At 38.6% G+C, this 144179-nt stretch overlaps 1 protein-coding gene across 1 annotated transcript; it reads left to right on the forward strand.

Moving 5' to 3' along the window:
* The first annotated feature begins 9874 nt into the window (after positions 1 to 9874).
* On the forward strand, positions 9875 to 87154 carry Cep89 (Centrosomal protein 89kDa). Its single transcript, XM_067777121.1, has 2 exons — positions 9875 to 10135; positions 85823 to 87154. Exons 1-2 carry the CDS (start codon positions 9875 to 9877, stop codon positions 87152 to 87154), a joined length of 1593 nt encoding a protein of 530 aa, XP_067633222.1.
* Positions 87155 to 144179: the final 57025 nt, after the last annotated feature.

The following is a 144179-nucleotide window of genomic DNA, read 5'->3' on the forward strand; positions in this document are numbered from 1 at the left end:
ATTCACTTCTTCAGTGGTTCACTGCTGCGGTGCTTCTAACTGCGAAGACATTTGTGCCACCTGCAATGATAAGCGCACCTCTTGTGCTTCTATCTTGGATGTAATCTGTGTTGACATTTCTGAAATACGCGTTTCTTGTGCTTCAATATTCAATGTTATTTCTGACGACATTTCTGCAATACGTGTCTTCCGTTCTTCCATCTTGGATGTTATACGGTTCTCCTGGGATTTTAGTTGAGATGCCACTGTCGATGTTTGAGCAGATATTGCAGCCAAAATCATGTTCAAGTCTGTGCTTGCAACTGTCTGCGTAACTGTCTTTTCCATTTTTGTTGTTTCCTCGCCATCTAGATGAAAGTCATACTCTTCCACGTCAATTCCTTCTAATTCCATTGCCTCTCGCAGTCGCGCCTGAAGTTCTAGTTTAATGCCGGTTGTATTCAATCCACGGCTCTCCAACTCCTTCAGTTGCTGGATCTTCAATTCACTGAACTTTGCCATGTCCTTGTTGTCCTCTTGAATTTATTCAACAATTCCTCTTTTGACACTAATTGTAACGAATTTACAGCATTTTCCTTATTTGCAATCTTCTGCTAACGTTCGTTTCGCTAAACTGTTGAATAAATAACTCCAATATTGAATAATGGAAAAATGGCCTTTATTAAAGTACTTCACAACAACACTTATACTTTGCAACTAGCTTGCTTAACAACCAAACTGATTGATAGCTCAAATGAAACTCACTCTTCGCCTCTACTGTCGCTTCCCAAGGCAGTCGGTTCTATGTACCGGAGCGACTCGGGATTTTTCCCGACCAAGGACTGTCATTTCAGTGTGACCCCATTTAATTTGTTTCGTCCCTCCCACAAATTGTCATCCTCCCAGCAGCTCCTTGCAGCAGGACTGCTACATATGCTCTTACTCCGGGAAGGTATCGAACCCAATCCGGGTCCGTCTCCTGACCCCGGTCATGAGAAATGGTTTTGCTGCATTTGCCAGAAAAGAATCTTTTTAGGATGGTCATACTCTGTTCAGTGTGTCTCGTGCAAGGGATGGTTGCATCGGACAGGTTGTTCTGGGCTTGATCCCAAAACCCGACGTCCACGTAACTTTTATAAATCTTTTGTGGCTCCTTGCTGCTCACGCCCAAGGGCGTCCCGTAGTCTACGCCTAAGCGTATCCCCACTACCTTCCAGCAGCTTCGCTGCTCAGCAAGCCACAACAAGTACCCGCTGCTGCTCGCGCCCCACGGCGCCAACAACTCAAACAGCTGATACCACTCATAACTACTACCTTCGTAGTAGAGCTGGTAGCAATGCTGAGCATCAGCCCCTGCCCCCGTCTTCTTCTCCCCCCCTCTTTTCTAGCAGCAATCGTGCAGGTCAGGGAAACAGACTCTTAGTCCCTGCCTCCGTTTGCACCGTCTGCCAGCACAGAATATATAGGTTTGCGACATCCGCTCAATGCAGCTCCTGCCTTGGGTGGTGCCACTTTCCTAGATGTTCTGGTCTCCGCGACGGCAACCCCCCGACGGGTTTCATCGCGCCATGTTGCCAGGTCGCAAACCCAAATCATCCGGGTACCCCAATGCTTGCCCAAGGGCGCCCAGTCCCAAGGCCACAACAGCAATTGCGTCCTGGCCTTCCACAACCTAGGCGTAGTCACCCCTCACTTACCCCTAGAGTAGCGGCGTCACCCCTCATGCACTTCAGAATTCTGCAGTTCAACTGTAATGGACTAACTGGGAAGATTACGGAGATAATCGATTTCATGAAGCGGCACAACATCCGCATTGCTGCGATTCAAGAGACTAAACTCACAGCAAAATCTGCATTGCAGACCTGCTCTGGTTATAATGTCCACAGGAAAGACCGCGAGAGCGGAAATGGAGGCGGGCTCGCGTTTATTATACACCACTCTGTGCAATATCATATATTTGATCCTGGCATCGACCGCAGTGACAATGTTTTAGAACGTCAAGGCCTATCTGTCCGGTCAGGCGATGCAAATCTAGAAATCATCAACATCTACATCCCTCCTGTCACCTGTTGCCCCAGTGGATACCGCCCTAATATCGAGGCCTTACTCACTGGCAACAATCGCATTATCTTAGGCGATTTCAATGCCCATCACCATCTGCACAATAAACGGAGATGCCCCCACACGTATGGTAGGAAGCTGTCATAGCTCGCCAGATATCTCAATCGTGAGCGCAGAACTCGTAAACTGCGTCAACTGGCAGCCGATGGTAACATTGGCATCCGACCACCTGCCCATACTTATTTCGTTCGAGCGTACTGCCGACTTCATCGTCACCGAAAAACGCACTTTCATAAACTTCAAAAAAGGAAAGTGGGAAGAATATAAATCTGCAACAGACAGCAGCTTTGCTGCCCTCCCTATCCCGACTGATGCCCGCCAAGGGGAGCGTGCCTTCCGTAAGGTCATTGAATCCGCCTCGGCACATTTCATTCCCGCCGGGAGAATTCCCGAAATTCGGCCCCACTTCCCGGCGGAGGCCGCGAGCTTAGCGAGGGAACGCGACCTTATAAGACAGCTTGATCCAGGCGACCCCCAAATAAGGGATATAAACCAACGCATCAGATTGCTTGTGGACGAACACAAGCGGGCGAAATGGGAAGAGCACCTAATAGGTTGGAACCTCTCTACCGGTGTAGGTAAACTTTGGTCCACCGTAAAGTCCCTATCGAATCCGACTAAGCACAAAGACAAAGTTTCCATCGCCTTTGGCGATAAGGTGCTGTCGGATGCGAAAAAATGCGCGAGCGCTTTCTGCCGACAATATATAATGCATCCTACGGTCGACAAAGATAGACGGAGAGCCAATAGACACGCACATAAACACAAACTCAGCGCGTCACCAATTACCATCACCGCTAGAGAGGTTGAGGATGCCATTGGTCGCGCTAAACCATCCAAAGCAGTGGGCCCAGACGGTATAGCCATGCCGATGCTTAAAAACCTAGGGAAAGAGGGTTTCAAATACTTAGCGCATGTCTTCAACCTGTCTCTTTCCACCTTTGTCATACCCGAGAAATGGAAAATGGCCAAGGTGGTCCCGCTACTAAAGCCTGGGAAACCAGCTAACGTAGGTGAGTCATATCGTCCGATATCTCTCCTATCGCCAGTGGCAAAGACGCTTGAAGCCATTTTGCTCCCTTATTTCCAAGCACATTTGCAGCTGGCCCCTCATCAGCATGGCTTCAGAAAACTCCATAGCACTACCTCCGCGCTAAATGTCATTAGCACCCAGATAAATTGCGGTTTGAATCAATATCCCCACCATAGAACAGTACTCGTAGCGTTAGACCTATCAAAAGCTTTTGATACGGTCAACCATGGCTCGTTACTGCAAGACCTGGAAGGGTCCACCCTTCCCCCATGTCTTAAAAGGTGGACCGCAAATTATCTGGGTGGTCGGCAGGCATCGGTGCATTTCAGAAACGAAACATCAAAACAAAGGAGAATTAAACAAGGGGTGCCACAGGGTGGTGTACTATCCCCGCTTTTGTTTAATTTCTACATATCTAAGCTACCTTCACCACCGGAAGGAGTCACAATCGTTTCCTACGCCGATGACTGCACAATAATGACCACAGGCCCAGGCCCAAAGATCGATGAGCTATGCAATAAAATAAACGGCTATCTCCCTGATCTCTCCAGTTTTTTCGCCTCGCGAAACCTGGCATTGTCACCGACTAAATCTTCCGCGACCTTATTTACAACATGGACGCCCCAAATGTCGACCATATTGAACATCCACGTCGATGGTACTACGCTACCGACTGTCCTACACCCCAAAATCTTGGGTGTGACGTTTGATCAGGATCTACATTTTGGTGCGCACGCAACCGCAATTGTTCCAAGAATTCAGAGCCGTAATAAAATCCTCAAATCCCTTGCTGGCAGTACCTGGGGAAAAGATAAAGAAACGCTCTTGACCACATACAAAGCAATTAGCCAGCCGATTACGTGCTACGCGTCACCCATATGGTCGCCAAGGCTAAAAACCACCCACTGGAAGAAACTACAGGCCTGCCAAAATACTGCTCTCAGAATCGCCACGGGCTGTCTTCTTATGTCCCCAGAACACCATCTGCATAATGAGGCGAGAATACTCCCCATCAGGGAGAGAAATGAGATGCTGACCAAACAGTTTCTGTTGAATACCCAGAAACCTGGGCATCCCAACAGACATCTGACTGACGAACCAGCACCGCCTAGGGGCCTAAGGAGTCATCTCCGTAAGCATTTTGAGGAAATACGGCACCTGAGAACCCAGCCGTATGAAGCGGGAAAACACAAGCAGGTCCTTGGTGAACTCCATAGACAGGCGTCGGACCTTTATGTCGGGAATTGCCCGGTGAATCCAGTACTTGAAGAAAAATATCCAGAACTCGCAGAAGAGGGACGCATACTCCCCAGGGAAACGCGTGTCACTCTTGCTCAACTTCGTTCTGGATACTGTAACAGGTTAAACTCTTACCTATCCAGAATCAACCCCGACATACAAAATGTATGCCCTGCTTGCAATGTGTCCCCACATGACACCAACCATCTCTTTAATTGTAATGTGGAACCAACGCCTCTAACACCCCTTTCCTTATGGTCCACCCCTGTTGAAACGGCAAGTTTCCTTGGACTCCCGTTAGAGGATATTGATGACAATTTGTGATCGGTCGCGCCTATTAGGTGGGGCGAGCATTGCTACAACAACAACAACAACTGTCACGCCTTTTATACTTTTTGATTTCTCATTGCATACTTCCAGGCTTTTCTATTCCAGAACTTACTAGTTAGTTTCAGCTACAAAATCGCCAGCCACAACTACGTTTATAACTTCTCATTTGAGTAACACTTACACAAATTATTGCCCTCTCTTGTGAAAACTCAGAAAAGATATATGCATGTGTTTGTGCATTGGTTCTCCGCTGCTCGAATACGTACATATGTGTAGACGCAATTATTGATTCTTTTATGTAGATACATAATGATTGAATTATTGATGTGAATTCACGTCACTGCTTAGCATCGGCCTGGAGATGGCAGTACCCCTTAGTGTTGCTAATATTCGTAACAGTATAAATGTTATTATAGGACCAGTACTAAATAATTTTTTTATGGCAAAACATCGTAGATTTGAATAGTTTAAAAACTCAGAATCTTCTAAATTCATCTTAAAGATTAGCAGCTTCATGGTGTCGAAAATAGAATCCACATATATTAACGTTTACTAAAGGTTTTTATCTATTTTAATGCATTGGACTTATGCCACTTTCAAAAAATAAGCAAATACCTTACATTAACCTTTGTTTATATGTATTAACAAGCTTACGTCATTAAAATTAGGATACATTTTGTTTTGTAACGAGTTTTACTAAATGTTATTTTTGAAAGTGGCATAAGCACATTTGGTATACAAAAAACCGGAAATTCATTCAAAAAAAAATTTAAGGATAAATACATGTTAAATTTTGAACCTATTAATATGACCAAGAGTGTATGTAAATAACTTAAAAAAAAAATAGTACAAACAACTAAATTACTCGATGAGAACAAACATTTCCTGAAAATATAATAAAATAAAATTTTCTAAACTTATTATTATATAAAATTTTTGTTATTTTGGAAATCAGTGTTCTTACATTTGGTAGAATATTTTGCCATTTTTTCTTTTAGTTCAAGCTCTAGCAACACATTCTTTAGCTGAAGATTTATGAGTTCCTGCTTATGCTTCTCTTCAGCGTGCAGCTTTTCTAGCTCATGTTTCTCAGCGGCTCGCGTGTTTTCATCCCTATATAACTCTTTTTGTAGTAGCACAAGGTTCATCTTCTCTTCCTCCATATTTCGCTTGCGGCTCGAACCTTTTACGACACAAAGTTCGTCACTTTTTTTCTGCCGCAAATTGGCAGGGTTCCATGAAGCCCAGTCGTGACCAGTCTAGCTACTCTCATCCAATGTATTATCCTAAAAAATACATAGAATGATTGTTAGTGAAATCTTTTACTCTAACTTTACTTTTGCTGCACCATTTTTTTTCTCTTTAAAGTTATGAAGCTATGTGTGAAAAATTATATAAATTAAAGCCTCAAAATTATTAGACCAATTCTAAATATTCTCGCGGAATTTTGTTCTCGCGGATTTTTTTATTCCCGCGGAAAAAATCCTTCTATTCTTTTCTCCTAGCGAGAACAATAATTTGGGAATAGGAATTTTCGAAGTCAGCTGTTTTGTCAATTGAAATTACGTTGCGCATTTCTTACTTTGTTTAAAAAATTGAAAAGTTTAATTATTGTTGCGAATTTGTTTAAAATTTAAAAATAAGTTATTATAGTTAAGTATTGCATTTCATGTGGTATTCACTGAAATGAGTAATGAATTAGTGCCACAGCAACATCAAAAAAGGATAACACAAATCCGGCGGAGTTGCCTGCTTTCATTCAGCAAAGCAATTTTCTGGCGGCCAAGTTGTGTTGAGTTCGCCTTTCACCATATGCCAAAATCTATTTAAGCCTTCTTAAAAAATACTTGCGCAATTTCTGGATGGCTGCATCAAATATACCAAGAGCTCTTCCGTTGCTTATGATATACTTTTCGACTTAAAATAAAGAATATTGTGGTTGTTGTATTAACAGTGAGAATATTGTGGTAGAATGTACATACATATTTTCGCAAAAATTTGTACAAATAAGTGTTCTATCTTAAAAGAACCAATTTCCTTTAACTATTTGATGCATTACCTTTAATTTAACAAGTGAAAAAACTGCTACGAAATGGAAGAGAAATCTCCCTCTCCCTCACATTCATAATACCTACTTTTCTCCCATAACCGGTTTCCGCTTTTTCGAACATTGATCAGAATAGGAGGAAAGGGAGAAGTGAAAAAACTCACAAAGAATTTTTATTTAGAATACGAGGAATGGGAGAAGGGAAAAGACTCGCACGGAATTTTTGTTTAGAATTTGGCTGTATATATTACTAGCAGACCCAGCAGATGTTATCCCGCCCGATAATATTTTTTCCACCGTATTATAAACATTTCCAGAAAAACGGAAGTATTTGTCATTTTGAAGCTTCTCCCTCCTCCCCCCCCCCCCCCCCCCCCCACAACCACCACCTCATTTTCTGTTCCCCTGTATTTTCATTATCTCTCCGTTCCCCGTTCCTCTTCAGCTAATAGGATCTCTTCAGTTGTCACTCTCAGTTTCTATCAGTTTTCTCTCGTGTGTCTCTTCCAATGCCTTTTCGCATGCCTGCCCTTTCCTTGCCACTCTTCTGGTTCAAATTTTATCGATGCCCTGTAATTCGCATATGGACATAAAACCACTGCTTCATTAAGCCCTTATAAGCACCTTCAATTGATGCACAAATTGTTAAAACACCTTCTAGGGATACCCTTATGGGTCTGAAAATTACTCCTTATCAAAAGTCTCATCAACACCAGTTGATACCCAAATTGTATAAAGACTTCCTAGGGTCACCTCTGGTCCACATTTTGGTCGATATCTCGGAAGCAAGTTCGCACATGAACCCGTAAAATATTTTTAGTTAAAACCCTTATCAATAACTTTAACTTAACACCCATATCGTATAAATGCCTCCTAGGGTCACCCCTAGCCAATATCCAGGAAACGGGTTCTAATATGAGTTATTCCTTGTCAACTCTTATAGAGCTTAAAGGCTTATAGAACATATCGTCGCTCCCAACAAAGACTAACACGGTTCAGTTACCGTGGAATACTAACATCATTCAGTTCTATGTGAACTGTGTTAGTTTTCCACGCGAACAACGACCTAAGTTAGCCTTCCATGCAAATAATGTGTTAGTGTTCTATGGGACCGACAATGTATAGAAGATATAGATAAAGATATTATGAGAATATGTAAAACAAAATATGTAGTTTTTTTATCTTATCTCAAGCTCCACTTATCCAGAATGGAGCTTCAAATATCCAACGCAACGAAATGCAAACTTTTTTCCCGTGCATTAATGCACACCAAATAGCTGGGAAAGTATCACGAAATACACCAAAGGAATATGCACCACCCACTCGCTCAAGGACCACAAGGGGCTACTGTGAAAATGCATATAAGCAACAAATTATAATATTATAATTTTCAATCAATACAATAAAAACGACTTACATTTTCCTTTTCTTCCACAATGGATACGTCCACATTGTCCGTGTCTTCGTCTAAAATGTCAACATCTTTAAAAAAAAGCAGTGGAGAATGCACATATAGTACATGCAAACTATATTGAAATTCTAAGTACTTACCCATGTCATCGTCATGTGGGTTGTTCATCCCGGAGCCCGAAGTAACGAGCATGGACGCGATCCTCAGCGATACATTTTCAACTTTAATTGTGGAGGTACCACCTCCTGTACGGTAGGTCTACCTCTTTTCCTCTGCCATGTCAGTTTTAGTTCTGCGCTTCATGTTATCAAACTTGTCGCGAAGCGCTTTCCATTCCCGGTGGACACCAGTTTTTGCTCTAAATTGCGCAGCCAATGCTTTCCAGCCCTGCTCCTTCTGCCGCCAAGTCACTGCATCTGACTTCTTATTTTCGATTATGTGCCTGTAGTCTTCCACAAGATCTACAAGCACAACCTCTTCCTGTTTGGTAAAATTTTTACTTCTTTTTTTAGTTTTTTGCGAAGAACTCATATTTTTTATTTATTTTTGTAGCACAGGTTTTAACTTTTATTTACTTTTTTACAGCTGTTTTTGACATTTCCTTTTCTTTCCGTTCGCAGCGCTACGACCTTTTCAAAAATATTAAATAACTATTCAACAGGAGGTTGAGAAAATGAACTAGAATTTATATTGCCAAAAAATTTACCTGCCCGTTGACTAATCCTCCCTTTAACAGGAAGTCGAAAAAACGGCTCTAAGGAACAGAGAATGTTGGCGTTATGGTAGGCAGAAATCGAGGCGTAGTAACTTTATTAAGGCAACATCTCCTAATATAATTTTCGTTCCGTGTGCTTGCCACTCGATTCTATGACTGTTTTATCTGCTTCAAAATCGCTTCCAAGCGAAATTGTATATTTGATTTCAGAAACATTGACCTGGGTTTCTAGGTACACATGTAGACAAGGCTAACTTACACAAGGCCTTATTAAAAGAAACTACTTGCCGTAGGTCACCCAAAATCAGGCTTACATAATCTGTTATAATAACGAGGTTGAATAAGGATTGGTGTACCATAGTATAACCTTATTGTAAGTTTTATTGCTTGGACTTATAATAAGACACAATCTGACTTAAAATTTCTTTATTCGTATTCATAATAACCTATTTCAAAACCTCACTCATCGGCAATGGTTCGGACAGCCCAGAAAGTGCCATGAAAATTTTCCCTCCGAAAATTCATTTGCCCGATATCGTTTGAAGTCGGTGTAAAACACGTACAAAAACTTGAAAAAAAAGGGTCTCAGGACAGTGTGGAATGTAGTTTACATTTTTCATGGGTTCTTTAAAAGGACAAAAAGTAGATTTCCTTATTGAAAATAGATTTATAGTTTTTTTAAAGTTGCCTTAAACTTTTACCTTTTTTTCTTAGCCTTAAAAGTTTTTTATTTAGCCTTCTTTTAGCTTTTTATTTTGGTCAATTTAGCCTTTTTTTTTTGAAAAAGTTCTTGCAACACTGGAGCATACGCATGCATTTTAGTTACCCCCCCAAACGCCGAATATATTAATAAACGATTTCACCATAGTAACAGGTTGTTTATTGGTATATTTGTTATTTGAATTGTTTCGTACAAAAGTTTAATGTCAACATAAGATAAAAAAACATTTTTAGGTTAAATTACAAATTTATTTAAAATGTGCATGTGTTTCTGTTAAGATGACGACGGTACATAGCGGAAATAGTATCAAACAAGTAATGATTACAGATCTAGATGCATCCGATGGCGTGCAACATCCTGAAGTGAAATTCCAACAGGACTCTCATACTAAAACGCACAAGAAACGCCATATCATCAAGCAATTGCACACAATTTCAGGTAGTTTCGGTCGTCGGGCACGGTCGGCCGAAAATCGTACGGGAGAGCGAAATGACAACATCAAACAAAGCGTCCGAGTAAACAGTTACTTCAATGAATTGGTAATTTCTTAATTTCGCTAATTGTGATTTACTTTCAACAAAAAAGGGCGCATTGGTATTGCCCTCTTAACTTTTTTGTACTCGATTGCAATTAAAGGCGAAATGTCAAACCAAACGTGTGTTCATCTCATAAAAATATGCGTTTCAGAAATACAAAAGTCACATTTACTGCGCTCTTAAGCTTTGTCAGAGAAGATTATTGCCTTGCAAATCTGCTGACGCTAATTTTATTGTACAAATTATTTTGCATACTTGCTGTGGCAAATAGGAGAGGCGTAAATGTTTAGTGTTCGTTTCATAGATGGCAGATACATTTTAACAGCGTTGACTGGAATAATGATAGAACTTTTAGAAAAAGTATCGATACCGGTACTCATATAAAATACTCGGATCAAAGTATCGATGCTATTACTCGTACTCAGTAAAAGGTATCGAGTATACTCAATCCAAGTGATTACTTCGGAGTTTTTACCAAAAGTGAAGAATCTTTTTCAAATACCACTCCCGCGAGAAGAGGCTTTGAAAAGATTTACAAGGTATAATCGAAACAGTTGTTGCCTTGTCCGTCCTTACATCGAGTTGTTTAAATTTTTTCCCAAACAATTCATAAAACTAAACATTTTTTTCGAAAAAAGTTTTTTTTTGAAACGGGGTTGCCACTCGACAGTGGTTTTGCAACCACTCCGAATGTATTTCTCCCATGAAAAGCATCCCAGTGAAAATTCATCTGCCCTGCAGATGCCGTTCGGAATAGGCATAAAATATGAAGGTCTCGACCCCTTAATTTGTAGGGAAAATTAAAAATATAACGACGCAAATTGGATGAGAAACTCGATCTAAACTCCGCGAAGGTAAATCAATTCAAGTATTTTTTAGGGCATTATATGTTTTGTCGAGAGATTAACTAAATAGAAGGGGATCAGGACGATTTTCTTTTTTTTAAACTTTTGTACTTTAATCTACTGATAGTACTTTGTTAAGATTAAAACTTTTAGTATTTTTTCAAGTAGGCGTAGTCCTCATTTGATCGAATCTATATGTATATAATATCAAGGACCATACATGATGTAATAATAAAGGTGATGTCAACAACATAACCTCACTTTTTCGGCAGCTCTAAATGCCAGTATTTACGTGTATTTCAAAAGTAATAAATTTGGATTGCTTAATTTTTCGTACGAATTCTTCAAATAAATTAATTTTCTGCAAAATTTTGTCTATATTCTGTTAGGGAATACAAAGTTACCTTAATCTTTTTGGCTAAACAATTCTAGTAACCGCTTACAATATAGTTATAGTATTTCTAAACGTATAGTCTACTACGATCGCAGTTCTGTATGATAGACAACCCCCTAAATTATGCATGCCGAACTTGTCAGAATATGGGAAAACGTCAACGGGATAAGAACATCTGAATATTCATTTCATCATGGGACCATATATCTGCCAAATTGTAAAGTGATATCAACGGCTTTTGATTTACGACTTGCAAAACTTTCGATCATTTTCATCGACGATGCTGTAAAAGCTGACAACTCCATCCACCTAAACTTTACAGTAGAATGAAAAAGCTCTATTGAATGACAAGTTAAAATATACTGATATTTTATGGAGTGAGCAGTTTTATATACTTTTGTTGTTAGTGATTCTAGACAATAAACACATACTTTTCCTTTACCACCACATGAAGAAATCGTCTCCCATTCCCCCATTCTAATAAATTTGGTTTAAGCTAAGTGCAGAGCTTTAATCGCATCGTCGACGATCTCAGTTTATAACCAAGTTATGATGTTAATGGACTGAACTTTTTTTTATCTTAAAAATGTAGACCAAAGGCATATGGTAAAGTATCGGGGAAAAGTATCGAGGTAAAGTATCGATACTTTTACTGAGACCTTGGAAAATAGGAAAAGTATCGATACTACTCACTCTACACTTACACTACGCTCCCCAAGGCCGTCGGTTCTATGTACGGGAGCGACTTGGGATTTTTCCCGACCAAGGACTGCCATTTCAGTGTAACCACATTTAATTTGTTGCGTCGGAAAAGAATATTTTTAGGATGGTCATACTCTTGTCAGTGTGTCTCGTGTAAGAGATGGTTGCATCGGACAGGTTGTTCTGGGCTAGATCCCAAAACCAGACGTCCACGTAACTTCTATAAATCTTTTATGGTTCCTTGCTGTTCACACCCTTGGACGTCCCGTAATCTGCGCCTTAGCGTCCCCCGCTACCTTCCAGCAGCCCCGCTGCTCAGCAAGCCACAACAAGTACCCGCTGCTGCTCGCGCCCCACGGCGCCACCAACTCACACGGCTGCTCCCACTCATACCTACAATCTCCGTAGTATAGTAGGGAGAAATGCCGAGCATCATCCGCAGGGACAGTGTCTTAGAACGTCAAGGCTTATCTGTCCGGTCAGGCGATGCAAACCTAGAAATCATCAACATCTATATCCCTCCTACCACCTGTTACCCCAGTGGATACCGCCCTAATATTAGCGCCTTACTCACTGGCAACAATCGTATTATCTTAGACGATTTCAATGCCCATCACGATCTATGGTATTCAAACTTGCGGGCGGACAGTAGGGGTGAGATGTTGGCGGATCAAAGAGAAGAAACGGCGTTCTTCACAATAAACGGAGACGCCCCCACACGTATGGTAGGAAGCTGTCACAGTTCGCCTGATATATCAATCGTGAGCGCAGAACTCGTAAACTGCGTCAACTGGCAGCCGATGGTAACATTGGCACCCGACCACCTGCCTATACTTATTTCGCTCGAGCGTTCCCCCGACTTCAACGTCACAGAAAAACGCATTTTCATTAACTTTAAAACAGGAAAGTGGGACGAATACAAATCCTTTACAGACAACCGCTTTGCTGCGCTCTCTATCCCGAATGATGCCCGCCAAGGGGAGCGTGCTTTCCGCGAGGTCATTGCATACGCCTCGGCTCGTTTCATTCCCGCCAGTAGAATTCCCGAAATTCAGCCCCACTTGCCGGCGGAGGCCGCAAGTTTAGCGAGAGAACGTGACCTTATAAGACAGCTCGATTCCGGCGAACCCCAAATAAGCTATATATAAACCAACACACCAGATTGCTTGTGGATGAACGCAAGCGGTGGAAATGGGAGGATGCTCCTCACCTAAGCTGTTGTAACCTCTCTGCTGGTGTAGGCAAACTTTGGCCCACCGTAAAGTCCCTATCGAAACCGTCTAGGCACATCGCCTTTGGCGATAAAGTGCTGTCGGTTGCGAAAAAATGCGCGAGCGCTTTCTGCCGACAATATATAATGCATTCTACGGTCGAAAAAGATAGACGGAGGGCCAACAGACACGCACATAAACATAAATTCAGCGCGTCACCAATTACCATCACCGCCAACGAGGTTGAGGTCATGGTCATGATAAACCATCCAAAGCAGTGGGCCCAGACGCCATAGCCATTCCGAAGCTTAAAAGCCTAGGGAAACAGGGTTTCAAATATTTAGCACATGTCTTCAACCTGTCTCTTTCCACCTTTGTCATACCCGAAAAATTGAAAATGGCCAAGGTGGTCCCGCTACTAAAGCCTGGGAAAACAGCTAACATAGGAGAGTTATATCGCCCAATATCTCTCCTATCGCCAGTAGCCAAGACGCTTGAAGCCATTTTGTTCCCCTACTTCAAAGCAAATTTGCAGCTAGCCTGTCATTAGCATGGATTCAGAAAACTTCATAGCAACATCAAAACCAAGAAGAATTAAACAGGGGGTGCCACAAGGTGGTGTTCTATCCCCACTTTTGTTTAATTTCTACATATCTAAGCTACCTTCGCCACCAGAAGGAGTTACTATCGTTTCCTACGCCGATGACTGCACACTAATGGCCGCAGGCCCAGGCCCAAGGATCGATGAGCTTTGCTACAGAATAAACGGCTACCTCCCTGATCTCTCCAGTTCTTTCGCCCCGCGAAACCTGGCGTTATCACCGACTAAATCCTCCGCGGCCTTATTTACAACATGGACGTCCCAAATATCGACCATTTTGAACATCCACGTCGATGGCACTATGCTACCGACTGTCCTACACCCAAAAATCTTGGGTGTGACGTTTGATCAGGATCTACATTTTGGTGAGCACGCAGCCGCAATTGTACCGAAAATCCAGAGCCGTAATAAAATCCGCAAATCCCTTGCTGGCAGTACTTGGGGAAAAGACAAAGAAACGCTCATTACCATATAGAAGAAGCTACAGGCCTGCCAAAATACTGCTCTCAGAACAGCCACGGGCAGTCTTCTTATGTCCCCAGAACACCATCTACATAATGAGGCGAGAATACTCCCCATCAGGGAGAGAAATGAGATGCTAACCAAACAGTTCCTGTTGAATACCCAGAAACCTGGGCATCCCAACAGACATCTGATTGATGAGCCAACACCGCCTAGAGACTTAAGGAGTCATCTCCGTAAACATTTTGAGGAAATACGGCAACTGACAACTCAGCCGTATGAAGCAAAAAAACACAAGCAGGTCCTTGGTGAACTCCACAAACAGGCGCCGGATCTTTATGCCAAGAATTGTCCGGTGAATCTAGTACTCAAAGAACAGTACCCAAAACTTGCGGAAGAGGAACGTATACTTCCCAGGAAAATGCGAGTCACTCTGGCTCAATTTCGTTCTGAATACTGTTACAGGTTAAACTCTTACATATCCAGAATCAACCCCGACATACAAAATGTATCCCCTCTTGCAATGTGTCCCACATGACACCAACCATCTCTTTAATTGTACTGTGGAACCAACGCCTCTAACACCCCTTTCATTATGGTCCACCCCTGTTGATACAGCAAGTTTCCTTGGACTCCCGTTAGATGATATTGATGACAATTTTTGATCGGCCGCGGCTATTAGGTGGGGCGAAGCACTGCTACAACAACAACATACTACTGTAACGAACTTCTCCTCACAATGCTGCTTAAACAAGAGAAACCTCCGAAGGTGCGTTCGGACTGAAGCGGGGTGGCATACCTAGCTCTGCTTCAGCTTAGCTCAGGGAAAATGGGTGTGTTTGCTTCATCCTCGCGCAAAGAAGTTGTACAAAAATAAATTAAAATGTATGCCGTATACAAAACTATAGAAAAATCTTACGTGAAACTAACCCAGCGAAACTAAATCTAGCAAACAAAAAAAATAAATTTATTTAATCATATCATTATCCCTTCCCGATATCTCAAACTAAAACTTGGGAATGAATATGGGTTCGAGGCATTTAAATCGAAAAACAAAGTGGGGGGGAGGAGAAAAATATGGAACATTCCACCATGTCAGCACCCTCCCAATCTGTTAACCTAAGAACTATATTTGGAATAGGTTAACCCAAAGCATACTTACGTCATCTCAGCGTGTTATATCCCTACATTTCGTCAATCAAAAAGCAAGATTTAAACCGTCATTTCTTGTATATCGAAATTTTCACATTTTATTCAAAAGAAATGTATACTAAGGTTATGGTCCTATGCCTACTGTAGGGTTTGTTTATAATTTTAACTATATAATATCACCTAAACTTTGTAAAATCAAAATCTATTCATGTGATTTAATATTTAAGTTTGAATTTTGTTATACAAAAAAATATGAATTTAATGGAAAATTGTATTAAATGCTTGTATATTAAAAATAAGAGTAATTTCATTAATTACCATTTTGGATCTACAAAAATTCCGCTAATTAATTCCAATTTCAGATATACACCTACATCGAACAACTCGATGTTTTAAATCTTAATTTCACAATTCTTATTTGCAAATGTTCTCAAGTATTAACATCGATTTAATTTTCACCAGACAAACAGATCTAACAGGTTAATATAATAACCTCAGAGGAAGAAAACCAAAAACCTTATTTAAAGTATGATTCCTTGTCTCATTCCTGTCTTTAATCGCTCGAATTTATATATTTATAAATTATAGAAAATTAGTTGTTTTAAATTCATTCCATACCATACGGAAGCGGAAATTGATTAATACCTGAATGTAGGTCGATCCAACTTGTTTAATGGGTATGCATATAAAAACGATAAGCGGTGCTAGCATCTCATAGCATCAGTAGGTTCGATCGAACTTCATACCTAGGCTATTGCATAGTATTTAACTTTAACATTGTTACTTACATTTCTGTTACTCCATCGATGCGACGTTGGGCCCGACGACGATAAGCGCTGCTAGCATCTACATAGCATCAGTAGGTTCGATCGAACTACATATCTAGGCTATTGCATAGTATTCAACTTTAACATTTGTGAGCGCGGATTTGGTTCCTAGAGTCTCTTTGTTGATCGTAATATCAGTAAGATGTACTCACATAGAATGGCCTGGTGTAGTTAAATTCTTGAGGATAACAATTGGCAACAATTGGTTTCACAAATTCCTACTAGGGTTAAAGTTACAAAACATAGTTCAGTGGCAACACCTGTGGCAAACGGTCTAACTGCGTGCATGATGGGTTTGAGAAAATGAGGAGATAAAGAGGAGAGCACGATCGATTTCCGCCAAATTGATCTCGCTCTTTCTGGTTGTGGGTGTTAAGACGTTTCAAAAAATTTTCTTTTATTTCGATGGTGCATGGTCACCCAAGCCACGCGGTCGTTTAGATATTTTTAAAGAAACATTAAACTCAGAAATTAAAAACCTCAAATCCTCAATGGATGTAAAAGCGCTGGAAGGCATCGAATATACCCGATAAGCAGACGCAGCGGTTCCAGAAACATCGGATCGACGAGCAGTTCCATCAGCAAAAACAGAACCACGTGTGCCCGAGCTATTTACTCAGGCTCTGGAAGTTATTAGGAAAGCTAAGTAGCGTAAAGTTTAGCGTAGAGTGATGGTAATCTGCCTCATTCAGGTGAAATTTATAAAAGAAAATTTTAAAACTTAACCAAAAAGCTAGAAATCTAAAATATAGCAAATACCTACAGTACTAGTGCCTTAAATCTATTTAATTAACACGTTAAAACTAGTTCAAAAAATTTGCGTAAAATATATTTTCAATTTCTTTTTGTTGTTTACGGCCTTTGAATTATAACTTTTTAAATATAAACGAGCTCTAGGCCAAACATTTGTATATTCTTAATAAAACACAATACGTGAATTTTTGATATACAATTATATTATTTAATTTGTCGATATTTCGACTTCAGTCTGAAGTCATCATCAGGACTAGGTACGAAAAGAACAAACATACATATTAAAATCGTAAAAATACACATTTGCACAAGTACAGAACTTACATTTTTGAATTCAATATGTCGACTAGTGTAACAAAAATATAAGTTTACGAACAGTGCAAAGAAAATAACAATAAAATGTAAATAACACACAGCCGTTATCATAAACAAAAAATGAACATAAGCAGAAAGTTATCTAAATGAGTAGTGAGCGCCGCTCAAGTGATATCAGCTGCAGCCTGCAGGTGAACTCTTTGGTAAACAGTGGGAGATGCTCTTATCTATTATTGTTGTTGTTGTTGATCAGCTGCCTAAAGGCAGAGGCAATACCAATTGTATCAGATTTGAAGTTCATGCGTTTGTCGCTGGGTGTATTTATTATGTGCAGCATCTCTAATATGTAGCGTTTGTTGTAATTCCTCACTTGCTGTAGAATTTCTACATTTTCTAAATTGGGAGAGTGTCCAGTTTCTCTGCAATGCTGCGTTAGCGCCGTTTTGCCATCATTAGGGTTGTTGCGATTTTTAATATTCGTTTTATGCCCGGAAATCCTCGTTTTTAGTTTCGATTTAGTAGTCCCCACATATACTTTGTCGCATACGTGGGACCCGTCACCATTACATAGAATTTTATATATCAAGTCCGATTTCTCATATTTATCTATTCTACTCTTGGTATTACTGAAAATTTGTCGCAACGTATTATTGTAGGTAAAGGCTAAATTACATTTCTCTTTGTCATAAATATTTGAATATTTTATTCTGTTAGACAGGCCTGACACATATGTAGTCGATTTATATATTTTATTATTTTCGGCGTTTTTCTCGCAGTGGGTTTCTTATAATAATCTCTTATAAAGTTTTTTATTATACGTGTAGGAAATTCATTATTTTCTAGAACATTTATTATTATTTTAATGTTTTCTTTATGATAAACTTCATCGCTGATCGAGAGAACTCTGTTGATAAAATTTCTGGCCGTATTGACTATTGTAGATTTGTCATGTTTAGAATTAAAGTTAATTAATCTACCTGACGCGGTAGATTTTTTATACCAATCAAAACATAATTGGTTATTCTTTTTTATAACAAGAGTATCGAGAAACGGTAGTTTTCCGTCCTTCTCCACCTCAATTGTAAATTTAATACTCCTGTTGTATCCATTTAGAATATTTAGCAATTCTTCCACCGTATCAGTTTTCACAATTGCGAAAAGGTCATCGACGTATTTGGTAAGCAAACGTGGCTTATAAGGGGAGTCATCTTCAAATTTCTCCAGTAATTCTTCCATTACAATGTCTGCTATGACGGGGGATGCTGGGGAACCCATTGGCATACCGCAGCGTTGCTCATAAATTTTATTGTTTAATTTAAAATATCTATTATCTCTAATGCAGAAACGAACAACTTCTAGAAAAAGTTCTTTTGTGAGTGTGGTGTGGCTCTTTATCTGGTTCCACTTAGATGCTATAATTTCTAAGGCATGATCTACGGGAATGCTGGGAAAAAGTGAGATGACATCAAATGACACGAGACTCTCATCATCATATATGTATGTATCTTTTATTTTGTTTTTAAATTCAATTGAGTCTTTTACGTTATATTTGGATGATTTGGTTATGTTTGTGAGAATATTAACCACATACTTGCATAAATTGTACGAAGGGGAGTTGACAGACGAACAAATAGGTCTCAATGGGATATCTGCTTTATGAATTTTGGGCAGGCCATATAATCTAGGTGCATCGGACGTTTTGCTTATTAGTTTGTATATCTCTTTTAAATCTATAACTTTGTTTTTAAACAATTTTTCTACAATCTCGTTATTTTTTTCCTGTAATTTATTAGTGGAATCTCGTTTCAATACCCGGTATGCCGAAATGTCATTTACCAAAAGTTGTAACTTCTTTTCATAGTCCGACTTATCCATTAAAACGGTAACATTACCCTTATCTGCATTCAGAACCAATAAGTCTTTGTTGTTTTTTAGAAAAGTTTTGGCCGAGTGTAGGGTATCTAATACAAATTTGTCGCGCGCGCTATTTTTGGTTTTCTTAAGATGATCCAGTATTAGTATTGTTAAATTATTCCTCTCAATCTCTTGCTGCTCTTAATCTTTGATAGTTTGAATGCAGTCTTCTCCGTCTGCTATCACCTTGAATAAAGGGAACCCACTATTTGTTATTGGAAAAGAGTATTTTGGACCTAAAGAGAGGAGCCACTGAATATCTGTATGGATCTCGGTTTTCGTAGTATTATGAAACCAATGGGGTATATTTTTAATGTTAAGAGATTGCCTATGTATGTTTTTGAGCTTCTCGAATTTTTGTGTGTGTGTTTTCCTAATTGTTGTTGTAAGGTTGTTAATTAGGAGTTTCTCGCTTTCAAAAAACGCGGTAGAATCTTCAAGAGTTTGTTTTATTTTGTTGGTTAATGTGCTTACCTCTCTTTCATTTTGTTTCTTATGTTCATATTTAATTTTTATGATCAGGTTCAAGAGTTTACATTCCACCGTTTCTATAAATTTTGTGAGAGCCTTATTGATGTTATTGGGCAAATGCTTGTTGTTGGTGCTGCAGTTTAGTACGTACAAAATATTTTTGGTGGCGTTGTTTATGAATTTGGGTGTTATGCCACTTTTTCTGCAACTTACCAGAAACTTAATCGACTGTGTCAACTTAGCCAGCTGTTTTGTGCTTTGTTGGTATCGATTTGTGTACTTCTTGATCTCTATACCATACTTGCTTTTCATATGTCTGTAGGTGTTTTTGTTGGCGCGGTGTGCTCTCCGTTTCATAATTAATTTTGTTGTTTACGGCCTTTGAATTATAACTTTTTAAATATAAACGAGCTCTAGGCCAAATATTTGTATATTCTTAATAAAACACAATACGTGAATTTTTGATATACAATTATATTATTTAATTTGTCGATATTTCGACTTCAGTCTGAAGTCATCAACAGGACTAGGTACGTTCTAGAAGTTGTTCGTTTCTGCATTAGAGATATTTTTTTTACACTAGTCGACATATTGCATTCAAAAATGTAAGTTCTGTACTTGTGCAAATGTGTATTTTTATGATTTTAATATGTATGTTTGTTCTTTTCGTACCTAGTCCTGATGACGACTTCAGACTGAAGTCGAAATATCGACAAATTAAATAATATAATTGTATATCAAAAATTCACGTATTGTGTTTTATTAAGAATATACAAATATTTGGCCTAGAGCTCGTTTATATTTAAAAAGTTATTTTCAATTTCGTCATAAAAAAAAAAAATTACCTAAAAATAGCCTAAAAACTAGATTAAAACTTAATTATAAAAGCTACGTTAAAACATCGTTCAAAAACTCCTCTAAAAATTACATAAAAAAAGGAAAAATTGAAAAGTTATTTACACCTAACTTACCTTAAAATTATACATGCGGTTATACATAAGAACAAAACAACTAAAACAAAACTACTAAAGAAAATACTATGTTAATATACTTTCATAAAAATGCCGAACCCTATATTAACAACTACTTTAACGATGGTGAAAATTTTATTTAAAATTCAAAAAAAAAAATAAAAATAATAATAAAAATATACAGATATATCTAAATGGGAGTTATTGAAAAGTTTCTACCTTGGGTTTAAAAAAAAAAAAGTTTATAAAATAAAAGAAAAAAAAAATATATATATATATGAATTCAACTGTAATTGTTATGTCTATAATATTATGAAGTATACATATATATATACATATGCATGCATATACATAAGTAGATTTGCAAGTTAAAGCTACAAGAAGAAGTTGAATAAAGTGAAAGAGAGAAAAAATATAATATAGACATTTACAAAACTTAGTGGTAAAATGAAGGGTTGGGCTCGAAATCCCCAAACACAAAATCCCCAAATCAAAATCCCCAAATTCAAAATCCCCAGTTTCACATTTCTTACATTTGATTTATTTCATTGCATTTCCAAACAAAAGTTTTTTTGTTTATTAATTAACAACACATATCTAACATAAAAATAACATATTATGATTAAAGGATACAGAATTCAAGTTAATTAAAACGAATTTAACAAGAAAGTAAAATATTATTTGCAACAGCTCGTAAATAATTAATTTTATCTAGTTTGGTACGATTTTTTACAATTTTTTTTATTTTTTGCGACGTTTCAAATTTGCTTTTTTTTCCTGACTGGAGCGTTTCCAAATTTGTCTTTATTAAAATCATTTCTTTTCCCAGCTCTCGTATTATTGCGTACAGACCACAGTTCTTTCTGCCAACAATAACTTTAAGTCTTCGGTGCCAGGCCTCTTTGGAGTTTTGGGTCCGAGGAAAGTTTTCTTTGAAAGCATCTGCTACACTCCAAAACTCAGGATCAGGTTAAATAGTTAACCCTAAACCAAGCACCAATTTTTTTAAAGTCATAATCCTCAGTATTAGCAACCAGCTATTTAAAATACTCCAACACCTCCTCTGTAGGTACAAATACCAGGCTTTTTAGCATACGTATGTTCATACTGAAATTGCAATCATTTCCATATTTTCGAGTTAGTCTCTCTTTTTGTATGCGTCTCCACATTATCTGGCCAAAGTGAAATAAACAGCCTTTGTACTTAGCATCAGGAAAATATTCCTTTGCAGCAGATGCTATAGTTTTTTCAAAATCGGAAATAATTCTAGTGGGATTTAAGCATATATTTTTTGAAGCAGCCAAGAAACATAACCGATGCAAAAACTCTTCGTATGCTTGCTTTGATTTTTTGCTCATTAAGCAAAAAATTAGGGGCACAAACTGACCATCGATTAGGCCTTGAATTGTGAAAAGCTGTCGGAATATAGTTGGCACCACATAAAATGTACCATCCATTACCCATCACTGCGAACTACCCAAGGCTTTTAATGAGTACGTTGTACCCAATATTATGTTTTTCTCATCACCGAAACAGCATTCACTTAAAAAAATGGTTCACCTTCTAAATTTCTTAATTCTTCGGGTATGTTTATGTCTTGCAAACTAATTGGCTCGCTACATACGTCATGCAATTTTCGAATACGTCGTATTTTAAGCTATTGTGCTCGTTTTGAAGGAAGGTACACCCTACACTCTGGCTCACAATTTACTACAGTTTCCCTAATGATTTGGGAAGGTTGAAGTTCTGACGAATTGGCCAATTCTTTTAATTTAGCGTTGGCATTTGTCGTGGCCAAATGAAAGCTTCGGGGATCGTGAGAGTGTTCGGTGGGGCTTTAATTGCATGCTCTTGATTATTCGATGATGTTGTCACTACCACACTTTTACACAATAGAGACTTCCTTTCCGCACACGACCAACGATATTGCTCTTTATTTCTGGAATGCAGATGGAAAGTATATCCATCAACAAATAACAAATGTTTCCCTTTGTTGGACTTTTGTATTTTGATTTCCATTTTATTTATTAATTAAAAAGTTTTTTCAAACACTAATTGCTAACACAAGCACAAGCGAACGATACTCGTATAATACTTCAAATGTAACTATTTTTTTTTTTTAATATGTATGTACACATTCATGCATATGTTCAAAGTTGACTATGATCTTTTTATTTCCTAAACAGCAAGTTCAGAAAGAAATTTTGAAACACCGGCTTCGCAATCCTCAGTATTTCTGTGCAGAGCCCCCCGCCCCACCGCCACGGTGACGTCCTTCTGCGTAGTACACCCTTCTGCGTAGGCCTTCGGACGGGCTTCATAAAAATAACTCTTAGCCGATCCGACACTGGCTACGCGATCCCCAGTATTTCTGTTCTACGTAGGCGGCCCATAACCGCGCTTACAAAAAATAACCCACGACCGATCCTATACTTGAAGGATTCGGTATTTTGGGATTTTGCACCTGGGGATTTTGAATTTGGGGATTTTGTGTTTGGGGATTTTGTGAAAATTTGAAAATTCAAATAATTAAATTTTAGACGGGTTTATGGTGAGCATTGAAGGGTTAAAAAAACATGAAGTAAGGGTATTTTCATTTTCTCATTGCAACAAGCATTTACATACAAAAAAAAAAATATTCTAATAAGAATTCGGATAGAAAGTAAAAACCTTGTGAGCGAGGAGAGAGTTTATCTTTTGTTTAGCTTACAACGGAGCTCAACGGGCGCCTGCTGACAACGTTGGAAATCATGGTAAGTTCTCTTTGATTGCATTTTCTTTTATTTCTATTGATACTTTTTATATGTGTGTAAGAGTAGAGTTGCGTGGGTGAAGAAGGAAAGTAACATAAAGAAAAAAAAACGGCAATGTATGTTTGTACATTATAATGAGCGTGGTTGCGTTACTCTCCTTCTTTTCTACAACTATTGATAATTTTCATAACTTTGGTCGTTCCACTAGTTAGTTTTTTTTCTCTCTTGAGGCATTTTTTTATTCCAATTAGAACTTAATGAGGAAAGCTCTCTATCTCTCAATTAATTTGAGTACAAAGTTTTCTTGAATCGATGCACAAATGAGTGCATATGTAAGATTTTATGATTGTTAATAAATCAGCTTAGATTGTATTAAGGCGGGTCAAAAATTTAGTTTTAAATCTATTAACAACAATATAAATTAGGAATGAATGCATAGCATAATGCGTATGTATGTAACTTAATTGATAAATGTTCATAAATATCCGATTGTATTAGGGAGGCTCGAAAAGGTTAATTTAAAATATTTGAAATAATGTTCAGCGATTTTACTAAATTAAATTAGGATATAGGTTTCGAAAATATAAAAACAAAATTGTTGTTCACGAAATACGTTATTAAAAGTACATAGATCATATCTATACACACATAAGTATATATACATATCTACATGTATAATGAAATGTTTAATAAAGATATAAATTGAATTGTACTATTCTAAAATGAATTGGTGCTAAATTTTTATTTAAAAAGGATGTGAGGTGATATAGGTCTTCGTTCAGGTATGGTTGGGTTTTGGGACTTTTTTTCTTGTTGCAAGTTATCTCTCAATGGCTGGGTAGGAGGAGAGAAGAGAAGCATTTTTTGTTGTTTCTATGGTTAGGTCGGTGCGTTTCCAAATTTTCTTCATGTCCGTCTGTCCGTTAATAATGGGGAGTTTTTTTGGGGTTAAAGATTTTTTTTTGGATTTTCTGGTTAAATTTTTTGTGTGCATAATTTTTTTTTTGTGAAATGGGTACAGCTTGTACATTAGTGGCAAGCAAAAACCACCCCAATCCGGCGAGCTTAAACCAGGCTAACACTAGCATGCACGCTTCGCCACGTACAAGGCCTCGTCAGAGGTGATCCGTACTTGTGGTACTATCATTTTATCCATAGTTCCATCACACAATGGCGCCCAAGTGTGGGGCCCAAGCTTCCTTGGGTACCCGAATTTACATTTTTTATTTAAACACTAGCAATGATTGCTTGATTCTATTTGCTTTTTCATTTGGAATAGAGTTGAAAAAATATTGGTTTGTTACACTCTACCAATGAATAGTTGTTGGATATCAGACTATTACAGTTAGACTTTATTAAATAATATATACTTAATATTAATAGGCTTTATTGAAACCTTTTCGGGAAAAATTTGTTTGAGTATGGAATGTAGTTATTTTAAGTCTTTTCGCACTTTTGAGCTAACCAACCAAATAAATTCTCTTTCGGTTTGATTTAATGCGAATGGAATTAGTCTGCGTTTTCGTGAAAATTTTGTACTAACCTTTACAATCCTAATCAAATTACTAAATAGATACAAACAATTTTTTTTATCAAATTTTGCTTGTTTGGCGAGAAATTACGCGAACTATTTCATTATCGGTTGCGTAATTAGTCAAATGACAAAATTAGGAGGGAAAGTGAATTAATTTATTATGGAATTATCTGAGCACCACTTGTGAGTGTAGATACCCCAATGAGTTTCTTTCATACAAACTTTTTTTTATTAATTTTTTTATACTTTGTGGAAATGCTAGACCTAACTGCTTTCTTCTGCACGAACGAAGGCTTATAAAAAACCATTATCACATTCCTTTTTATTTCAGTTACGAGAAACCTACATACATACATAGTAGTTTTACGAATTTTTTTTACGAGTTTACATAAACTGCGATATTCGAACTTTGACAAATTCTTTTTGCGAATAAGACATTTTTTTGAGAAGTCATAATGGCTGTGCGTCATAGCAGCGAAGATTTAGTTAACTTAAGTGTACAGCAATTAACTTGTACTATTTGCAATGAAGAATTGACATTGGAGAACGGTTGCACGACTCCTTGTTAACATTCCTTTCATCGTACCTGTATAACCAGATGGTTAACAGAAAACAATGCTTGTCCCTTACGTAGGCGGTCTTGCGAAACTGAGTCGCTAAAGAGTTTCAACGAACAAGATCCTACAACTAATTTAGACACTTTTCTCAGTCAAGGTGCAATACCAAGACGAGAAGGTGAGATCACAAGATCGAGAGTAAATAGAAATGAAGTGTTTTCCACTAGCCGTACTTCAAACCATGGCAACTGGTGAGGTAGAAATCGTCGGGGAAACAATGCTCGCACACCACAAAACTCTGGTCAGTTTTTTAATCAAAATGTTATGCATAATATGATAGAAGGTACATTTAGGGAATATGAAGAACGTGCTTCTCGACAAATGCGGGAAGAAATCACTAGGGCTGTCGCGGATTCCTTGGGGAGTTATTTCAATAATATGAGTCTGAATATACCTCGTACTGGTAACTCAGTTAATAATAGAGTAGGCCCACAAAATAGTTCACCTCCAGGCAATGAAGTTCATTTTAACAATAATAAGTTTAATCCTCGTGCAGACCGAGATAATCTTCCGGTATCTGTAGCAGCGAAAATTGGTTTGGGGTGGAAATTATCTTTTGATGGTTCGTTAGATAGCATCACGGTGGATGAATTTATTTACAGAGTAAATGCGTTAACTCGATCGACTCTTAGTGAAGGAATATGTAAGCAACTGCCAAGTATGTAAAATGGCAAAGCACCCAACTAATGTTCTTCGTCCACCAATGGGACAGATTAAACCCGTAGAAAGAGTTTTTCAACGGCCTTTTGTCGATCTAATAGGCCCTTTCCCTAGGTCGAAAGTCGGCTTTTTAGGCAGTTTTAGAGGTTTAGGAGGTTTTGCGTAGGAACTTTGCTCAAAGCAACATGGTTAAGTATTTTAATGCCAAGCTTACAAAAACTTCTCAGGGCTAGGGTTCGAGAAAAATTAAGTTCTGCTTATTATGTTTTAGAAAATGTGGAAGGTAAAATTTTAGGCACATATCATGCCAAAGATATGCAGCCATGATAATCTTCCGCCTTTTCAGATTCCGTGTAAAATATATGTGCATATAGTCTATACGAAGCCTGCTTTGTTAGCGCAGATTTGGTTCTTAAAGTCTCTGTGTTGATCGTAATATCAGTAAGATGTTCTCACATAGAATGGCCTGGTAGTTAAATTCTTGAGAACAACAATTGGCAACAATTGGTTTCACAAATTTCTACTAGGGTTAAAGTTACAAAACATAGTTCAGTGGCAACGCTTGTGGCAAACGGTCCAACTGCGTGCATGATGGGTTTGAGAAAATGAGGAGATAAAGAGGAGAGCACGATCGATTTCTGCCAAATTGATCTCGCTCTTTCTGGTTGGAGACACAAGGTGTTAAGACATGTCAAAAAGTTTTCTTTTATTTCGATGGTGCATGGTCACCCAAGCCACGCAGTCGTTTAGATAATTTTAAAGAAACATTAAACTCAGAAAATAAAAACCTCAAATCCTCAATGGATGTAAAAGCGCCGGAAGGCATCGAATATACCCGGTAAGCAGACGCAGCGGTTCCAGAAACATCGGATCGACGAGCAGTTCCATCAGCAAAAACAGAACCACGTGTGCCCGAGCAATTTACTCAGGCTCTGCAAGTTTTTAGGAAAGCTAAGTAGCGTAAAGTTTAGTGTAGAGTGATGGTAATCTGCCTCATTCAGGTGAAATTTATAAAAGAAAATTTAAAAACTTAACCAAAAAGCTAAAAATCTAAAATATAGCATATACTTACTGTACTAGTGCCTTAAATCTATTTAATTGACACGTTAAAACTAGTTCTAAAAGTTTGCGTAAAATATATTTTCAATTACGTCATAAAAAAAAAATTACCTAAAAATAGCCTAAAAACTAGTTTAAAACTTAATATGCAAGCTGCGTTAAAACATCGTTCAAAAACTCCTCTAAAAGTTACATAAAAAAAGGAAAAATTGAAGTTACTTACACCTAACTTACCTTAAAATTATACATGCGGTTATACATAAGAACAAAACAACTAAAACAAAACTATTAAAGAAAATACTATGTTAATATGCCGAACCCTATATTAACAACTACTTTAACGATGGTGAAAATGTTATTTAAAATTAAAAAAAAAAAAAAATATACAGATATATCTAAATGGGATTTATTGAAAAGTTTCTAACTTGGGTTTCAAAAAAAAAAAAGGTTTATAAAATAAAAGAAAAAAAATATATATATATGAATTCAACTATAATTGTTATGTCTATAATATTATGAAGTATACATAAGTAGATTTGCAAGTTACAGCTACAAGAAGGAGTTGAATAAAGTGAAAGAGAGAAAAAATATAATATAGAAATTTACAAAACTTAGTGGTAAAATGAAACCAAATTTAATTTAACTTTAAATAAAAGTTCTCCATTAACTTACATAAAATAACTTTTTGTGAATAAGAAAAAAGAAGGGTTTAAAAAGTAGAAAATTTGAAAATTCAAATAATTAAATTTTAGACGGGTTTATGGTGAGCATTGAAGGGTTAAAAAATCATGAAGGAAGGGTATTTTCATTTTCTCATTGCAACAAGCATTTATATACAAACAAAAATATTCTAATAAGAATTCGGATAGAAAGTAAAAACTTTGTGAGCGAAGAGAGATTTTATCTTTTGTTTTAGCTTACAACGGAGCTCAACGGGCGCCTGCTGACAACCTTGGAAATCATGGTAAGTTCTCTTTGATTGCATTTTCTTTTATTTCTATTGATACTTTTTATATGTGTGTAAGAGTAGAGTTGCGTGGGTGAAGAAGGACAGTAGGAAGTAACATAAAGAAAAAAAAGGCAATGTATGTTTGTACATTATAATGAGCGTGGTTGCGTTACTCTCCTTCTTTTCTACAACTATTGATAATTTTCATAACTTTGGTCGTTCCATTAGTTAGTTTTTTTTTCTCTCTGGAGGCATTTTTTTATTCCAATTAGAACTTAATGAGGAGAGCTCTCTATCTCTCAATTAATTTGAGTACGAAGTTTTCTTGAATCGATGCACAAATGAGTGCATATGTAAATAATTATGATTGTTAATAAATCAGCTTAGATTGTATTAAGGCGGGTCAAAAATTTAGTTTTAAAACTATTAACAACAACGTAAATTAGGAATGAATGCATAGCATAATGCGTATGTATGTAACTTAATTGATAAATGTTCATAAATATCCGATTGTATTAGGGAGGCTCGAAAAGGTCAATTTAAAATATTTGAAATAATGTTCAGCGATTTTACTAAATTAAATTAGGATTTAGGTTTCGAAAATATAAAAACAAAATTGTTGTTCACGAAATACGTTATTAAAAGTACATAGATCATATCTATACACACATAGGTATATATATACATATCTACATGTATAATGAAATGTTTAATAAAGATATAAATTGAATTGTACTATTCTAAAATGAATTGGTGCTAAATTTTTATTTAAAAAGGATGTGAGGTGATATAGGTCTTCGTTCAGGTATGGTTTGGTTTTGGGACTTTTTTTCTTGTTGCAAGTTACCTCTCAATGGCTGGGTAGGAGGAGAGAAGAGAATCGTTTTGTTCCGTCTGTCCGTTAATACTGGGGAGTTTTTTTTTGGGGTTAAAGATTTTTTTTTTTGGATTTTCTGGTTCAATTTTTTGTGTGCATGATTTTTTTTTGTGAAATTGGTAAAGCTTGTAAATTACTGGCAAGCAAGAACCACCCCAATCCGGCGAGCTTAGACCAGGCTAACACTAGCATGCACGCTTCGCCACGTACAAGGCCTCGTCAGAGGTGATCCGTACTTGTGGTACTATCATTTTATCCATAGTTTCATCACACATTGTTACTTACATTTCTGTTACTCCATCAATGCGACGTTGGGCCCGACGACGACGACGTTGTAAGAACTGCTTTCAAACCTGTGGCAAAATAATGGTGTTTGTCTCTGCGGTTGTAAACGCACCATAGCTAATTGATAATCTTTAACAAATTAATTACGGTCTAAGCGTTTTTGCTACGTGATTAATTACAAAAAAAAGATACAAGGCAGAAACCCAGGATTAAATTTTTGTGTTTTTTTTTTCACTATAATCCTGACGCTTGATTAATAATTATTTTTATTATTTATAACTTTTATAAGTAACACTCTTTACTTCACCTACATAAAAAAAAATTATTACGAATTACATATCTACTTTCTCCGATTTTTTCTAAATATCTATAACCAAAATTTCAATATAAAACTTGCAACACTATAAATATACGCTAAACAGGACTGCAGCATCTTCAGCGCGATTTCAGGTATAACTCGACCAATTAGGGACGTTGATTTACCTGCTATTCCGGTACTAGGGACTTGAAAAACTCCACAAGTTACTTCATCGTTACTGACAACTACAGCTTGACTTTCGTAGCTGATCTCTGACACATTTTTGAAATTTTAAGTAGCTTGTGTTTTACTGTGATTTAGTAATGTCTTTTGGCTTTCCTTTAAAGCCTTGAAAACAAGTTTTTGGCGAGGATGCTTCGTTACTTTTTTTCACAAAAATGTTTGTTTTAAAATTTTCAACGACCTCATCATAATTGGATGATTTGGAAGTTTTGGCACATTTGGTGATTCATATATTTATTTATTTTTTACCGATTTTGGTCTTTTTAACACTTTAAACTTTCCTCCTTAAAGTTTTGAGGTAGAGTGGGTAATATTAGTTTGTTTGCTAGTAATAACTTTACGCTAACACACATTTAGTAGCGATATCACCGACCCGTTTCGGGGAATTGTAAAATGAGCTAGGAAAACAACATTTTCCTTCGATTGCCGACACCAGACTGACTTTTTCTGCTTCAGTCAACCTCAGACTGAGCTTCAGAGTCCCGCTAACCTTGAATTAATGAACCAGGACTATCGGTATTTACTGCTATTGTTCCAGCTTAGTGCAAAGTTAATCAATAAACAAATAGTTTTTTTTTTTTTTTTTTTTTTTTTTTTTTTTTGTTACGTGGAAGGAGGAAATGCTTTATGCACTAACCGGGTTGTTAAGCCTCGGTGCTACTCTCTGTAGCAGCGAGCCTCTCCGAGTGTAGGACTCCCTTTCTTTTTCTTTATGGTCTACCCACTAAAACCTAACCTCCCACGGCCCGCGCATTTTCCGCACCTGGGACCGCGTTTAGCATAACTTCGGGCACGGAAGCGCGCTACGTGAGCTCTTTGGCTACTCTCACGTTATTGGGCTAAGCAACCATCTTGCCGTTTAGCGAGGAGAATAGTCCTTGCATATCTGCTGACCATGTCCCATCTGTCATTTCCGCAGGTCATTTTATTGATGACACTGCCCGGGGATAGGCCACCTAGTGTTACTTCCACTCTTCTTCGTTGCTGTGCGAAGTGATCGCATTCGAAAAAGGTGTGGCGTACGTCGTCTATGAGCCCACAGTATAAGCAATTCGGATTTTCAACCATGCCCATCCTGTGGAGGTATTCCCGGAAATAGCCGTGGCCACTTAAAAACTGTGTCAGGTAGAAGTCGACCTCTCCATGTGGCCGTTCTAACCATGGCTCCAGCTCGGGAATCAGTTCCCTGGTCCACTTGCCTGCAGTGCTGCAGCTCCATTGCTGTTGCCAGCGTCGGATAGAATCTTTTCGCGCCTGCGCGGCAGCAACATCTCTACGTACTTCTCCTCGGAGGTGGTAAATTGATTTCCTCTCCTCAGCGAGAAGATGTATCGGTATGGTTCCCGCAATAACAAGAACTGCGTCTGCGGATACCGTGCGGTAAGCTGAGGCAATTGGATAGAAGTAATAGCTGCTCGATACTTTCGGAATTTCATTGCATCCGCCCAAATCTCTGCACCGTACAAGAGTATAGAATCCGAAGCGGAAGCAAGCAACTTTCTTATACATGGCCTTGGCCCGCCTGTGTTTGCCATTAATCGACTTAAGTATCCTATGGTCCGTGCAGTTTTCTCACAGGCTCCTTGAAAGTGTTCCGAGAAGGTTAGTTTGCTATCTAGCCTCACCCCAAGGTATTTCGTGGAGCTGCGTGTTTGTACTTGTTGTTCTCCAACCATCATATTCGTAATGGTGGGAATTCGTCTCTTCGTGAGGATTACGATCTCAGTTTTCGCTGTCGCGAGCTGAAGTCCATGGTCACTCATCCATCTATTTACACTGCGCATTACTTGGTTTAATTTAAGCTGCGCCAGCTCGCAGTTCCGTGCTGTAATTACGGCAGCCACGTCGTCTGCGAAAGCGACAAGAAAAGCACTATCTGGCATGTGCAAACGAAGGAGGCTGTCATACGAAGCATTCCAGAGGTCGGGACCTAACACCGATCCCTGGGCCGCTCCGCCTGTTATCCTCACCTTTCTCTGACCTTGGTTTGTTTCGTACGTGAGCCAGCGATCTTTTAGGTAGTCCCCTAATATGGCTAGTAGATAAGGAGGTACCTTGAAAGAGTGTTTCAGCGCATCGAGCATATCGTCCCACCTGACGGAATTGAAGGCATTTTTCACGTCCAGCGTGACCAGTAAGACAACCGGCCTAACTTGGTGGCACGCGGTTTCGGCTTTCCTTACCGCATTTATAACCTCGGCTATGGCATCTATTGTGGAGTGACCTTTCCGGAATCCATGCTGCCGATGGGACAGACCACCTCCATCGTCAATGGCTGCTATCAGCCGTTGTTTAAGGAGGCTTTCCATCATTTTCCCGGCCGTGTCGAGCATGCATAATGGTCGGAAAGACGGCGGGGAGTTCGGGTCTCCCTTGCCTTTCGGGATTAGCACGAGGTGCGCTGTCTTCCACCTTGTAGGAAAGATCCTGGCTTCCAGGCATTTGTTATACATGTGCAACAGCAACTCAGGACTGCTCTTAGCAGCCAGTCTTATTGCTTCAGCTTGTATCCCATCTGGTCCTGGCGCTTTACCGGGCTTCATTCTGTGTAGGGCCGCTTTTAGCTCACCTTCACTGAACGGCTGCACGTCGTGGCCTTCGTGGGTGACGTGGCCACCCTCTCTGCTTGTGCGAGTGAGGAACAGAGCATCTACTATACTTCGCATCTTCCCCTCATCCATCGTTTGGTTCGGTGGGCGGAATTTCCCCATTACTATTTTATACCCTTGTCCCCAAGGATTACAATCAACTTCTTTGCAAAGCTTTTTCCAGCTATCAAGTTTGCTTTGCTTTATGGCGGCACAGAGAACCTTTTTTGCTCTTTTGTATGCCTCCGCATGCTCTAGCGCGTCAGGCCTGCTGCGTGCACGGGTTGCCAGCCTTCGCTTTCTGTGGCATACCCTGCGTAGTTCGGCGATTTCGCTACTCCACCAGTGCACTTGTTTTTTGCCTCTCCTAGGCCCTTTTCGTGGCATTGAGGTCTTGCATGCGTTGTTCAGACAACGCATGGTGGCTTCTACCGTAGCGTTCGCCGCTTCGGCACTGTCGACTATCTGTCGTGCGCTCGCTTGTACAACAGCGGAGAACTTTGCAGCGTCAACCTTAGAGGCGTCCCATTTTGTTTTCATACGGGGCGGTCTCTCTGTCCGACTTTGCCCTGAGTCATTAAGATGGAAGGTGATGTAGTTATGGTCACTACCCGTGAGATCCTCCATCACCCTCCATCCAGCCGCCTTTGACAGCAGGTTTTCCGATACTAATGTAATATCAGGGATAGAGTGTCCAAAGCCTGGTCGCCGATATGTCGGGGTCGTGCCGGTATTCAGAATGACCAATCCGAGCCGGGCAGCCATTTCTAGCACTAGCCTTGCTCTGGAGTTAGTCTGGGGCATTCCCCACTCAACAGCCCTAGCATTGAAATCTCCAGCGACGACCACGTTACCGGTTTCCTCACGCAAATCGTCTTCGAGTAGTTCTAGCTTATCTTTAAACCCTTGAATTGGATCGTTTGGGGACAGGTAGCAGCTCACTAGTGTGGTGTGCGCCACTGTTACGCGTACGTAGCCGTTTCCGACAACACGGCTTCGTACGTGGGCGCCAGCGTCTAGGATCCAGATCGCAGCAGCACCTGTTGAGTCTACGTGCCAGTCACTCCTGACTCTATAAGGTTCGCTGATGATGGCATAGCTGGCTCTGCTTTCAAGAACCAATTGATCCAGCAGACTATCGGCTAACCTGCTTCGGTTCAGGTTGCCTTGGATGAACCTGGTCACTTGCGCGCCTGTTTGGCCTTTGCGGCAGCGAGTGCCTCCCTGAAGGTGCTGCATGCTCCAGACCCGGGGAGGTGGTCGACCTTCTCTGACTGGCATAAAAAGCACTATGGAGTTCCCGTGCAGGCCGAGGCCTGGTGGCCACTCTGTCCGCACTTCCAGCAAGCACTGCTTCTATCAGGGCCTTCGCAGTCTGCTTTTTGGTGTCCGTAGCCTAGACACCTGAAGCATCGCTGCACGTCTACCCTCTGTCTAAGCCTGCATTGCAGCCAGCCGATACAGATCTTGCCCTTGGCTAGTAAAAGGACGCCAACAGCTTCGTCCACTTCAATGGCTGCCATCTTCTGTTCACGCTGGTTTGCCGAGAAAATAGACACACGGACCTGCCCCGTCATTTCCCCGCCAGCAGCTTTCCTAACAGCCTGGGCAACTTCTTCGGCGGTTGCCAGACAGTCCATGCCCAGCACCTCTATCCGCATTCGCCGTGTAAGCTGCTTGGTTTCGCCCGCCTCTCCAACAGCGCTTCCTATCGCTTGGATGAACGCTGATTTATCGCCGCAACGTGCAGTTTCGATAAGTACACTCCCGGATTTGGTTTTTCGGACGGAGCGTATGACGGTTCCTGTATCTTCAGGCCGAAGCTCGCCCCGGATGGCTCCTACGACTTCGGCGTAGTTCTTTCCCTGGGCTGGTCTAACTACGAAAGTTGCGGCCCGTCTGTTTCTGGGCTTGCCTTTTCTTTTTGCCTTCTTGGCTTGCCCAGGTGGTGTCCTTTGTCCTTTCTCAGGGCGTGGTTTGGCTTTCCGGTTCCTTACGGTCGTCCAGGCCTCGCCCGAGATTGTCTTCGCAGAACTCTCATCGCACTTTTTCTTGGCCTCCGAGGCCCCCGGTTGCGAGCCAGAGTTCGTTCGTGCTCTTTTGTTCCCACGAGTCGCTTTCGGTTCTGTGTACTCTGCGCTTTTACCCTCTAATAAAGAGCGCATACGACTCAGTGTCTCTTCAAGTTGTGCCATGCCGTTCTTTATGTCCATCGACACATTTTTCTGTTTGGCCGCAGCAGCCTGCATGCTGCGCAGCACAACTCTTGCATACTCGAGGAGGTCAACTTGACTTGTCCTCCCCGGTGTTGCACCGCATACGGAGGTTTCCCGCCCGCCATTGCCGTCACCTTGCTGTCCAGGGGTAGATGGGGTGGCATCTACTTTCCTACTAGCTTTTGTCCCCCCTTGCGTTCGTCGTGGGGTGTCCCTGGCCATTGCTGACCCGCCAACTTTTTTCTCTGCTGGTGCTATTTTCGCATTGCTAGCGGCTTTTAACACCGGCGATCGGAGCACCTTGCTGCTCCTTTGAAAAGCGGTTACAACGCTATCATTAGCCTCGTTACTTTTACGCGTGTCAATTGTTTGGTTCATTTCTTTTCGGTTGGGTCTCCGCTCCAAGCCGCTATCTCCGCCCGATGTGCAGTCGCCGTTTTAGATTCCCGTGGTTATCTTTGCATGTGCAGGGAGGCCACGCGAGGGTTGACACAGGTCCTTATGAGAGTCTGTGTTCAGAGCCAGAATCCGGCGTAAGTCAGGAGTCATCTCAACTGATCCTGCACCACCAACTTAATGGTGACGTGGCTTCGAACGTACTTGGAGACCTGCCAAGGTTTTAACGAGACGGAGACGGAGACGAAGACGATATTAGCCCACCAGCCGTTTCGACGAGGTGTCACCCTCGGCTACTAAGATGGTAGAATACCGTCCACGCCAGCCCATAGCAATCTTTTCCTTAACATTTTCCAGTTGTCGCCGTCAGGATCTTAGTGGGCTCAATCCTGAGGATGCTTATTGAAGTTTTAGGGCGGCACCCACTCGCCCTGCCACCAAGATTCATTGGGCATGTGTGGCCTTTTGCGCCACGCCCTCCTCTATGGTCGCTCTTGGTCGGGGACTGCTTATTGGTTATTCGCAGCTGACCTACTAGAGGCCGTTCACGATCCGCCACCTTGTGACCCCGGTGGAGCCCTGAGCTCAGCCTCCACCCAATAAACAAATAGTAGGCATAGAAGAATTTGAAATAATAATCGGCATAGATGACTTCACGAACACGCTACCTAAATATGCTTTCTGCCCTCTCATTATAAATGAAAAAAAAAAAAACTATTTATATTTATTCATTGCCAAGGGTTTCGTATTAGCGAATTAGGTATTTTATGGATTAGGCATTTACGAATTAAGTACGAATTAGGTTTTCCTGAATTAAGTACGTATGAATTACATATTCGTAAATTAAGTAAGTATGAATTAGGTCTTTATTACTAACGTAAACATTAATTAGACATACACGAATTAAGTATGAAATAGGTATTTTGTGAATTATGTATTTACGAATTAAGTAAATATGAATAAGATATTTATTAATTAAGTATATAGCAGTTATAAGGATAAGGAATTATTAAATAATGTTATGAATTGGTTTTATTGGTCTGTAAATAATTAATTATTATATTAATTTGATTTCTTCAAGACCAACTTTATTATTTTTGTAAAATGTATATTTTACAAGTTATATTATATTAAATAATTATACATAGAAAACGAGTAAATTAGAAAAAACAAAGTTCATAGACCGTATAGCCGACTATTCCAAAACCCATGACGGTTTCTCATCAGCGATCCACACATTGAACGCTTGACGTTTTAACACATCAGGCCATCAATGCACTTTGCAAGTTTCTATTTATAACTCGTTTTCTACTCTTTGTTGTTTATATTCTTTATATCCGTCAATAGAGTGCGCCAATCAGGTCCTATTATCTCTTTAGACGAGGATTTTTGTTGCAGCCCATATGGTTTTCCTTCAAGCTCTTGCTTTTGTTAGGATTCTAGGGTGTTTTTTCCGTAGACTGAAAGTATATATTGTTATGAATTATGTATGATTATTTAATATAATATAACTTGTAAAATATACATTTTACAAAAATAATAAAGTTGGTCTTGGTCTTGATCATCAGATTAATATAATAATTAATTATTTACAGACCAATAAAACCAATAACTCCGGTATTTTCGAGAGTAGGCATGAGCGAATTAACTATAAAAAAAAAAAAAAATTGAATAACGTATGGGTGAATTAGGTATTTGCGAATTAGGATTAACAAATTAACGCATCAGATAGATTATGTAGTACGGATTTATTACTTAGGTATTTGCGAACGTCTAAATTAGCTATTAACGAAGTAAAGTGCACGAAGGAAGTATAACAAAAAAAAAAAAAAAAAAAAAAAAAAACACTCATTTGACCGACGGAAATGTGTAGCGCCACAAGTACTTAATGAAATTTTTTTTCTTTGTTCTCAAAAAATCGCCTGATTATCCCGCTATGGTATATGGAAAAAGTATGTACATGTGTATTTATTATAACACCTTCAATAGTTATTCTATTGTGGCCCCATTACCTAATGTAGAAAAAATGGCCCTGTAGGGTATATTTGACATAAGCGCTACAAATTCCTCACTACCAGACAGATGCTACACGATGCCAACGCGGAAGTTAGCATCTGCAACAAAAACAAAAATCGATTAATCAAAATCGCTAATTGGGCTACCAAATGTCCTTGGCATGATACGTTCCTTTTCCTTTGCCAACTACATCTTCTAACAAATAATACAAATTTCCTACCTTCTTGGCGACCTTTGCTTTGACTCCTTTGGGTGCTAGTTTGGAATTGAAGAATTGAACCAAGTTATTTTGTGCGAAATTTCTTCTTACCACTAACTGTCCCGGTTTGAAATCACGCAATCTGGTTCTAAGATTATAGGAACGAGAATTATCATCATAGGCAGACTGTATTCTTCTCGCAATATCTTCCCTAAGGATAGCGAATTCGTCTTCGCTTCATTCAAAATTTCAAGGTTCCTTAACACTTTGTAATCGTGTCCATTAGTCATCATATTCTGTCCAAAAACTATAAAGTAGGGTGATTTTCCTGTAGTATGATGCATGCTATTCCGAAGTGAGCTATTTATACTACTAATATAACTATCCCAATCCCGCTGATCCTTTCGAAGGAATGATCGCAACGCCTCTATTATCGACCGGTTTACTCGCTCCGAAGCATTTGCTTGTGGGGAATAAACTGCTGTTTTTACGTAGCTAATGCCATGCTTAGTCAGAAATGATATAAAATCTTTGCTCACAAACTAACTGCCATTATCCGAAACTATAGTTTCACACACACCAAGGCAATCAAATATACTTTTCTTCAGAAACTGTATTATTAGGTTCGATGTAAACTTTTTAAGTGGCTTTAAAAAGGTAAACTTCGAAAAATGATCTAACACTATGAGGATACCAATGTTACCGTTTTTGGATCTAGGAAAGGGTCCTATGAGATCTACATACACACGTTCGAATGGCCGTTCGCTACTTACTAGCTGACCAATTGGCGGGCGCAGGGCATATGTCGGCGTTTTCGGTGTTTTGCACAACTCGCAAGATAGAACATAATTCCGCACATCTACAACCATTCCCGGCCAAAACAAATTTCTTCTTATACGCTCTAGAGTTTTGGTTATTCCACCATGTGCTGCCGAGGGAGAGTTATGAGCACTGTACATCACATCCTTTCTAAGTCCCTCAGGTACTAAAAGTTTTCATGAGTCGGGTTGTAAATTGCCTTCAGTTTCAAACGACGTTCGATGGTAGATAAATTTGTCTATTACTCGATAGTCCTGTAATTCTGCCTGTAAAAATTTATCTCGTAACTGCTTATAATCGCTAGCCTCAAATAATTCTGAATCCAGATCTATTTCTGGCAATACTTCCAATTCTAACGCTTCCATGTTTATCGAGTCAACTTCGTGTATACGCTATAGTGCATCAGCTACCTTATTTTCGCTCCCTTTTCTGTGTTCAATAGAAAAGTTCTGTCATTAGCATTTTCAGACTGGCGTGGTCTGTTACAACTTTAAATTCATGGCCTTCGATATATGGTCTAAATTTTTTTATGGCCAATACGACAGCGAGACACTCCAGTTCGGTTACGGTATAATTTCTTTGGGATTTATTCAGTTTATGGGACATAAAAGCAATAGGCCTCTCGTCACAATTTTCATCACGTTGAGCCAAAAGACCACCAACACCGCACTGGCTTGCGTCGCATTGGACTATGAATGGCTTCGCGTAATCGGGATGCAATAAAAATGGAGCTGTAGTAAGCTTCTCGTTGACCGCTTCGAATGAACTTTGAGCCTCAGTACTCCATATGAACGGTTTTTTCTTCGTCAGCAATTCTGTAAGCGGAAATGTCAGACTGGCATAGTCGGAAATAAAGCGTCGGTAACACCCCGTCATTCCTAAAAATTGGCGGATGTGGCGTACATTTTTGGGTTCGGGATAATTGGTGATCGCTTCAACCTTATCAGGATCGACTGAGAGCGAACCATTACCTACAACAAAACCTAAATATTTAACTTCACCTAACCCAAAACTACTTTTACTACCGTTTATAGTTAGCCTTGCCTTCCTTATTTGGGTGGCTACTTCCACTAAATGGGTGACGTGTTAGGCGAAAGATTGCGAAATGACCAGCAGGTCATCCAGATAAACAAAAACGTGTATTTTAAGGTGGTATGGAATCACTTTATCCACCAATCGCCACATTGTCTGCGCCGCGTTGCATAGGCCAAAAGGCATACGCGTGAATTGATACAACGGTCGATTGGGTACAGTGAAAGCAGTTTTTGGCTTAGATTCCGGCGACAAACGAATTTGCCAAAAATCATCCTTAAGGTCAATCTTCGAAATGATTCGTACGGGAGGCAACCTCGATAAAAGTCCGTCGATATTTGGTATCGGATATGCATTTTTAACCGTTAACTCATTTAGTTTACGGGAGTCTAAACAGAATCTGGCTTTCCCTGGCTTCACGATCAATACTCCTGGAGCTATCGGAGTATCAATAAGGCCAAATTGCTTTTTCCGAAGATCGACAAGTCAGCGTATGGTCGTATATCTGAACCATTGACAACTATTGACGATATAACATGTTTACGCATTTCCTTCTTGCGCTGCCAAAATGTTCGCATACGATTACTCGATCTTGACCTGGAACGTGACTGTGACAAACCTGCAAATATTCGAGCTCCTGCTCGCTTATATTCTGCCAAACGGATATGATATGGAGGAAACAAGGGATTGTCCACATTGCGTGAAACGCACGCTACCGGACTAACGCACTCACAGGATTTATTTGACGGTATGGTTTTATCAGTAACATCCGGTATTTTCGTATAATCTTTCGATAGAGGTATAGTATTATTACAACTCTCAGTCACAACGCTGTAGTTTATTTCCGAGGGCGATAAGTTGGGTGTCCATCTGTAGTCTGACGAACATCCCTCCTTGGGGTTTCCGACGTGCATTTTGGGCAAGAAGGCTTGTAAGTGTCAGCTGCACCACAGCCATAGCAAAAGATTCGTCGCATCTTCAAACAGTCTGATATCGATTACCAACTTCGTCACAGTGCGAAAATTTGCTAGAATCTATTGCTGCAACATCCACCCTACCGTCTTCAATATGATCTTCTCCGTCGTTGTCATCACTTTTGAGGTGATGGGAATGTATTGTTAAGGTCTCGAAAGAATTTTTCATGCCTTCGAGCCTCTCTTCTCAAAGTAACGATATCGCGTATGTCCAGATGTAGCAACTCGTGTCGGAGGTCAGGCTTTATATTTCGCATAAGTGTCTCAACTAAATCGGAATCGTTCATAGGATAACTTAATCTGTCACACATGCTCATAATGTTATTTAAAAAGTCATCAAAAAGTTCGGTTGGTTTCTGTTTCCTCTTCCTGAAGTCATCTTTAATCTCCGAGTCAGTTGAGAAATCTTTGAATTGGACTCGCATGGCCTCACATAACTCAAGCCAATCGAGCTCCTCGCTGTTTTGACGATACCGCCAAAACCATTGCAGATCTTTTCCCTCGAACAAGGAATGCACATGCTGACAACAGAATACAATTTCCATTCCATTTATCCGATATATAAGTTGGTCGATGGATATGGTATCGTTGAAGCCACTGAACTTAATCTGCCAATTTCTTATCATATTCGATAGTTTTTCATTAGCCAGAGAAATCCGGGATGTTCCCAACGATTCTTCTCGGCTAGGGTTAGAAGGTCTATTTATAGGGAGTTCCTCGTACCGTACATCGGCTGGCCATATTGGTGGCTCATCACGACGTTCATTGGTAGGTGATGGGATTCTATCTACGTTCCTATTAATATTTAAATTGTGAAATAAATTTTGTACTTCATTGGTAATGGATGCCATGATTTGGCCACGAAAATCATTCATGGACTCGCGTATAATCTGTTGCACCCTAGTCTCCGAGATACTGTTAGAGTTTGGTGGCGGATAAGCGTTCGTAGTTCGCCTATTTCTTGGGCTTGCCTGAGCTCCATGACCAGAAGATGCCGTTAACCGCTGTTGGCTTTGTTCTTGCCTACGGGGATTACGCCTTTCTCGCGGTATTGCGCCTGTCGCATGGTATTCGACTCAAGCACATTGGCAACACCACCAGATGCTATGTTGAAATCCGAAAATTCGCATGCGGCTCGACATACTGGACAAGTGGAGTTATTCTCTAACCACGTACGGATACAATTTGTGTGAAAATTATGCTTACGCACAGGCACAGTTTCAATTTTATCACTGTCCACTTGCAGGGCTTCGCTGCAAATCACACAGATTGAATTGTTCATATTATCTAAATCTATCATAGGGGAACCGCGCTCGGGACTATGAGTCACTGGCATTATCCACAAAATTTAGTTAACAAAAAAAACCTAAATACATATATGCACTCGAACGGCAAAACTAAATGTAAGAACTTCTCCAAGTTCCGAGTAAAAAAAAAAACAAAAAAAAAAAAAAATCAATATAATAGAGTAGGTGAAAAAAAAAATTTTTTTAATCAATTAATATTCATTAAAAAGCCGACTACTCAGTAGGGTATAAATAGCTGAGATTATTATATAAGTTTATCGACATTTTTCTACGCGTTACTCCAAAAAAAATGCTGGCATACTGTTACTAATATTATTTTTCTAAATTCCTTGGTATTTCTCTGGCAAACTTCCTAGATAAAAGATCCTAAAGAACTTAATATGAATGTATAATTTTTCAAAGGAGGGAACACTTCTCTGTTCTCCTAAATGGAGGCAGCAATTCACCGCGTAGAGATGAAGAATCCGATCCCGCAATCGATGATGATGGAATATATGCCCCCCCCCCCTCCCGCCCGATTATGACGAAGTTAGAATAGCAATAACCAGATCGAAAAATAAGAAGGCCGTGGGCGCTGATGGATTGCCTGCGGAGATATTCAAGTACGGCGGCGAGGATTCGGTAAGGCGCATGCAGCATCTTCTTAGCAAAATATGGGCGGAAGAGTGCATGCCCGACGGTTGGAATCTAAGTTTTATTTGCCCAGTCCACAAGAAGGGGATACTGCAAAATGCACCAACTATCGTGGAATCAACCTTCTTAATATCGCATATAAGGTCTTTTCAAGTGTATTGTGCGAAAGATTGAAGCCCACCGTGAACCGGCTGATTGGACCTTATCAGTGCGGCTTCAGACCTGGTAAATCTACCATCGACCAGATTTTCACAATGCGCCAAATCTTGGAAAACCGTGAAAAAAGAATGGACACACATCACCTCTTCGTCGACTTTAAAGCCACCTTCGACAGCACGAAAAGGAGCTGCCTATATGCCGCTATGTCTGAATTTGGTTTCCCCGCAAAACTTAAACGGCTTTGCAAAATGACGTTGAGCAACACCATCAGCTCAGTCAGAATTGGGAAGGACCTCTCCGAGCCGTTCGAAACTAAACGAGGTTTCAGACAGGGTGACCCCCTATCGTGCGATTTCTTTAATTTGATGCTGGAGAAAATTATACTAGCTGCAGAACTTAACCGCACTGGAACAATGTACTATAAAAGCGTGCAATTACTCGCATATGCTGATGACATTGATATCAACGGCCTAAACACCCGCGCTGTTAGTTCTGCTTACTCCAAACTGGAAAAAGAAGCGGTAAAGATGGGTTTGATGGTGAATGAGGACAAACCGAAGTAACTGCTGTCATTGAGCAAAGAGTCAGCGCATATGCACCTTGGCAACCACGCTACTGTTGGCAGCCATAATTTCGAAATAGTAAAAGACTTCGTTTATTTGGGAACCAGCATCAACACTAGCAACAACATCAGAACTGAAATCCAGCGAAGAATCAATCTTGCCAATAAATGCTACTTTGAACTAGGTAGTCAATTGAAAAGTAAAGTTCTCTCTCGGCGAACGAAAATCATACTCTACAAGTCACTTATCGTACCCGTCCTGCTATATGGGGCAGAAGCATGGACCATGACAACAGCAGATGAAGCGTCTTTGGGAGTGTTCGAGAGAAAAAGTTATTCGAAAGATTTATGGACCTCTACGCGTTGGCGATGGCGAGTACCGAAGAAGATTTAATGATTAGCTGTACGAGCTATACGCAGACATCAACATAGTCCAGCGAATTAAAACGCAGCGGCTGCGCTGGCTAGGCCATATTATGCGAATGAAAGATGATGCTCCGGCCAAGAAAGTGTTTCTATCGGAACCCACTTACGGAAGCAGAGGTATAGGGTGGCCCCCACTCCGTTGGAAGGACCAGGTGGAAAACGATTTAAACTCCCTTGGTGTGGCCAATTGGCGCCGATTGGCGGAGCGAAGGAGCGACTGGCGCGCCTTGTTAGACGGCCGTAAACGTTTAGACGGTTAAGCGCCAATTAAGTAACTAAGTAAGTAATTTTTCAAATATTGCTTGAGGGGGATGCTTTTGGTATAAACCACAAGCAAAAGATCCACTTCAGGCAAATCACAAAAAAAATATGCATTGAGAAAGAAAAACGTAATAAGGTCAAATATCTAAGCTTTTAATCGTTTTAAAGAGAAGTTAGTTTAGTGGCAAGCAATCAAGATAACTCAATATGCTAGAAATCCAAACTTTTCTAACCAATCTTCGATAACGTTAAAGCGAACAAAAATTTACTATACACTAACAATTATAAGAGACTGAAGAATTAGCAGTCAGATTCCGAAATAATCCAGAAATCTGCCACTTCTGCTTCTTTTAACCAATCCTTAACTGTTAATGCAAAACAAGATACATTTATGCAAATAATAGATAATTGGGCTTAGAAATCAAACCGCTCGCGGTGGTATGGACTTTCGAACTATTCGGGCCCCTCGGTCTGTTTCTGGCCACTCGGTCGATTTCTGGCCCCACGTTGGGCGCCATTTTATTTTCTGTAACGAACTTCTCCTCACAATGCTGCTTAAAAAAGGGAAACCTCCGAAGGTGCCTTCGGATTGAAGCGGGGTGGCATACCTAGCTCTGCTTCAGCTTAGCTCAGGGAAAATGGGGTGGGTTTGCTTCATCCTCGCGCAACGAAGTTGTACAAAAATAAATTGAAATGTATGCCGTATACAAAACTATAGAAAAATCTTACGTGAAACTTACCCAGCGAAACGAAATCTAGCAGCAAAAAAAAAAATAAATATATTTAATCATATGATTATCCCTTCCCGATATCCCAAACTAAAACTGGGGAATGAATATGGATTTGAAGCATTTAACCCGAAAAACAAAGTTGAGGGGAGAAAAAGATGGAATATTTCCCCAAATCTGCATCCTCCCAACCTGTTAACCCAAGAACTATATTTGGAACAGGTTAACCCAAAACATACTTACGTCATCTCAGCGTGTTATATCCCTACATTTCGTCAATCAAAAAGAAAGATTTATACCTTCATTTCGATATACATACAATATTGTCACATTTTATTCAAAAGAAATTTATACTAAGGTTATGGTCCTATGCCTACTGCAGGGTTTGTTTATAATTTTAACTATATAATATCATCTAAACTTTGTAAAATCAAAACCTATTCATGTGATTTAATATTTATGTTGGAATTTTTTCATACAAAAAAATATGAATTTAATGGAAAATTGTATTAAATGTTTTTATATCAAAAAAAAAAAATGTTGTATATCAAAAAAAATATCATTTCATTAATTACCATTTTGGATCTACAAAAATTCCGCTAATTAATTCCAATTTCAGATATACACCTACATCGAACAACTCAATATTTTAAATCTTAATTTTACAATTCTTATTTGCAAATGTTCTCAAATATTAACATCGATTTAATTTTCACCAGACAAACAGATCTAAAATATTCGCATTTTTTCTATTAGGTAAATATAATAACCTCAGAGGAAGAAAACCAAAAACCTTATTGAAAGTATGATTCCTAGTCTCATTCCTGTCTTTAATCCCTCGATTTTATATATTTATAAATTATAGAAAATTAGTTGTTTTAAATTCATTCCGTACCAAACGGAAGCGGAAATTGATTAATACCTGAATGTAGGTCGATCCAACTTGTTTAATGGGTATGCATATAAAAACGATAAGCGGTGCTAGCATCTACATAGCATCAGTAGGTTCGATCGAACTTCATACCTAGGCTATTGCATAGTATTTAACTTTAACATTGTTACTTACATTTCTGTTACTCCATCGATGCGACGTTGGGCCCGACGACGACGACGTTGTAAGAGCTGCTTTCAAACCTGTGGCAAAAGAATGGTGTTTGTCTGTGCGGTTGTAAACGCATCATAGCTGATTGATAATCTCTAACACATTAATTACGGTCTAAGCGTTTTTGCTACGTGATTAATTACAAAAAAAAAAGATACAAGGCAGAAAGCCCAAGATAAAATTTTTTTGTTGTTTTTTTTTTTCACTATAATCCTGACGCTTGATTAATAATTATTTTTATTATTTATACCTTTTATAAGTAACACTCTTTACTTCACCTACATAAAGAAAATTATTACGAATTACATATCTACTTTCTCCTTTTTTCCAAATATCTATAACCAAAATTTCAATATAAAACTTGCAACACTATAAATATACGCTAAACAGGACTGCAGCATCTTTAGCGCGATTTCAGGTATAATTCGACCAATTAGGGACGTTGATTGACTTGCTATTCCGGTACTAGGGACTTGAAGAACTCCACAAGTTACTCCATCGTTACTGACAACTACAGCTTGACTTTCGTAGCTGATCTCTGACACATTTTTTAAATTTTAGGTAGCTTGTGTTTTACTATGATTTAGTAATGGCTTATGGCTTTCTTTGAAAGCCTTGAAAACAAGGTTTTGGCGAGGAAGCTTCCTTACTTTTTTTTCACAAAAATGTTTGTTCTAAAATTTTCAACGACCTCATCATAATTGGATGATTTGGCACATTTGGTGATTCATATATTTATTTATTTTTCACCGATTTTGGTCTTTTTAACACTTTAAACTTTCCTCCTTAAAGTTTTGAGGCAGAGTGGGTAATATTAGTTTGTTTTCTAGTAATAACTTTACGCTAACACAAATTTAGTAGCGATATCACCGACCCGTTTCGGGGAATTGTAAAATGAGCTAGGAAAACAACATTTTCCTTCGATTGCCGACACCAGACTGACTTTTTCTGCTTCAGTCAACCTCAAGCTGAGCTTCAAAGTCCCGCTAACCTTGAATTAATGTTGAACCAGGACTAGCAGTATTTATACTATTTTCACACAGACGGCTTATTGAATAATAAAGGCAATTTTCTACATTAAGACGTTTATTGAGCTCAATCTTCCCTACAAAATTCGAATCTATTATTATTTCATTAGTAGCTAATCGAATGCCTAATGAAGTCAAAAGCACAATGCAACTCTGTTGGCAGCGTTCCGCTTCCGTTTCCGCTTCTTAGTTTTTGGTGTGTTCAGTGCTTAAAAATGTCATTTGTCAAAGCAAATGTCATTGTCTGCATGGCGGAACGATACAAGGTTGCCGCATCGAACAGCTGATTATAACCTTTTTTATTTGATTTGATACATCAACTACCGGCGCAGTACGATTTTGACATTTGTCCATCGAATTTACAAGTACATGGAATTTTTTTTGTTTGTAGGTATGTCACCATGCTCCCACCTTTTATCGTTCCGCCATGATTGTCTGTCTCATCCTTCATACTAATCGAGCAGTTACTTCTGTGTGAAAGCAAAAAATTTACGATTTCATTAGCAGGTGAAATGAGATCATTAAGTTTCTGTGTGAAAACAGTATTACTGCTATTGTTCCAGCTTATTGCAATGTTAATCAATAAACAAATAGTAGGCATAGAAGAATTTGAAAAAATAATCGGCATAGGCGACTTCACGAACACGCTACCTAAATATGCTTTCTCTCCTCTCATTATTAATGAAGAAAAAAAAAACTATTTATATTTAATCATTGCCATTACGAATTAAGTACGAATTACGTTTTCCTGAATTAAGTACGTATGAATTAGATATTCGCAAATTAAGTAAGTATGAATTAGGTCTTTATTACTAACGTACCCATTAATTAGACATACACGAATTAAGTATGAAATAGGTATTTTGTGAATTATGTATTTACGAATTAAATAAATATGAAGTAGATATTTATTAATTAAGTATATATCAGTTATAAGGATAAGGAATTATTAAATAACTCCGGTATTTTCGAGAGTATGCATAAGCGAATTAACTATAAGAAATTGAATTACGAATGGGTGAATAAGGTTATTGCGAATTAGCTATTAGCGAATTAGGATTAACAAATTAACGTATCAGATAAATTATGTAGTACGGATTTATTACTTAGGTATTTGCGAAGGTCTAAATTAGCTATTAACGAAGTAAAGTGCACGAAGGAAGTATACCAAAAAAAGAATGTTTAAATATTTTATGCTAAACTCAATTGACCGACGGAAGTGTGTAGCGTACTTAATAAAATTTTGTTTTCTTTGTTCTCAAAAAATCGCCTGATTATCCCGCTATGGTTTATGCAAAAAGTATGTACATATTGTGACGAATTTACTGCAAATCGTCTTATTTGCAACCTTCTGCTAAGTTCGAATCACTAAACTGTTGAATAAATAACTCCAATATTTAATAATGCAAAATGGCCTTTATTAAAGTACTTCACAATAAATGACTAATCGAAACTGATTGCAGCGCCTCTACTATTACTGCCTTTTATACTGTTTGGTTTACTCGTTGACATTTCTAGGCGGTTCTGTTCTAGGATCTACTAGTTGGTTATCTGCTATAAGTTTCTCAGCTATAACTACAGAGGCACAATTTTTATAGCTTCTCTCACAGCTCATGCGCGTGTGTTTGTGAGCGACACTTCCACAATTATATTGCATATCTCAGATAAGATATCTGCAAATTATCGTCCTCCTACATTAGGGGTTTTTAAAAAATAATAAGAATTTTGTATGGTTAGTTACAGAATGTAACATTGACACCAAACTCAGAAACCAAACTGAGAATTCAAACTGACTTTATTTTCCACAATTGCTCTTATTTATAACTTAATTTTATATTTACAATATAAGCATTGCATCGGATTTGCTAATGAAAACCGATGCGTGAGAAATGGAATATTTATTTAATGAAATGCCAGTGGCTTGAGAAATATAATATTTGTTTAATTTGTTTATAAACATTTAATGAAATGCCAATGGCTTAAGAAATGTTATATTTGTTTAATTTGTTTATAATTATTTAATGAAATTCCAGTGGCTTGAGAAATGGAATATTTGTTTATGATTGCCATAAGGGCACTGTGGGAAGTGTACTGTTAACTCCTTCTTTCTTTAAGAGAATAGCTCCGTCTCTGTAATTTTGTTTGTAAGTTGATTAATTTTAACGCTTAATTCATTAAACATTTCCTCTTGTTTTATTGACTGTCTATTTATTTTCCCTTTCTCAACCACTTTGTTGATCTTAAAAAATATATATATTATATTTTATTTAATAATTTTGGAAAAATTTTAAACAACGTGACATCAGGACCGACAAGGCGAAATAATTATAAATAAATAAATAAATAAATTATAAAATTAAAAATTGCTTCAAATAAATGTTTTCATACAATTAAAAAAAAAATCTATACGGGCAATCCCCGATCAAATCATACAAACAGACAAAATTGGTTAATTCGTTGTAGTTCTATAAATGAAACAAAAAACAAAAACAAATACCAAAGTATCTTTGAAAACCGCCGTACCAACAAGCATAGCTTTGACACATAATTGCATACGAAGTATGCAATGTGTAAAAATTAAAATATGCAAAAGAAGGCAATTGGGAAAAACTTTACAACAACTAAGGCATGACGCAGCTGAATGCATTTGTAACCATCTCAACTATCGTAGGAGTGCGGGTTCGACTCCCACTCCCGGGAGAAAAGGCTTTGAAGATATTTACAAGGTATAATCGAAACAGCTGTCGCCTTGTCTGTCCTGATTTCACGTTGTTTAAAATTTTTCCCAAATTTTTTGTTTATAGATGGACGAATTTATAATATTTATGTTTGCTGGGTTGAGCACATATGGTCAAAAATTAAAAAAACAGTTGTTGTTGTTTTTTCCCGACGCGTTTCGACGTTCTTTTTTCACGTCATCTTCTGGGAATTTCTTTAATGATAAATATGCAGAAATAATATACATATTAATATTTTGATACTTTTTTCTAACACCTTCTAACAATAAAAATGAAACTGGCACATCATACAAATTTTTTATTTACTTACATTAATTGTATTATAATTAAATTAATTAATTGTTAAAATAAAGTGCAATAGTTAATTTAATTATTACACAATTAATGTAAGTGAATAAAAAATTTGTATGATGTGTCAGTTTCATTTTTATTGTTAGAAGGTGTTAGAAAAAAGTATCAAAATATTAATATGTATAGTTTTTCACAAATTATTAAATAAATTATAAAATTAAAAATTGCTTCAAATAAATGTTTTCATACATTAAAAAAAGCAATACGTGCAATCCCCGTACAAACAGACAAAATATAACAAAAAACAGCAACAAATACCAAAGTTTCTTTGAAAACCGCCGTACCAACAAGCATAGCTTTGACACATAATTGCATACGAAGTATGCAACGTGTAAAAGATTAAAATATGCAACAGGAGGCAATTGGAAAAAACTTTACAACAACTAAGGCATGACGTGGCTGAATGCGTTTGTAACCATTTCAACTAACGTAGGAGTGCGGGTTCGACTCCCACTCCCGAGAGAAAAGGCTTTGAGAAGATTTTCAAGGTATAATCGAAACAGCTGTCGCCTTGTCCGTTCTGATGTCACGTTGTTTAAAATGTTTCCCAAATTATTAAATAAATTATAAAATTAAAAATTGCTTCAAATAAATGTTTTCATACATTTAAAAAAAAGCAATACGGGCAATCCCCGATCAAATCATACAAACAGACAAAATTGGTTAATTCATTGTAGTACTATAAATAGAACAAAAAACAGCAACAAATACCAAAGTTTCTTTGAAAACCGCCGTACCAACAAGCATAGCTTTGACACAAAATTGCATACGAAGTACGCAATGTGTAAAAGATTAAAATGTGCAAAAGAAGGCAATTGGGAATAACTTTACAACAACTAAGGCATGACGTAGCTGAATGCGTTTGTAACCATTTAAGCTATCGTGGGAGTGCGGGTTTGACTCCCATTCCCGGGAGAAAAGGCGTTGAAGAGATTTACAAGGTATAATCGAAACAGCTGTCGCCTTGTCCGTCCTGATGTCAAGTTGTTTAAAAATTTTCCCAAATTGTTAAATAAATTATAAAATGCAATAAATCGTGCAATAACTGATACAGCGGGACGGACGCAGAAATTTCTTAGTAAAAATAAAAACATTCGTATATTAACATCTGACAAAGGCAACAAAACGGTAGCTATGGATATAAGTGACTACAATAAGAAAATGGGCGATATATTAAACGACTTGACAATGTATAGGGTTCAAAGACAGGACCCTACATCGAGACTACAAAGCAAAAATAACACTCTGGTCGACAAACTTTATAAATTGGATTTAATTTCAAAAATGGAGAAAAATAAACTATCTACAACAACAGCTTTACCTCCGAGGATATATGGACTACCAAAACTACATAAGGAAGGAACACCGCTCAGGCCAATCTGTTCGGCCACTGGATCACCAGCACATAGCCTATGCAAATATATAGCAGATATATTAAAAAACGCAACAGCAAACTCGGCATACAACTTTAAAAATACACTTGAGTTTAAAACAAAAATTAAAAACACCTACATTTCTGACAATGAAAAGCTAATATCTTTCGACGTAATTTCCCTGTTTCCCAGCATTCCCACACAATTAGCCCTTGAGATCATAAGAGACAATTGGATGAAAATAGAACAACACACAAATATACCAAAAAAACTGTTTATGGAAATACTTACGTTTTGCATCGAAGAAAATAGGTATTTCAAATTCAATGATATATTGTATATAGAGCTAAAGGGATTGGCGATGGGATCCCCAAAATCACCAGTAATTGCCGATATAGTGATGAAAAAACTATTAGAGAACACAACAACAAAATTAGCTAGAGTACCCAGATTACTCACAAAATATGTCGACGATCTATTTGCTATAATACACGAAGATGATGTAAAAAGTACGCTGGACACACTAAACTCTTTCAATAAATATATAGATTTTACAACGGAGTTTGAAGAAGACGGAAAACTACCATATCTTGATTCAATTATTATTAGAAGCAAAATCGAATTGAAGTTAAAGTCGATAAATACATTAAAAAACATATATAATCAAACAAAATCAAAAATTCCACATACAGAAAAAAGCAATATAGTGTACAAAATCCTTTGCAATGGAAAAAACAACCAACCATGCCACAGCGTATATGTTGGAACAACAAAAGGCAAACTTAAAACTATACTAGCGCAACACAAATCGGATTACAAATATTGCCACCATACTGCAAACCAAAAAACTGCACTTATGACCCACTGTACTTGAAACTCCCACTCACCAAACTTTGACAAAGCTACTATTCTTCAACAAGAACTACATTGCAGAAAACTATTTACTCTGGAAATGCTTCACATTATTAACACACCAACCAGTAAACGAATGAACTACAAAACGGACGTAGATAACTCTGCTAGCTTCTATAGATATTTATTGACAAACAAACGATCAGTGATAAACTCCACGTCAAGTGATACACACGTGTAAAAAATGTATGTTATTAATTTTTTAAAATTTGTATGTTAGAAAATTTGTTATTTATTTCTTTATTTTGTTGTTTTTATGTTTTGTAGTGTTCACCATGACGACGATTACCGTGTGTAATCGAAATATATTGGTAATATATAAAAACCCTTGTGTTTTTATTTCAATTCAGACCTCAAGCCAGCTAGAAAAAAAGCGATTAGTTAACAAAAAGGTCGCCAAAATCAAAAGTTTTCAGATTTCAAATTATAGTCTTTTGACTCAATGCAATCTACAATTTCAAGATTACTTACTTTACTCTTCCTGACATACTGCCAAATTTTTGAATCTATATTTTCATATGTAACATTATCAATATATGTTTGATTTTCAAATTTAACTATATAAATTCCATCTACCTCCTGATTATCAATAATATGCTTCCCTGAAACTAATATAGCACCTTGTTTTACTTCATCTATTTGTTTATTGCCTTCTTTAATTTTTTTACATTTAGCTTTATTTTCAGTTAAAATATCTGACAAGCAACTATTTGTATTATTAATTTTACAATAGGTATTTATCAATTTTTTTTTACAATTTTCAACATTAACGTATTTGTCGTTACATTTTGCAATTTCTTTTGCAATTAATAGCTTACCATCTATATGGGCAATTGGCCTTACTTCAAACAATTTACAATCTAATATAGTTTTTGGATATTTTATGTAAATAACTATTACATCTTCATTTTGCAATATTTTAAAAGTAGATACGTCTATTAAATCTGATATAGACATTCGTCCGTGCTCATTTTCGGTTATATTTTTTATTTCATCAAAATGTAAAATTACTGGATTTAAAATTCCTACTTTTGCCATTGCTATAGTATTAACGAGATTTTGTAATTCCGACATTAAAAATCCATTTCTTCGTTTTACAAGTAATTTAACATATTCATTTCCATTTAAGCTTCTTATTGTTTCAGTTAATCTATAAAATTCTTTAAAAATTTCCGAGTGTGTAGTGTACTGTTCATAATTATTTACAGTTAATTCGTTCAATTTGTTATTTACTAACATCAAATCATCATGGTCTGGTGATCCCGCTATCCATTTCCATATTGTCTGAGCTTTCCGCCGAATGCTGCGTAGCACGATCTGATGAGTCATCAGATACATACCTGATTTCAATATTGCCTAGATAACGCACCTGCTACTATATTCACTTTACCTGGCTTATAAATTATTTTTGGAGCATATTCTTCGATTATAGTGTGCCATCTTTTCGTTTTAACATTAGGGTTTCTTGGAGAAACCGAAAGAGATAATGGCTGATGATCTGTGTGAATCTCCAGATCTGATACCCCATATAGGTAATTTCTTAAAGTTTTTAATGCCCAAACTATGGCATAAAGCTCCTTTTCGTTTGTCGCATAATTTCTTTCTGTCGAATTTAATGTTTTCCTTCCTGACTTAATACTCCTCCCAATGCGTCATTTGAGGCATCTGTTGCCAATATACATTTTTTTGTAAAATCCGGCTGAGTTAGTTCGACTTTGATTGCATGTAATTTCTTTAGTCTTTCAAAAGCCATAATTGCGTCTTTTTCTAATCTAACTTCGATTTTTTTAGACATGTGCTGTGACACATGTCCATTTTTCCCTGATAAATGCTTCGTCAATGGTTTCGCTATCGCTGCATAATCTTTAATAAATTTTCTATAATAACCTGTCATCCCCAGAAAACTACGAAGTTGCCTCACTGTTTTAGATAATGGATACCTCGAAATCGCTTCAATCTTTTCCGGATCGGTTTTAGTAATATTGTTTGCAACAATATACCCTAAAAATTCTACTTCCTTTCTGTAAAATTCCGATTTCTCCAATGAAATTTTCATATTTGCTTTCTTCAACGTATCAACAACCGTCTTTAAATGCTCCATGTGCTCCGTAAATGTTTTGGAAAACACAATGATATCATCTATATATACGTGACAAAATTTGCCAATGTAATTCATAAGAACGTTATCCATAGCTCTTTGAAAAATACTAGGTGCGTTTTTCAGTCCAAAAGGCATTTTAAGAAATTCATACTTCCCGTTATTAACTGAAAATGCTGTCTTTTCCACATCACTATCCTTCATCAAAATTCGATGAAATCCCGACTCAAGGTCAATTGTAGAAAAGTATTTAGAACCCCCCAAATTAGACAGTATGACATTGCTGTCTGGAATTGGATATTTATCCGAAACTGTTACTTCATTTAATTTTTGAAGTCCACAACCATCCTCAACTTGTTTGTACCATCTTCATTTATGCCTTTTTTTGGTACAACCCAGATGGATGAATTGTATGGGCTTTTACTTGGACGAGCCACACCATCTTGTAACAAGACCCGGATATCCTCATTAACACAGCTATTTGCAGCTAGCGGATATTGATACTGCTTACTCCAAACCGGAGTATTAGTTGTAGTACGAATCTCTGCTTTAATATCTGTCCTAAACGGTAAATTTATATCTATTCCAGAATGAATTTTCTTAATTTCCGCTATTATTTCCTTTTCCATAACAATAAATTTACTTGACCCTTTCTTACTACAAGGTTTGTAATTATCTTCTGCATTGCCGAAACATACATCGGCTGGTGCTTCAAAGGATTCCTCCTTCAAAGTAATTGTATTCAACGCTCCTTTTTCACTATTTATCTTGTCGGATAATTCAACGACTGGCTTTTCAGGATCTTCTCCCGAAATTTTTGTATTCAAATTATTTTTATTAACGTGTTTTATTTTAAAACTTACCGGAATTCCCTTCGTCTGGCGTCTCAGGATTTCTTTGTCCCGAGTGTTTTCTTTTTTATCTTCCTTTCTTTTGCCGATATTAGCATCGGCAGGCACTTTAGAAGTCCTTGCTCCCAAAGTATTTTCATTTTCTAAATTTTCCTGTCGCTCGGATTCACTTCCCAAGCTAAATATTTCTTCTTCTTTATCATTATTTATTATCAACCTCATCTTTTAAAGATTAATTACCGCCTTTATATCTCTCAAGAACTTATATCTAATTAATAAATCTGCTTCTAAATTTTCAATTTCATAAAAAATTTGCTTTTTACCGAACAACGTTATAAAATGATAGTAACGTATTACTGAATAGCCATTAATTGTTTTAACTCTTTTTTGTATAGCCAATTCATTTCTATTCTTGTAAATACCTGACTTTATATAGCAGCTAGTTGCTCCTGTTTCAACTAAGATTTTAAAATTTTTACATATTGCCCTGTCATATAAGAAAATGTATGGCAAAGCTAATTTTGGTCTAAAAAATGATCCTCATTTATATTATTAACACGTGATGTTTTATTGGGCGGTTGCGCGGTCTGCTGCGTGCTTCCATGTGGCCTTTTTTCTATATTACCACTTTGATTGTTATTACTTTGGTAATTATAAGCAGCTTTTAGCTGCGGCCAATTTTGTACCCTGATGCTGGAACCAACATCCATCGTGGTTGCACCCTTTCAGTTCTTTGGTCGAAATTTCTTTGAGGCTGTTCTTGTGCAAACCTCAGATTATTATTGAAGTTTCTTCTATGGTTATAGTTATTTTGCCCATTATTTGCTGAAGGCAAAAAATGGGTCGGCCTACCGAACTGTAAAGAAAAATTTGCTCGCATATTATTAGATTCCAATTCCTGGGCCTTTGCCAAAGCGGTCGGCAAATCACTTGGCGATAATGGAAACAGGGTATTTGATAAATTCCCATTCAGTCCGGTTATAAATATGCGTAAAGCATCTCGCCTATTCTTGGCATTAAGTTCCCTAGTGACTGAACTGACAGTACCGTAGGTCATTATCGTTTTATTTATTAACAACGTCAATTTCTCGTTAACCTTATTATAATAATCAATTATTGAATTAGAGCCCTGTCTCAAAATGCTCATCTCTTGTTCAATGATGTGGGCTGGCCTCTTTTCGGCGTATGCAAAATCTAATAGTGTCAAAATGGCATCAAAATTAAGCACTGTCCCATGATTTGATAACAAATCATTGGCTTCCTGTGTGATCTTGTTTCCTAATATCGTTAGTGCAGCGAAATACCTACGGCTGCCTCTAACGTATAAACTCATTGTGTTATTAGCGGATTCCCCCCAACTAACATATTTGTTTTGCTTTCCCGTGAATTCGGGCAACGACTTTATTATCTCTAAAGATTCCTCGCATTTTTTTTTGCTGGTTGATAATCTCAGGCTTGTACTCCGCAATGGTAGATGCCTGAGTCATCCCCTCCATTTGCCTGCGCAATTCCGCTACCTCTAATTTTAATGAAGCGTTAGTCGCGGCTATTAACCTAGCCACTAGGGCTTCATTTTCACTTTCTAACGACATACTTCTAAATACTTGTATCAACAAATCCACACTTAAATATTTTTAGTAATTGTTTTTAAATAGCGTAAGTACAAGAATGAATTTTTAGTCACTAAATAGCATAAAAATTAATCTTACTTTACCGTCGTACTGCTGCTCTCACTGGTCCCGTAACATCAAATTTATATACAGCTTTCTTTTTTTTCCTCTGCTCTTTTTTGAACTGCTCTTCTCTTCTCATTTACTTCTTCCTCTTATTTAATGTTATGGTTGCATGTGTTTTGTTGTTGTTGTGATACGAGTAGTTTAAGAATTAGGTGTTTAAATTTTTTTTTGTTTTTATACACCTTATTAAATTTATTTCTCCATTGACTTATTTTGCTGTTAGCTGCTCACTTGTATTTTTTATTGTCAATTTTCAAATTTCATGCCACGAACTTCAAATTAAATGATTTAAGTAATCGAACAGCGATTCAACAGGTGATTGAGGCTGTTGACTATTGTCGACGTTTTTTTCAAACCACTTGTATGAATTCACAATGGTCGTTAGTTAAAGTTTTGAAAACAATTTTTTGTTGTTTTACTTTTGTGTTTTTTTGTTCTTTCTCGTCCCGTGACGATACTTATTTTAAAAATTTTTGTTGTTTTACTTTTGTGTGTTTTGTTCTTTCTCGTCCTTTCTCGATACTTATTTTAAAAATTTTCGTTGTTTTACTTTTGTGTTTTTTGTTCTTTCTCGTCCTTTGACGATACTTATTTTTTCAACGCGTGCCCCACGTTGGTCTCCAATTATCGTCCTCCTACTTTAGGAGGGGTTTTTAAAAAATAATAAGATTTTTTATGGTTAGTTACAGAATTTAACATTGACACCAAACTCAGAAACCAAACTGAGAAATCAAACTGACTTTATTTTCCACAATTGCTCTTATTTATAACTTAATTTAATATTTACAATATAAGCATTGCATCGGATTTGCTAATGAAAACCGATGCGTGAGAAATGGAATATTTATTTAATGAAATGCCAGTGGCTTGAGAAATATAATATTTGTTTATAAACATTTAATGAAATGCCAGTGGCTTGAGAAATATAATGTTTGTTTAATTTGTTTATAATTATTTAATGAAATGCCAGTGGCTTGAGAAATGGAATATTTGTTTATGATTGCCATAAGGGCACTGTGGGAAGTGTACTGTTAACTTGCATGTGTTTGTGCGTTGCTTCTCCGCTGCGTGTACGTACATATTTGTAGACATAATGTTGAATTATTGATGTGCATCAAGTCACTGCTTAGCATCGGCTAAGAGATGGCAGTACCCCTTAGTGTTGCTAATATTCGTAACAATATGTATTTATTATAACACCTTCAATAGTTATTCTATTGTGGCCACATTACCTAAAGTAGAAAAAAAATTCGATACTCGAATGGCCCTGTAGGGTATATTTGACATGAGCGCTAATCTACTCACTCAGTACTCGTATGTTCTATCACTATGCAAGAATGTGCTCTTGCTCCTTTTTTTGTTGAAACAAAATCACTATAAAGGCCATGTCTGATAAAACTTTCGTTTACAGCTAGGATAAAATGTACTAAGTTAAATGCAACATGTTTGACGCGCGGCAACACAGAGACTTAACCAAATCTTATCTTTTTTCCTGCGTTGGCATAATAGCTGATTTAATTTAGTCAATTATTGTGTATTTCTACTAGTGTTGCCATTTTGGTGCTTTTGGAGCCAGATCTAGCCCTTTTTTTGCTTTTAGCTCCAAAAATTCCGGTTTAGCACCTAGCACTTTTTTTGGCCTTCTTTAAAATGTTTGCCCCTTTATGGCTCAAAATCTATTTCGGCAATACGTATTGTGAAATTTGTAATGTGTTTTATGTGTGTCCAAATTTCATTTTATTTGTTTCGTTATGTATGATGTGGCAACTCGGTACTCAACTGATAACAAAAACTTTAATCAATAAACTGTGTTGAGGTTGTACATTTGCTTTCCAGCTTGTGCAACAGCATACTGTCACCTTTTAAGAGTTTCGACCCTTACCCTTTAACTTCAGATTATAATAAATGTTTGTCTCCGATACCTTATTTTCATTATACCTTTGAAGAATATATACGAATTAGATAATAAGATGAATGTATAGACGAATTCATTGAAAAAAAAAAAAAATACGCAATATATGTATGTCGCGGCTTCATAATTAAATTAATAGAGCAATTAAAGCAATGATTTAAGTTTTTGGTTTGATGTCAAAGAGTATAACAGTCTAATTCTAAAAGCTTGTCAATTTTGTACTTATATTTTTTGTGCTGCCACTAAGTAATGCTGAAGTTGAAAGAACGTTTTCAAACATGCATTTGATTAAAAGCAAACACAGAAACAACATGAATTTAGTTATGTTGAATTCGCTTCTGACAATAAGAAGTGGTCTTAAGCGGCTGAATAAATGCTGTCATGACTTTGAAATAAACAACGATCTCTTAAAATTTATGAACACAAAAAATATTTATGAGTGTAGCAATAATAATAATTCATCTTCTGAGGACGAAATTTCTCGCCCAACATAAACTTGAATATCGACACGTGTATCTTAATGGTGATTGGTACACCCGTAGGACGTTAAAAATTGAATAAAAAAATTGGAAAAAATTTAAGTTAATTTTAATCGGCCAAAATTTTGGCAAGTCGTATTTTTGGCGAACCTATAGCTGTGCCGTCATCGTAGCAGTGTGAAAAATTCTGCTTACTTTTTAACGATACCTTACCGCCAAATGGCAAACAAAAGTTAAATAAAAAACGTATTTTTGATATTTAAAGATATAAAATGAACCATAAAAATAGTATTATTTATGCACCTCTCTTGTAATTTATATTTTTGTTTTTAGTTTACTGTACCTTTTTTATAACTTTGTTTAAATATGATTTGAAATAAATGTGAAAACTTACATTGAAAAATATACATATACTTTTAGCTATTTTTGCAACGGGTTTTGGATTTTCTTGAAGAAATTTAGCTCTTTCTAGCCCTTTTTTCTAGATTTTGGCCCCAAAAAATGTTTTTTTCTGGCAACACTGATTCCTACGCGTTTTAATTGCATGCTTTAAATTTGATGTGCAAAACGAAAAATAATCACTTTTGCAAATAAAATATTGCAATAAATTATATTATAATACAATTATTGTATAAATCGTTGACTGTGACATAACATTGGGTTTGCGTTTTTCATTTGAAGTTTTAACCCTTTCGGTACATTTTTTTTTGGAAGTGGAAGCGAGAAGTGTTGCAATAATCAGCCCTATTCTGCATTTCGACTTGGATTGGAATTTTTTCGATTTGGCAATTTTGGTATTCTGTGTTCCAATCTCTTTCGATCCAACTTCGAATCGTTCGATTTTGTGTATTCTGCATTTCGATCGTAGTTCCGTTTTTCTAAGTTGCAAATTAGTTGGCGGAAAAATATTTTATTTTTATTTTTTATTAATTGGTAACATAATTTTAGCAAAAATGTAAGTAAAACTTGTTGAGAAACGTAAACGTTTTTTTTATATGTTTCCAGGTCAAAAACAACATGTCGATGTCGAAGTCCTTGGACGTACATATTTGCCCCGCTAAAGTATCTAACACATACTTGACAGCATCCTCATTAAGTCGAAAGTTTTTTTTAACCTAAATAAGAAAATAAGTCATTAAACTTTACCACTTTTAAGTTAAATTTCTTACAATTCGTCACTCATCTCAAATGGATTGCACAAATCTTGCAATATTTGCCTTTCCATTCTCGCCTGGCCATTTTCGTATGCGTTGCTTTCCAACTCCACAAATAACGCCGCGGCTATTGATTCCATTATAATAGACAGCTATAATTTGTCTGTTCGTTATATGCCAAAGCAAGCTGCCGGAGTAGAGGAAGTTGAAGCGAAAACGTAAACAATCCTTGCGGAAAGAATAAATAAATCTTCATAAAGTATTTTAGGCCACTGCAATGAAATTAGCATCCATAAAAATCAGAAAATGGCTCAACTATATTCGTGCAGGAATCCGTTTTAACAAAACTTGGTGGCCATGGCAGAGAATTGGAAAAAGGAACGACAAAAACACACTTACAATTATGAAAGCACTTCACTCAAAAAAATATAACACGGCGGCAATATATTCTATTCCTTTTCTTTGTACAAAATGGCTTGGATAATAAAATATAAACGTTTTTCAGTGTTTTTTTACAAATGTTCCTCAATTTATTTTGTTCCAGTGTTCACACATTCCGTACAAACTGCTGATTTCGAAAAATCAAACATTGCCGGACATGTTTCAAGCTTGTAAAATATATGAAAATAAACAAGTAAGGAAGGTTAAGTTCGGGTGTAACCGAACATTACATACTCAGTTGAGAGCTATGGTGACAACATAAGGGAAAATAACCATGTAGGAAAATGAACTGAGGGAAACCCTGGAATGTGTTTGTATGACATGTGTATCAAATGAAAGGCATTAAAGAGTATTTTATGAGGGAGTGGCCCATAGTTCTATAGGTGGACGCCATTTAGGGATATTGCCATAAAGGTGGATCAGGGTTGACTCTAGAATTTGTTTGTACGATATGGGTATCAAATTAAAGGTGTTAATGAGTATTTTAAAAAGGAGTAATCCTTAGTTCCATAGGTGGCCGCCGTTTCAAGATATCTCCATAAAGGTGGACCAGGGGTGACCATAGAATTTGTTTGTACAATATGGGTATCAAAAGAAAGGTGCTAATGAGTATTTTAAAAGGGAGTAATCCTTAGTTCCATAGGTGGACGCCGTTTCGAGATATCGCCATAAAGGTGGACCAGGGGTGACTCTAGAATGTGTTTGTACAATATGGGTATCAAAAGAAAGGTGCTAATGAGTATTTTAAAAGGGAGTGGGCCTTAGTTCTATAGGTGGACGCCTTTTCGAGGTATCGCAATAAAGATGGACCAGGGGTGACTCTAGACTTTGTTTGTACGATATGGGTATCAAATTAAAGGTGTTAATGAGTATTTTAAAAGGAAGTGGGCCTTAGTTCTATAGGTGGACGCCGTTTCGAAATATCGCCATAAAGGTGGACCAGGGGTGACTCTAGAATGTGCAGGTTTTGCTTTGCATCTTGAATTTATCTCACCAAGTTGTTGTTGTTGTAGCGATAAGCACTCCCCGAAGGCCTTGCGGAGTATTATCGATGTTGATGGTCCTTTGTCGGATTCAGATCCGGTACGTTCCGGTACCAAGCCCGACCATCTCGGGAACGATTTGTTATGACCGCATGCGACCTTCTTTGCCATACCACCCTCCCACCCCCTAGATCCATGAGGAGTTCGGGGTCGCTAGAGCCTCGGCTGTTAATGAAACAGGTTTCGCGACGGATAGGTGAGGTTGACAATAGGGTTTGGGTTTTTTGCCCTAGCAACCTGAAAGGGTGGCGCTACACACAACGCGCTACATGCGCATACCTACCGCGGGTATATTCTGACCCCCTAACCAGCTGGGGGATCATGTCACCAATATTTTTCTTTTTCAGAAATCCCAGAATGTCTTAATAAGGGGACCAACTCTGTAAAGTTTGTCATTTGCCTTGTCATCGATAGCTAACTTGAGATAGTCGCGTATCAAATGAAACCGGTTTCTGGTCATAATTTGTCGAAATTATGGTATTTGTGTGGCTTTATTCCAGTACATCGTTAACCTTGGATATCCAATACTTCCAGTTATAATTTCTTAGCCCATTAAATTTCTTCTCATTAATTGAATATCCAGTTTTAAAACGAAAAGTGATTCATTGGCTGAACAATAGTGTCAATAAAATCATATGGAAATAATTAAAAAAGTTTAAAACCGGAGTTTAAGATTTTGCTTGCGATGTCTTACAGCTTTAATCGGTATTCTCATCTGCGTTAGTTAGTTCTTGAAAGTGTCTCCAAAACATCATATTCATTTTCTTCCTTATTTTCGATCTTAAATAAGTCTGAGTCCTCAAAATGAACTAAGTATTTTTTTCTTATGAAAATTGGTTAGGTATTTCAATTATTTTATACGATGTTTAGTGATTAAGTTGAAACACGACTTTTATAGTCTTTGGATTTACCGGAAATGCCGGCCATCATGTTTATTTCCAAGGTTGCCCTCTATTTTCATATCGATAGTTTTACAATATTTACAATAGGGTTGCTTAACTTCAAGTAACTTAAGCTACATGTACAATGCACATAATGGGTTTACAACTCAGCCAATCTGCCAATAGATCGGCCTCGTTCATAGATATATTTACTTTTTTTCTTTACATACCAATGTCTAATTAATTTCTAAAGGATCTACTTCAGAATCTCCATCCTTAAAGTGATTAGGTTTTTTTAGCCACCGTTGGATGCGGTGACTCTCCACAACGCCGTCATATGGTAACTGTGTCAACTGACAGTTCTCAATATCGCGGACGACATATCGATCATTCCCTAAGACTTTATGAATAGCGTACGGTCCCTGGTATTTGGTATAAATTTCTTATTGACTCCGGCAGTCGTATCTATATTTCTTATCATCACATAATCGCCTATCTCATATTTCTTACAACTAGTTCCATCTTCGAGCTGTCGTCTCGAGTCGTAATCCTGTCTAGCTTTGATAGCGGCTGATGCTTGTGCACGGATGGATGCTAAATCTCGATCATCGTCAGCACATAACTTTTCTTGAAAATATTCAGTAAACTCATCGACTATACAACCCCGTTGTTCAACTCTAAACAAAAGTCGGCTAGGAGTATCTCGACAAGTGCTATGTACGGAATTATTCACAGCATATTCTACTTCTTGTAACTTCTTACACCAGTCGGCATGGTTATTTTACCTAACAACGTCTTCAGGGTTCTGTTAACACGCTCCGCTGGCCATTCGCTCGAGGAGAGGCGGTGGTTACTTTCACGTAAGCTATATTTCGCATAAACATAAAATCACTAAACTCTAGGAATGTACAGCACGTACCACGATCACTAATGATCCGTCTAGGTCGGCTATAATAGCTGAAATATTTTTCGAGGGCACAAGGTACTTCTCGTGTGCTGGTAGAATTAGTTGGGTACAGTTTCACAAACTTAGTAAAAACGTCGACCACAACTAGAATATGTTTCCGTTTTGAGTTTATAGACGGCAGGGGACTGAAGTGGTAAATATGGAGAGTATCGAACGGCAAGGGAGATTTATGGATGGGATATAAATTCCTCTCCTTCCAATTTCGGATAAGTATTTCTACCTTCGTTCGCATATAAGCCAGTAATACGTTACTAGGATCTCAATAGTCTTATCAGCTGACTGGTGACCTAATTTTTCGTGAATTAGCCGTATTATGTTTTATATTTTCGTCGCGTTCCTGGGCGATCTGAACTTGAAATTCAACTTCCTCAATGTTAAGGACGTGTGCAATTTGCGCCTTACTATGTTGTATTTTAAATTTATAGTTCTCAAGTTCGAGAGCCCATCTAGCAATTCTAGGGTTAATTTGTTTCTTTTCAAGAGTCATGGTTAACGAATTACAATCTGTAATAATTTTGAACTGCATACCCTCAAGATAGGTTCTAAATCTCCTTAGGGCATAAATTATTGCTAGAGTCTCAAGCTCAAAGCTATGGTATCTGGATTCGGCAGTAGAAGCACTTTTTGAAAAGTAAGATATAGGGTGAAATTTTTTGTCATCCTGTCGCTGTAAGAGGACTGCACCAAATCCAGTGGAACTTGCGTCACAATGTAACTCGGTTTCCTTCCATCGGTGATATATAGCTAATACTGGGCTATTAGTCAGGCGATTCTTTGATTCATTAAAGGCATTAAGGCAGTTTTCATCAAAATTAAAGTCAGTGTTTCTTTTCAGCAGATTCTGTAGGGGTTTAGCCATCTGAGAATATGACGGCACAAAACGTCGAAAATATGAAAATAATCCTATACAACACTGCAGCTGCTTTTGATTGCTAGGTATTAGGAAGTTAGCGATGCTTCGGATATGGGATCCATTTGGCCGGATTCCCGATTGGGTCACTTCATACCCGAGATAACAATTTCCCGGTATCCAAATTTGCTTTTATCGAGGTTAAGTTTTAGTCCTCTCAAAGACAATCTTTCCAAAACGGTTTTCAATAGGGTCCTGTGCTCTTCAAAATGACTGTGGCGGTAATAATGTCATCCATGTATATTATTATTGCTCTACTGTCTACTAAATCTCGGTACACTGTATTAATAAATCATTCAATAAAGCATTCTTTAAACCGAACGGCATTTTCAAATATTCGTATTGCCAATTAGGGGTTACAAAGGCAGTGTATGGAATGGATAAGGGTGACATTTCCACTTGGTGAAAACCGCTTTTTAGGTCTAGTACGGAGAAATATTTTTTATTTTCTAAGAACTCGATGCAATCGTCAATAAGGGTCAATGGGTAGTTGTCCCTAGCAGTTATTTTAATTAGAGGTCGATAATCCACACACATACGAGTCTTTCCGTTTTTATTTCGTACCAGGACTATAGCGGAAGCGTATGATGAATTACTTGGTCTTATTATTCATTACGTCTGCAATTCAATAACTATTGATTGCACGTAATTTTTTTCAGCATAAGACAGACGGAACGGCACATCTGTTGTCAGATGAATTTTCTTGTGGTATTTAAGTGGTTCGACCTCAATGTCGTTATTAACATAGCTATTCTCAATTAATAGTTTCATGCAACTCAGTAGCGGATCGTGAGCTTGGCTGTGGGGGAGAAATGGTATCAAAAAGTTTCATGGATTTTGTTTTATTTTTATAAAAGCGGTATTCATGTATAAATTGCCGTGCATCGTGAAATGCCAAAATTAAGTATTGAACATTTGAATATTTGTTTTCTTTGGATATTTCATTTTTGTTCTGTAAAGTATTTGAAAAATAAAATTTCTCGAGGTTTTTGTTGGGGGGAGGGGGAATGCCCCCTATTACCCAAAGTTTTTGAGCACTCTGGCTGTAGTTAGATATTTCGATAGTTGAGCACTCTTTACCAATCTCGTTCAACATTTCACGTAGATAAAGTGCCTCTCTAGTAGCTTCACACAAAGCCATATATTCGGACTCTGTGCTTGAAAGAGACACAGTTTCTTGTTTACGAGCTTCCCATGATATAGGTGCACCAGCTAGAACAAAGGCGTAGCCGGAGTATGATCGTCTGTCCATCATATTTGCACCCCAGTCTGCGTTGACGACCGCGTGCAAGTCCACTCCTGCTTGCTTATAAAGGAGACCATAATTCAAAGTGCCTTTAAGGTATCTAACTATCCGGTTTGTTGCCTTCCAATGCTCCCCGTTGTAGTTGGAATTGAACTGGCTTAAAAAGTTAACTGCATAAGCCAAGTCAGGACGCATTGTCACTGCCAAATATAACAGTGCACCAATTAAATTCTGATATGGATATTTTTTCATTAGGTCCACATCTGGTTTAGCTGGTTTTTCCAGTTTGAAGTAACAATCTAATGGCTTGCAACTTCCATATGAAATCGTTTAAAAATTTCTAATGTGTATTCACGCTGACTCAAAAGTAAAGATCGGTTTTGCAGATCTTGCCGAAAATTTATACCTAGGCAAGTTTTAACTGGACCTATGTCCTTCATTTAAAAACATTCGGTGAGATATTGTTTAACATCGCTCAACCATATCCGATCGTTTGTGGCAATTAACAGATCGTCGACATATACAGTGATTAACATAAGTTTAAGTTTTATCTTCATAATAAACAAACATGGGTCACGTTCCGAAGGTGTGAACCCCTTTTTACGTAGTGTGGCGTTTAATTTTTGAAACCATTGGAAACCTGATTGCCGTAAACCATATAGACTTTTTAATTTTACATACCGGATTGTTCGCTTTAGCTATATCTGATTTCCATCTTTCAGCTGTGCTTCTAATTTCTCGAGCTTGTTGGTCATCCACATTCATCAGTTTTCCTGAAACCACTTTTTGTAAGATTTCACTCAAGTATTCTGGTAATTCCATATACACGCTTTGTTCAAGATCACCGTTCAAGTAAGCTGTGATCACATACATTTGATGTACTTGCAAGTTAAGCTCTGCTGCTAGTGCTCATAGCATTCGAATCGAAGTTATTCGAGCTGCGGGGGAGTATGGGACATTAAAGTCCTCCCCTGGACGTTGCGAGCACCCTTTTGCCACCACACGCGCTTTTTTCATATTACCATTTTTGGTTCGAAACAAAAAACGATTGCCAATAATTTTTCTTTCTGTGGGTCGCTCAACAATATCCCACGTTTTATTTAACATTTTTGCCATATACTCATTTTCAACAGCATTGAGCCATGATGCACCCTCATCGCCATTTACTGCTTCTTGAAATGTTTCTGGGTTATTGGTCGACGCTAGATTTGCATATTCACAATCCTCGAAATCATTGCTATTTGCATCGGAGCTTTCGGCAACTTCTTCAGTTGCACTACTTGCCGCTTGTTGATAAACTTTTTTGCATTGACCAGGTCCCGTGGTTTTAATTAGTTTTTGTCCACCTCTACCGCGTTTTGTGTCTTCGACACCTTCACATTCGCTTGAAGATTGTTCAGCAACATCGTCTGAATGAACATATAATTCATCTTTTTTCAATTGTTCGGAGATTTCATCAAACTGAACATAAATTTCATCGTTTTTGAATTTAAAATCAATTTCCAAACTCTGACTTTTCATCATTTCGTTTCTTAAACATTTTATCTTCTAGAAATTTAACATCGCGGCTAACTAAAACTTTTCTTTTATCTGGCGACCATAGGCGATATGCCTTGGCTTCTGTTGAATAGCCAACGAGGATACATTATTCTTAGCGTGAGTCAAATTTACTATTTTTATTGTCCTCATAAATTCCCCCTGTGGGTTAGGGGTTAGAATATGCCCACGGTAGGTATACCGGTCGTAAAAGGCGACCATAATACCATGGGTACCCAATCCATGAGTAAGGTGTTTTACTCGAAAGGTAGCAGGGTGGACGCGGTGTATCACCCTGTGGGACCCTAGGCAAGGTCTTTATAAAAACTGCTACCGCGGGAGCAGGAGAAGCCAGTGTGATCTGGTGCACTGCATCGAACGATGCTTTGTACTCAGGTCTCACCTCCTGTCCTGGGATGGCCCCCTTGTGGGAGCATCGCGGTGGCTGTGGTTTCAAATAGAGTTCACTTATGACACACGCTCTGAGTATACTTGTTTTTCCTTGGGGACCTAAGACCCAAGGGAATTCGGTCTCATGCTTGCCACGGCAATCCCAATTTCATTGAGAAACTGACCCTGAGGGGCAGATGATAGGTTGGTCACATCCCTTAATTTGTGACAACCGAAGATGCCGGTTAAATAAGCTGCAAAAAAGTTGACGAAAGATGGTGAAGGAACGCATGTCTATCGTCAGCCGAAAAACAATCGATAATTGTACGAGTGGGCCGGTGCTCATCTCGTCTTTTGAGATGTTTGAGGCTGCTTTAGACTGCGTAAGCGAATAGGAGGCGTTCGCTGTGTGGATGGCCACATCCTATATGTGGCAAGATTTGACGTTGTCAAATCACTGCAGTGTGGCGGACTGCAATTCAAGGATGTTGCTGGGGCAGGTACTCGGTCACTTACAGGTCTGTGAGCGGAAAGGTTGGACACATCCCTTAATTGTGGTAGGAGTTTATTTGGAGGCATATCGGAGCATAATTGTTGCGTAATTGAGTGGAAATTGGATCGAAATTAGTAGCAAAAATGGAAGCGAATATTAGACAATATGGCGTGCAATGCTAGGTCAACGTAGTGTGGTCTTAAGCGATGTCGAGAGACATTGCTGAGACGGGCACTCGGCACTCACAGGTCTGTGCGCGGAAAAGGTTGGTCACATCCCTTGAATTTAATTGTGAAGGAGTTTTATAGACGGAGCATAAATTGATGCCAAGCTCACTCTGTTTGTCAACGTAGTGCGGCCCTTTAAGCGATATCTAAGCAAAACCAAGCTCCGTCGTTAACAATGTATTTATACATTGTTGTAACACTGCAGGACAGAAAAGGTTGGTCACATTCCTAAATTGCGACAAAAACACAATATCTCAATCTGGTTAACTTGTTAATCAGATATCGAGATATCAAAATCAATGAAAGAGGGATTCTGAGGCAAGCACGGAACTCGCGGTGGAGTTGCCGTGCAACCGGGTGCCATTACCCGAAAATGGAAGAGGAGGATGGATAGTCCTCCTCGGCCAAACCAAGGCTGGTTGACTTGAACACCCCAGCTCACCGATTTGGTACCAACTTGTTGGGCCGAAGATCAACGGACATTGATCTGTGTTTTACGCCGGAGGTAAGTCTTCACGACAGGGACTCCCGTAAGTACTCACTGTCTGAAAATTTCATATACTTTGTTTTTGTAAATTCGATGGAAAATGTTAAAATCGTACTGCGCCGGAAGTTGGTGTATCAAATCAAATAAAAAAAAGTTTATAATCAGCTGTCCCATGCTGCCACCTTGTATCATTGCACCATGATTGTCCTTTTTCAATACGTATGACTTTGTACCGAAAGGTCTCAAATGAATTACTGTTGTGGTTTTCCCCGACCAAATTTTAAGTGGCACTTTGTTTTTCAGTACTTTGGTTGGGCATCTATTTCTTATATAACTTGCGGTGTTAATGGGTTTTGCCCAAAAAACAGCTGGTAAACCTGCCTGCTTTAGCATACACCGAGACATTTCTAAAAGCATTCTGTTTTTTCACTCTGCAACGCCATTTTGTTGCGGTGTATAGGGAGCAATCAGCCGGCGCTTAATACTACAATTATTTAAATAGTTTTGAAAGACGGTGATTATATATTCCAAGCCGTTGTCAGATTGAAGCATTTTTATTTTCTTCCCTGTAAAATTTTCTGCCGCATTATTAAATAATTTAAACATTTGCAGAGCTTCACTTTTTTGTTTCATAAAATAGACTTCGCTATATCGCGTAAAATCGTCCGTAAAAGTTATAAAGTATTTTGCGTCTGAAAGTGAGCGTGATCGCATTGGCCCATAAGTGTGAACGATTCTAACAAATCGGACGTGCGCTGCTCGCTTTGTTTCAGAAAACTTTCCTTTGTTTGTTTTTCGCTAATACAAATTTCATATGTTTGCAGCTTTTCGTTTGTGTCAAATTGTATGTCGTGCACCATTTTTACTACACGCTTCAAATCATTTTCGTTTAAATGACCCATTAGCTCGTGCCAATTTTGTATATTGATATTTTTCGTTTCAGAAATATTTGCAATAGGTTCAGCGCTTTTAATATAATACAAATCACCAATTCGTGAAGCTGTAAGAATGCGTTTGTTATTTTTAACAGCAATTGCTTCATCTCGTCGAAAAATTATTTCGTACCCTTTGTCGGCAATTTTTGACAGAGACAATAAATTTGTTCGTAACTCTGCCACGTACATCACTTTTTCGAAGTTGATTCTCTCACTATTTCCCCTTTCATTGATAGTCGATTTGACGTTACCAACACCTGTGATGCTAGCTGTATTGCTGTTCGCCAGGCAGAGTTTTGTTTATCTCTTTAAATGTTTTGAAGTTTTCTCTATTTGAAGACATATGCGATGAACAGCCACTGTCTAAGCACCAATATTCGTTTAGATTTTTTGCCAACAATGCTGATTCAGAGAACAAAGATTTTTCGAATTTGTCTTCGTTAGCTTGACGTTTGAATGCGAATTTTTCTCCTTTTGTTTCGCTCGGCAATTACGTGCAATGTGACCAATTCTGCCACGTTTGTTGCAATTTCGTTTTTCTTGTTTTTCTTTCGATGCATTTTGCTTGCCGTAAGTGTGGCCAGCTTGGCTTTTATTGTAACTCTTACCTTTTGATTGCGCAATTAATCCATTTTGCTCTGTATCGGCCTCTTTGCCTTTTCTGGATGGTTCTTCTTCCATTTTGAGGCAGCGATGCATAATCCCACAAATCGCACTTTATCAATATGGCACGCATTTGTAGCTTCCAGCTATCATAATTTTCAGCGTTTAGCGGATCAATCCTCACACTTGTGGCCATTTTTTAATAAATCGACGTAACTTTTTTCAGTTACCGATCGCTCAAATTTATCTCGAATTTAACTTCTTGAAAAAATTACTATTTTCCGAATTTAGGTAGGGCTGGGCCCATAACCTGTTGTTTCAAACGTGTACTTTATTCGGAAATGATATAAACGGAAGTGAAGTAAGTACAAAAAGAAATTACAAATAGTATATGAACAAGTTACAGTACATTGAAATAATACAGGGTTGCATTAGGATTACTTCGCATTCTCCAACAAGTATAAAGAATAAACGAATTAAATATAAGAACCCTACACCTATCGAATAAAAAGTACCACTTCATGGAAATACAGACTCCTCCTGAGCTTTTTCTGCCTGTTCACGACTGTTTTCAAATAAACTAACACCCGGCAATTCCGTTTTTCACGATACGCTAAATCTTATATTACGCTATGTCTGTAGTAGTAGCTATTTGAAGTTTTCCGCGCTAGATTTTTCGTGCGATTTTATTAATCTGATTCTAGAATTAAAACTCGAAGTAGGTGCTCGTATTAAAGAAATATTTTTTGGAACAAGTAATCAATTCCTGTTCTGCACAGCAAAGGAATTGATTACATTTCAATTACCCAAAGCAAATATCAAAAGTAATTTCGTTTTTTTTGAGGCTCAATTACAACAACCTTTTTCTTAGTAATTGAAAATTTCTTTCCAAGTACTTTCGATAGGAATGGGAAATGTAATCGAAATTTCTTTCAATTACATGACAAGGAATGGAAAAAGTACTTTCGAATTTCCCATTCCATTCCTCAAAGGAATTTGGAAAGTATTTGAAAAACTACAAGTTAGTAGGTGTATAAAAACTTACTCCGGTTGATATGGGTGTCTTTTCGGGTAACACTTTTCATTATTTCTTAAGATTTTTCTTGTGAGTGGTAACTGAAGGCATTTCGAATGAAATGAATATCAAATCATTATCCTATTGAAGTTCCCAGCTAAGTAAGGGCATCTTCTCTCATTTCCTCCGCTATCAAAGGGTGGTTGCTATAGGAAAACAGCACAAGTTTAAATTTTCTTTGATACATTCAGCTGGCATAACGTAAACACCATAAATGTTCTCGAAAACTTTTTTCTCGTATATTCCTGGGGTCTTCTCATCAGCTCTTGATATTTTGCTAGCATCCATAGTTACCTCCTCTGAACCATATTGTAATAAATATTACAGCAGACAATGACAAAGAGTCGTCCGTATAAAACCTCAGACACGTTTGAAGTGAAGTGGAATAAAGGTATAGCGGCACTAGATGCAGCTACATTTGTCTAGCCGAAACATTCTTTATATATAAAAGTTTGCGTCAGAAATGATGCATCGTTTTAAAAATATTTCGTCTCCTTGTGTGGAAAGATTCGTGGTCAGATATTCTTCAGTGCCCTATTGTTTTTAATCCGGGATATTTGCATTTCCACCTCCCCACAATTCAAGGTTTGCCTGTGTACCAGGGCCAATGACTATGTTACACAGTTAATCATCTCCCACGCTTTTGGCAATAAGGCGTTATGCAAAGTGTGCGAGTTTGTAGGTAATGATATCTATTGTTCCTATCATACCTTCGTTACAATATATATTGTCACGGATATTAGCATCACTAAGTTATTCCATCACTAAGGCGATGCTAAGGCCATGCCAAGCAGTATTTACGTAATAATCAAATCAAGTATACACATATATAAGGCAGCCCAGAGAGATGTCACACACAGATGCATTTACTTATACGCCTATGTGCGCGCGAGAGACTGTAAACTACAAACATTCACATCAATAATTCAATCTTTATGTATCTACATAAACGAATAAATAATTGCGTCTACACATATGTGCCATGTACGAATACGAGCAGCGGAGAGTCAATGCGCAAACACATGGATATATCTGAGAAGTTTGAGAGCTACTGGACAATGCTAGTACATTCTGGAAAAATGCGAACGAGGAAACCAAAGGAAGGGTATAAAAGGCAACAGATGAAGAGGCGCTGTAATTCAGTTTGAGTTGAGCTATCAATGAGTTATTGATTAAGCACGCGATCTGGCGGCCAATAGTAGAGTTTAATTTGAGTTATCAATCAGTTTGGTTATTAAGCCAGAGAGTAGCAAAGTATAAGTGTTATTGTGAAGTACTTTAATAAAGGCCATTTTTCCATCATTCAATATTGGAGTTATTTATTCAACAGTTTAGTGATTCGAACTTAGCAGAGGATTGCAAATAAGAGGATTTGCAAGTAAATTCGTTACAATATGTATATCATATGCAAGTGCGTACCTGAACTGAACTCCTCCTAAAAAACTGGACTGATTTTAATGAATATTTGTGTGTATAGTAAAGGGGAATTGTGGATACTTAAGATTCACAGCTGGGTCCGTTTTCTTTCTTATTTTTCGGGAAATGAACCAGGGGCCGATTTCCTTAAAATTTGGTAGGGTATACTTCCTTGACTAGCTTATTATTTGAGAAACGCGTGTGACCCGTTTTCATCACCCCAACAGCGGTTGAAAAAGCCATGAAGAAATCAAACCCTCTTAATCAATAGGCCCAAAGCCAGTACACCTTAGCTCTGACGGCGTAAGCTACCTGACGCACGTTTTCAAGCCTGGGAAACCGGCCAACGAAGGTGAGTCATAACGACCGCTATCACTCCATTCGCCAGTAGCGAAGACATTGGAAACCTTCTTACACCCTCCTTTTACTCCGAATCTTCGCCTAGCCACTCAGCGTGGCTTACGCAAAATGCATAGCACTACCAGCGCTGTCAAAAGCTTTTGACACAGTCAACTATGGCATTTTACTCCAAGCTATAGAAGGTTCACCTTTTCCTCTTTATATAAAAATATGGACGGCCAATTATCTGAACCTAGCGGAGCAAATCCACTGCCACTTTGTTTATGACGGGGATTATTGGACGTTCACGTCGATGTTGTTACGCTACCGACTGTCAGTCATCCAAAGATCTTAGGTTACTTACCGGCAGCACTTGGGAAAAAGATAAAGAAACGTCGCTAGCCACGTACGAAGCCATTGGCCGGTCGCTCAACAGCAAATCTAAACTACGATGATACAATCTTACCATAACTGTCCTTATTTATGGCAAGGAGAAATGAATAGCCAATCATAGAAGAAAGTGCTTGTGTTTTACAAAAGTCCAGGAGTTACTATGGCCTAATAATAATGATGATTTAAAGGTTTTCTCTACCATTTCAAACTTGTCAGATTCAAACAAGTTACAATCCGGTTTCGACAATGTCGCTGCCTGGTGTAATTCAAACAATCTACCGCTAAATGTTAGTAAATGTTTTCACGTAACATTTTCAAAATCGCGTTATCCCATACTCACGTCTTATACCATTTGCGGTTCTCGCCTCTCGACTTTTACAGAACTGAAAAATCTTGGGGCAGTTTTCGACTCTAAATTTTCGTGCTCGATACATTTAAATTCTACAGTTGCTAAGGCCTATTCTCTTTTTGCTTTTATCCGGCATTTTAGCTCAAATTTTACGGATCCTTATACTCTTAAGATACTTTTCACCTCACTTGTTCGCTGAAAGTTGGAATATACCTGTTTCATTTGGCGACCCTACAATGAGTGTCATATCAAGAGGCTCGAAAATGTGCAAAAAATCTTTGTTCGCTTTGCACTGCGTTCTTTGAATTTTTCCGACCCGATTCCTTCCTACGAAGCCAGATGTGCACTCATCAACCTCCAGTCTCTAGAATCTAAAAGAACCTTGCTGTCAATGACTTTTGTTTTCGACATTATCAACGAATCAATCGATGCGCCAGCTCTCCTCGAGGTTATTCGATTCCATGTACCAAACAGGCCGCTTAGAAATAGAAACATGTTTTATACGGGGTTTATTCGGACCCTCTAATTTTAATGCTCCCATTTCTCGAACATTAACAGAATTTAATCTTCGCTCAAATTCTTAAAAAATCGACTTTTCATTATCTAAACCTATTTTTAAAGCTGTAATTGCTCATGCATAATTATATTATATTTTATTTTTTTTTTTTTTGTATTTTGTATTACATTTGTTTATCTCCTCTACGTAGTCTGTAAGTATTGTAACGAATTTACTTGCAATTTCCCTTATTTGCAATCTTATACTAAGTTCGAATCACTAAACTGTTGAATAAATAACTCCAATATTAAATAATGGAAAAATGGCCTTTATTAAAGTACTTCACAATAAATAATACTGCTATTAGTCGCCAGATAGCGTCTTAATCAAAACTGAATTATTGCGCCTCGAATGTTGTTTCCTTTTATACTCTCTGATTTCCTCGTTCGCATCTTCTAGGCGCTTCCATTTCCAGAATCTACTAGTTGGCCATCAACTATCAAATTTCTCGGCTGTAACTACAATTGCACGATTTTATAGCTTCTCTCATTGCATACTTTCGGGAGTATCTCAGTTATATACATGTGGTCGTGCGTTGCTTCTCAGCTGCGTGTACGTACATATGTGTAGACATAATGATTGATTATCTTATGTAGATACAAGTGACTGTCTGCTTTATTGTTGTTGTTACTTCATTTACTTAGCATCAGACTAGGGATGTAAGTATCACTTAGTGTCACTCATATTTGTCACACTGCCCTCCACCTAAGTCTGATCGTCCCGATCAGACAAATCTCTCGATCTAAGCAATTTTTGATATTTGCATTGCACGGCCTTAATTGGGACTCAAGTCTCCACCTTCCTCCATACAGAAAGAGACTTCTTCTTATTAACTTACCCACTCTGGAAAATCGGAGAATATTACTGGGGTATTGTTCATCCATAAGCTCATTATTGGAGAAATTGATTCCGCGGACCTCCTCAGCCGCTTGTTTTTTGCGGTTCCCCCTAGAGTATCCAGACACTACGTTCCTTTCTATTTACCCCTTTGTCGACGAAATTTTGCTAAAAATAATCCTCTTATTATCTGGTGCGCGCACTACAATGACTTGTATAGCTGCATCAGTCTTGAATGTACTTTTGCCACTATACGTAATGCAATACTTGCCTATCTAATTTAAGAGATACAAGCTAATTTAATTTGCCGGCATTTTATTTCTTCGATAAAAAACAGGAACTATCTCTCTTAAGGATGGAGGAACATTTATCAACATGTATCATTAAGAAGGAACAAGACAGTACTGTGTTGATTGGAATCTGGTGCATTCCAACAACGTAAAAAACATGCTTTTTCATGAGTCACTGACCGGAATCGTATGCATTCCGGCAGTATAATCTTATGGGTCAGGCATCGAGCTGATTGGAATCCGGTGCATTCCAACAACACAGGTCATGTTACTTTTTTATGCCTTGTGATGGCGTATCCTCATTACACTACTCTTAGCACTGCCGGATTCCCATGACATGCTGATTGGAATCTTGTTGCATTCCAACAGGGAGATTGGAATCCACTGCATTCCGATATCATGCTGAGCGGAATCTGATGCATTCCGCCAGTATAAGATTTCGGTATAAGATCTTATTTCTACTCATATTTCTTATTATTATTATATTTTGAAATTAAATAGTAATGTTCATTAATATTTCTTTGTTTGTAATATAACATTGTTGAAATCTCGATATATCTTAAATATTATCTTTTGAGTTGTATATTTATATATCTTTTATATTATGCAGTCGACCATAGTTTGTCGTCGACTTTAAATAATAAATAAATAATAATAAATAAAAATAAATAAACGCTGCCAGCCTTTCCAAATGAACCACTTTCATTTTGATTCGTGGTTTGCCAATGGTTTGTATGCGGTACACTACATCGTTGATCCGTTTTACAACTTTGTATGGGCCTTCCCAATTACACTGCAATTTCGAGGACAAACCTTTTTTTCGTTGTGGGTTGTATAACAGCACCAAATCTCCTTCCGGAAACCCTTCTGAATAAATTGCTTTATCGTACCTCGCTTTCATCTTGTCACTCATAATCTTTGCTCGTTGCCTTACCAAATCGTGTATCTCTCTCAGCTCTTCTTCCAAGACACCAGTGGATTTCTTGACATTTCTCTCCGTTTCGGCATCTATCCCATACTTCAAATCAGCTGGCAGTCGAAGGTCATTGCCAAAAATTACCTTGCGGGAGTTTGGCCCATTGTCTCATGTACTGCCGATCGGTAGGCCATCAAGAATAATGATATGTGTATACTTTCCTTAAATGCTCCTTCAATGTTCTATGGAAACGTTCCACCATACCATCGGACTGAGGATGCAATGCAGTTGTCCGTGTTTTCCGAATGCCCAACTTCTTGCACATTTCTTGGAACACAGCTGATTCAAAATTCCTGCCTTGGTCAGAATGTAACTCCATTGGTACCCCATACCTTGCAACCCAGTCGTTTGTAACCACTTCTGCTACTGTTTCTGCTTCTTGGTTTGAGATTGCGTATACCTCTGGCCATTTACTGAAATAATCCATAACCACCAGTATTTGTTTCCGCGGTTGCTAGTAGGAAATTGAACTGCGACATCCATAGCGATCCTTTCAAATGGCGCACCTGAGTTATATTGCTTCATCTGGCCATGACTTCGGGTTTTGGGCCCTTTCGCTCTGCTGCAAACCTCGCAGTTCGCAATACACTCAGTGACCGACTGACGGCAACCAACCCAATAGAATCTCTGCTTAATCTTCTCGAGCGTCTTTGTGATTCCAAGATGACCTCCGCTTAGACCATTATGCAGCCCGCTGAGCACGTCAGGAATCCTCTTTCTGGGAACAACTATCAGTTTCTTCTTGCATTGACCAACCTCACTCTTCCATACTCGATGCAAGCAACCGGATATCAATTCAAAACTGTTCCACTGTGCCCAATATAACTTCGCAATGGGATTCGCTGCTGACATTTCTTTATTTGGTATTTCGTTTCGTTCGAGCCCTTGCATAACTTGTGACAGATATGTATCTTCTAGCTGATACTTGCTTAGTTTTCCCTTGTCCCATTCATCCGCACAAGTTATAGTCATTAGCCGGACATCTATAATGTCTTCTTTAGCCTCGGCCTTTGAACAGTGCTTGCATTCCAAACTACATGGTCTTCGTGACATTGCATCGGCATTCCCATGGGTACTACCTTTCCGATGCTCAATGGAAAAGTCATAGCTTTGTAGCCGCTCGATCCACCGTGCCAATTGTCCTTCTGGATTACGGAACTGCAGAAGCCATTTCAACGCTGCGTGATCTGTCCTGACGCGGAATCGCTGGCCGTAGAGGTATTTGTGAAAATGTTTAATGCACTCTACCAATGCCAACAGCTCTCTCCGTGTAACGCAATAGTTCCTCTCTGCTTTTCCAATCGAACGGCTGTAGTATGCAACTACCTTTTCTTGTCCATCGACCAGTTGTGATAAAACGCCTCCTATAGCATATCCACTCGCATCTGTATCTAGAATAAATGTTGCTCCTGGAATCGGATATGCTAACATTGGGGCAGTGCACAAACGCTCCTTTAATGTTTGGAAAGCCACTTGTTGCTCCTTCTTCCATTCATAAGTTTTATTTTTTCTTGTAAGCTCATGGAGGCTATGGGCTACGCTGGAAAAATTTGGTACAAATCAGCGGTAATATGTGCGCAGCCCAAGGAATCTTCGCAATTCATGTAGGTTCTGTGGTCTTGGCCAATACTCTATAGCCTCCATCTTTTCGGTCGCAGTGACCCAAATAATTTACTTCTTTTTTAAACTGCGCACACTTTTTGGGACTAAACTTCAGTCCAGCGCCAGCTATTCTCTGGAAAACTTCCTCCAAGTTCTTAAGATGTTCATCAAAGTTCTTGCCCAATACGATGATGTCGTTCAGGTACACCAAGCATGTTTTCCAATGTAGTCCTTTCAGTACCTGGTCCATGAGTCTCTCAAAAGTATTTGGTGCATCACAAAGTCCAAAAGGCATCACTGTAAATTGCCAAAGACCATCACCGACACTGAAGGCTGTTTTCTCTTTATCTTCCTCCTTCACCTCAACTTGCCAGTAGCCGCTTTTCAAGTCCAGCGTGGAAAACCATTTCGTACCAGATAGCGTGTCCAGAGTGTCATCAATTCTTGGCAATGGATAGCTATCCTTTTTCGTAACGCCATTCAACTTCCGGTAGTCCACGTAAAACCTCATTTTTCCATCCTTCTTCTTTACAAATACTACCGGTGAGCTCCATGGACTAGCTGATGGTTCGATGACGCTGTTGTCGCTCATTTCTTGTATGATTTGACTGACAACTTCCCGCTTCGCCAGTGGAACACTGCGTGGAGCTTGACGGATCGACCTCGCATCTCCAGTGTCAATTTGATGTTTCACAACGTTGGTTCGGCCTGGTTTGGGACCATCCTGGTCAAATGTGCTCGCGTACTTTAGGAGCAGTTGTTTTGCCTTACTCTGATATGCTTCCTCTAGCCCATGCGTCCATGCCGTGATGTCATTTGAAAGATCAGTATTACTAGCTGAAATGTGTTCCTGGAACTGTTCACAGTTAATAACTAATTCAGCCTCTTGGCATCTTCCCAAAATAGCTCCTTTAGTCAGCTCGAGTGGTGACTTGAACCCATTGAGTACTCTTACCGGAATACGTCCATCTTGTTTTGTCATAGCCAGGGTTTTTCCTACAAGTATATTCAGTGCTGATTTGTTTGCTGCTTCGACAACCCACAATTTTTTGTCCCACAATCTCCATCAACCTTTGCCCAGATGACTGCTTCGGATTTTGGTGGTATTGGCTGACTCTCTTCCAGCAGCACTCGTTTACTGCTGTAGCCTCTCTCGTAGCCGAAATTAAGTGGTACACCCATGTTCTTATATCGTATCGTCTTGCTTTGCATGTCGATCTTGATCCCCTGGTCGATTAAGAAGTCCACTCCAATTATGATTTTATCAACAATCTCTGCCACTATAAAATTGTGTACTACCGTGACGTTCCCAATTGCGACTTCACATGATACTTCTCCTAGAAGCGTGCTGTCTTATCCAGTGGCTGTACGCAATCTTGCTCCATGCAATGGTCTAATCTTCTTGTTGACTAAATCGGCTCGAATGATGGAATGAGATGCACCCGTATCTACAGTCAGTAAACATTCTTTTCCATCCACATGCCCTCCGACAGTAAGATTGCTCGACCTTCTTCCAATTTGCGAGATAGGGATTATGGAGCATTCAACTGAGGGAGCCAGCTGTCGCCCCTTGCTTCTGACTCACTTTAGATTAACGACTGAGTAGATTTGGAGATCTGGTCATCTCCTTCAGCTCTGCGTTTACGACCACCCACATTGTTGGAAATGTTAGGGTTGGTGTTGCAATAACGCCCTCTCGGTGTACTCCACGGATGCGTCCGCATTTGCCAAATGTGCCAACCTTTCAACATCCGAGGCAAACTCCTGCAAAGTCTCATTAGCTTTTTGGTAACGGTTTTGCAACTCTATTTGGTGTATTTTCTGCCTGAGTTCGCTTCCGTATCGCCTCTCTAGAGCACTCATCAATGCGTCATAACTGTTCCGTTCGTACTCTGGAATAGTCTGTAAGATTTCGGCAGCTGATCCTTTTCATTGCTACGAAGAGTGCAGCAACTTTATCTTCAGCACTCCAGTTGTTCACTGCTGCGGTCTTCTCAAACTGAATCTTAAACACCTGGAAAGGAACAGAGCCGTCAAAAGAGTTTTTACCTTCGTATTGCTTGCTGAAACAGCTGGGCGATTTAGTTGTAACTGCTCCATACGACCTTTAAATCATCTACTTCGGCTTGAAATTGAGCCATTTTTGCATCCTGCGCTTCCAGTTTTGATGATACTTGTTCCAAAATTTCTGCCGACATTTCAGATATACGTGCCTCTTGCGCTTCCAATTGAGATACCATATATGTCTTTTGGTCTTCCAGTTGAGATGACACTTGCGACGTCATTTCTGAAATACGTGCCTCCTGTGATTCCAGTTGGGATGCTATATATATCTTTTGTTCTTCCAGTCTTGGATGTTATCTGTGTCGACTTTTCTGAAATACGCGTTTCTTGTGCTTCAATCTTCGATGTTATGCGTGTCTCCTGCGATTCCAATTTTGATGACATGTTGGTAGATATTTGTGATGACATTTCGGACAATTGTACCGATATTGGAGCCAATATCATGTTCAGGTCTGTGTTCGCCATTGTCTGCGGTGTTTCATTTTTCTCCTCCAATTTTGTTGTTGTCTCGTCCCCATCAGGATAAAAGACAAACTCGTCCACATCAATTCCTTGCGACTCCATTACCTCTCGTAGCCGTGCTTGAAGTTCGATCTTATTGCCGGTTGTATTTAATCCACGGCTCTCCAACTCCTTTTTCAGTTTCTGGATCCTCAATTCACTCAACTTTGCCATGTACAAGTTGTATTCCCAATCTTCGGAATTTATTCAACAATTCCTCTTCTGACACCAATTGTAACGAATTTACTTGCAATTCCCCTTATTTGCAATCTTATACTAAGTTCGAATCACTAAACTGTTGAATAAATAACTCCAATATTGAATTATGGAAAAATGGCCTTTATTAAAGTAATTCACAATAAATAATACTGCTATTGCTCGCCAGATAGAATCTTAATCAAAACTGAATTATTGCCCCTCGACTGTTGTTGCCTTTTATACTCTATGATTTCCTCGTTCGCACCTTCTAGGCGCATCCATTTCCAGAATCTACTAGTTGGCCATCAGCTATCAAATTTCTCAGCTGTAACTACAACGAATTTGTATGAATCGTGACCTTTCTAATTAAGATCTCACATACCACTTCTCCTTGGACTTGGTTATACTCGCCAGTGACCGTACGCAGCCTTGCTTCAGGTAATAGCTTTACTCTCCTGTTGACCAAATCAGATCGGATTAAGGAATGAGATGCGCCCGTATCTACAGTCAGTACACATTCTTTGCCATCCACATTTCCTTTGACCGTAAGGCTGCTCGATTTTCTTCCAATTTGTGAGATAGATATACAGGGCATTCAATAGCTGGGGCAAGTTCTCGATCTTTACATCTGACTCGCTCTTGCTTATCTCCTCCAGCTTTGCGTTTACGACAAGCCAAGTTGGAACTACCAGGACCGGTGCTGCAATGAAATGCAATGTGACCTGGGTTACCGCACTTGAAACACTTCATAACTCCGGCATTTTTCTGTTGCGATCCCTTCAGTGCCCCAAAATTGTGTCTACCCAATCAGGCCTTTCTCCTTCCACACGGCGTGCTTTAAAACTGGCTTACACAGAAGCGAAGCTGTTTCCTGAGTCAGCGCATGGGATACTGTTTCAGCAAATGTGGGTTTTGGGTTTGCATATGTCGCTCGCTTCCCATATTCCATTGATAATGCACGGAATTTTTACCCTTTCGGTGTATTCCACGGGTGCGTCCGCATTTGCCAAATGAGCCAACCTTTCAACATCCGAAGTAAATCCCTACAAAGTCTTATTAGCTTTTTGGTAACGGTTTTGCAATTCTATTTGGTGTATTTGCTTCCTGTGTTCCCTTCCGTATCGCCTTTCTAGACCGCCCATCAATGTTTCGTAATTCTTTCGTTCTCCCTCTTGAATGGTCTGTACGATTTCAGCTGCAGGTCCTTTCAATGCGACGAACAGCGCAGCAACCTTATCTTCAGTATTCCAATTGTTAACCGCTGCGGTCTTTTCAAACTATAGCTTAAACACCTGGAAAGGAACAGAACTGTCAAAGGTTGGTGTCTTTACTTTTGGATTACTCGCTGGAACTGCTGGGCGATTTTTTTGCCGCTCCTGCATACGACCCCTCAAAGCTTCTATCTCGGCATCCATTTTGTCCTCGAGCTGTACAATTTTTGTATCCTGTGCTTCTAACTGCGAAGAAATTGTGTCACCTGCAATGATAAGCGCTCATCTTGTGCTTCCATCTTGGATGTAATCGGTGTCGACATTTCTGAAATACGCGTTTCTTGTGTTTCAATCTTCGATGTTACTGTCGACATTTGTGCAGATATTGCAACTAACATCATGTTCAAGTCTGTGTTCGCCATTGTCTGCGGTGATTCATTTTTCTTCTCCAATTTTGTTGTCTCATCGCCATCAAGATGAAAGAGATACTCTTCCACGTTAATTCCTTCTAATTCTATTGCCTCTCGTAGTCGTGCCTGAAGTTCGAGTTTATTACCGGTTGTATTCAATCTACGGCTCTCCAACTCCTTTTTCAGTTGCTGGAACTTCAATTCACTCCACTCTGCCATGTCCTTGTTGTACTCTGCAACTCTGGAATTTATTCAACAATTCCTCTTCTGACACCAATTGTAACGAATTTAGTCCGCTTATTTGAAACCTCCTGCTAAGGTTCGAATCGCTAAACTGTTGAATAAATAACTCCAATATTCAATAATGCAAAATGGTCTTTATTAGACTACTTTGAAAGTACTTCACAATAACACTTATACTTCACAACCAATAGCGTGCTTAAATCAAATCTGATTACTGACTACTCAGATTTCTCTGCTTTTATACTCTCTGTTGTCTCGTCTACCCATTTCTCCTAAGGTCTAGTAACTTCGCGAACTCCGTGCTTGGTTACCAGCCATATATGTACATGTATATTTGTAGTTTATAGTCTCTCGCATAGCCATATGCCTGTGTATGCGTGAGTACTATTTCGGCTGATGACTACATCTGTGTGTGAGTTATCTCTTCGTTGCCTTGTATGTATGTGGGTAATGATGATTAATATTTTTATGTAGCAAGAGTGGCAGCTTACTTTATTGTTGTTGTGCCTTATTTACTTAGTATCATTATTTACTTAGTAATGATGTGAGTATCACTTAGTGATACTAATATTCGTCACAATACGTTAAATACATATTTTTAGGCGTCCTTACGAAATGATTTCTTTGAAATTTTAGCATTGTAGGTTTTTAATTAACGGATATATCACGTTAGATGTATCTGGTATACGCGTTTTTGTATTTTTAATAGAAAGTGGACGTGCTCATCAACCGATTTTCGAAACTATATCAACAGGCGTTCACCTTTCAATTAAAAAGGCACATAACAATATTCAACGCTGTGTCTTTAACCTTGATGTTTAGCGACCTTTCTTTAATAATTTATCTCAGTATTGCTAGCTGGAGGTCAAAATTTTAATTAAAAAAATATATGAAAGACGCGATAACTTACGAAGAGATTTAAGGCCGAGCTTCCCTTCCAATTTTCGTCGCGCTCCTTTTTCCTTTTTCATACAAGTTGGCGGGGCGGGACCTACTTGTTTTATGCCGACTTCGAACGGCATATGCAAGGCAGATGAGTTTTCAGTGAGAGCTTTTCATTGCAGAAATACACTCGGAGTGCTTGCCAAACACTACCGAGGGGCGACCCCCCCTAGACAAATTTTTTTCTAATTGTTTCTAAAATTTTGATGTTGCTTTGCCCGGGGCGTGAGGTAGGCGGCTACCACCACACAACGGCGGCCGTCAAAATTTTAGCTCCGCAAAAAACAGTAAAACGTCTTTATTTTTGCCAATATATTTCAATTATCTTCGTTAATCGTCTTAGAGCGTTAATTTATTTTTCACGTATTTACCGCCTAACGTGAAGTATTGCACTGTGTTTCTTTAGCCGTTTTCAAGATATCGCTGCGGCAAGCCGATCAAAACCTCTTTTAATAAGTAGGCGTTCCCGCGTCCATGTTTACATTTTTTAATACAGATAGAGTCAGCTCTACACAGGCAGCCAATGTGCCAAATTTGAAGAGAAAGGCTTTATTTGCTTATTTTTTTAAACATCGAATAATTATTTTAATAGGAAATATTTGATACATAAAACGATTACGTCCGGTCAGAATAAGTAGTATGTCAAATTGCATTACGATACCTTTATTTAAATGAAAGTTATTGCAAAAATAATGTGAGTATGACTTTTAGCAAATATAGGTTGGATGATCGAATGGATGGATACAAAATGCTCACTTAATTTTTTTCTGTTGAGTCTACGTTTTTTCGCGTTGTGATCAATCGAAACATGAGTTACTGCAAGGTTCACCCGGGTGCCCTATTATACGGTTACCCTATACCGAAAACCCGGTTATTATCCGAGTAACCCGAGCATCATCGGAGGTCTAATTATGAAATCAAGCGAAAAATGCCTCCCAGCTTGGTTCTCCTTCATGTTACTAATTATCACAAATATACTAAGTTCTCGCTGGAGGGTAATAATAAGCAGTATGCCCACATACATCTTATTGTTGTTTTAACAGTGCTTTTCTCCATTCAATGGGCACGACCCCTCACAAATTGTCATCAAAGTCCTCTAACGGGAGTCCAAGGAAACTGGCATTTTCAACGGGGGCGGACCATGTTTACAGGGAGATTGGTGTTTGAGGCGTAGGTTCCACATTACAATTGAAAGGTGGTTGGTGTCGTGTGGGAACACGTCGCATGCAGGACATACATTACGTATGTCGGGGTTGATTCTGGAGAAGAAAGAGTTTAACCTGTTTGAGTATCCAGCACTAAGATGGGCCCGGGTGACTCGTGTCTCCCTTGGTAGTGTGTTTTCTTCTTCTGCAAGAGTAGGATATTGTATATTGATAACAAGGTTCACCGGGCGCATTCTGGCAAAGGGGGATTACCAATTCTGTGTTGATTTTGCTTAGGGCCTCTTGGGGCTTGTCTGGATCAAACTGCTCATTGGCAAGTGTCGGATCTCGTCATAGTGCTTATGGAGATTTTCCCATAAGGGTAGTATCCTGGTTTGTTTAGCAAAAATTGCCTGTTCAGCATTTCATTGTGCTCGTTCATGTTGAGATCTTTGGCCTCACTATGTAGATGTTGTTCGGGGGTCATAAGGAGACATCCCGTTGCAGTTATAATTGCAGTATTTTGACAGGCCTTTAGCCTTTTCTAGTATGTGTTTGTGGATGTTGAGAGCACCATGGCACAGAGGTTCGTGTCTCCGCTATTAAGCACAAATCGTTTTGTAGCGAGTTACTTAATATATACAAGTAAAGCTAATATAAGCGTGTTAAAAAAGAATTTAGACGACTAAGAGGTGTTATTTTTTGAATTTATAAGTTGTGATATAAAAGTCGTTTAGCACTCAAAATAAATACTTACATAAAAAGCAATATATCAGCACTCATAGAAGTATATGTATATGTATACGATATATTATTACAACAAACAAAAAATATCTTGTACTCGAACCTCTCCTTGGGGAATTAAAAAGTAATTAATTTGCTTTGGTGGAAAGGAATTGACTACTTTACCCAAGTACTTGTAATGGGGAGTTGACGGTAATATATCTAATTCTTAAAGTAATTATTACTACCAGCTCTGCTTACATGCACATATCAACATGTTGTATTAAGGAACTCTGAGTTGTATCTTTTCACTTTCAGCTTCAGTCCAAGGATAATAAAATGGAAAAATTGCTGCAACGACTGGCCACTTTACATGAATTTAATGAGCAATTTGATATTCAAAACAAGGACCTTCGGTTACACATACATAAACTAGAAGAACGCTTGAATGCACTTCGTGGGCAAGTTGCAAGTTGTGCTCGCTGTCAAGAATTAATGGCCCAACTTGAAATATGTTCAAATGAGAAACAGTTATATGCTTCAGATGTGGCTATGATGAAAACTCTCGTTTATCGACTAAACGTACAAATTGAAAGTTATCAAGATCGTTTGCGTCTGTGTAGAGATAGTGGGACCAATTGTGCCACCACATGTAGCTCCAGCACAGGTGACAATCTACAGCAGACATCGCACATTGCAACTTGGGAGAAGTGTGATTTGCGCACACACACACTATCTCCTTTGCTACAGTCATATGATGAAATGATTCGAGATAAGGATCAGTTAATACAACAATATAAACAGGAGTTTGAACACTTTACAGGAGAACTTAAACGAACCTTAGAAGAAAACAATCGTTTATTGCAACAAAATGAAAGTTTACGTCGGGAAGTATGCTCCTGGCGAGAAGAACGTAGCCGTTTGCAAGCGCAGATCGATGTGTGTCGTGCGAAAGTGGAGGCTCAAACAAGAAAGTCCGACTTAGCAAAGGAAAAACTTGTTGAGGTGATGCATTGCTATGAACAAAAAATGCAGTCACTAGTTCTTGACATGGAACACTTGCAATCGGCATACACGCGCTGCAAGAATGAATTGGCATCACTGAAAAGTATTACAACACAGTCACCTGAAAACTTGGCAAACGCTTTGCAGGAATGCAAAACGCTTCTGGAACAATTAAAGGAACAACATAGTAAGGAAAAACAAATGCTTGAGAATACTATCGAAGAGTTTCGGGTGCGACAAAGCGAGGAAAATAGTAAAATTGTTAAATTGAAAATGGAAAATAAAGAGTTACAGACGAAGCTGGAAGAGGAGCACACTGTAGCCGAAGAGCTTCATCATCGTGCTACTTCTTTTCAGCGAGCATCTGAAAAAATAAAACGTTCAAGAGACCGATTAAAAGCACGACTACGAATTGCTTTGCAATGGGCCCAAAAAATGGAGGAGGGCGAAGCAAATATACAGAGTACTTGGGACGCTCTGAAACGTCTTGAGACAATTGTTAAACACAAAGAGTCACAAGTGCGTGGGTTATATGCTCGTCATTTGCAAGAAATTGATAAAATGCAAAAGAAGCTAGTTCAAAAAGAAGATACCATACGAGCTATTCTAAGAGGAAAGCTTGCTATTGGCGAACATCCGAACTAAAGTTATTTAAACTCATACTCCTCTAACATCTAAACAATAATCTCACTATAAACGTATTAAGAAGGTTAATTTTTAAAACATAAACTAAGCTTGATGTAATTAAAAAATGTCACACCCTAAGAACTAGTTAAAATATAACGAGATTATCTTCATATTCGTACTTAGCTCCTAATCGTTAATTATATAACTAGAATTCCCGTATACATAAATTTTTCCCCTCGATAATCGGTAGTTATGAACAAGCTTTAAGATGCGGATTTTTTTTTTTTCATACAAAAAGTTCCACCTCCAGAGTGTAATCTGTAATTGGAAGCACAAAATCAAAGAGAAAATTAAAAATTTTACAGAAAAGAATCTAGTTCCCAGGGATGGAGCATATGTAAACGCGTAGATTATCTATTGACGATTTAATGTAGATTAAGGCATATGTAAATGTGGCGTAAGCCAAAAAGATTCATAAATCAATATCAGACAGATTTTTCTTAATTATATAAGGTAGCACAAAAATAACATAATTTTTTTACAAAGACACATCACGATAGTTTTTAAGCTGAAAATTATTATCATTTAAAAAGAAGATAAAAAATGTTGAGCAATTTCTTCATTAGGCCCAAAGGAAAATGTGTTCTGCAACACAGATGAAATTCGATTTTGATAATTTAACTACAGCTATTATAAACCAGCTTGTCAGAAACAAAGCTACAAGGTAGTGTGCAATTACCGACCTAAGGTGAGCTAGATTTGGAACTTCGCACTACCTTTATAGCTTTGTTTCTTATTAGCTGATTTACACTAGTTGTTATAATTTCAATATCGAAATTCACCAACATTATGTCTGTATTTAAGGACGCATTTTCCGCTGCCTTTTAGTCCATTTTTTAAAGGAAGTGACTTAGAATTTTGTATCTTCTTTTTATATGGCCTTCGTCATAGTCTTGGTGGTCTGAACTGTGTGTGAAATTTCAAGTTTGTAGCTCAAGGGTAAGACTCTTTAAAAGTTAGCGAGCGGTTTCGCCCGTCCGTACGACTTTTTAATACTTTGATCGGCGTGCCCCCTTGTCATGGGTGGATACAGAGAGGGGTATCTTCACGAAAAAAATTCAATGTTTCGGTGGCTACTACCAACTTCATCGGTGGTACCGCCTATCGATTTTTTTAGTATCCTATTTAATTCAACCGAAAAAATCCGTAGTCTAAAAAAGGTTATTTTAGCATTGCTCATCCATTCATCTGTCTATCCGTCAGCCTATTTGTCCGAAGGGTCATCATCACACCTTTGTTTTGTAATAACTTTCATGTAAAGAAATGTATTGTAATGAAACTCAACACACTACTTCTTCTGACCACGACTAATACTCCCGTAAGAAATAAACATTTCAAAATGAAATATAATTCTATGACAATTCAACGCCTATGCAATGTTTCACCAGGCCTCTGGAAGCGGTTCAGTAACTCCATTTGGTATATCTGTCTCCTATGCTCAGTTCAGTATCGTCTCTCTAGAGCGCCCATCAATGCTCCATAACAGTTCCGTTCGCCCTCTGGAATGGCTTCTAAGATCTCAGCTGCAGGCCCTTTCAATGCCATGAACAGTGCAGCAACTTTATCATCCGCATTCCAGTTGTTCACTGATGCAGTCTTCTCAAACTGAAGCTTAAACACCTGGAAAGAAACATAACCGTCAAAGGATGGTGTTTTTACCTTTGGATTACTCGCTGAAACAGCCGGGCGATTAAGTTGCAATTCCTGTATACGACCTCTCAAAGCATCCACCTCTGCCTCGAATTTTTCTTCAAATTTCATTATTTTTGTATCTTGTGCCTCCAGCTTCGATCATACCCTTATCTCCTGCGCCTCCAGTTGCGAGGATATGCCAGCCTCTATTGCTTTCAACTGTTCAGCCAACTGAGATGTCATATATGTCTTCTGTTCTTCCAGTTGAGCTTCCATCTTTGATGTTATGCGTGTCTCCTGCGATTCCAGTTGCGATGTTATATTTATCTTTTGTACTTCGAGCTGTGCTGACATATTTGTGGATATTTGTAATCACATTTCTGACATTTGTGCCGATACTGCAGCCAATATCATGTTCAGGTCCGTGTTCGCCATTGTCTGCGGTGTTTCATTTTTCTCCTCCAATTTTGTTGTCTCATCGCCAAAAAGATGAAAGACATACTCTTCCACGTTAATTCCTTCTAATTCCATTGCCTCTCGCAGTCGTGCCTGAAGTGACACCTCAGTTCGCTGAAGAGTTGAAAGCAATAGAGGCTCGCATATCCTTGCAACTGGAGGCGCAGGAGATAAGGGTATCATCGAAGCTGTAGTCACAAGATACAAAAATTATGAAGTTTGAAGAAAAATTCGAGGCAGAGGTGGATGCTTTGAGAGGTCGTATACAGGAAGTGCAACTTAATCGCCCGGCTGTTTCAGGGAGTAATCCAAAGGTAAAAACCCCATCTTTTGACGGTTCTGTTTCTTTCCAGGTGTTTAAGCTTCAGTTTGAGAAGACTGCATCAGTGAACAACTGGAATGCGGATGATAAAGTTGCTGCACTGTTCATGTCATTGAAAGGGCCTGCAGTTGAGATTGTTTCCGTAGGACTAAGTAGTTTCTTAATCCTGTTGCGAAGTTATAACGACAGTAAAAAAGAACATACCGATGAGCGTTCAGTATAATTGCTTTATTATCAAATGCCAAAGTAGAAGTGTTTTAACATTGTTTGCCAGTATCCAATTGCAGTCAAAAAGCAGACAGAAACCCCTACTTCGACAGTTAGGTTAGATAAAGTAAATAACAACAAATGCAAGGCGCAGAAGGCACATTAAAGAAAATACATATTTGTAGAGTATCAACAATTGAGATTTTACAGTAAGCAATTGGCATGCACAAGTAAACAAAAATCGTATGATTCTACTGTTACATTTTAAAGTGGAGTCCCAGTAGGAGAAATGAGTGTTACTATAAATGTTTATATGGTTCCATTTCGTAGTTAAACTGATTGCTGCTGCGAACATACTCCCCCCGTTGGAAGACCTTGGCTTTCAACCGGATCGGTCTCAACCGGAAGCACAGCAATATTTGTTATTGCTCTTTTTACCAGTCCATTTGCTGTTCGAATTATTGCCGCTCTAACATGTCCGTCATTACCGCTGAACGTTCGTTCGACTCGGCCCAATTTCCATTTTAAGGGCGGCAAGTTGTCTTCCTTTAAAATTACCATAGGGCCTTGTTGTAAATTAGGAGTGGATGTCTGCCACTTAAACCTTTCTTGTAGTAACGATAAATAAGAGATACTCCATTTTTTCCAAAAGATTTGCTGCATTTGACAAATTCGCTGCCACCGGCTCAAACGACTTATGTCCAAATGCGTGACCAAAGGCTCGTTGATAGCTATAAATGGACCACCGATTAGAAAGTGCGCTGGTGTGAGAACATCCAGATCGTCGGGGCTTTCTGTAATTGGACAAAGAGGGCGGGAATTTAGTATAGAAGAAATTTCACATACCAATGTGCGAAGCTCATCGAAGGTCAAAATGTAAGTGCCAACGGTGCGATAGAAATGTAGTTTTGCTGACTTGACGGCAGACTCCCACAAACCGCCAAAATGTGGCAAGCGAGGTGGTATGAATTTCCAATCTATTTCATTTTCTGTGCAAGTCACTGCCACGGTATTGATGTGGGCTTGATTTAGAAACAATCTTCGTAGCTCTTCCAGGCCGTTTTTTGCACCAACAAAATTTGTAGCGTTGTCAGACCAAATTGTCCTCGGCTTGCCTCTGATGCTAATGAAACGTTTGAGAGCAGCGATGAACGATGGCGTTGAAAGATCTTGTACCACTTCAAGGTGTGTGGCCTTCGTCGCAAAACAGACGAAGATACATATGTAGCATTTGACAGGCTGACGATTTCGCACAAAGTTTTTGTAATAGAATGGTCCACAGTAATCGATTCCGGTTGTATAGAATGTTCTCGATGGCCTCACGCGATCTTCCGGAAGGTTACCCATGACTTGTTGTTGTACAATAGGTTTAAGACGGTAGCACTTTAAGCATTTGTTTACGACCTTAGCTACTGTTTTGCGTCCGCCAATAGGCCAAAATTGTTGACGGATTGCTGCTAATAAGCTTTGCGTTCCAGCGTGAAGCAGCTTGTGATGAAAATCTTCTATGATGGCATTAGTTACTGGATGCTGCTTGGGTAGCAGAAGCGGATGCTTGGCCTCGAAATCCTCCAACGCGAAGTGAACCAAAATCATCAATGAATGGGTTAAGTGACAGCAGCTTACTAGACGAAGGCAACTGCTTATTTTCTTTCAGGGCTTTATATTCTGAGGCAAAGTGCACTTGCTGAATATGCCTTATCAGCAACCATGTACCAGCTTTTATGTCTTGGACAGTAAGCAAACTAGTTGGCAATGAAGTACGATTTCTTCTGAAATGACAGAATTTATATATATACGCAAATACTCGCTTTAACTTGCCGAATGAATTTTGGAACTTGCAACCGAATGTTTCATCAACTTGACTGGCGGAAACTAGGGTGCAGCGTCTTCTTTCCGGAAGGTTAGACAAAAATTCCTTACTTTCGGGCCACAGCGAAGAATCAAGTTGAAGAAATGGAGGCCCGTTTGTCCAAAGGTCGTTGAATAGCAGCTCCTGTGGAGCCCAACCACGAGAAATTATATCTGCCGGATTGATGTCAGTAGGAACATGATGCCACGTCATGCCAGATGTTAGTGATTGTATTTGTGCCACTCTATTTGCTACAAAAACATTAAAGTTACCAGCTGTGTACTGAATCCAGGACAAAACAATCATTGAGTCTGACCAACAATGACAATCGCATTTTAGCTGCCCGTTTTCCAAAATACTTGCAACCAGTTCTGCTAACAACAATGCGGCTGACAATTCAAGTTTCGGGATGGTAAGTGATTTCAAGGGTGCTACTCTGGACTTGGAGCATAATAACTGTGTTTTAATGTAGCCTTGATAATCAACGCGAGTATAGATGCAAGCACCGTAAGCGGCTAAACTAGCATCACAAAATGCATGAATTTGTATGTGGGCCTTTGGAGCGAGCACGTAGCGTGGAAATTGCAGGCTACTAACGACCGATATTTGACCACACAATGTCATCCAAGTTGTATGCAACAACTGCGGCAAGCTTTCGTCCCATGCCAACTTTTCTTTCCACAATGTTTGCATAAAAATCTTCAACCTTGTGATAACTGGTGAAATTAACCCAAGTGGGTCGTAAAAACGGACTATGACTGAAAGAACAGAACGCTTTGTAGTTTTACCGGAGTTGAAGGTTGGAGTGAAGTTAAAAAGAAAATTGTCAGAGGTGGGGTCCCACACGAGACCAAGCGCCCTTGTGACGTCAGTACCATCATGAAATTTTAAAAGTTGCTCGCAGTCACGTTTGTCTTCATCTTGTAGAATGCAAGATTCATTCGAACACCATTTACGAATTGGAAAGTTTCCTCGTCGGAGCAGTTGTTTTACTTCTTGCTTCATTTGTATGACCTGTTCTATTGTTTCGCCGCCCGATATCAAATCGTCCACGTAAAAATCTCGTCGCACAATTTTTGCACCGATAGGGTACGATTGCTCTTCGTCATAAGTGAGTTGGTGCATGGCTCGAACAGCAAAAAATGCAGCTGGCCTTGTTCCGTATGTGACAGTATCCAACTTATAAATTTCGATTTCTTTTGAAGGGTCGTCCCGCCAAAGAATACATTGCAACTGGTTGTCAGGGCTGCCTACCTTGACACAACGGTACATCTTGCATATATCGCCACATAATGCAACTTTCGATAACCTGAAACGAAGAAGCGTATTAAAAAGTGTCGGTTGAATGGTTGGCCCTGGCAGCAACAAGTCATTCAAAGAGTTCCCTAAGGTTGTTTTAGCGGAACCATCGAAGACTACACGAAGTTTAGTTGTGGTACTATCATTTTACGGACGCAATGGTGTGGTAAAAAATAGGTTGGTTTCTCTGCTTCTAATATTGCCAACGACATGTGCCCGAGATCCTTATATTCCTTCATAAAAGCCGAATATAAGCGCTTTGTAGGCTCATCCTTTTCAAGCTTTCTCTCCAATGCCTTAAATCTACGTAGAGCCAAGTCATATGACTCTCCAAGAGCATCGAAACTTGATTTGGTGGCAACTTAACTGAGTAAGCTCCTGATGGCAGACGAACGAAGTTTTCGACGAAATGTTGCTCACAAAAATCGTTATCATTAGCTGGAACTGGAGTGGAGTCGAAACAACATTCGACTTCCCAAAAGCGTTGGACAATGTTTGCAAGTTCGTCGTTATTGTATTCCTGTGGTATTGAATTCCGGAAAGCCGAGAGAGTTGTCGATCGATTGTTAGAGTGCGATATGCCTCCAGAGACCACCCAGCCTAACTTGGTTTTTTGTAACGTTGGCAAATGTTCAGCAACCCTAACTTGGCCGACGCAAATTAGGTCATAGAACAATTCAGCACCAATCAAAAGGTCAATACGACTTGCCTTGAAGAACATCGGGTCAGCTAAAGTAATGTTTTTGGGTATATTCCAACCCTCTATATTGATATCAAAGTTCGGTCGATAGTCAGTTATGCTAGCGGTAACTATTGCTGCGAAGGAGGCTGAAAACTGGCCATGTTGTGCTTGGGCAAAAATATCAACACATTTGTTGGCAACGATACTCGTTTCTCCTATGCCGGAGACTGCAACAGGTGAATAGCGAGAACGAAGTTGAAGTTGATTTGCCAGCCGTGTTGTGACGAAATTTAGCTGCGACGCAGAGTCTAAAATCGCTCGACAAGGAACTAGTGTACCAGCACGATTTTTTACTAAAATGATGGCCGTTGCTAATAGCACAGAATTGCTAGGCACAATTTTCGTGGAATAAGGTGAGCGGCTTGCAGCTAGTGAAGTTACTGCTGCTGACTGCGACGATAGTGGACGACTGGTTGTGTCTGGTGCAACCGAAGCGGCCGCTGGCTCAATGCTATTTAAATGTAATAAAGAGTTATGCTTTCCTTGGCAATGTCTACAGTTGCCAGATCTACATTGCTTTACCGCGTGCCCTTTACGAAGGCAATTTAAGCACAGATTAATTTTCTTAGCTTCCTTATAGCGCAACTTCGGGGAAAGATTTAAGAATCGAATACAGTCAGTGATAAAATGGTTTTTCGATTCGCAAAAATTACAAAGTGATGTGGATTTCCCACTAGCGGCCGTGACAAGTACACTTGCTTTAGATTTGGATTGAATAATATTTTTTCCCACCTGTTTACTAGGCCCTTGAATGACCGCAGCATTTTCCAAATTCTCCGCCATGCGACATCGTTTTTCCAGAAACATAGACATCTCGGCCCAAGTCGGAAGTTTTTGTGCGGATAAATTTTCCTCCCATTTTTCGTACGTTTGTGGCGGTAACTTGCTGGTAATGATATGAATAAGAAGTCCATTATAGATTTCCTCGTTTCTTGCCAGTGTTTGTAGCGCTCGAAGGTGCGAATTCACTTGATCGCTTAACTTTCGCAGTCCACTTGGTTTGCCTATTTCTACACCTTCTAGCCCGAAAATAGCTTTAATGTGTGCCTGAAAAAGAAACAGTTTGTTATCGAATCGAGATTTCAACAAACATAACGCTTTATCATAATTTTCTTCGCTTGGCTCCAGCGAGCGAATGGTGTCTAAGGCTGCTCCTTCGAGACTTGTGATCAAGTACTGCATTTTTTCCAGTTTAGACATTTCCATGTCCTTGTCGATTGCTGAAGAAAAGGTGCTGTAGAACGATGGCCAATCAAGATAAGCGCCATTAAAAACTGGAATTTTAAGCTCAGGTAATCTGGATCGGCGTGGTACATGTTGCGTTGCAGCCTCATTCCAGGGAGGTTGTCTCATAGTTGATGAGTGAGCACTACTGGCCTTGCGTGTTGAATTCAAACTGCGACTCAATTTTGCTTCAACTTCAAGGTAAGTTTTTGAAAAGTTTTCGTCGGCGTCGGAGTCAAATTCTCTCCTGTCCATACGCTTGAGTGCCGAACGCGCCTTCTCAAAATTTGCCAGTACTCATTCTGCATATTTTAGCCGTGCGGACAGATCTGCTTCATCTAACTGTTTCAGCTCCTCTATTGTGAGAAAGTTGTTGAGTGCATCCAGCTGACGTTGAAATGATAAACTTTCCCTTTTATAAAATGAGATCTCACTCTCTAAGCTGCCCTTTTTTGGCATTTTTCGAGGTCGAAGTAATTATTTGTTGATAGTAGTAAGCCTTTTCTATCACTGCGGACAAAATGCGCTTTTGTATATTTGCGTGTACCGAATGCACATATGTGAGAATGATTGTGTGGTCTATGGTGTACTGCGCGATGATTGTGATGAACCAAGCCGCGAAAAAGATATATAAAATCAAATAATTAAACTCGCTTCTACTTGGCATGCGAGAACGAAACACGAGAATTTATTTTTTTGATCACGTCGGGGTCACCAAATGTTTCCGTAGGACTAAGTAGTTTCTTAATCCTGTTGCGAAGTTATAACGACAGTAAAAAAGAACAGACCGATGAGCGTTCAGTATAATTGCTTTATTATCAAATGCCAAAGTAGAAGTGTTTTAACATTGTTTGCCAGTATCCAATTGCAGTCAAAAAGCAGACAGAAACCCCTACTTCGACAGTTAGGTTAGATAAAGTAAATAACAACAAATGCAAGGCGCAGAAGGCACATTAAAGAAAATACATATTTGTAGAGTATCAACAATTGAGATTTTACAGTAAGCAATTGGCATGTACAAGTAAACAAAAATCGTATGATTCTACTGTTACATTTTAAAGTGGAGTCCCAGTAGGAGAAATGAGTGTTACTATAAATGTTTATATGGTTCCATTTCGTAGTTAAACTGTTTGCTGCTGCGAACAGAGATCTTACAAACCATTCCAGAGGGCGAACGGAACTGTTATGAAGCATTGATGGGCGCTCTAGGGAGATGATACGGGACTGAGCATAGGAAACAGATATACCAAATGGCGTTACTGAACTGCTTCCAGAGGCCTGGTGAAACATTGCAAGAGTTTGCGTCGGATGTTGAAAGACTGGCACATTTAGTGAATGCGGACGCACCCGTGGAATACACCGAATGGGTTACAATCCAGTGCTTTAAAAATGGCATACGGGACATGGAAACCAAGCGAGCGACATACGCAAACCCAAAACCTACATTCACAGAAACGGTATCACATGCTCTGATTCAGGAAACAGCTTCCCTTCTGTGTAAGCCAGTTTTCAAAGCACGCCGTGTGGAAGTAGAAAGGCCAGAGTGGGTAGACGCAATATTGAAGGCGCTGAAAGGATCGTAAAAGCGGAGTGAAAGAGTTATTAAATGCTTCAAATGCGGGAAGCCCGGTCACATTGCACGTCATTTCGATCTTGATCCTAGTGGTTTCAACAGCATGGGTGGTCTTAATAACAAAGCTGGAGGGGATGAGCAAGAGCGATTAAGGTGTAGAGATCGACAGCTAGATCTAGCTATTGAATATCCTGTGATATTTTTGTCGCAAATTGGTAGAGCAGTCTTACCGTCAGAGGGAATGTGGATGACAAAGAACGTATACTGACTGTAGATACGGGCGCACCTCATTTCTTAATCCGATCTGAATTGGTCAACAGGAGAGTAAAACCGTTAGCTGGAGCAAGGTTGCGTGCGGTCACTGGCGAGTTTAACCAAGTCCAGGGAGAAGTGTGATGTGAAGTCTTAATGGGAAAGGTCACAGTTCTACACAAATTCGTTGTGGCGGAGATCGTTGATGAAGTCATATTGGGAGTGGACTTCTTGGTTGACCATGACATTAAGATCAATATGCAGAGAAGGGTGATGCGTTATGAGAACCAGGATGTGCCACTTAACTTTAGTTTGGAAAAAGGGTTCAGCAGTAATCGAGTGCTGGTGAAAGAGTTTCGACAAAAACCACAAAAGTCAAAGGCAGCAGATCGGGCAAGAGTTGATGGAATGAATGGGCCAAACAAATCAAAACCAAAAGTACCTGCGAGAAAAACACTGGCATTGACAAACCCTAATGGACGCACTAAAACGACTGAAAGAATTTTCCGGAAAGAATGCAAGGGTGGTTTCAAGCCAGCGCGCACTACTCTTGTGAAAAGTCAAGACGATACTGATGATGCAAAGTCAATCCGTCAATATCGAGCTCTGCGAAGTAGTTCTTCATTGGCCAAACAAATTAATGATAGAGGTGAATTTTTTTTTGCTATATACAACGGAGTAGTCTACAGGTGCCCAACAGTGGTAGCGTGCCTACATATGTTGGTCCTACTTCATATCACATTGAGTTATGAGCAGGATATATCGGGGTATGATTGGAGGGTCCTTGACGGGCTATCCTTCTCAGATAATGCATATATCAGCTTCAGAATCCCCCTAAAGAGGGTTGAAATGGCGAAAACCTTTAAAAATTCAATGGAAATGGGCTGGTACATATTTCATAAATATGTCCCACGAAGACAGGGGCAGCCTCAGTAGGTTAGAGGAGTTGGAGGAATGCAAAAAATTCTTATCGAAGGCGCTGACACCTGCGTACAACAAAGCTTGTCTTCTAGGAAGAGTCCATCGGAAAGCAATGCCACCATGGTGAAGTAAGGAGCTGGGTCTTCTTAGAGGGCAGATGAGAGATATTTTTAAGCGGGCAAAAGTTGCGATCGGCGAGGACTGCTGGAACCTATAAACGTCAAATCAACAGGTCAAAGGGGGTTTCGTGGAAGATATTATGTGCCGGCATAGAATGCTCCAGCGAAACGGCGAGACCGAGGAAGTCCTATCTAAGGTAGATGCAGTCCAGGGACTGATAAAAAAGACGACGGAGAATGGTCACACAGTAGTGAAGAGTCCCTTGAGGTACTACTGAACATACACTTCCCATATCGAGACGATGCGGAAGAGTTATGTAACCAGTCCTAATACGGAGCGAGAGGTACCAGGATTGGTGACAAATACCAAAAATGAATGGGCAATAAAAACTTTTGCCAAGTTCAAATCGCTGAATCCAGATGGGATATTCCCTGCTATGCTGCAGATGACCAGTGGCACGATTATAGAATGGCTTAGAATAATCTTTAAGGGCTGCATAAAAGTGAACCATGTCCCGCAATCTTGGAGAACGGCTCGAGTAGTCTTCATACCAAAGGCGGAAAAAGCCAATCATCTGCACCCGAAAGACTACTATTAGTTTGACACCTTTTCTGCTCAAAACCGTAGAAGGAATAATATATAAGTATATGAAATCAAATATGAATGAGGAACTATTCTCTTCAGCACAGAATGGTTATACCATGAATATAGTGAAAGCCCTTGAATACCGGGTGTTTTTCTGGACATAGCCGGAGCTTTCAGCAATGTCTCGATAAAAGCAATTATGGACAGTCTCAGCTCGGTTGAAGTTCATCCAGCTTTAACAAACTGGATCGGCTCCATGTTAAGCTGCAGAATGATCACATCGCAATGGGGTATATGCGGGGCAATAAAATCGGTAAACAGAGGAACGCCGCAAGGTGCGGTTCTATCACGAATGCTGTGGACGCTGGTTTTAAACCAATTGTTTAGGCGGTTCGACGGGAGACCAGTCAAGCTTACGACATGTGCAGATTACGTTAAACTCATAAATGGCAGATGTCTAACAACAATTTTACATTTGGATTTCCCTTAGACGTTGTAAGTTTGTTAAGCAAAGATAATAACGATTTAGAAAAAAACTGGAAGAACTTGGGTGAATTTTATAATACAGATTTCGATGGAATAGAACTTTTTATCGAAATATGTGACTGGAAAATATTACTTCTCAGTAGAAAAGAAACTGAACCTAAAACTCCGTTACAATTACTTACTTTTATATTCTCGTAAGGAGAAGATGTTTTTCCAAACTTGCGAGTGCCACTTCAAATACTCTTGACTATCTCAGTATCAATTGCTAGCTGCGAACGTTCATTCAGCCAATTAAAACTAATGGTGATTTCTTTTCTAGACGAAAATGTCGCCACTTTCAGGGGCAAACATTTTTAAGATTCTCAATTCGCCCTGTGAAATTGTAGCCACTTAAAATGTGCCACCCTGCATGACTTGAAAAGAACAAAAATGTTAACCATTTTTACAAAAAAAATGCAGTTCGTTTGGTTGTTCGCTGTCTACTGTAATCGCAAATTGCTTTTGAGTGAGGCATGACACACACGTATATACATAGCATTCGCTTCAGCTTCGTGTGATTCATCAGCTAATTGACAGGGCTGTTTTCTGTACCGTCAATGGCAGCGAGGGCAAGTAATGTTGCATTTTTGGCCATTTTTAGGGGTAGGTTGTTGAGAAAAGATAATGATACCCTCTATTGAGGGTAAGCTGATTTTACAACAGAACACAACTTTTTGAAGGGTTGGCGTGAAGGCGACATTTTCGTGTAGAAAAGAAAACACCATAATTTTGACATATTTACGATAGACTTGACTTGGCGTAAACTTGGCAACTTAGCCACGATTATACTCCGCTTAGCGCATACAATCTGCCATCATAATCAATAAATGTCAATTTGTATGACAAAATGTCAAAACGAAACGGAAACAAACAAATGGCATCTCTAAATGTAAACGTCACTTCGAACTTACATAGAAAATCAAAATTCAACAGACTTCTAAGTCAAGTTAAATGTTGCTAAGTTTTGAGTAATCAATGTATATCAATGTTCATTTAACAGAACTCTAAGTTAAAGTTCTCAAGTCAAGTCTATGCTAAGTATCAGTAATGGGCCCTTAAGTGACCTAAATTATTAAGTGTGGAAAAAGAAAAATTTAAAATGGTAAATTTTGATGATATCATTGATATATTTGCTTCCACAAAGGCAAGCAAAATTTGCACATAGATATTAGTTTTACTAATGTATTATAATCATATTGTATCGAATTTACTGGAATTCCTCTTATTTGCAACTTTCTGCTAACGTTCGAATCACTAAACTGTTGAATAAATAACTCCAATATTCGATAATGCAAAATGGCCTTTATTAGACTACTTTCAAAATACTACTTCTATTGCTCGCCAGATAGCGTCTTAAATCAAACTGATTGTCGTGCCTCTACTGTTACTGCCTTGCTTGGTTTCCTCGTTGACATATTTCTAGGCTTTTCTATTCTACAATTTACTAGTTAGTTATCAGCTATATATAACTATGTTTATAGCTTCTCATATGCGCGTGTTTATGTGAGTAATACTTGCAAAAATTATTGCCTTCGTTTGTGAGCATCTCAGATAAGATATATACATGTGTTTGTGCGTCTCTTCTCCGCTGCTTGTATGGACATATGGGTAGACATAATGATTGATTTAATGATGTGCATACAAGTCACTGCTTAGCATCGGCTTAGAGATGATAGTATCCCTAAGTGTTGCTAATATTCGTCACACTGCTGTCCACCTAAGTCTGATCGTCCCGATCAGACAAATCTCTCGATCTAAACGCTGCTAGCCTTTCCAAATTAACCACTCTCATTTTTGTTCGTGGTTTGCCAATGGTTTGTATGCGGTACCCTACATCGTTGATCCGTTTTACAACTTTGTATGTGCGTTCCCAATTACACTGCAATTTCGGGGACAAACCTTTTTTTCGTTGTGGGTTGTATAACCAAATCTCCTTCCTGAAACCCTTCCGAATTAATTGCTTTATCGTATCTGGCTTTCATCTTGTCACTCATAATCTTTGCTCGTTGTCAGATCGTGTATCTCTCTCAGCTCTTCTTCCAAGACACCAGTGGATTTCTTGTGCATTACTCTCCGCATCGGCAACTATCCCATACTTCAAATCAGCTGGCAGTCGAAGGTTATTGCCAAAAATTACCTTTGCGGGAGTTTGGCCCGTTATCTCGCCGATCGGTAAGCCATCAAGAATAATGATATGTGTGTATCCCACTCCTTACGGTACTTGTTTACTACTTTCCTTAAATGCTCCTCCAATGTTCTATTGAAACGTTCCACCATATCATCGGACTGAGGATGCAACGCAGTTGTCCGCGTTTTTCGAATGCCCAACTTCTTACACATTTCTTGGAACACGGGTGATTCAAAATTCCTGCCTTGGCCAGAATGTAACTCCATTGGTACAACCCAATCGTTTGTAACAACTTCTGCTACTGTTTCCGCTTTTTGGTTTGGGATTGGGTATACCTCTGGCCATTTACTGAAATAATCCATAACCACCAGTACGTATTTTTTCCCGCGGTTGCTAGTAGGAAATGGACGTGCGACATCCATAGCGATTCTTTCAAATGGTGCACCTGAAATATACTGCTTCATCTGACCATGACTACGTGTTTTGGGCCCTTTCGCTCTGTTGCAAACCTCGCAGTTGGCAATTCACTCGGTGACCGACTGACGGCAACCAACCCAATAGAATCTCTGCTTAATTTTCTCGAGCGTCTTCGTGAATCCAAGATGTCCTCCACTTGGACCATTATGCAGCTCGCTGAGCACGTCAGGAATCCTCTTTCTGGGAACAACTATCCGTTTCTTCTTGCATTTACCATCCTCACTCTCCCATACTCAATGAAATCAACCGGATATCAATTCTAAACTGTTCCACTGTGTCCATATGACTTCGTAATGGGACTCCCTGCTGACATCTCTATGTTTGGTCTTTAGTTTCGTTCGAGCCCTTGCATAACGTGTGACAGATCTGTATCTTTTAGCTGACACTTTCTTAGTTGTTCCTTGTCCCATTCAGCCGTACACGTTAGAGTCATTAGCCGAACATCTATAATGTCTTCTTTAGCCTCGGCCTTTGAACAGTGCTTGCATTCCAAACTACATGGTCTTCGTGACATTGCATCAGCATTTCCATGGGTACTACCTTTTCGATGCTCAATGGAAAAGTCATAACTTTGTAGAGCTCGATCCACCGTGCCAATTGTTCTTCCGGATTACGGAACTGCAGAAGCCATTTCAACGCTGTGCGATCTGTCCTGACGCGGAATTGGTGGCCGTAGAGGTATTTGTGAAAATGTTTAATGCACTCTACCAATGCCAACAGCTCTCTCCGTGTAACGGAATAGTTCCTCTCTGGTTTTCCAATCGAACGGCTGTAATATGCAACTACCTTCTCCTGCTCATCGACTAGTTGTGATAAAATACTTCCTATAGCATATCCACTCGCATCTATATCTCGAATAAATGTTGCTCCTGGAATCGGATATGCCAACATTGGGGCAGTGCACAAACGCTCCTTCAATGTTTGGAAAACCACTTCTTGCTCCTTCTTCCATTCAAAAGCTTTATTTTCTCTTGTAAGCTCATGGAGGCTATGGGCTACGCTGGAAAAGTTTGGCACAAATCGGCTATAATATGTGCACAGCCCACGGAAACTTCTCAATTCATGCAGGTTCAGTGGTCTTGGCCAATCCTTTACTGCCTCTATCTTTTAATTCGTAGTACAGAGGCCTTCTGTCGTTAATTTGTGACCCAAACAATTTACTTACTTACTTACTTAATTGGCGCTTAACCGTCTAAACTGTTATGGCCGTCCAACGAGGCATGTCAGTCGCTCCTTCGCTCCGCCAACCGGCGTCAATTGGTCACACCAAGGGAGTTTAAATCGCTGCCTTTTTGAACAGCGAACACTTTTTGGGTCTTAGTTTCAGACCAGCGCCAGCTATTCTCTGGAAAACTTCCTCTAAGTTTTTAAGAGGTTCATCAAAGTTCTTGCCCAATACGATAATGTCCAGGTACACCAAGCATGTTTTCCAATGTAGTCCTTTCAATACCTGATATATGAGTCTCTCGAAAGTAGCTGGTGCATTACCTAGTCCAAAGAGCATTATTGTTAATTGCCAAAGACCATCTCCGACGCTGAAGGCTGTTTTCTCTTTGTCTTCCTCCTTGAACTCGACTTGCCAGTAGCCAATTTTCAAGTCCAGTGTGGAAACCCATTTCGTACCAGAGAGCGAGTCCAGAGTGTCGTCAATTCTTGGCAATGGGTAGCTATCCTTGACGTCGTTCAACTTGCGGTAGTCCACGCAAAACCTCATTTTCCCATCCTTATTCTTCATAAGTACCACAGGTGAGCTCCATGGACTAGCTGATGGTTCGATGACGCCGCTGGCGCTCATTTCTTGTACGATTTGACTCACAACTTCCTGTTTCGCCAGTGGAAAACTACGAGGAGCTTGACGTATCGGCCTCGCGTCTCCAGTGTCAATTTGATGTTTCACAACATTGGTGCGGGCTGATTTGGAACAATCCTGGTCAAATATGTTTGCGTACTTTAGGAGCAGTTGCTTTGCCTTCTCTGATAATCTTCCTCTAGCCCCTCCGTTCATGCCGTGATGTCATTTGAAAGATCAGTGTTACTAGATGAAACGTGTTCCTGGAGCTGTTCACAGTTAATAACTACTTCAGCCTCTTAGCATATTCCCAAAATAGCTCCTTTGGTCAGTTTGAGTGGTGACTTGAAGTCATTGAGTACTCTTACCGGAATACGTCCATCTTGTTTTGTCATAGCCAGGGTTTTTCCTACAAGTATGTTCGGAGCTGATTTGTTTGCTGCTTCGACAACCCACAATTTGTTTGTCCCACAATCTCCATCAACCTTTGCCCAGATGACTGATTCTGATTTTGGTGGTATTTGCTGACTCTCTTCCACCAGCACTCGTTTACTGCTGTAGCCTCTCTCTTAGCCGAAATTAAGTGGTACATCCATGTTCTTATATCGCATCGTCTTGCTTTGCATGTCGATCTTGATGCCCTGGTCGATTAAGAAGTCCACTCCAATTATGATTTCATCAACAATCTCTGCCACTATAAAATTGAGTACTGCCGTGACGTTCCCAACTGCTACTTCATATGCTACTTCTCCTAGAACCGTGCTGTCTTCTCCAGTGGCTGTACGCAATCTTGCTCCATGCAATGGTCTTATCTTCTTGTTGAATAAATCCGCTCGAATGATGGAATGAGATGCACCCGTATCTACAGTCAGTAAACGTTCCTTTCCATCGACATGTCCTCCGACAATAAGATTGTTTGTCCGTCTTCCAATTTGCGAGATAGAGATTATGGGGCATTCAATTGAGGGAGCCAGCTGTCGCCCCTTGCGGCTGACTCGCTTTAGTTTAACGACTGAGTAGATTTGGAGATTTGGTCATCTCCTTCAGCTCTGCGTTTACGGCCACCCACATTGTTGGAACTATTGGGATTGGTACTGCAAGAACGTGCAATGCGCCCTGGCTTTCCACACTTAAAGCATTTGACGGCACCATCGTTTTTCTGCTGCGTTCCTTTTAATGCTCCTAAAATTGTGTCTACCTAGTCTGGCCTTTCCACTTCCACGCGATGAGCTTTGTACGCTGGCTTACTGAAAAGTGAGGCAGTTTCCTGAGTTAGTGCATGGGATACTATTTCAGCAAATGTTTGCTTTGGGCTTGCGTATGTAGCTCGCTTTGTTTCGACATGTATGCCATTTATAAAACTCTGAATCCTTACACTTTCAGTGTATTCCACAGGTGCGTCCGCATTTGCAAGACGAGCCAATCTTTCAATGTCTGAAGCAAACTCCTGCAAGGTCTCGTTAGATTTTTGGTAGCGGTTTTGCAATTCTATTTGGTAGATCTGTTTCCTATGCTCGCCTCCCTAACGTCTCTCTAGAGCGCTCATCAACGTTTCGTAGTTGTTCCGCTCGTACTCTGGGATGGTCTGTAAGATTTCTGCAACTGGTCCTTTTAAAGATACGAACAATGCAGCAACTTTATCTTAAGCATTTCAGTTGTTCACTGTTGCGGTCTTCGCAAACTGTAGCTTAAAGACCTGGAAAGGAATAGAACCGTCAAAGGATGGTTTTTTTACCTTTGGATTACGCGCAGAGACTGCTGGGCGATTTAGTTGCATCTGCCCCATACGAACTTTTAAATCCTCGACTTCTGCCTGAAATTGAGCGATTTTTGTATCCTGTGCTTCCAGCTTTGATGATATACGGACTTCCTGCTCTTCAAGTTGCGTAGAGATCTGGGGTGATATCTGCGCTGAAATTCGTGCCGACATTTCGGACATACGTATCTCTTGCGCTTCCAGTTGAGATGCCAAATATGTCTTCTGTTCTTCCAATTGTGATGTTATATTTGTCTTTTGTTCTGCCAGTTGAGATGTTATATTTGTCTTTTGTTCTGCCAGTTGAGAAAATGCGTGCATCCTCTGCTTCCACCTTGGATGTTACTGTCGATGTTTGTGCAGATATTGCAGCCAAAATCGTGTTTAATCTGTGCTCGCAAGTGCCTGCGATGTTTCGTTTTTCTCCTCTATTTTTGTTGTTGTCTCGTCGACATCAAGGTGAAAGACATACTCTTCCACGTTAATTCCTTCTGCTTCCATTGCCTCTCGTAAACGTGCCTGAAGTTCAAGTTTAATTCCGGTTGTATTCAATCCACGGCTCTCCAAATCCTTCAGTTGCTGGATCTTCAATTCACTTAACTTTGCCATGTCCTTGTTGTACTCGAAATCTTCGGAATTTATTCAACAATTCCTCTTCTGACACCAATTGTAACGAATTTGCTGGCATATCTCTTATTTGCAACCTTCTGCTAACGTTCGAATCACTCTGCATTTACTCCTTTTCAGCTGGTTCCCAGGTGGATTTTACATTTACACAGATTTTTCAAAAGCTTTCAATAGAGTGTCTTAGTAGTGTTTTAAAAAATACCTAGGAATTATAATTGATGAGAAATTTAAGTGCGATGAGCATCTTAGAGGCAAAAGATCATAAAAAATTGAATTTATGTTCCGAACATGCAAGCACGTCAGCAAATATTATAAAATTATGGTTTATGGGTTCATAATAGATAGAACCTCATTTCAAATACTGCCCTACAATTTTATTCATGTTAGCCGACTCGAATATTGCAAAGCTACAGGTAAAACAAAATAAAGCAAAGCGGTTTATTCTTAAAAAGGATACGATATCCCAATACATGAAATGCCCGAAAGTTTAAATAGGTAACCTACCGAGATATTTGAATGACCGAGTAACATATAACAACGAGGTTCATGATTACTAGGGCAACCGGAAATATGCCGTAAAACATTGTTTTAAACGCTTAAAATACGTACAAAAAATACAAAATTATGCCTTAATATGCACGAAAAATATAGAAATATGCACAAACATGAACTATTAACAAGTAACGAAGGCTAAGTTCGGGTGTAACCGAACATTACATACTCAGCTGAGAGCTTTGGGGACAAAATAAGGGAAAATCACCATGTAGGAAAATGAACCTAGGGAAAATCTGGAATGTGTTTGTAAGACATGGCTATCAAATGAAAGGTGTTAATGAGTATATTAAAAGGGGGTATGCCTTAGTTTTATAGATGGACGCCTTTTCGAGATATCGCCATAAAAGTGGACCAGGGGTGACTCTAGAATGCGCTTGTACGATATGGGTATCAAATTAAAGGTATTAATGAGGGTTTTAAAAGGGAGTAGCCCTTAGTTGTATATGCGAAAGCGTTTTCGAGATATCGACCAAAAGGTGGACCAATGTGACCCAGAACATAATTTACTTATATATGTAATACCACCAACAATATTCCTGCCAAGATTCCAAGGGCTTTTGATTTCGCCCTGCAGAACTTTTTCATTTTCTTCTACTTAATATGGAAGGTGTCACACCCATTTTACAAAGTTTTTTCTAAAGTTATATTTTGCGTCAATAAACCAATCCAATACCATGTTTCATCTCTTTTTTCATATTTGGTATAGAATTATGGCATTTTTTTATTTTTCGTAATTTTCGATATCGAAAAAGTGGACGGTCATAGTCGGATTTCGGCCATTTTTTATACCAAGATAAAGTGAGTTCAGATAAGTACGTGAACTGAGTTTAGTAAAGATATATCGATTTGTGCTCAAGTTATCGTGTTAACGGCCGAGCTGAAGGACAGACAGTAACCGTGTATAAAAACTGGGCGTGGCTTCAACCGATTTCACCCATTTTCACAGAAAACAGTTATCGTCATAGAATCTATGCCCCTACCAATTTTCACATTAAAAGTATTCTAGACAAATTAAATGAAAAAGGGCGGAGCCACGCCCATTTTGAAATTTTCTTTTATTTTCGTATTTTGTGCACCATATCATTACTGGAGATGAATGTTGACATAATTTACTTATATACTGTAAAGATATTAAATTTTTGTTAAAATTTGGCTTTAAAAAAAATTTTTTTTTAGGTGGGCGTGTTCGTCACCCAATTTTGCTAATTTTTATTTAGCACATATATAGTAATAGGAGTAACATTTTTGCCAAACTTCATCATAATATTTTCAACGACTGCCAAATTACAACTTGCAAAACTTTTAAATTACCATCTTTGGTAATGAATTATCGCACTTTCGGTTTTTCGAAATTTTCGATATCGAAAAAGTGGGCGTGGTTATATTCCGATATCGCTCATTTTAAAAAGCGATCTGAGATAAGTACGTGAACTAAGTTTACTTAAGATATATCGTTTTTTGCGCAAGTTATCGTGTTAACGGCCGAGCGGAAGGACAGACGGTCGACTGTGTATAAAAACTGGACGTGGCTTCAACCGATTTCACCCATTTGCACAGAAAACAGTTATCGTCATAGAATCTATGTACCTACCAAATTTCACAAGGATTGGTAAATTTTTGTTCGACTTATGGCATTAAAAGTATTCTAGACGAATTAAATGAAAAAGGGCGGAGTTACGCCCACTTTGAAATTTTCTTTTATCTTTGTATTTTGTTGCACCGTACATTACTGGAGTCGAATGTTGACATAATTTATTTTTATACTGTAAAGATATTAAATTTTTTGTAAAAATTTTACTTAAAAAAAAATCTTTTTTAAAAGTGGGCGGGTTCGTCATCCGATTTCGCTAATTTTTATTAAGCACACATATAGTAATAGGAGTACCGTGCCTACCAAATTTCATCATGATATCTTCAACGACTGCCAAATTACAGCTTGCAAAACTTTTAAATTACCTTCTTTTAAAATTGGGCGATGGCACGCCCATTGTCCAAAATTTTTCTAATTTTCTATTTTGCGTCATAAGGTCAACGCACCTAGCAAGTTTCATCGCATTGTCCGTCTTTGGTAATGAATTATCACACTTTTTCTGTTTTTCGAAATTTTCGATATCGAAAAAGTGGGCGTAGTTGCAGTCCGCTTTCGTTTATTTTAAATAGCGATCTGAGACGAGCGCCCAGAAACCTACATACCAAATTTCATCAAGAAATCAAGTTATCGTGTTTACAGACGGACGGACATGACTAAATGAATTTCTTTTTTCACCCAGATCTTTTTGATATATAGAAGTCTATATCTATCTTGATTAGTTTATGCCGTTACGGATTACCGTTATGCGAACAAAGTTAATATACTCTGTGAGCTCTGCTCAGCTGAGTATAAAAATATAATGAAGAGTATGTTAATATATTAAAGAGGGAGATTATGTTATGCTGAAAAATTTTGATTCACATATTGGTGTGCATAAAAAGCTTGTTCCAAAATTTAAAGGTCTTTAGATGATAGCTAAAGTATTGAAAAATGATCGTTATGTGGTGAAAGATGTAGAAGGTTTTCAGCAATCTAGGACACCTTATGTTGGTGTGTGGGCAATAGGTAATATGCGACCGTGGTTTTCCGGATGGGAGCAAAGTCAAGAAAAAGTAGGAGATCAGGAAATCTAAATTGTCAGGATGGTGGAGTTGTAATGTATTTTATGTTGCTGATATACTTTGTTTAAAAGATTTGTTTTCATATGAGCAATTTAATTAATAATTAGGAGATCTCATTTGTCACGATGGTCGAATTGTAGTATGCATACTGATCTGTTTAAACTAATTTATTTAAGTATTTGGTTTTAATGTTTGATATAGTAAGCTTTTTCTCAAATGATTAACAATGAAGTCAATATATCTTCATTTACATTTCTCCTAAACGTTTTGAATGTATGAACTTCCATTTTGTAAATTATTTTTGTGTCTCAATTTTAATTATGGTATGTTTGTGTAAATATGTTCAAGAGGGCGTACGCTTGTTTGACTTGTTCATTGTATTTGTAAGGGGAACTAGTGTACGTGACTCGTTGAAAAATATTGTGACGAGTATCTTTTTTGGATTTGAAAAATTGTATTTTGGAATTTAGAATAAATAATTATTGAGCAAAGCGGACGTGTTTTAGTTCGGGTTATTAACGAAATTTTCCAACTTTTACTACACCTTTTCCAGTTTAAGTTCAGAAATTTACAATTCAAGTTCAGAAAATTGCAATTGAATTTCAGAAAATTACAATTCAAGTTCAGAATTTCCAATTTAAATTCAGAAATTTACAAATCAAATTCAAAAATTTAAAACTCACGTTCAGATTTTCCAATTCGAGTTCTGAAAATTACAATTAAAGTTCAGAAATTTCAATTTAAATTCAGAAAACTACAATTCAATTTCAGAAAATTACAATTCAAGTTCAGAAGATTACAATTCAAGTTCAGAAAATTAAATTTCTAGTTCAGAAAATTACAGTGGGTGGTGCCACACCCATTTTCAAAATTTTTTTAAAATTTTTATCAAGAGTCAATATCAGTCCACGTGTCAAATTTCAACATTCTAGGTATATTATTTACTAAAAAAATATAATCAAAATGTTATATATATTGTGACGAATATTAGCAACACTAAGGCATAATATCATTTCTAAGCCGATATTAAGCAGTCACTTGTATCTATAAAAACAAATCAATCATTATGTCTACACATATGTATGTACATAGAAGAAGAGGAGAGATATGCACAAACACATGCATATTACTGAGATGCTCACAAAAGTATGCAATCATCGGTGGAAGTATCATTCACATATACACGAGCATATGAGAAGCTATAAACGTGCATCTGTAGTTTATAGCTGGTAAACAAGTAGTAAATTCTAGAAGGAGAAACGTCTAGAAGCATGCGAACGAGAAAACCTAAGAGTATAAAAGCAGCACCAGTTGAGGCATGGGCAATCAGTTTGATTTAAGCACGCTATTAGTTGCGAAGTATAAGTGTTATTGTGAAGTACTCTAATAAAGACCATTTTGCATTATTGAATATTGGAATTATTTATTTAACAGTTTAGCGATACGAACGTTCATAGAAGGTTGCAAATAAGCGGAATTGCATTAAATTCGTTACAATTGGTGCCAGAAGAGGAATTGTTAAATAAATTCCGAAGATTTCGAATGCGACTTGGACAGGGCAAAGTTAAGTGAATTAAGGATCCAGCAACTGAAAAGGAGTTGGAAAACCGTGGATTGAATACAACCGGCAATAAGATCGAACTACGAGAAGTTATGGAGTCGGAAGGAATTAATGTTGTGAGGGCGAGTTAACATCACCCATAAACAAACATGCACAGATACGAGTTAACAGCGCCATCAATGTTGCTGACATACGCCGTCTCAGCCATAGCAACATTAAGCCCTGTTGCTAAACATATTGGCACTTCCAACAAGGAACAGTGTGAGACGAAATAAGACTGACAAGTATACATGTGTTTGGTTAGGTGTGTATTCGAACTATAGGCAGATATCGTATGATTTTTGGTACCGAAAGGAGGAATGGCCCAGTAGGCTCGGCCCAAAAACAAGTGAATAGAGAAGGAATTAGTTCGAAAACAATAATCAGGTGATCACTAATGCAATTCATGGTAATAAGAAATTAGTTCGAAAACAACGAAAAGACCACCAATGCAATTCCAAGAAAATAGCAGCTTCAACTAAAGGAGACAAATGAGAAGAAGTCAGTTCCGGACATAATCGCAATCTATGCGGTCAGAACTTATAGTTCTCCGCGGGAAAAAAAAAAAAACATTACTCTAACTATCGTTAGAAATAAAGTGACAGTTCTAAAAACTTAAAGGAATATCAACTTCTTTAAATGCTTTGTCGGGAATGTGAATAAATTCGATATAGCCAGTAAAACTCTTCATTCTCGTCGGTGAAATTATAAACTCTAAACCAATTCAATAATTTTTTTTATAAAGTGCAGTGTCGGAATCCTGATGTTTATGGAGAGAAAGTTGTGTAGGACTTAGAGTATGCCTCCAAAATGTGTCAGGACTTTGAGTCAACAGCGAAATATCAAATTTTGATATTGATTTTATAAATCTTGTTTCGCCAAAGATAGTTCAAATATCTGTCGATCATATATATATATATATATATATATATATGTATATATTTATTATGTGACTGTGGTTTTAAATACAAAAGCTTTAAATGGATGTAAATGTGTCAGGCCTTTGAGTCCAATTGAGTCACGTCGTTGAAGTTATAAATCTTCTTTCGCCAAAGACATTTGCAATATCGAAAAAAAAAATAATAAAAATAATAAAGGAGGTTGTATGAAATATTGTTGAAAGGACTTAAGCAAGATCCGTAAAGGACACAAAAAGAAAGGAAAGAGAAAGAAAAGTTACCGTTGAACAATAAGTTAAAGAAAATCGCCTTTCTGAAAAGTTAAGAAAATTTGAAAGTTGAAAATCGAAACTAATAAATCTACATACTATGCCATTTATACGAAAGATCAGCAAACCTCAGTGCGGATCAGGATCAGCACCAGCAAGAATATGCAACGTCGAAATGGGACAAGCCGGAAATCATATTTATTTAATTAAGTGATAGGGTTGGTAAGGTAGGAAAAAGGGTTAGGAAATTTTGTGAAATGAAATAAAATTTAAATCGGAATTAAATACATAAATATTTAAAAAAAAAAAAAAAAAAAAAAATTTTGGTACTAATACTTCAATAGTTAAAGTGGGAAGTGCGTTTAAATAAGTAAAATAATAACCATAAAATTATATGTGTATAGACATACATATATATACCTACGTAAGAGGGAAAAAATAAGATAATACTAAAAGAAATTTTTGTATTAATTTTGAAAAGGGACTGTAGGATTATTTGTGAAAAATTTCGAAACTTTTAAAGGTCTACGAATCCCCCGACAGCTGGCCAGTGGACGGAGGAACCGGAAACCGGAAATTAATGTGAGTAGCAAATTTTTATTTACTAAAATTTTCCCATTTATAAATTTTTTTTTCTTTTCCAAAATTTAATTTTTTTTTCATCTAAATAAATAAAATTTTGGATTAACGTTATTTTTCTTTATGAAAGCAAGATTTTCGCTTTATTGCAAATTTTAGCTTATGTAGAGAAAGTCCATATGCATTTTGCTTCAATAAACATATTTTGAATTGAATAACTTGGTTTGATGTGGACAATCGCATTTGCTATTGATAATACATTTATGTATACACACTAGTTTATATACATATGTATGTATGTACATGCATATATATTAACATGACTATATGGATTTATACATTTTGCTGTTTCATGTTTAAACTCTCTCGCCACTTAATCAGGATCAAAAGTTAGGCCTACGAACATATAAATTTTAATTTAATATGAAATAATATGGCCTAGATTATGTAATATTTAAATATTTCCATTTAAAAATTTTTATAAAGAAATTAGTTAATAGTCAGAATTTACTATATACTTATGTTCCACATTTTTGATGGTAATATTGTGGAATGTAAGAGCAAATTGAGAGTTAGGTTTTGAGCATGCTTATGAACATGTTGATATCGTATTTGGTTTAGATCAGCGTTCGTTAGCTTTGTTGTAGGGCTAAATTAGGTTTCTATAGTTATCAAGCAACATTAAGAAAAATATGAAATACGTAAATGGAAAATGTATGTAAATGGTTGCATGCACATACCAATGTAAAAATCGCTATTTAGGAAAGGTAATCAACTTAAAACTAAGCAAATATGAATAAAATATCATTTTGAATTTGTTAACATAAGATAACGATGGAGTAGATTTTATTTAATTGTGTGAGAGGCAATATAAGGAAAATGGGCTAAGAGTGACATGGTAAGAGTACTCTTAGCAGGCTGGGTGGGTAAAGAGACGGAGAGGCTAATGACAGCGGAAGCCCTCCTAGACATCCGGTGAGTGAGTATTTTGATATCAGATATGTGTCCTTTAACGGTAGTTGTAGGTCAGTCTAGTTCTGTTTTAGTTTCTTTGTGGTATTTCCCGTATTTGAGAAGAAAACTTTCCTCGCAGGTCCAAACAACCCCTTTCATCTGCGAACTACACAAAGTAAGAATCTCTGTTTATTATTTATTTTCTGGTGCCGACCCAAAAGTCAGTGTAGGAGCAAGAACCCCACCCCATTCGCTGAAGCATAGCTGGTTGACATTAAACAGAGTATGCTCCTTGAACTCTATACCTATACGGTCGGATAGGCAATCCATGGTTCGACCCCGTACTGTGGCACTGCCTATTAATGTCCTTTTGGTCTTTTGTTGTAGTAAGGCTGGCTGTTCATTCCTTGATAAGGAAGGTCGGCTAAGTGTTGGGCAACATGGACCGACTGGTTCGTTACATAAAATAAATTGGCGCCCAACCATGGGGCCGACGAGGAGTAAGTTTTCATTACATTTTTTTCCCCCTTCTTATTTCAGCATCTTCAATAAATTGGAATTTAAACGTGTTCAGGTTCATAACTTGGAATGTCGCCAACTGGCAGATTTCGGTTGTGAACCAGGAATAATGTGGCGTTTAGGATTTTGATTTTTTTTTGTTTATTGCTTCAATAAAATGCTCGCGATACAACGTCGAAAGCATATCCTTTACATATATATATATATATATATATATATTTCAATCATTAATACAAATATTATACGATGTGTAGCTAGAGACCTTTTTCAATTGGATTATTTCGGTTGATTACTCGCTATACACCATTTAAATTTTTTGCTAATTTCTTTTCAAATCGCTTGAGATTTCAATTTCTGGATAAATCCGGAAAGTTACTCGCGATGCTACAGTACATACTTATTACACAGCTATTTGATAATATAAATTTTTTTTTTAAATTACACATTTGGTGTTTTTTTTTGAGCAGGTATTCGCTTGAGATTTTTTTTTCTGGATGATTTCGGAAAATTACTCGCGGCATACCGTTGTTAGCGAATAATACACAAATTTTCGTTGTAAAGTTTGATTTTTTTTCGTGTCCTACATATATCTGTTAGCTAAATAAAATTGTCTCACCGGACAAGTGTCTATATCTTTATATTTTCTATTTATATATGTAAGTCCTCGTAATCACACAATTTATATTTGAGTTTCGGTAAAAACCAAAGAAGTTAGGAGAACGAATTTTGTTCGACTTTGCAAACACGTTATTACAAATACAAAACAGCTTTATTTTATTTTTCTTTAGGTCATTTAACATATTGATGTTTTGCTAAAATTCGCAGAGGCTAAGCTAGCTTTAGAGCTTAGTAGTTGAGTTTTAATTTTTCTAAACATATAAACACACCCATTTTCGTGATATATCCCAAATTTAATTATTTCGACCCATTATGTCGGTCCGACACAGTTGCGAGAATTTGTTGGAATTAGGAGCACAGGAGAACGAGAATATAGATACGTCGGGGGTTGCTGACGGTAATCCGTCCAATTCAATCACCGGACAGGGAAGTATGTCGAACGAATCACATAACAGAAATCGTGGTGGCGGCAGGTCTCGAATAATGACTCGATCCGTCACCCTAAATCAGAATTTATTAAACACCAATAGGGCCAACACCCTTTACTCTCCTAGAGCGCGAAACCATACCCCTTACTCTCCTAGAGCGGGACACCATACCCTTGACTCTTCTAGAGCCAGAAACCATATTAATCCTACTCCTCCCAGTTTACGAGTCGTCGAAGAAGAAGCACGAACACGTCAGCTTATTCGGGAATCCTTCAGCGATTTTCGCGAACAAATAACGGCACAGATAGGAAACGAGCTAAGTACGTTGCTGGCTAACCTAAATGTTGGGGGAAACACCGAACCATCCCGAACAGCTCCACATCCAGACGGGCCACGAAATACGTCACTTAGCAACGAACGATCGCAAGCAAATACACGTCAGTCAGATGCGCGTTCGTGGGATACCCCGACGGCCCAAGTGACTAAAATTATTTCTAGCTGGCACATCCGTTTCACCGGAACGGCAGGTGAAATGTCGGTAGAGGACTTTATCTACAGAGTAAATTCCTTGACGAGACAGTCCCTAAATGGCGACTTCGATCTTTTGTGCCAACATGCCCACATGCTGTTTAGCGGTAATGCACAAGCGTGGTTTTGGCGTTGCCACCGTCAGTTAGACAACATCACCTGGAACCAACTTTGTGAAGGACTCAGACAGAAATACAAAGACCATCTCAATGACTTCGATCGCAAGGAGAACATGCGGCGACGAAAACAAAAGCCACATGAGTCCTTTGATCAATTCCTGGACGATATGTTGTCAATGAATGATCGATTGCGTATTCCAATGTCAGATAACGAGTTAATAGAAACTATGTTAAGAAACCTTAAGCCGGAGCTTAGGCATGAACTACTCCATTTAGAAATCGAGGATGTAGCGATGCTTCGCAAAGAATGCCATAAGCATGAAAATTTCTTCGCAAATTTTAATAATACTCGTCGTGAATTACCGAAAAGACAAGTAGCTGACTTGTTCGAAACAGGCGATGAACACAAGGGATATGACGAAGGAGCTGTGATTATATCGGAAGTAGATACATCCAAATACAAGTGTTGGAACTGTGATAAAATAGGTCATAGATACCAAGACTGCACAAGCACGACACGACGAATATTTTGTTACGGTTGCGGGATCATAAATACTTACAAACCCAACTGTCCGAATTGTCAAAAGGCAGCGGGAAACGCGAAAGCGGATATCCGTGGTCGCGGATATCCACAACCCAATCAGCCTCGGAACCAAATCTACCTAAAGGTACTGTCAAAATCTCCGGATAACCCTGAGCAGACCGTAGAAAGCCCCAAATTTAGACCATTGATACCATTTCATGTCAGATGGAGGGAGTATCAGAAGCGACGCGCCGAATTATTTCCAAACATACAACTACCTAGATCGCGATCAACTATGCGTATGAGGGATTTTTGGTCCAAAAGAAGGCGACTCAGAAAATGCATTATTTCATCGATTGTGTACAAAGCTTGTGATACTAGACCATACGTTAGGTTAGAAATTGAGGGTAGGTCAGTCCTGGCATTATTGGACAGTGGTGCCAATAAAAGCGTCATTGGTGGAAAACTAGCGAAGGAACTACTGACAACAAAAGGAAGTTTGCGGACTCGACCGCTTAAAAGCTTTGTAAGAACGGCTGATGGCCAACGTCAGAAAATAGACGGATATTTTAACGCCGAGGTTTGTTACGGAGAACAGACAAAACCTTTTGAATTTTTGATTGTGCCATCCATAACTCAGGATACAATTTGCGGTATAGATTTTTGGAAAGAATATGACATTAGTATAAAAGTAAATTCAGATATAGGAAGCTTGGAGTGTATTAAAGCGGACGACGAGTCTATTTCCATAGCTCTTACTACCCAACAACAGCAACAACTACAAGTAGTTATCGATTCCTTTCCCAATTATGAGCGTGATGGGCTTGGTCTCACCACAGTTATTGAGCATGTCATTGATACGGGTGATGCCAAACCAATAAAACAAAAGCATTACCCAATATCACCGGCTATGGAGAAATTATTGTGCAAAGAAATCGATCGAATGATAGAATTAGGTGTTATAGAGGAAGCTCCATACTCGTCTTGGTCTTCGCCGGTGGTTTTGATCGTGAAGCCTGGAAAAGTTCGTTTCTGTCTAGATTCGCGAAGAGTAAACGAGGTGACTGTTAAGGATGCATATCCGATCCCAAACATTGATGGATTGCTAAGCAGGCTTCCCCCGGTTCATTTCATTTCCAAAATTGATCTGAAAGATGCATTCTGGCAGATCAATTTGGAAAAGCAATCACGGGAGAAGACTGCCTTCACAGTCCCTAACAGGCCATTATATCAATTTACAAGGATGCCTTTTGGATTGTGTAATGCGCCACAAACTATGTGCAGGCTTATGGACAAAGTGATTCCGTATTATTTAAAATCTAATATATTTGTTTATCTTGATGATCTTGTGATAGTATCGTCTTCTTTTAAAGAGCACTTACTACACATGTCCGAAGTCTCCACTTTATTGCGGAAAGCTGGCTTGACAATTAACGTTCAAAAGAGCGCATTTTGTTTAAGTCAAGTGAATTATTTAGGTTATGTGGTAGGAAACGGAACTCTTCAGGTTGACCGAGGAAGAGTAGCCGCAATCCAAGATTTCCCTGTACCAAAGACAGTGCGCCAACTTAGGAAATTTTTAGGCATGACCGGTTGGTACAGACGGTTCATTGATGACTATTCGACCACAACATTTCATTTAACGGAATTACTTTCAAAGAAAAAGCGATTTGTATGGAATGATGATGCACAGAAGGCTTTTGATACCTTAAAAATTAAGCTGACAACGGCTCCAGTCCTAATTCACCCAAATTACCAAAAAACATTCATTTTACAATGCGATGCTAGCCTCGTAGGAATAGGTGCGTGTTTAGCTCAAGCAGATGACAATGGTCACGAACGACCAATAGCGTATATGTCACAGAAATTAAACAAGGCGCAAAGAAATTATTCAGTTACAGAACTAGAATGCTTGGCAGTCGTGTTGGCAATAAAAAAGTTTAGAATGTATATCGAGGGACACGAATTTAAAGTTGTAACGGATCACGCCAGTTTACGTTGGCTTATGCGACAGAAAGATTTGAGTGGAAGATTAGCTAGGTGGGCCATCAAACTGCAAGGATACACTTTTACCGTAGAACATCGGAAGGGCAAGGACAATGTTGTAGCAGACGCGTTATAGCGAATGTACGAAGATACCCCTTGTACTGAAATAGACGAACCCGACCTCGACGTCTTACCGGAAATAGATTTGAATTCCGAAGCATTTGACGCTCCAGACTACGAAGAATTGAAAAAGAAATACGAAGCTGCAAATTTACCTGATTATCAAATTATTGACAATTTTCTCTATCACCGAACCGAATGCGTAACGGGCGACGAAAACGCAGACGATGGTGTGTGGAAGTTATATGTTCCCGTAGAACTACGTTTAAAACTTATAAAAGCTGCTCATGATCAACCAACATCAGCGCATAGTGGTATAGCCAAAACGGTGGAACGCATCCGAAGAAAATTTTTCTGGCCAGGCATGATCGTGCAGATTAGAGATTATATAAAGAACTGTGAAATCTGCCAAACTTCGAAAGCGCCAACACAATGTCTTCGACCCCCAATAGGAAATCAAATACTTTCAAACAGACCCTTTCAAGTTTTGTATATGGATCTAATTGGACCTTTTCCCCGCTCGAAAAAGGGAAACATAGGGCTGCTAATTGTATTGGACCATCTTACGAAATTTACTTTTTTGAAGCCGTTAAAGAAGTTTACATCGCGCCTGATAATAGATTATTTAAAAGAAAATATATTTGATTGCTTTGGTGTTCCCGAAAGTGTTGTTACGGACAACGGAAGTCAGTTCAAGTCAGCAGACTTTGACCGCTTCCTTAAACAGTATGGTATTGTACACACCTTCACAGCCATATATTCGCCGCAATCAAACGCTTCTGAAAGAGTAAATCGCTCTATTAACGAAGCCTTGAGAGCCTATATTCGCAAAGATCAGCGCGAGTGGGATTTGTTCACCAGCAGCATTAATTGCTCCCTTCGAAATAGTATCCATCAATCTTTAGGGTATACACCGTATTATTCAGTATTTGGGCAACATATGATAACCCATGCCCAAGATTATGAACTTTTGCGACATCTAAATCTCATAAACGAGGGCGAAACAAAACTTTTGCGAGCTGATAATTTCCAGATCATTAGGGAAAACATAAAAACAAACCTTGGTAAAGCGCATCAACGTAACGCAGTTAGATACAACTTAAGAACTAGACCTAGAACATTTGAAGTGGGCCAAATAGTAACCAGACGGAATTTTGTACAAAGCAACCAAGCAGCATATTTTAACGCTAAACTAGCTCCAACCGGGGTAAAGGCGCGCATAAAAGAACGAAAAGGAAACTGTTATTACATTGTGGAAGATATGAATGGAAAAGAAGTGGGAACATTCCATGCCAAGGACTTATGGTAGTTGAAAGAAACTTAAAAGCACTTATTCGAAATTTTATTTACCTGTTATTGTGTCTGTTACCTCCCTATATTCAGCTATATTGCTTGTTTTCCACACGTACACAAGAGTACGTGCGCCAACACCAATATACCTGTGTTGTGAGGGCGAGTTAACATCACCCATAAACAAACATGCACGGATACGAGTTAACAGCGCCATCAATGTTGCTGACATACGCCGTCTCAGCCATAGCAACATTAAGCCCTGTTGCTAAACATATTGGCACTTCCAACAAGGAACAGTGTGAGACGAAATAAGACTGACAAGTATACATGTGTTTGGTTAGGTGTGTATTCGAACTATAGGCAGATATCGTATGATTTTTGGTACCGAAAGGAGGAATGACCCAGTAGGCTCGGCCCAAAAACAAGTGAATAGAGAAGGAATTAGTTCGAAAACAATAATCAGGTGATCGCTAATGCAATTCATGGTAATAAGAAATTAGTTCGAAAACAACGAAAAGACCACCAATGCAATTCCAAGAAAATAGCAGCTTCAACTAAAGGAGACAAATGAGAAGAAGTCAGTTCCGGACATAATCGCAATCTATGCGGTCAGAACTTATAGTTCTCCGCGGGAAAAAAAAAAAAAACATTACTCTAACTATCGTTAGAAATAAAGTGACAGTTCTAAAAACTTAAAGGAATATCAACTTCTTTAAATGCTTTGTCGGGAATGTGAATAAATTCGATATAGCCAGTAAAACTCTTCATTCTCGTCGGTGAAATTATAAACTCTAAACCTATTCAATAATTTTTTTTATAAAGTGCAGTGTCGGAATCCTGATGTTTATGGAGAGAAAGTTGTGTAGGACTTAGAGTATGCCTCCAAAATGTGTCAGGACTTTGAGTCAACAGCGAAATATCAAATTTTGATATTGATTTTATAAATCTTGTTTCGCCAAAGATAGTTCAAATATCTGCCGATCATATATATATATATATATATATATATATATATATATATATGTATATATTTATTATGTGACTGTGGTTTTAAATACAAAAGCTTTAAATGGATGTAAATGTGTCAGGCCTTTGAGTCCAATTGAGTCACGTCGTTGAAGTTATAAATCTTCTTTCGCCAAAGACATTTGCAATATCGAAAAAAAAAAAAATAATAAAAATAATAAAGGAGGTTGTATGAAATATTGTTGAAAGGACTTAAGCAAGATCCGTAAAGGACACAAAAAGAAAGGAAAGAGAAAGAAAAGTTACCGTTGAACAATAAGTTAAAGAAAATCGCCTTTCTGAAAAGTTAAGAAAATTTGAAAGTTGAAAATCTAAACTAATAAATCTACATACTATGCCATTTATACGAAAGATCAGCAAACCTCAGTGCGGATCAGGATCAGCACCAGCAAGAATATGCAACGTCGAAATGGGACAAGCCGGAAATCATATTTATTTAATTAAGTGATAGGGTTGGTAAGGTAGGAAAAAGGGTTAGGAAATTTTGTGAAATGAAATAAAATTTAAATCGGAATTAAATACATAAATATTTAAAAAAAAAAAAAAAAAAAAAAAAAATTTTTGGTACTAATACTTCAATAGTTAAAGTGGGAAGTGCGTTTAAATAAGTAAAATAATAACCATAAAATTATATGTGTATAGACATACATATATATACCTACCTAAGAGGGAAAAAATAAGATAATACAAAAAGAAATTTTTGTATTAATTTTGAAAAGGGACTGTAGGATTATTTGTGAAAAATTTCGAAACTTTTAAAGGTCTACGAATCCCCCGACAGCTGGCCAGTGGACGGAGGAACCGGAAACCGGAAATTAATGTGAGTAGCAAATTTTTATTTACTAAAATTTTCCCATTTATACATTTTTTTTCTTTTCCAAAATTTAATTTTTTTTTCATCTAAATAAATAAAATTTTGGATTAACGTTATTTTTCTTTATGAAAGCAAGATTTTCGCTTTATTGCAAATTTTAGCTTATGTAGAGAAAGTCCATATGCATTTTGCTTCAATAAACATATTGTGAATTGAATAACTTGGTTTGATGTGGACAATCGCATTTGCTATTGATAATACATTTATGTATACACACTAGTTTATATACATATGTATGTATGTACATGCATATATATTAACATGACTATATGGATTTATACATTTTGCCGTTTCATGTTTAAACTCTCTCGCCACTTAATCAGGATCAAAAGTTAGGCCTACGAACATATAAATTTTAATTTAATATGAAATAATATGGCCTAGATTATGTAATATTTAAATATTTCCATTTAAAAATTTTTATAAAGAAATTAGTTAATAGTCAGAATTTACTATATACTTATGTTCCACATTTTTGATGGTAATATTGTGGAATGTAAGAGCAAATTGAGAGTTAGGTTTTGAGCATGCTTATGAACATGTTGATATCGTATTTGGTTTAGATCAGCGTTCGTTAGCTTTGTTGTAGGGCTAAATTAGGTTTCTATAGTTATCAAGCAACATTAAGAAAAATATGAAATACGTAAATGGAAAATGTATGTAAATGGTTGCATGCACATACCAATGTAAAAATCGCTATTTAGGAAAGGTAATCAACTTAAAACTAAGCAAATATGAATAAAATATCATTTTGAATTTGTTAACATAAGATAACGATGGAGTAGATTTTATTTAATTGTGTGAGAGGCAATATAAGGAAAATGGGCTAAGAGTGACATGGTAAGAGTACTCTTAGCAGGCTGGGTGGGTAAAGAGACGGAGAGGCAAATGACAGCGGAAGCCCTCCTAGACATCCGGTGAGTGAGTATTTTGATATCAGATATGTGTCCTTTAACGGTAGTTGTAGGTCAGTCTAGTTCTGTTTTAGTTTCTTTGTGGTATTTCCCGTATTTGAGAATAAAACTTTCCTCGCAGGTCCAAACAACCCCTTTCATCTGCGAACTACACAAAGTAAGAATCTCTGTTTATTATTTATTTTCTGGTGCCGACCCAAAAGTCAGTGTAGGAGCAAGAACCCCACCCCATTCGCTGAAGCATAGCTGGTTGACATTAAACAGAGTATGCTCCTTGAACTCTATACCTATACGGTCGGATAGGCAATCCATGGTTCGACCCCGTACTGTGGCACTGCCTATTAATGTCCTTTTGGTCTTTTGTTGTAGTAAGGCTGGCTGTTCATTCCTTGATAAGGAAGGTCGGCTAAGTGTTGGGCAACATGGACCGACTGGTTCGTTACAATGTGGAAGAGTAAGTCTTTCATCTTGATGGCGATGAGACCACAAAATTGGGGGAGAAGAAGGAAACACCGCAGACAATGGCGAACACAGACCTGATTATGATATTGGCTGCAATATCGGTACAAATGTCCGAAATGTCATGACTAATATCCACCAACATGTCATCGCAACTGGAATCACAGGAGACACCTATAACATCCAAGATGGAAGCGCAGGAGGCACGCATTTCAGAAAAGTCGTCGCAAATGTCATCTAAACTGGGATCGCAGGAGATACGCATAACATCGAAGGTTGAAGCACAAGAAACGCGTATTTCAGAAACGTCGACACAGATTACATCATAGATGGAAACACAACTGAAAGAACAAGAGACACGCATAACAGTGCAACTCGAAGCGCAAGAGGCGCGTATATCATCAAAACTCGAAGCGCGTATGGACGAGAAAATAACGCAGTTTGAGGAAAAAATCGAGGCCGAGGTGGATGCTTTGAGAGGTCGTATAAAGGAGTTGCAACTAAATCGCCCAGTTCTTTCAGCAAACAGTACGAAGGTAAAAACTTCATCTTTTGACGACTCTGTTCCTTTCCAAGTATTTAAGATCCAATTTGAGAAGACTTCAGCAGTGAACAAATGGAATGCGGATGATAAAGTTGCTGCACTGGCATTGAAAGGGCCTGCAGCTTAAATCTTACAGAAAATTTCAGAGTACGAACGGAACAGCTATGAAACATTGATGAGCGCTCTAGAAAGGCGATACGGAAGCGAACAGATATGGGCGATTCTCCGAGAGCTCTCAGTTTTACTAACCCAAAATTTTGGAAAAAAATATTCGATTTTCAAATATTTTCAATCATTTTTCTATAAGTTTTTATAACTAAAAAAACATTCCCAAAGTGGACGAACTACAGCTATTAATTTCTGTTCCTGATACTGAAACCTGCCACGGTTGTGACATCACACGCGTGCCACGGTTGTGAAAAATTTGGCAATAATATGCTCAATAAAAAAAGCTAGTATGGCTCGCAAGATTTTCCGTAAAATTTTAAGGTTACATGAAACTTTAAAATAAACATAATTTTAACTCAATCACATAATTTAATTCATAGAAAATGCTTTAATATATTTCAAATTTCGAAAAGACACAAAACTGATAATCAGCCATATACCAAATAGAGTTGCAAAACCGCTACCAAAAGGCTAATGAAGGTAGGTTAGGTTGAACTGGCCGGTCCACGAGGACCTCACATAGACTGATTGAGTCCGTAGTGTTACCAGAAGTTTGTTTAACGACCAAACTGAAAACCCCTATCAAAAGCCAGGACCTATGTTATAAAATAACTCCGTCCTGTTGGCACATACTAGAAGCTTCCTAGGACTTAAGCCACTTCCTGCTTCTAGATCTGACAGCTGTATCACTCCTAATAGCTGGAGTCTTAGCCAAGTGTAGGGCACGAGCACAGAACGTGCTCGATCGTTTCCTCCTCCAACCCGCACTTCCTATATCTGCTATCACCGACCAAGCCTAATTTAAAGGCATGTGACGCCAGAAGGCAGTGTCTAGTCAGAATACCCGTCATGAGTCTACAGTCCTCTATTTTTAATGATAGAAGCAACTTTGTTAGTCTAAGGTTGTAAGACCTACACATAATCTTCGACACTTTACAGCCCCGCGCTTGAACCCACGCCTTTCCCGCTTGGTCGATCATGTGCACCTCTCGCCTTCGCTGCATCTCGCCCAGTCTAATTGGGACGTCTACGGAGCAAGCTTCAAGGGATGCACCTTTTTTAGTTAGTTCGTCCGCTTTTTAATTCCCATCTATTCCCATATGCCCTGGGACCCAATATAGATGTATGCTTCTCCCTGTCCCGATTCTCTCCAGAGACTGCTTACACTCTAACACGCATTTAGATGCTGTGCTATGCGAGATTATTGCCTTAATTGCTGCTTGACTGTCAATATAAAATTTAACACGGTTGCAGCTTAAGATATTCTCTTCCAGGGTTTCTACTGCTTTGGTTACGGCTAATATTTCCGCTTGGAAAACGCTACAGTAATCCGGCAGCCTGTAGGATCTGCTTATTTCCGGATCAGCACAGTATACCGCAGACCCTACTCCTTCCACTACTTTGGAACCATCTGTGTACACATTAATCGCCTCCTCCGCCATTTGCGCACCCTTGCGCCAACCGTCCACCTCTATTGTGGCTTTAAGATCTCCCTCGAAGCGCAGATAGGGAAGCAGGTAGTCTGTTCGTCTTATGATTGATGACGCTATACTACTATGGCCATATGGTCGGCGCTCAAGCTGCCCCGAGGCACCGAGCCTGGTTGCGGTTGTTAATGCTATGTCCTTTGCTACCAGGTCTACAGGTGGAATGTGCAGAATGGCATACAGTGCAGCTGTCGTGGCTGTTTTCAGGGCTCCCGTAATGCCAAGCATCGATATTCTGCATACCCCCTTTAATTTTTTGAGGTATGTTGTTTTTTGTGTGGCTTTCCACCAAACAAGAACTCCATAGTATAGAATAGGGCTTACAATCGCTGTTAAAACCCAATGAGAAAGAGAGGGCGATAAGCCCAAGTACACCCCAGCATTCTTTTACATGCATAGAGTGCCGTTTAGGCCTTCTTGACCCTCTCCTCCACGTTGAGTTTCCATGACAGCTTACTGTCTAGGATAATTCCTAGATATTTTGTGCAAGGTTTCTCCTGTAAAGCCACCCCTCTTAACTTAGGCCTGGTCCAATGTGGGACCTTGTACCTCTTTGTAAACAAGACTATATCCGTCTTCACCGCATTGACTTTCAACCCGACATTAGATGACCAGGTATGAATATCCTGAAGCGCCCGATACATCAAAGAACTAATCGTTGGAAGGCACTTTCCACTTATGACAATGGCAACTTACTTACTTAAATGGCGCTTAACCGTCTAAACGGTTATGGCCGTCCAACAAGGCGCGCCAGTCGCTCCTTCGCTTCGCCAACCGGCGCCAATTGGTCACACCAAGGGAGTTGAAATCGTTTTCCACCTGGTCCTTCTAACGGAGAGGGGGCCGCCCTCTACCTCTGCTTCCATAGGCGGATTCCGATAGAAACACTTTCTTGGCCGGAGCATCATCTTTCATTCGCATAACATGGCCTAGCCAGCGCAGCCGCTACGTTTTAATTCGCTGGACTATGTTAATGTCTGCGTGTAGCTCGTAAAGCTCATCATTAAATCTTCTTCGGTGCTCGCCATCGCCAACGCGTAAAGGTCCATAAATCTTTCGAAGAACTTTTCTCTCGAACACTCCCAAAGCCACTTCATCTGCTGTGGTCATGGTCCATGCTTCTGCCCCATATAGCAGGACGGGTACGATAAGTGACTTGTAGAGTATGATTTTCGTTCGCCGAGAGAGGACTTTACTTTTCAATTTCCTACCTAGTCCAAAGTAGCATTTATTGACAAGATTGATTCTTAGCTGGATTTCAGTGCTGATGTTGTTGCTAGAGTTGATGCTGATTCCCAAATAAACGAAGTCTTTTACTATTTCGAAATTATGGCGCCCACAACAGTTGCGTGGTTGCCAAGTCGCGTATGCGCTGTCTCTTTGCTCGATGACAGCAGGTACTTCGTTTTCTCCTCATTCACCATGAAACCCATCTTTACCGCTTCTTTTTCCAGTTTGGAGTAAGCAGGACTGGTGTTTAGGCCGATGATATCAATGTCATCAGCATATGCTAGTAATTGCACGCTTTTATAGTATATTGTTCCAGTCCGGTTAAGTTCTGCAGCTAGTATTATTTTCTCCAGTACCAAATTAAAGAAATCGCACGATAGGGGGTAACCCTGTCTGAAACCTCGTTCAGTTTCGAACGGCTCGGAGAGGTCCTTCCCAATTCTGACTGAGCTGATGGTATTGCTCAACGTCATTTTGCACAGCCGTATAAGTTTTGCGGGGAAACCAAATTCAGACATAGCGGCATATGGGCAGCTCCTTTTCGTGCTGTCGAAGGCGGCTTTAAAGTCGACGAAGAGGTCATGTGTGTCAATTCTCTTTTCACGGGTTTATTTCCAAGATTTGGTGCATTGTTAAAATCTGGTCGATGGTAGATTTACCAGGTCTGAAGCCACACTGATAAGGTTCAATCAGCCGGTTCACGGTGGGCTTCAATCTTTCGCACAATACACTTGAAAGGACCTTATATGAGATATTAAGAAGGCTAATTCCACGATAGCTGGGCAAAGAACACTTAGATTCCAACCGTCGGGCATGCACTCTTCCGCCCATATTTTGCTAAGAAGCTGCTGCATGCGCCTTACCAACTCCTCGCCGCCGTACTTGAATAGCTCCGCAGGCAATCCATCAGCGCCCACGGCGTTGTTGGTTTTCAATCTGGTTATTGCTATTCTGACTTCGTCATAATCGGGCGGGGGAACATATATTCCATAATCATCGATTGTGAGATCGGGTTCTTCATCTCTGCGCGGTGAATTGCTGCCTCCATTTAGGAGAGCAGAGAAGTGTTCCCTCCATAATCTAAGCACTCTCTGGACATCAGTTAAAAGGTCGCCGTTTTCATTCCTACAGGAGTTTGCCCCGGTCTTAACATCTTCCGTCTGTCGCCGTATTTTTTGGTAAAATTTTCGAGCTTTATTGCTGGTGACTAGCAGCTCAAGCAAACACTAACAAAACTTTTATTGGAGTTACCTATGTACCCGGGTGCCTTTCATGGGGGTGTTTTGCGCCTTGCACTCACCGGCGTCACCCCAAACCGTCGACTCGTAGGTGTTTTTACACCCTCCAACCCTCATGTAGGGGCGGAGCCTCCTCGTGGTGGCACCTGGTAACGCTTCGGCGGCGACCTCTCTTCCCACTCTCCTCAAACCCTTCGCGGATCTCTGTCCGGGTGGACCTTTCCCCTTCTCCGCTACTCGTGGGTATAAAGTATGGAGGATAAAATTCTAAAAAATTATAAGGAGGGCGACTCTCCAAAGAGGAAGTCGTTAGGAGCTTGCTCCGCTAAGGCTACGGCTCAGCCGGGCCTAAAATTAACTGAGAGAACTCCTCAGAGGTTCGCTGCTGCAGCGGCAGATAGGCAGAAAAGGGCCGAGAGTTTATCCGGTTCGAGCAGTCCGATGGCCAATACCTCTCATGGAGGGGGTACTGACCGGGAGGTCATCAGTGCCACTACCGCCCCTCCCTTGGGCCCCACCAGCAAGCCCTCCACCCAGCGACAAGCGTCTGGTGGGTCAACTGCTGGGGGCCTCAAGGCGAGGGGAGGGGTCGGCTATAGGGCCAAGGACAAACCTAGTCAGGAAAGGGCTGAGGTAAAATCCAGTCAGGGTACTCCAAAGGCCGGTACCTCTCGGGGAGGGGCCACCGACCGGGAGGCCCTTGGGGCGGCTGCCGCCCATCCCGTAGCCACCAGCACGGCTGCCACTCAGCGTCAAGCGTCTGGCGGTTTGGCTGCTGGGGCTCCAGGGGTGTGGGGGGCCGGCTCCAGGGTCAAGGGAGGCAAAAAGCCCAGTCATCAGGACAAGCGCTGGGCTGCCCGGATCCTGCGTAGGAATGCCTCCTCACCGGTTAGGGAGGGGGAAGTTTCCGCGGAGGACTGGGCAAAGGCTCAGCGTGATCTTGTTTGGGCGAAGCAAATGTTGCCGGAGTTCAGATCGGACTGGGTCGAGAGCGATGAATCCTCGAAGCGCCAGCGGTCTATAGATGAAGCCAACCCTACGGCGCCGAAAAGGGCCAAGGTGCAGGGAGGCTGGACTCGGTCTTTCGCCGAAATAGCCAAGGATTGGCAGATCATTGGTGTGATGGATGAGAGCAGCGAAGATGGCAGGATCCCGAAACAGCAGTGGAAGTGGATCGAGGTAGCGCTCGCTAATGTGGCCGTTAAGGTCAAGAAAGATAACCTTGGTCCGCCGCCTTCTTATACCGATGCGGGGTGGTTCCAGGGCAATATAAAACTAATTGCGTGTGACGACGCCAGGTCGGCGAAGCTTTATAAAGCCGCCGTTTCGCTGATAGGGGAGGTGTATCCGGGCGCGCGCCTCAAGGTAGTGGGGGCGTGTGATATCCCCTCACGACCAAGGGCGCGAGCCTGGGTTCCAGTGACGCCAACGGACCCCGCTGATATCCTGGAACTTCTCCAGGAGTGCAACCCGGGTCTACCGACCCAAAACTGGAAGGTGGTTAACGTTGAGAAGACTGAACGGGCCACGATGCAGATAGTCCTGCTGCTCGACAGCGCAAGCGTCGAAGCGTTGAAAAGGCAGGATTTCAGGGTAAGCTACTGCTTCAAAAATATAAGCCTTAAGGTTTATAAGGCTGATGTCGAAGCCTTGGTAAACCTTGCATCTCGTGCGGAGGTGGCTGAACTCCCCCCAGTGAAGACGAGATGGAGGTAGACGAGGGCGAAGAAGCTGGGGGCTATGCTTCGGCAAGTTCGAGCGGAAGCTTGGCTCTCAGAGGGTTATACTCTGAGGGTCAGCTTCTGGAGGATGGCGATTCCGACGCGACGCTCACGGGGAGAGCACAAACAAGCAGTGATCCGGGTCCTCCAAATAAACCTGCATCACTGCAAAGCAGCATCAGCTGCACTCCTACTGCACCTGTCTTCAGGTGTGGTAGACATCGTTGTAGTCCAGGAGCCGTGGATCACTGGCAATAGGATCTGTGGCCTGCGGACACCAGCGTATAAGCTTTATAGCGCTCAGGAAAAGGGTAAGCCTCGCACATGTATATTGTCTAAGTCTACTCTTAATGTTTTTCTTCTACCAAACTATAGCTATGGGGATTTGACAGCGGTCAGCGTCGAGGGGCTAGGGAGGAGCTTTAAACTCGCCTCCTTCTACCTAGCGCACGATCACCAAGGCTCATTACCACCGGATAATTTCAAGAAGTTCGTGAGAGCGGCAAATCCACGAAACGATTTTATGTTGCTCGGAGGCGACGCCAATGCACATCACGCCCAGTGGGGCAGCAGAGATACAAATGACCGAGGTGAGTCTCTATTCAACTATCTGTTAGGCACTAACCTGAGTATATGTAATAGGGGAAATGATCCGACTTTCATTACGAGGAACCGCAAAGAGGTCCTTGACATAACACTGGTCGCAGACTCTTTCAGTGACCTTATCGTTTCTTGGAGGGTTCTAAAGGAGCACTCCTTTTCTGACCATAGATATATAAGTTTTTCTATATCGCAGGCGCACGCAAGTCCTAAGTATATACAAAACATTAGAAGAACTAACTGGGGCTACTATAAGAAGATTGTAGGTAAAAAGCTATCTGAGGAGGTGCGAGTCCCAGAAAGCGAGGAGGAGCTGGACTTGTTTGTAAACAATTTCAGTCAAAATTGTAGGAATGCTTTAGATAGGGCTTGCCCGGCTAAAAAGGTTTTGGAAACACACAAACCACCATGGTGGTCGGCTGATCTTGATAAACTTAGAAAGTCATGTAGGGCGGACTTCAATAAAGCAAAGCATGATGGACATGAATCCTCATGGGCTGCTTATAAAGCGAAGATAAATATATATAAAAAATCAATCCGGAATGGAAAGTGATCCTCCTGGAGGGATTTCTGCGGCAGGATTGAATCCGCATCCGCGGCCTCCCGGTTAAGGAAGGTGCTATCAAAATCTCCAACTCAGCTAAGTTACGTCCAAAAGCCGGATGGGCACTGGACGGACTCCAGCGCTGAAACCATAAACCTGCTAATGGATACGCACTTCCCAGCAGGAACGGGCGTGTCTTCAAGTTTTGTCAGCGAAAGGTCACCTAATGATCAGCTGATAAGCGAAATCACAGACGATAAAAGGATAGATTGGGCGTTACAGATCTTCAAGCCCTACAAATCGCCGGGCCGGATAGAATCTTTCCGGCTCAGCTCCAGTATACTGCCGAACTTATAAGGCCCTGGATTAAATGGATGTTTATAGGTTGTCTTAGGCTAAATTACGTACCAGTATCGTGGAGGGAAGTCAACGTGGTATTTATTCCCAAGGCAGGGAAACCCTCCCACTCTAAACCAAATGATTATAGGCCTATAAACCTATCTTCTTTTCTGCTTAAAGCACTTGAAAGACTTCTAGAGGATCACATCAGGAGGAGGATTGAGCCGTCGCTTCTTTCGCAAGCACAGCATGCCTATACTAAGGGCAGGTCAACTGACACGGCCTTGCACTCACTGGTATCCGCTATCGAAAGGTCGCTAGACCTCAAGGAATACACATTGGTGGCATTCCTAGATATAGCGGGTGCTTTCAACAACGTTCTCCCTGAGTCCATCACCTCGGCGCTGACCGATTTGGGGGTGGACGCGTGCCTGGTGGAGTTTATATACAATCTGCTTACGCGTAGGCAGATTAAAACTGAGCTAGGTGGATGTGTGATCCGCAGACCGGTCGGCAGATGGACTCCGCAGGGAGGTGTTCTCTCTCCGCTACTTTGGGCGGTTACCGTCAACCAACTACTCCGCCTCATGGAATCGGAAGGTCACCAAGTGATCGCGTATGCAGATGACATCTGCGTCACCATGCGGGGGAAATATCCGCAAACTCTTTGCAACCTAATGGAAGGGGCACTACCCAAAATCTCGCACTGGGCCACAGCCGCAGGCTTGGAAGTGAACCCGGACAAAACCGAGCTTGTCCTCTTCACGAGGAGGTATAAGGTGCCAAATCTAACACCGCCAAGAGTTGGGGGTACGGTTTTAGCGTTTAGCGAGTCAAGTATTTGGGTATAATTCTGGATAGGAAGCTATTGTGGAATGACCATATAGTGGAGCGATGAAAAAAGGCAGCAGCAGCGCTGTTCACCTGCAAGGGGGCAATTGGCACCTCCTGGGGATTCTCCCCCAAGGTGACATACTGGACCATTGTGCGCCCGATTCTTCTTTATGGTGCCTTGGTCTGGTGGCCTGCAATAGCTAAAACTACCTATCTTAAGACGCTTCAAAAGGTGCAACGGAGTTCGGAACTCTGCATCACCGGGGCTCTCGGCTCCACTCCATCTGAAGCACTTAACACAATGCTATACCTTCCACCTCTTGACCTGGTGGCGAAGGAAATAGCGGTCATCGCCGCTCTACGCATAAGGGAAACAGGTCTCTGGTCAAACGGATCTGGTGGACACGCGACAATCCTGGGCACGAGCGCCCCAGTCCCAATACCGGCGCGCACTGACAACTGCACGCCAACATAACGTCTTCGTTAAAAATTACAGTATATATATACCATCGCGACAGGACTGGAATACCAGACAACATACGGTACCGGGTGCCATCAACATATTCACGGATGATTCTAAGCTTGACGGGAAGGTGGGAGCAGGCCTTTTTTCGCCGGATCTGGGTCTAGAGGTCTCTTTTCGCCTACCGGATCACTGTAGTGTTTACCAAGCGGAAATGCTGGCAATACACAGGGCTGTGAACTATCCCGGGTCTATGCCTAAGGATGGTAAACGGGTGTTTATTTTCTCAGGCAGCCAGGCCGCATTAAAGGCCCTGGACTCATTCGTCGACAACGCAAATTCGGTCACTGAATGCCGCAGATCTCTTAACGAGATGGCTCAGCATTTCAGTATCAGCCTTATATGGGTACCTGGGCACAGTGATATCGAAGGCAATTGCAGAGCAGACGAGCTGGCCAGAAGGGGCACCACCGACCATATCCTTCCGGGAAATGATTCGGTAGGCATACCCATGGCCACTTTCAGGCTTCGTGTGAGCACAAGCACTTTAAGAATCGCAAATGGACTATGGTCAGTCATATCTTCGTGTGAGACATCCAGGCAAACCTGGCCCTCATATGACAAGGGGCGCACAGAAGCGCTTCTGACTCTAAACAAATCAGCTCTATCGTCCCTGATAAGGGTTCTAACAGGGCATTGCTTAACGCACGGTGCTAGAATGGGGGTAGCGACCTTCGACTTTTGTCGCAGCTGCAGATGTACAGAGGAGGAAGAGAGCGTCCAGCACCTTCTCTGTCACTGTCCAGCGCTTAGTAGGCGTAGGATGGCTATCCTCGGTAAACCTTTTCTACATGACCTAACTGAGGTCTCTTGCTATGAAGTAAAGCCTCTGGCAAAATTTATAATTTCCACGAGGTGGTTTGACCCGCTTTAGGCAGGGTAGGGGTCCTCTTTTGAGACCGTACAGGGTATTACAATGGGCCCATTGGTGGCCTAAGTAGTGAGCTGTTACCATAGTGTTCAGCTCAGCCCTTGCAACCTAACCTAACCTAACCTACCTATGTACCCGGACTAACAAGTAATCAATTGCTCAGGAAAATTATGAAAAAAGACAACATAACATTTGCTCACAAGCCACGCAATACTCTTAGTTGGTTCTTTACAAAAAAAAAAGACAAAATAGACAAGGAATAACAATGCAATGTAGTGTATAAAATTCAATGCAACGGTAACAACAACAATGTTTGCAATAAATGTTGCATATGCACAACGAAAAGAGCATTGAGAACGAGAATACACGAACATGAAATGCACGCAAAAAACAGAAAAATAAATACCGCGCTACCTCAACACCTAACTGACAACGATAATACAGCTGATTTCGGCAATACAAGAATTTAAGATGTTGAGAGAAGATGCAAAAGGAGGATGACTATGGAAAGTCTCCGCATTCAACAACATATGACGAACGTCATGAATTTTAAAGAATCATTGACAATAAAAATAATGCTTATACAGCAGTAATAAAAAAAGGTGAAAACAAAAATAGAAAACAAGCAACATGAATGTGTCGATTGTGTTGAACCTGTGATGTTATTGTGTTTGTATAATTAATTAAACTAGTATCGCCTGTGGTCGAAATTCGACCAACGTGTATTTTTTTCAACTCAGTCTATGCATCAAGTGTTGGAAATATAGCAAACTGGTCTAACTTACTTAACTTTTTCTTTAAAATTTTGAATTTTATCTAAGACTTTGTACTTTTTGATTGTATTTTCTTAAAATTTCTACAAACTTTTCACATGTAATTATGTATAACGTTGTGGTATGGAGCTGCTTAAACAAAATTATAAAAATTATGTAAAAATTGACATAGAATTATGGTGAAATTACTTGAAATTGAATTGAAAAATAGGTTTTTCCACACCACCCGGAAGGTCCCCGTTGGCGCGCTACCGAAGTTAGTTTTGGGAGCTCGGTTCCCCAGTAAGCCTATATCACCCATATGCACATATCGCCCATTTACGTCAATAGTGCCATAATTCAAAAAACACGAACTTTTAGTTAAAAATTAAGAAATTTGCTAAAGGAATTTAGCCTATTTCACGCCACTCGTTTAATTTGGTATAAATACATATCTAATATGTAAGTGTGACACAAAACAAAAATTTCGAGTAAAATAGAATACCTTCATAAAAAATAAAATAAAAATATAAAAAAATTATGTAATGAGAAAGAAGCCAGAGTTTGCTAAAAAAATGTTTAATTAAAGAAAAAAAAATAAAGTACTTAAATTGCGAAAAATTAAGTGAAGTGAACAAACAGTTCCATATAAAAACGCAATAAGTGCACTTATACTTTTTTCCGGGTTTTAGTGTGATCATTGTTGAAATATGAAGATTCTAATATTCGGATATTTAATTTTGGGATCCCATTGAGATCCATGTACGTAATTAATTTGTATTAAATTTGTAAACACTCCATTTCATGAATATATATGACCATATCTACCATAAAATATCGTCTGTGCACAATATAATACTAAGATATAACAGAGCAGAATAAATTAGGAAGAAAGGAAAAACAAACAAAAACATTTAAATTATTCACGCAATCCTATTTACTAAAATAAAATTGATTTCATAACTTTAAGCGACATAAACCAGTTAGGGTTTTGGGATCTATGCACCCGATTAATGGATATATAATCCAGAGATGCACCTTAACGTTAAGCTAATCGTTTATCAAAAAATTTCCACCGTTTCCGTTGAAACACTTCGAAATTTTATCGATAAAGAAATTATCAAGATAAATTGTGTCTCGTTTTTAACCGAAACGAAAAGCTTTCGTTAACGTTAAAAACGTTAACAAAAAACGTGAGGCTTTATGTTTGAATTGTGCTGGAAATGCTATAGCCATGGTGAAGCCGTAAGGTGGTAACAGCGAGCTGACATACACACAAACTCCATGTAATTTGTTTGTGTAATTCGTTGGTGGTAATGTCAAACATACTCTAAGAAATGTTCGTACTGTCAAAATTCATGAGAACAGTTGCAATCAGCTTGGCTAATGCTTTCACCTTTAATGACTCCGCCATCAATCTGCTTTGCCAGCATAGTTTGAAATTAATAATCAACATAAACGATTTGATTTCGTTTTGATATGACAGAAAACGAAACAAAATCACTTCGTTAATTTGACGTTCTTAACGTATCGTAACGAAATGGTATCGGTTCGTTGGTTAAGCATGCCTGATATAATCCAACAAAGTTAGCCTAATAATAAATATAGTGGGTAATATACTGCCTATGCAAGACGGCCGCTATGATGCCGGTTGCCACTCTGACCTAAAATCAAAAAAGGCTTTGGGACGTTTTTTTGTTTCGTAATTAGCATAAAAGGCAATATAAAAAATCGAATGTTATATTTTTGTAACTTTTTCTCTTTTGTTCAGAATAAGACGTACTTTATCTAAAATGAGGATTAAATCTGCAAATGCAACAACATTTTCGAGCAAATTTGCCATTAATTGTTATAAATAAATTAGTTAGTTTCAACAAAAGTTAACTCATTATTTGTGATTTCATGTTTTTTTGAAAACAACTAAAATAAAAAACAAAGAATCTGTTAAATAAAGACTTATGTATTTACGTGTAGGTAAAATTTGCCACAAAAAACGGGCCGCTCAAAAATTAATTCTATTTAAGATTTTTGGTACGCTATAAATTATTTTGGAACAATTTTTTAAGATTTTGGTAGAGGCTATTAAAGGTAAGTGGCAACAATGGGAGACCATATTTGTATGCACGTGAAACATTTGTGCTTCGAATTTAGCGCGGATACACAAAATTTGAAATTCACATTAAACACTTAGACAATTGTTCCCAAAGGCGGCGCGCTTGTGCACAAAGGTTTAGGTCTTTGAAATTCGCATTAGGAAACTTAGGCAATTATTCCCAAAGATGGCGCGCTTATGCACGATAATGAATTACGATATCTGTATGAATTGTTCGAATTTACAAAAAACTTTTTCTATTAATTATAAACAAATAGAGTAATATTTGTTAACAAAAATAGGCCTATGCACTGCGGCTGATCAATACGAATCGATTCATATAACTTTTATATGATTTTACGTATGCTAAGTATGCGAAACAACCTCTCAATTGTTGTATGGAAATTTTGTTAGCGTATTAATATATAGATAGTGGGTGATATACTGCCTATGCAAGACGGCCGCTATGATGCCGGTTGCCGCTCTGACCTAAAATCAAAAAAGTTTTTGGGACGATTTTTTGTTTCGTAATTAGCATAAAAGGCAATATAAAAAATCTAATGTTATATTTTTGTAACTTTTTCTCTTTTGTTCAGTATAAGACGTACTTTATCTAAAATGAGGATTAAATCTGCAAATGCAACAACATTTTCGAGCAAATTTGCCATTAATTGTTATAAATAAATTAGTTAGTTTCAACAAAAGTTAACTCATTATTTGTGATTTCATGTTTTTTTGAAAACAACTAAAATAAAAAACAAAGAATCTGTTAAATAAAGACTTACGTATTTACGTGTAGGTAAAATTTGCCACAAAAAACGGGCCGCTCAAAAATTAATTCTATTTAAGATTTTTGGTACGCTATAAATTATTTTGGAATAATTTTTTAAGATTTTGGTAGAGGCTATTATAGGTAAGTGGCAACAATGGGAGACCATATTTGTATGCACGTGAAACATTTGTGCTTCGAATTTAGCGCGGATACACAAAATTTGAAATTCACATTAAACACTTAGACAATTGTTCCCAAAGGCGGCGCGCTTGTGCACAAAGGTTTAGGTCTTTGAAATTCGCATTAGAAAACTTAGACAATTGTTCCCAAAGATGGCGCGCTTGTGCACGATAATGAATTACGATATCTGTATGAATTGTTCGAATTTACAAAAAATTTTTCTATTAATTATAAACAAATAGAGTAATATTTGTTAACAAAAATAGGCCTATGCACTGCGGCTGATCAATACGAATCGATTCATATAACTTTTAGATGATTTTACGTATGCTAAGTATGCGAAACAGCCTGTCAATTGATTGTATGGAAATTTTGTTAGCGTATTAATATATAGATAGTGGGTAATATACTGCCTATGCAAGACGGCCTGTATGATGCCGGTTGCCGCTCTGACCTAAAATCAAAAAAGGTTTTGGGACGTTTTTTTGTTTCGTAATTAGCATAAAAGGCAATATTAAAATCTAATGTTATATTTTTGTAACTTTTTCTCTTTTGTTCAGTATAAGACGTACTTTATCTAAAATGAGGATTAAATCTGCAAATGCAACAACATTTTCGAGCAAATTTGCCATTAATTGTTATAAATAAATTAGTTAGTTTCAACAAAAGTTAACTCATTATTTGTGATTTCATGTTTTTTTGAAAACAACTAAAATAAAAAACAAAGAATCTGTTAAATAAAGACTTATGTATTTACGTGTGTGTAAAATTTGCCACAAAAAACGGGCCGCTCAAAAATTAATTCTATTTAAGATTTTTGGTACGCTATAAATTATTTTGGAACAATTTTTTAAGATTTTGGTAGAGGCTATTATATGTAAGTGGCAACAATGGGAGACCATATTTGTATGCACGTGAAGCATTTGTGCCTTCGAATTTAGCGTGGATACATAAAATTTGAAATTCACATTAAACACTTAGACAATTGTTCCCAAAGACGGCGCGCTTGTGCATAAAGGTTTAGGTCTTTGAAATTCGCATTAGAAAACTTAAACAATTGTTCCAAAAGATGGCGCGCTTGTGCACGATAATGAATTACGATATCTGTATGAATTGTTCGAATTTACAAAAAACTTTTTCTATTAATTATAAACAAATAGAGTAATATTTGTTAACAAAAATAGGCCTATGCACTGCGGCTGATCAATACGAATCGATTCATATAACTTTTATATGATTTTACGTATGCTAAGTATGCGAAACAACCTCTCAATTGTTGTATGGAAATTTGTTAGCGTATTAATATATAGATAGTGGGTAATATACTGCCTATGCAAGACGGCCTGTATGATGCCGGTTGCCGCTCTGACCTAAAATCAAAAAAGGTTTTGGGACGTTTTTTTGTTTCGTAATTAGCATAAAAGGCAATATTAAAATCTAATGTTATATTTTTGTAACTTTTTCTCTTTTGTTCAGAATAAGACGTACTTTATCTAAAATGAGGATTAAATCTGCAAATGCAACAACATTTTCGAGCAAATTTGCCATTAATTGTTATAAATAAATTAGTTAGTTTCAACAAAAGTTAACTCATTATTTGTGATTTCATGCTTTTTTGAAAACAACTAATATAAAAAACAAAGAATCTGTTAAATAAAGACTTATGTACTTACGTGTAGGTAAAATTTGCCACAAAAAATGGGCCGCTCAAAAATTAATTCTATTTAAGATTTTTGGTACGCTATAAATTATTTGGAACAATTTTTTAGGATTTTGGTAGAGGTTATTATAGGTAAGTGGCGACAATGGGAGACCATATTTGTATGCACGTGAAACATTTGTGGTTCGAATTTAGCGCGGATACACAAAATTTGAAATTCACATTAAACACTAAGACAATTGTTCCCAAAGGCGGCGCGCTTGTGCACAAAGGTTTAGGTCTTTGAAATTCGCATTAGAAAACTTGGATAATTGTTCCCAAAGATGGCGCGCTTGTGCACGATAATGAATTACGATATCTGTATGAATTGTTCGAATTTACAAAAAACTTTTTCTATTAATTATAAACAAATAGAGTAATATTTGGTAACAAAAATAGGCCTATGCACTGCGGCTGATCAATACGAATCGATTCATATAACTTTTATATGATTTTACGTATGCTAAGTATGCGAAACAGCCTCTCAATTGATTGTATGGAAATTTTGTTAGCGTATTAATATATAGATAGTGGGTGATATACTGCCTATGCAAGACGGCCGCTATGATGCCGGTTGCCGCTCTGACCTAAAATCAAAAAAGTTTTTGGGACGATTTTTTGTTTCGTAATTAGCATAAAAGGCAATATAAAAAATCTAATGTTATATTTTTGTAACTTTTTCTCTTTTGTTCAGTATAAGACGTACTTTATCTAAAATCAGGATTAAATCTGCAAATGCAACAACATTTTCGAGCAAATTTGCCATTAATTGTTATAAATAAATTAGTTAGTTTCAACAAAAGTTAACTCATTATTTGTGATTTCATGTTTTTTTGAAAACAACTAATATAAAAAACAAAGAATCTGTTAAATAAAGACTTATGTATTTACGTGTAGGTAAAATTTGCCACAAAAAATGGGCCGCTCAAAAATTAATTCTATTTAAGATTTTTGGTACGCTATAAATTATTTGGAACAATTTTTTAGGATTTTGGTAGAGGTTATTATAGGTAAGTGGCAACAATGGGAGACCATATTTGTATGCACGTGAAACATTTGTGGTTCGAATTTAGCGCGGATACACAAAATTTGAAATTCACATTAAACACTAAGACAATTGTTCCCAAAGGCGGCGCGCTTGTGCACAAAGGTTTAGGTCTTTGAAATTCGCATTAGAAAACTTGGATAATTGTTCCCAAAGATGGCGCGCTTGTGCACGATAATGAATTACGACATCTGTATGAATTGTTCGAATTTACAAAAAACTTTTTCTATTAATTATAAACAAATAGAGTAATATTTGGTAACAAAAATAGGCCTATGCACTGCGGCTGATCAATACGAACCGATTCATATAACTTTTATATGATTTTGCGTATGCTAAGTATGCGAAACAGCCTGCCAATTGATTGTATGGAAATTTTGTTAGCGTATTAATATATAGATAGTGGGTAATATACTGCCTATGCAAGACGGCCGCTATGATGCCGGTTGCCGCTCTGACCTAAAATCAAAAAAGTTTTTGGGACGTTTTTTTGTTTCGTAATTAGCATAAAAGGCAATATAAAAAATCGAATGTTATATTTTTGTTACTTTTTCTCTTTTGTTCAGTATAAGACGTACTTTATCTAAAATGAGGATTAAATCTGCAAATGCAACAACATTTTCGAGCAAATTTGCCATTAATTGTTATAAATAAATTAGTTAGTTTCAACAAAAGTTAACTCATTATTTGTGATTTCATGTTTTTTTGAAAACAACTAATATAAAAAACAAAGAATCTGTTAAATAAAGACTTATGTATTTACGTGTAGGCAAAATTTGCCACAAAAAATGGGCCGCTCAAAAATTAATTCTATTTAAGATTTTTGGTACGCTATATATTATTTTGGAACAATTTTTTAAGATTTTGGTAGAGGCTATTATAGGTAAGTGGCAACAATGGGACACCATATTTGTATGCACGTGAAACATTTGTGCCTTCGAATTTAGCACGGATACATAAAATTTGAAATTCACATTAAACACTAAGACAATTGTTCCCAAAGGCGGCACGCTTGTGCACAAAGGTTTAGGTCTTTGAAATTCGCATTAGAAAACTTAGATAATTGTTCCCAAAGATGGCGCGCTTGTGCACGATAATGAATTACGATATCTGTATGAATTGTTCGAATTTACAAAAAACTTTTTCTATTAATTATAAACAAATAGAGTAATATTTGGTAACAAAAATAGGCCTATGCACTGCTGCTGATCAATACGAATCGATTCATATAACTTTTATATGATTTTACGTATGCTAAGTATGCGAAACAGCATCTCAATTGATTGTATGGAAATTTTGTTAGCGTATTAATATATAGATAGTGGGTGATATACTGCCTATGCAAGATGGCCGCTATGATGCCGGTTGCCGCTCTGACCTAAAATCAAAAAAGTTTTTGGGACGATTTTTTGTTTCGTAATTAGCATAAAAGGCAATATAAAAAATCTAATGTTATATTTTTGTAACTTTTTCTCTTTTGTTCAGTATAAGACGTACTTTATCTAAAATGAGGATTAAATCTGCAAATGCAACAACATTTTCGAGCAAATTTGCCATTAAGTGTTATAAATAAATTAGTTAGTTTCAACAAAAGTTAACTCATTATTTGTGATTTCATGTTTTTTTGAAAACAACTAAAATAAAAAACAAAGAATCTGTTAAATAAAGACTTATGTATTTACGTGTGTGTAAAATTTGCCACAAAAAACGGGCCGCTCAAAAATTAATTCTATTTAAGATTTTTGGTACGCTATAAATTATTTTGGAACAATTTTTTAAGATTTTGGTAGAGGCTATTATATGTAAGTGGCAACAATGGGAGACCATATTTGTATGCACGTGAAACATTTGTGCCTTCGAATTTAGCGTGGATACATAAAATTTGAAATTCACATTAAACACTTAGACAATTGTTCCCAAAGACGGCGCGCTTGTGCATAAAGGTTTAGGTCTTTGAAATTCGCATTAGAAAACTTAAACAATTGTTCCAAAAGATGGCGCGCTTGTGCACGATAATGAATTACGATATCTGTATGAATTGTTCGAATTTACAAAAAACTTTTTCTATTAATTATAAACAAATAGAGTAATATTTGTTAACAAAAATAGGCCTATGCACTGCGGCTGATCAATACGATTCGATTCATATAACTTTTATATGATTTTGCGTATGCTAAGTATGCGAAACAGCCTGCCAATTGATTGTATGGAAATTTTGTTAGCGTATTAATATATAGATAGTGGGTAATATACTGCCTATGCAAGACGGCCGCTATGATGCCGGTTGCCGCTCTGACCTAAAATCAAAAAAGTTTTTGGGACGTTTTTTTGTTTCGTAATTAGCATAAAAGGCAATATAAAAAATCGAATGTTATATTTTTGTTACTTTTTCTCTTTTGTTCAGTATAAGACGTACTTTATCTAAAATGAGGATTAAATCTGCAAATGCAACAACATTTTCGAGCAAATTTGCCATTAATTGTTATAAATAAATTAGTTAGTTTCAACAAAAGTTAACTCATTATTTGTGATTTCATGTTTTTTTGAAAACAACTAATATAAAAAACAAAGAATCTGTTAAATAAAGACTTATGTATTTACGTGTAGGCAAAATTTGCCACAAAAAATGGGCCGCTCAAAAATTAATTCTATTTAAGATTTTTGGTACGCTATAAATTATTTGGAACAATTTTTTAGGATTTTGGTAGAGGCTATTATAGGTAAGTGGCAACAATGGGAGACCATATTTGTATGCACGTGAAACATTTGTGCTTCGAATTTAGCGCGGATAAACAAACTTTGAAATTCACATTAAACACTTAGACAATTGTTCCCAAAGGCGGCGCGCTTGTGCACAAAGGTTTAGGTCTTTGAAATTCGCATTAGAAAACTTAGACAATTGTTCCCAAAGATGGAGCGCTTGTGCACGATAATGAATTACGATATCTGTATGAATTGTTTGAATTTACAAAAAACTTTCTATTAATTATAAACAAATAGAGTAATATTTGTTAACAAAAATAGGCCTATGCACTGCGGCTGATCAATACGAATCGATTCATATAACTTTTATATGATTTTATGTATGCTAAGTATGCGAAACAGCCTCTCAATTGATTGTATGGAAATTTTGTTAGCGTATTAATATTAATTAAATTATTGTGAGTTATGGTTTTAATATTGAATTCTTAATGTTTATTGGAGAAAATAATAATCCGTTTTGTATTTTCATGTTGTGTGTTTGAAAATTAAATAGGCTTCCTGATGATGACACGGATGCGTCGAAATGCATAGAAGAAAAAGTAAAAACTCTTGGTTTTTTTATACGTATCGACCGAAACAGCTCCAACCCAGCAAACATGCTGAAATATGCTCTAAAAAATATGACTTAAACACTTCCTTTTTTTATACCTTTCATGAAAATGAAATGGTATATTAATTTCGTCACGAAACCGAAAATTGTAAGTCCTTAAAGGAAAATAGATAGACCCACCATTAAGTATACCGAAATAATCAGGTTGAAGAGCTGAGTTGATTTAGCCATGTCCGTCTGTCCGTCTGTCTGTTTGTATGCAAACTAGTCCCTCAATTTTTGAGGTATCTTGATAGTATTTGGTGAGCGGGTGTAGTTGGGTGTCCGATTAGACATTTGTCGGAACCGACCGGATCGGACCACTATAGCATATATCCTCCATACAACCGATTTTTCATAAAAAGAGGGTTTTTGTAATATCTTACCCAATTTAACAGATTGAAGCTTCAAACTTCACCATATACTTTCGTATATTGCACATATTGCTGCCTGAAAAAATTGATGAGATCGGTCGTATATATAGTATATATCCCCCACAACCGATTGTTCATATAAGGAACTTTTCGTAATTACTGCCCTATTTTAAGACCTAGAGGATTCAAATTTCAACGAATGCTTACGTATATAGTATATATTGTTGTCTGAAAAAATCATAAAGGTCGGTGGTATATATAGTATATATATGGTGGTATATATAGTATATATATATATATTTTCGCAAATTTTAGCCCCATTTTAACAGCTAGAAGCTTCAAATTTCACTGATTGTTTACGCATATAGCATATATTGTTGTCTGAAAAAATCATAGAGATCGGTTGTATATATAGTAAATATCTCATACAACCGATTGTTCAGATAAGAAACTTTTCGCAATTTCAACCCCATTTTAACAGCTATAAGCTTCAAATTTCACCGATTGCTTACGTATATAGCATATATTGTTGTCTGAAAAAACCATAGAGATCGGTTGTATATATAGTATATATCTCATACAACCGATTGTTCAGATAAGAAACTTTTCGCAATTTCTACCCCATTTTAACAGCTATAAGCTTCAAATTTCACCGATTGCTTACGTATATAGTATGTATTGTTGTGTCAAAAAATCATAGAGATCGGTGATATATATAATATATATATGATGGTATATATAGTATACATATATAGTATATATATATTTTTTTTGCGATTTCGGCCCCATTTTAACAGCTAAAAGCTTCAAATTTCTCCAAATGCTTACGTGTGTAGCATATATTGATGTCTGAAAAAATCATTGAGATCGGTGGTATACATAGTATATATCTCATACAACCGATTGTTCAGATAAGAAACTTTGCGCAATTTCTGCCCCGTTTTAACAGCTAGAAGCTTCAAATTTCACAAAATGCTTACGTATATAGCATATATTGTTGTCTGAAAAAATCATAGAGATCGGTGGTATATATATTATATACTTCATATAAACTGTCATTTTTGCCCCTTTTTTACGGCTAGAAGCTTCAAAATTCATCAAATTTCATCAAATAGTTACGTTTACGTCATATATTGTTGAAGTACGTGATTCGTAGTCATAGTTTTTACACGCAGACCACAAAAAACCTGAAACTGCATCCTCACACAAAGTACCT

Source organism: Eurosta solidaginis, chromosome 3, assembly GCF_040869045.1.
Source record: "Eurosta solidaginis isolate ZX-2024a chromosome 3, ASM4086904v1, whole genome shotgun sequence".
NCBI lineage: Eukaryota > Metazoa > Arthropoda > Insecta > Diptera > Tephritidae > Eurosta > Eurosta solidaginis.

Bases quoted from the DNA above. Each gene is read 5' to 3' on its own strand.
- Cep89 (XM_067777121.1), top strand. From the start codon at position 9,875: ATGACGACGGTACATAGCGGAAATAGTATCAAACAAGTAATGATTACA. The intron at 10,136-85,822 runs GTAATTTCTTAA...TTTCACTTTCAG, and splicing joins ACAGTTACTTCAATGAATTG to CTTCAGTCCAAGGATAATAA.